Source organism: Dendrobates tinctorius, unplaced genomic scaffold (assembly GCF_039654945.1).
Source record: "Dendrobates tinctorius isolate UK_male_01 unplaced genomic scaffold, ASM3965494v1 ptg000084l, whole genome shotgun sequence".
Lineage (NCBI taxonomy): Eukaryota > Metazoa > Chordata > Amphibia > Anura > Dendrobatidae > Dendrobates > Dendrobates tinctorius.
In genome coordinates, this window is record NW_027361752.1 from 47074206 (window position 1) to 47187933 (window position 113728).

The 113728-nt window shown below is 44.4% G+C and overlaps 1 protein-coding gene across 5 annotated transcripts; it reads left to right on the plus strand.

The window, feature by feature from the left end:
• Positions 1 to 10720: 10720 nt before the first annotated feature.
• Positions 10721 to 111395, plus strand: LOC141097458 (uncharacterized). 5 transcript variants are annotated; one of them, XM_073584650.1, is made up of 6 exons: positions 10721 to 10981; positions 79846 to 79867; positions 79967 to 80106; positions 82201 to 82678; positions 91076 to 91299; positions 108821 to 111395. In XM_073584650.1, coding segments are annotated over exons 3-6 (792 nt in total). In that variant the 5' UTR covers positions 10721 to 10981; positions 79846 to 79867; positions 79967 to 80017; the 3' UTR covers positions 108822 to 111395. The 5 variants fall into 5 exon arrangements, with proteins under 5 accessions (XP_073440751.1, XP_073440750.1, XP_073440748.1 ...); XM_073584649.1 differs by lacking the exon at positions 10721 to 10981 and adding an exon at positions 43223 to 43319; XM_073584647.1 differs by lacking the exon at positions 10721 to 10981 and adding an exon at positions 45744 to 45991.
• The last annotated feature ends 2333 nt before the right edge of the window (positions 111396 to 113728 follow it).

The following is a 113728-nucleotide window of genomic DNA, read 5'->3' on the forward strand; positions in this document are numbered from 1 at the left end:
TAAGGGTGAAGAGGATGGTCTAATATGACCCTTCTCCAACGACTCCTTAATATAAGATCGCATAGCCTCGTGCTCGGGTACAGATAAATTGAAAAGCCGACCCTTGGGAAATTTACACCCCGGGTTCAGCTCAATTGCACAGTCATAACTCCTATGAGGAGGGAAAGACGCAGACTCATTCTCACTAAATACATCATAAAAGTCAGCCAAATAGTCAGGAACATCATGCAATTGGGGAGAGGTGGAGAAAACAGGAGCATCACTAAGGGCACCAGGACAACCCCAACTCACCACAGACACAGATTTCCAATCCAAAACTGGATTATGGATTTGCAACCAGGGAAACCCCAGAACAATGGTATCATGCAAATTATGCAACACCAAAAATCTGCAATTTTCTTGATGGTCTGGGGCGACCCGCATTACCACCTGGGTCCAAAACTGAGGTTTATTTTTCGCCAAAGGAGTCGCATCAATATCCCTCAAAGGGATAGGCATCCGCAAAGGTGTCATAGGAAATCCACAACGTTTAGCAAAATCCAAGTCCATCAGGTTCAGAGCTGCTCCCGAATCCACAAAAGCCTTGGCGGAAAATGTGGACAGGGAGCAGATCAGAGTAATTGCCAGAAGAAACTTAGGTTGAACACCACCCACAGAAAACGTGTGAGCACAACGTTTCTCTCGTTTAGGGCAGACAGAAATAATACGCGAGGCATCTCCGCAAAAAAAACACAGCTTATTATGCCTTCTGAACTCCTGAATTTACGCCCTGGACAAAACTCTATCACATTGCATAGGTTCAGACACTTGTTCAACAGGTGGCAACACCTCTCGTGCGGTCCAGCGTTCACGCAAACGCCGATCAACCTGAATGGCTAATGACATAGTATCGTCAAGACCAGAGGGAACAGGAAATCCCACCATAGTATCTTTTATGGTTTCTGACAAACCTTTCTGAAAGAGAGCTGCCAAGGCATCATCATTCCAGGTAGTAAGGACCGCCCACTTTTGGAATTTTTGACAGTACAACTCTGCAGAATCCCGACCTTGGCTCAATGCCAACAGGGCCTTTTCAGCCTGATCAATAGCATTAGGTTCTTCATACAACAACCCCAAAGGCTTGAAAAAATGCGTTCACATTATTTAGAATAGGATCATCAGGTTTCAAAGAAACGCCCAATCCTGGGGATTGCCGTGCAGCAAAGAGATGACAATTTTAACCCACTGCGCGGAGCTCCCCGATGAGTTAGGCTTCAAGGCAAAAAAATAATTTACAATTATTCTTGAAATTCAAAAATTTAGACCGATCCCCAAAAAACACATCAGGAGTAGGGATCTTTGGTTCAGCAGCATGTGAATGAGTAAGATAGGCGGAAATTCCCTGCACTTCCGCAGCGAGCTGCTCCACACGATCAGACAATTGCTTCATCTCCATTGAGAGAAAAAATTCCCCCTACGGTCTCAGAGATATAAAGGAAAAAATATACACAAAGAGACACTTTTTTTTTTTTTTACAATTCTTTCCTGCTAGTGAGTACCCTAGGATCTGCGGTATAGCTGGTGATTCTGTTATGAATGAGTCACCGAAGGAGGAAAAAACAAAAATAATAGCTAAGTTCAGAAAACCAGAGAAGTTGGCAGCTATCGGATTGCAGACCCCTGAACCTATCCACAACAACTAGCAGTAGCCGTGGGGGATTCCTACGGTGCCCTAGACCCCTCGATCACAGCCGGAGAAATAAATTAGCCTAAAGACAGAAAGGGGAAATCTAACCTGCCCCAGAGCAGACCCCAAAGCAATAGGCAGCCCCCAACATATAATGACTGTGAAGCAAGATGAAAAACACTAACACAGATAGAAAGATAGGTTGAGCAAATGATGGGGCCCAAGCTAACTAAATAGGACAGGATAGAAAAGCTGCTGTCTGCAATCCGCAAAAACCCTATCCAAAAATGTACCAACAGACTGATAGGAAAAACAGGCCCTGAAGTCGCTAGGCTTCAAAAAGACTACATCAGCACTCAGGTATATTCTGAAGACAGAGCCAGAGATCAACTGATCAGAGACAAAAATGGAATTCAGCTCACCCCCGGCCGGAGATGGCTGAACTCCAAAAAACAAGGCAAACAAAACCAAAACTAAAGTGTACAAAAAGCAGAGAAAAACTTAGCTTTGAGAAGCAGAAATCAGACTGGTCTCCAAGAATCCAGCAGGAAAATCACCAGCAAGGCAGCAGGGCGTCGGCTGCCTTATATCCAGTCATCAGTTCCTGTGACCCAGTCATCATCTACCTGCCCAGCTGTTTGGTAATCAGCCTCACTACCTTCCTTCGCCAGAAGAGGGAGTTCATCAGACCTCACTGCTGAAGGGAAAAATGAACTCACAACAGACTGTGATTAGTGAATGTGATAGGCCACTCTGAACAAATGTGTTTTGAGGGCGCGCCTAAAACTATACAAATTGTGGATAGTCCTAATTTCTTGGGGTAGAGCATTCCAGAGGATTGGTGCAGCGCGGAGAAGTCTTGGAGTCGGGAGTGGGAGGTACGGATTAGTGCAGAGATAAGTCAAAAGTCGGTTAGGCCAATAGACAGAAATGAGGGAGGAGATGTAGGGGGGTGCTGCACTGTGGAGAGCTTTGTGGGTGAGAACAAGTACTTTGAATTGGATCCTGTGATAGTCTCAGGGTTCTATTTGAAGCACAGAGAGCATCATGAAGACCAAGGAACACAATAGGCAGGTCCGTGATACTGTTGTGGAGAAGTTTAAAGCTGGATTTGGATACAAAATGATTTCCAAAACCTTAAACATCCCAAGGAGCACTGTGCAAGCGATCATATTGAAATGGAAGGAGTATCATACCACTGCAAATCTACCAAGACCTAGCTATCCCTCTAAACTTTCATCTCAAACAAGGAGAAGACTGATCAGAGATGCAGCCAAGAGGCCCATGATCTCTCTGGATGAACTGTAGAGGTCTACAGCTGAGGTGGGACAGTCTGTTCATAGGACAATGATCAGTCGTACACTGCACAAATCTGGCCTTTATAGAAGAGTGGCAAGAAGAAAGCCATTTCTCAAAGATATCCATAAAAAGTGTTGTTTAAAGTTTGCAACAAGCCACCTGTGAGACACACCAAACATGTGGAAGAAGGTGCTCTGGTCAGATTAAACCAAAATCGAAATTTTTGGCAACAATGCCAAACGATATGTTTGGCATAAAGGTAACACAGCTCATCACCATGAACACACCATCCCCACTGTCAAACATGGTGGTGGCAGCATCAAGGTTTGGTGCTGCTTTTCTTCAGCAGGGACAGCGAAGATGGTTGAAATTTATTGGAAGATGGATGGAGCCAAATACAGGACCGTTCTTGAAGAAAACCTGTTGGGAGTCTGCAAAAGACCTGAGATTGGGACGGAGATTTGTCTTTCAACAAGACAATGATCTCAAACTTAAAGCAAAATCTACAATGGAATGGTTCACAAATAAACGTATCCAGGTGTTAGAATGGCCAAGTCAAAGTCCAGACCTGAATCCAATCGAGAATCTGTGGAAAGAGCTGAAAACTGCTGTTCACAAACGATCTCCATCCAACCTCACTGAGCTCGAGCTGTTTGCTGAGGAAGAACGGGCACGAATTTCAGTCTCTCGATGTACAAAACTGATAGAGACATACCCCAAGCGACTTGCAGCTGTAATCACAGCAAAAGGTGGCGCAACAAAGTATTAAGTTAAACGGGCCGAATAATATTATACGCCCCACTTTTCAGTTTTTGAATTTCCACAAAAATTTAAAATAACCAGTAAATTTCGTTCAACTTCACAATTGTGTCCCACTTGTTGTTGATTCTTCACCAAAAATTTACATTTGGTATCTTTATGTTTGAAGCATGATATGTGGGAAAAGGTTGAAAAGATCCAGGGGGCCGAAAACTTTCGCAAGGCACTGTATGTCTAATCAATAACATATCTATACAAACTCCATAATTTTCCATCAGAGACACCAAGTGTGTGTGGTAGAGATGGGCGAACCCGAACAGTAAAGTTCGGCGTCCGTACCGAACATTTACTGTTCGGGCACAGACATCGAACTCTGACTTCAACAGGAAATCCGTGTTACTGTTCGGGTTCGGCTACCCGAACACAGGGTGTTTGTCTCGCTGTCATGTGAATGACAGCACGGCAAACCCCGCTTCTGATGGGTGGAGAAATCATCCCCGCTGATCAAAGAGCCGCGGTTCCCACGCTGTGAAGACAGCGTGAGCGCTCAGCTGTGATCGGAGGTATAAAGTTCACCTCTGGTCACTGGTGTCAGTGGATGGGACTACAGCTCCCATCATCCGACACTTGCTGCTGCTAATAACAGCGAGAGCAGGAGCGTCTGATGGGTGTACTCATTAGCCTGCTCCTGCGCTGTAAATAAATTTTATTAAGGCACTCTTTGGGGTGGGTGGCACCACAGTCCTTCAGGTTATCCCTCAGGCTTACATGTACTCTATGGTCTTTGCACTGCACTCTTTTCCTCATTGTGGCTGTTAGCCTCCATGGATTCTTCATGTGCCTTCAGTGTACCTTTAATTTTGGATATACTCTATATATTACCTACATTGCACAATACACATGCACTTTTGAGCAGATCTATATGTTTACAATTGTTTACTTTGACTCTGGTTCTGTTTGCCTGATTCACTACCGTGGTTCCATCATTTTTTTTTTTGGCTTACCATTGTCATCTCCCTGTCATTTTTTCAATGTTTTCATACTATGTGTTTTATTGTTACCTCAATAATGTTTTTTACTTTTATTATCTTGGTTCCTGTTAGTGCTTCTTTTCTGGTATGATATTCATTATTCTTGCACTGAACCTTTCCTACACATCCTTGCACCCCCATATGCTGATCTTTTGATTAGTAGCACAATTTGTGGATGTTGGCTTGGTATATACGGTAGGTTTTTATGTACAGACATCAGATGTTATATGCAGGTAATATGTGATAACTAAGTATATTATACTATGTACAGACATCAGATGTCATAAACATGTATTATGTGATATATATTATGCTGTATACAGACATCAGACGTTATATACAGGTAATATGCTTCTGGCAAAACAGTAAAACAAAAGATAAAGTATAGCAAAGTTCTTGTGTTGGCAGCATTCGCCTGCAGAGGGCGCCACCTGGAGCCACCGTCTATAGACCTTCCTCTCCAAACATACAACACAGAGAAAAGAAAAACAGTGGCTGAACATTTAACTCCCCAGCCACACCCTTGAGGTGGAGATATGGTGAATAGGCATCCCGCCCATCTCTCACCTATTCACCAAAATACAAATTCCCTTATAATGGCTGGTTAACCCCTTCACCACATATCATGCTGGAGATAAACCTATGGGTTTCAGATCACGGAAGAAAGCAATCTTCGTGACACATATCTCCGCTCACATACAGTGCCAGTGACCCTGTCACATATTTCCTCCTCTGCCCAAAGCCGGGGGTATTGTCAAGTTCAGAAACCAAACAGCGAGTTCAGGAGACAGCATCCGTGTTACCATGTAACTTGCCTGGTCTATGATCTACGTGGAACCTGAAATCCTGGTGGGCTAAGAACCCACAAGTCATCCAGGCATTCTTACCCTTCTTTTGCCTAAACCATCTCAGAGTAGCATGGTTTGACACTAGCTTAAACCTACGGCCTAGTTGGTAATACTTCAGTGTATCCACAGCCTATATTAAGGCTAAGAACTCTTCTCAACATTGGCATAGTTTCTCTCGCAGGAAGGGAGTTTCCAGCTAAGATACAGGATCGGATGCGCTTCCCCATTTATTTCCTGAAACCGCACGCCTCCCAAGCCGACTTCTGAAGCATCTGTCTGGACCACAAATTCTTTGGTAAAGTCCGGTGCAACCAGAACCAGATGTTTACACAGTGCCTGTTTCAGCTATTGAAATGCCATTTCTGTGTCAGCAGTCTATTTTACCATCGTTGACTTAGTGCCCTTAAGGAGATCCATTACTGGCATGGCAATTATGGCGAAACTTGAGACAAACCATTGGTAATATCCCACAATTCCAAGAAATGCCCTTACTTGCTTTTTGTAAAGCGAATGCGGCCACTTTTGAATCGCCTCGATCTTATTTAACTGTGGCTTGATTTTGCATCTCCCCACAACGTAGCCTAAGTACTTGACCTCTTCCTTCCCTATGGTACACTCTTTCGGATTTATGGTGAACCCAGCTTTTATCAATGCATCCAGGATCACCTGTACCTTTGATAGATGACTACTTCAGTCAGAGCTGACGACCACAATGTCATCAAGGTAGGCTGCGGCATACTTCTTATGTGGAGCCAAAATCTAATCCATAGCCCTCTGGAAAGTAGCTGGGGCCCCCTGCAGTCCAAAGTGCATTCTCGTGTCACCCATCAGGCATCGAGAAGGCCGTCTTCTCCTTGGCACCCTGGAAAATGGGAGTCTGCCAGTAGCCCTTTGTCAGGTCGAGGGTTGTAATGTACCTCACGGGTCCAACTCTCTCAATGAGTTCGTCCACATGGTGCATCGGATATGCATCAAAACTGGACACCTGATTCAGCCTGCGGTAGTCATTACAAAACCGCCACTCACCGTCGGGCTTCAGAACGAGAATGATGGGACTCGACCACCCACTTTTTGGCTCCTCTATCACACCGAGGTCTAGCATTCTCTTAACCTCCTTTGATATTATTGTGGCGCCCCTGAGGCTCGGTCACCACAGAGGTACTGCACCTTCTCCTAAGGTGTAGTGCCCCACCATCCAGGTAAGGTGGGAACTCCTTTCCACACTCCAACACTCGCACCCCACACAACAGGGTTGTTCTGCAAAACCACATTGTGGCTCAGTGCTTAGAGAGTAGCAGAGCACCTCTGGTGGTTCCCTGCTTGGAACACTGGATGTGCTGGGAGGTGTGTGGAGTTGAGATACATAAAAGAGTGGGAAAGTGTAGGATTACAGGTTCAGTCTGGCAGAAGGTCAGGCGGGTAAGAAGTCACTCAGGAGTGAGGATCCCTGGAAGAAGGGATGGAGGAAGGAGTGCTGCAGCTGCCTCAGTGATCTGAGCCAGCTGGCACGGGAAAGGGAAAGAAGGAGAAAGACGTAGAACTGCAACCTAAGCTTCCATAAGAGAGAAGGATCAGTACGGAATGAAGGAGTAAGGAGAACAGAGAGGACGTGGGTTGGAAGAGGAACCCTGCCTATAGGTTCTCAATGCAAGGTCGGGGCCCGGTCCCCGAGGTTGTATGGACACTTATGGTTCTGCAGCAGACACCGGTGGAGTAGTTGGCTGTAAATGCACTACCATCTAAGACTTGGGGCACAACAGCAACACGGAAAGAGAGCCGGGACTTAGGAGTAGAGAGTCCCCGAAGCAGGCTACAACTGTCTGCCATACGAGTAGAGTTCTTGGGAACATCTGACAAGAGGAACTCCAGAGTACCACGGTACTGGAGCTCTTCACACTTCAAGGCGCTATAGAGTTGTCGTTCAGGAAAGGTACATGTTGGCGGAGTGTTGGAGAGGAGCTTTCCATCTGGCCTGGAGGTTGGCTGAGTCTCTGACCCGGAGGACACGGCCCGGAGGCAGGCACCCTTGTGTACCGCAGACTGTGAGTAAAGCTTTGGAACTGCAAGCCTCGGTGTCCTCCATTCATTCTTGTGCCAACCTGCTCAGCACCGCTACATCTGGGTACCATCCTTTACACTGCCTGCGCCTTTCCACAACCATTACAACTACACTGCCCTGGGACATCAGCCCTGCCTGTGGAGGGCTATACCATCACTGCTGCACCATACCATCTGTCCCAGAGGATCTGTCTGCAGCGTCGGCTTAACACCTCCCTTGCCGAGCACCACAGGTGGCGTCACGAACTATTTCACTTAAACTACATTACATTTCCCCATTACTTGGGCGCCCAGGGCCACGGACCGGGTCACCGCTGCTGTGACACATCCCCCTGACACCGGCCCGGTACCGAGTACCGCACAGCCCTGGGAGGGGACCCATTATCTCCCGGAGTGCTTCGGGAATTCTATAGGGCTTGAGGTTCACCCTCAAATGCAGCTCTGTTAACGCGTCATGCTCCACCACCTGTGTATGCCCTGGCAACTCCGAGAATAGGTCACAGTTCCACTGCAGCAGATCCCGACAGTGTTGCTTCTGGGCCGGCGTTAGAGTCTCTGCAATTGTGAACTCCTCCACTTTGGCTTCGGGACGAGCTCCCAGGCAAGGAGCTTTCAGCGATTCCTGATCTTGCTATGGCTTGAGCAAGTTCACATGATATACTTGGTGTGGCTTCCTTCAACCTGGCTAGTGTACCTTGTGATTCACCTCACCCAGTTTTTACACCACCTCGCATGAGCCTTGCTACTTGGCTAGGAACTTGCTCTCCACGATAGGGAGTTTTCTCATATCAAAACATTTCTCACTCTATATAAAAGCCATTTCCTAGTTACTAATACTCTCATAAGATACATCATTATCAAAAATACTTTGCATTAAAACTTTAAAACTAGCATGCGGTCCTAGGGCTGGCACTGCCTCAGCCTTGGTGATCAGTTATATGCCCTTGCCTGTACCTTCTGTGCCTGGAGAAGATGCTCCTTCACGATAGGCATTACTTTTGCCATCCTCTCCTGCAACTGGACGACATGCTCTATGACTCTCTGGTGTGCCGTGACCTCGGCTTCCCAGGTTTGTTTGATGATGTTCAGGAGCCCTCATAGATGTGAACCGTACAGGAACTTGAAAGGCAAGAAGCCAGTGGAGGCTTGAGGAACTTCTCTGATGAAGAAGAGCAGAAACGGAAGCAGATAGTCTCAGTCTCGACCATCCTTCTCAATTACCATCTTGAGCATGGCCTTTAAGGTCTTATTGTAGCGCTCTACCAGGCTACAGGTCTGCCTATGGTAAACTGAGGTTTGCAGTTGGGCAATCTGTAAGATGCTACACAGCTCCCTTATCACTTTGCTCATGAATGGGATTCCCTGGTTTATCGAAATCTCCATTGGTAGGCCTCCCTGGGGATACCCTAGGTCGAAGAGTTCCTTACTGACACCACTTCAGGTACCAGGTCGCGTAGTCCATGACCACTAGGATGCATTGATGCCCCCGTGCAGACTTAACTAGGGGATCTATTTGGTCCATGTCAATCCTCTCAATTAGGACCTCTATCACAAGTAATGGGACAAAAGGACTTCGAAAGTAAGAAGACGGAGCTGTTATCTGGCAGGTGGGGCAGGACCTAAAATAATTTAGGCTCTCCTGGTAACATCCTGGCCAATAGAACTTCTGCATTACTCGCTCCTTAGTTTCCTCTACCTCCAGCTGTTCCCCCAAAACATACGAATGGGCCATGTCTAAAACCCTCCACTGGTAGGGTACTGGAACCAACAGCTGCTCTACTATCTCACCTCCCCTCAATTTGGTCACCCAATAAAATAAATCGCCATTGGCTACAAAGTGTGGGAACCTGGTGTCAGCCCCGGCTTTCGAGCAACCCCTTTACATATGATAACATTATCAAATGCCCCCTTTAAGGTAAGGTCCCTAACTTGAGCAGTCCCAAAGTTCTCTTCGGGCACTTCTAACTCAGGGAAGTTGGGCTCCTCTGTCACCGTCTCATTTGCCTTTCCAGTGATGACACATGGGGATAACTCCTCGATCTTTGATTTGATTAAGTCTCTTCCCGAGGGATATGGCTTCTGTCCGAGACACTCTGTAGAGCCCCTTTTTGCCACAAGATCCCAAATAATGAAACATCCCACCCCAATATGACAGGATGTATTAAGTCTTTTACCACCCCTTACTCATGGGACTTAGCACCACAGTCTGTTCCCATGGTTACTTTGTCCACATGTTAGTCCTTGGCGGCTCCGTGTATGCAGTGGATGCCCACAAACTTATCAGGGATCAGCTAATGTGGCAATGTAGCACTGATTAGGGTCACTAGACTTCTAGAGTCCGAAAGTTTAAGAACCAGTACCTCATTGATGGACACGGTACATGCCTATGGCCCCTCACGAGGTTAACAGTCCAAACTGCAAGCCAGATAGGCGTAATAAGAGCAATGACTGTCTAGGCTGGAGTCCATTGGGGACATATGACACCGGGCGTACGTGTCCAGTACTGTGACATCGCCAACAGACCACATCCTGAATAACAGCCTTAAGGGACCCTTGAGTGGTATTGGGACCCACTTGTGAGTCTAGACACCCTCCGTGCTGAACTCATCCCCCTTTGGGTACTCCAGTACGGGGAAGTGGCGATGTCTGGTTTCCCAAGCGAATTCTCAACAACCTGATATCTCTCCACTAGGCTAACCAGTTCGTCCGCATTCGATGATCGTCCAGGGCAACCCAGGTCTGTATTGGCCTCGGAAGGGAATGAATTAATCTGTCCATCAACACTTGCTCGACCATCTTGGCAGGAGTGGAAGTCTCTGGTTGCAAATACTTTTGGACTAGATGCAACAAGTAAAACATCTGCGAGTGAGGGGGTTTGTCACCAGCAAACGCCTAGCGGTGGACTCACTGAGCTCTAACCAACATAGTTACTCCCAGGCATGCCAAAAATTTTGATTTTAATTTGCCGTATTCTTTGGCATTTTGGAGTGCTAAGTCATAATACAGCTTTTGGTGCCAGCACCTCCGCCCACTGCTCTGGCGGAAGCTTCTCCCGTTCAGCCACCCTCTCGAAAACAGTCAGAAATGCTTCCACATCAACCCCCAGGGTCATCTTTTGCATATATAGAGAAAACAAAAACTGAACCAGCTCACCGGTGTGCCTGGGGTGCACGGAACTCCGCCAGATCAAGTGTGTGCAACATAGAAGAAAAAGAAGATAGCGTTTCAGTTCCCATAAAATCTTCAATTTTATTTTTTCATTAAAAGCATCAAGTAAATCGGCATGCTCACTGGATCAGCTCAAGGTCAAGCGTCGATTGGTAAGATCTTTTTCACAGCTGTTTCTCACATCACACTTGCAAGCGTGACCCCGGCCTACCTGTGTGAATCTGTTCCTGTCTATACCACTCCTACCTGTGGCTCTGAATGTGTATTGTGCCTGCGGCTCTGCATCTGTTCCGCACCTGCGGCTCTGTATCGTGCTGCACCTGCGGCTCCCTGTCTGTTCAGTCTGTACTGGGTCCAACCCGGCCCTGTATTCCAGTCGTACCTTCATGTATCCAAGTCCTTCCCGAAACTGTTCTTCTCTGTCCAGTCTGAACTGGGTACTACCAGTCTCTATATTACACTCATAACTGCTTGTGTCCCAGTCCTTCCCAAAACTGTTCCTGTCCCTCCAGTTTGAACTGTGTCAGCCATGCATACCGGCCTGCCAGAGTGTCAGCCATGCCCACCCGCCAGAGTGTCAACTGTGCCTGCCTGTACATCACCCGTGCCCGCCAGTACTTGCCTGTCTATGAATCAGCTGAGCCAGTATACCTACAGTACATGCCTGCAACTGTCGTTACAGTGTAAAGTTCTGATCCTTTGGTTCTGTAAACCGCATCTTGTGTTACGACGGCGGAACACGCTTAAAAAAATATAAATAAACGTGTTCGCCGCCCGGGGTCCACCATGCGGCAGGTGAAATAACCGCTGCTAAAATGGCAGAACACAGGGACGATAATGTGCACAAGGTTTAACTGCACCTGGTGCACAAAAGTAGCTCTGTTGAGGTCACAGAGCTGCACATGAAAAGTAATGCAGAAAGCAGGCTGTTTCACAGACAGAGCTGCAAGCAAAACAAAAATACAAAGAATGCTGAGTCTGTATCAGCTTCAAAGACCATCAGCGGCACACGTGCGGTAGCCAGGGATCGGAGTAGTTCAAGACAACACTACAACCGGATAGACTTACTGTGGCAGACCGTGTGCACGACGTCGCAACTGCGGACGCCAAAAACGACTGCAAGCGCGAATTTAGCAGGCGCAATGCAGAACGCTGGCTGCTGTAACGAATGATGCTTAAGCACGCTGGCGCTAGCGCAATACTGGCTGTCCCAATCACTCACACAAACGTAATATCCGAGGGAAGGGGTTTTATAATAAGTCATCCACCAGACCAAGCATCCATCACCAAGCACACAGCAGCAAGTATAGAAAATACTAGCGCATGGCATAGCGGCCATGCGCTCTTTTTATAGCGTACGGGACCTGCCGGAAATCTCCAGAGCCCCGAGCATAACCAATCAAATCAGGAGCAGGACCTGAGCACCTGACTCCTGAACTCCAGTGAGTGCTCGTCCCGTGATCATGCTCAGTAGCAGGGAAAAAGGACTCAGCCTCTGGAGACATAAGCATAGACTGACCCAGATTCCTAACATCTTGAAGCCATATGCTACCTGTAATGGGCGTCCAATCAGCTTGTAAAAGAGCAAACGATTGGTGGTGGCAGCTAACAATCTTTCTTGGGTTATTGCAGAGCTGGCAGTGACCTTACCAGAATATATATATATATATATATATATATATACACACACTACCATTCCAAATTTTGGGGACACCAAGACAGTTTTGTGTTTTCGATGAAAAGTCATACTTTTATTAATCAAATGAGTTGCCAAATGAATTTAAAATCTAGTCCTGAACTTGACAAGGTTCGAAAAAAAGATTTTTATTTGAAATAATTTTCTCCTTCAAACTTTGTTTTTGTCAAAGAATGCTCCATTTGCAGCAATTACAGCATTGCAGACCTTTGGAATTTTAGTAGTTAATTTGCTGAGGTATTCTGGAGAAATTTCACCCCATGCTTCCAGAAGCCCCTCCCACAAGTTGGTTTGGCTTGATGGGCTCTTTTTGCGTGCCATACGGTCAAGCTGATCCCACAACAGCTCAATGGGGTTGAGATCTGGTGACTGGGCTGGCCACTCTATTACAGAAAGAACACCAGCTGCCTGCTTCTTCCCCAAATAGTTCTTGCATAATTTGGAGGTGTGCTTTGGGTCATTGTCCTGTTGTAGGATGAAATTGGCTCCAATCAAGCGCTGTCCACAGGGTATGGCATGACGTTGCAAAATGGAGTGATAGCCTTCCTTATTCAAAATCCCTTTTACCATGTACAAATCTCCCACTTTACCAGCACCAAAGCAACCCCAGACCATCACATTACCTCCACCATGCTTGAAAGATGGCGTCAGGCTCTCTTCCAGCATCTTTTCAGTTGTTCTGTGTCTCACAAATGTTCTTCTATGTGATCCAAACACCTCAAACTTGGATTCGTCTGTCCATAACACTTTTTTCCATTCTTCCTCTGTCCAATGTCTGTTCTTTTGCCCATATTAATCTTTTCCTTTTATTAGCCAGTCTCAGATATGGCTTTTTCTTTGCCACTCTGCCCTGAAGGCCAGCATCCCAGAGTCGTCTCTTCACTGTAGACTGTTGTGAGCTCATCTGTACATTCACCTTTTGTGTCCGAGGATCTCCCTCTTCTGGTGAAGGAAGGTAGTGAGGCTGATTTGGATGAAAGAAATCAAACACCTGATCAGGTGGATTGTGACTGGGTAACAGGAACTTCAGATTGGATATAAGGCAGCCGACGCCCTTCTGAGTGGCTGGTGATTTCTCTGCTGGATTCTTGGAGACCAGTCTGATTCCTGCTTCCCAAAGATAAGTTTTTGCTCTGCTATTGAACTTATTAGTTTTGGTTTTGTTTACCTTGTTTTTTGAGTTCAGCCATCCCCGGCCGGGGATGTGCTGGATTCTTATTCCTTGATCAGTGTTCTCTTTTGCTCTGCTTTCAGAATATTCTGAGTGCTGATATAGGGTTTGAAGTCTAGTGACTTCAGGGTCCTTTTTGCTTATCAGTTGTGTTGGTAATATTTTTAGCAGGGTTTTCTCGGATTGCAGACAGCAGCTTTTCTGTCCTGTCCTTTTTAGTTAGCTTGGGCCCCATCGTTTGCTCAACCTATCTTTCTATCTGTGTTAGTGTTTTCATCTCGTTTCACCGTCATTATATGTTGGGGGCTGCCTATTGCTTTGGGGTCTGCTTTGGGGCAGTCAGTTTTTCCCTTTTCTCTCTTTAGGCTTATTTAGATCTCCGTCTGTGACGAGATGTCTAGGATCACCGTAGGAACACTCCACGGCTACTACTAGTTGTGTGATAGGATTAGGGGTCTGCAATCCACTAGTTTCCAACCTCTCTGATTTTCTGGGCTGAGCTTGTGTTTTGTTTTTTCCTCCTCGGTGACTCAATCATAACAGTAGACATTGACACTAGCGTTTTGCGTGTACTATTTATTGAAGCTGCCAGTTGAGGACCTGTGAGGCGTCGATTTCTCAAACTACAGACTCTAATGTACTTGTCTTGTTGCTCAGTTGTGCAGCAGGGCCTCCCACTTCTCTTTCTACTCTGGTTGGAGCCTGTTTGTGCTCTCCTCTGAAGGGAGTAGTACACATCGTTGTAGGAAATCTTCAGTTTCTTGGCAATTTCTCGCATGGAATAGCCTTCATTTCTAAGAACAAGAATAGACTGCCGAGTTTCACATGAAAGTTCTTTGTTTCTTGCCATTTTGAGAGTTTAATGGAACCAACAAATATAATGCTCCAGATTCACAACTAGCTCAAAGGAAGGTCCAGTTTATAGCTTCTCTAATCAGCCAAACTGTTTTCAGCTGTGTTAACATAATGTCATGGTCACGTGTGTCTGGACACAGATGATACCACAAGGCGGACCCATAACACACGTGACCCTGGATACAGCGCCTCCAGTGGGGCGAATTTAAATAATAAAACGTGCAGATGGATACACCGCCTCCACCTGGCGAATTTAGGAATACACGTTATACATACATTCTGGAAACCTCGCCTCCAGTAAGGCAAATTAAATAATAAGGGGGACCTGGGAAACATTAACAATGGTGGGCCCTGCGATAGGGAAAAGGGAAGTGGAGACCTCCTGAGCTCCCCTGAGCCAGTGTCCCTGCACTCCTAACGTTCCCTATGCCGGTTCCGCACCGGGCGCCGCACGCGTACCTCAAAGCCCTTGCTCGCCCTGACCCTAAACCCTGCAGCCTTGGAGCAGAGTCCACCACCAGTTGCTGCTGCTTAGTAACAGAGTCCCAAGGATGAGTTCAGCTTCTGCCACGAAGTCAAGCATGCTTGAGTCCAGCTCAGCAGCCAAGTCCCACATGGTGAGTGCCACTCTCCATAGTCGCCACTCCACCAGTCCATGCAGACACTTCCCGCCGACACCATCACTGCGACCCCACCACGCCATGCCAGCCCTTCGTCCAGACACCATAGCTGACACACGTCCCCCCTGGCTAAGCTGCGCAGGACTCCTCCTCAGCTCCATCCTTCCACCAGGCTCTCACCAACTCAGAATCAATGAATGAATGAATATCACCAGCAGTGATTGCACACCCTGAGACTCATTTATAGAGTCCCACACCTGAATCATAATTACAGAGAACTTTAAACTGAAAACCTAAGGTGCGATACCACTAACCACCACCGGGGACAGTCAAGTCACCTTGGCAACTTGCCAAAAGGAAAAAAAGTTCACTCTGTGCTTTTAAAACTGTCAGATCACTTCAGATCATGACACATACTTGCACAAAGGTTTTCAAGGGTATTCTAACCATCCATTAGCCTTCTTAGACAGTTAGCAAACACAAAGTACCATAAGAAAACTGAAGTGATGGTTGTTGGAAATGGGCCTCTATGAAGATATTGCATTGCAAACCAGACGTTTGGTGCTAGAATATTCATTTACCACTTTAACAAAGTATAGAGTGTATTTCTGAATTATTTAATGTTAGCTTCATTGGAAAAAACTTTGCTTTTCTTTTAAAAATAAGGAAATTTCTAAGTGACCCTAAACCTTTACACGATAAGTGTGTACTGTATGTATTATATATAGAATGCTGGAATCGAGGGTGTATATACAATACGCTCACTCTGAGTTCTATAATAACCGGCCTAGTAGTGGAAGAAGCCACAGTCTTCTATCACTCGTCAGACAAAAGCGTAATTGTACCGACGATTGAAGGCGTCCCCTGACAAAGAAATAATAGTAGGTGGATATTAGCCCCTAATATATAGTATGTCCCCCTTATACACAGAGGTCACCACATCTCTCCTACACATTAAACACCCCCATAGCTCTCTATGCATAGTATAATGCCTCCTATATGGAGTATGACCCCATAGCCCCCAAAACACAGTATTATGTCACCATAGTCCCTTTAAACATAGAATGTTTCCATAGCTCCCCGTACATAGTATAAATCTCCCTATACACAGTGTGATGGCAACACAACCCCCAAACCCTCCCTGAATCTCAGGATGTATAATGAAAAACAAAAAAATCTTCTACTCGCCCAATCCTGGTCCCCTTCCACTTCAGCCTCCGTCTTCTCTTGCACCTTGTATCGCAATGGGCGCGATGCATTGATGCCTACCGTCCCCTACATGATGACGGCCTGCAGCAGGCTGGAAGTAGTCCTGCTGGTGAAAAATGTCACCTCATGGTCCTCTCATCTCAGAAGCGGCATTGGTTTCATTACAAACATTTTATTTCTGGCATAGAATACTTTGGGTCAGAAAACAGTCACAAAACCTTAAATAAATATAGGACAATGTATTTTCAGAAAAAAATCCGGCAATCTGTATCGTACTGTATAAGTAACGTGTGCGAGTCAGAAAGGAGATACTATAGTGTGAAGAACACGCCACCCTGTGTATGATGATGGTATAACAGTTGTCCTGCACTCATAGCACTGTTAGTGCTGTCTGAGCCTCCCTGGTTCCGTTAGTGTTATTTGAGACTCCCTCGTCCTAGTTCTGTTAGTGCTGTCTGACCCTCTCTGGTTCGATTAGTGCTATTTGAGCCTCACCGGTTCTGTTATTGCTGTCTGAGCCTCTTTTTTCTTTTTAGAAGTGTCTAACCCGTCCTGGTTCTAGTCCTATTAGTGCTGTCTAAGCCTCCCTGGTTCTGGTTTTTCTAGTGTCGTCTGAGCCTCCCTGGTTCCATTAGTGCTGTCTGAGGTTCCTTGGTTCTGGTCCTAGCAGTGCTGTCTGGACTTCCATTATTCTGGCTTTTCTAGTTTGGTCTGAGCCTCAAATCCAGAATTTCAATATTTTTCACTATTTTCAGTTTCGTTTCTGCGGTGTGACAAGTCTTGGTGACTCCCTGAGGTGTGTTTGGCTTCTGGCACTGTTTGGTTTCGACTTTATTTGTTCCTCATGTATTTTGGTTCAGGTCCGGTCATTATATTAGGCTCCAACAGACAGAAATAAAAAACCTGTGATAGAGTAGACATTCCTCTGCGAGAAGCCGGAGGCTGATGTTGGTGCAGTAGATGCCCCTGGCGTCCTTCTCGGGGTCCTGTCCATCAGGACTATACACGGTTTACTGATTGAGGGAAGTAGAGATAATTGACGACTGTTGGATAAGATCAGGACAAGGGACTCTGCATTATCCCTTCACTGCGCTACATTGTACAATCAGAAAATGGCCGATTGCTTAGAGCAGTGGTCCCCAACCTTTTTTGCACCAGGGACCGGCTTCAAGCAAGATCATTCTTCCATGGCCCGGCAGGGCGGGGATGGAGGTGTGACAGGGGCGGGGCTTTGGTCATAAGGGGGCTATTGACGTGGTTGTAGTTTAGCAGTGCATACTTATCATTTAATTATAACATTTATAATGTGACTCCACTCACCATAGGGTTTGAATGAGTGGGAGCACCTGGCTTGTTTCTCTGTTTCAGTGGGAGCACTGGGCTACTTCTACTGATGACCGTCACTGCTAATGATGATTGGAACCTACAAGGAAATGGAGCATTGAGCACTTAAGAAAAATTGTACTGGAGTACTGTACATGCTGATTATTTTCTAAACATCAGAAAATGTATGTGTGGTTCCCCCGTCCTGTCCAGCTCTGTGTGGCTCCCCCTGTTGTATGCATGGCTCCCCTGTCCCATCCTGTATACATGGCTCCCCTGTCCCATCCTGTATACATGGCTCCGCTCCCACCCTGACCTCCTGTATACATGGCTCCGCTCCCACTCTCCCATCCTGTATACATGGCTCTGATCCCACTCTCCCATCCTGTATACATGGCTCTGATCCCACTCTCCCATCCTGTATGCATGGCTCTGCTCCCTGTTGTGAGTTCATTCTCCCCTCCATCACTGAGACCTGGTGAACTCCCTATTCTAGTGAAGGAAGGTAGTGAGCCTGATTATCAGGCACCAGGGACTAATGAAGACGATTGGCTGAGTGGAGTCACTGACTGGATTTAAGGCAGCCTACGCCCTTTCTGCCCTGCGGGTGATTTCTCTGTGGACTCTTGGACACCAGTCTGATTCCTGCTCTCCTAAAGCTAAGTTTTCTGTTTTGCCTTTTTGCATTTAAGATTTGTTTTTTGTTTTTCTTGCTCTTTGGATTCTGCCACTCCCTGCTGGAGTGTGCAGTGTTCCGTTAGCTCTGTCTTCTGAAAGTACCTGAGTGCTGATTTAGTTTTTGAAGCTTAGTTGCTTCAGGGCCATTTTTATATCAGCTTGTTGGCTTTTGTCTCTGATAGGGTTTTGGCAGATTGCAGACAGCAGCCTTCCTATCCGTTCCTATCTAGGTAGTTTTTGGCCCCTTCTTCGCTCAGCCTGTCTTTCTGTCTGTGTAAGTGTTTTCATCTTGCTTCACCGTCATTATATGTGGGGGCTGCCTATTGCTTTGGGGTCTGCTCTGGGGCAGTTAGATTTCCCCTTTCCTTCTTTAGGCCTATGTATCTCTCCGGCTGTGATCGAGGGGTCTAGGTCATCGTAGGAACCCCCCACGGCTACTGCTAGTTGTGTTGATAGGTTCAGGGGTCTGCAATCTGATAGTTGCCAACTTCTCTGGTTTTCTGGACTTAGCTAGCATTTCAGTTTTTGCCTCCTACGGTGACTCAATCATAACAGCTCCCACTCTCCCATCCTGTATGCATGGCTCTGCTCCCACTCTCCCATCCTGTATATATGGCTCTGCTCCCACTCTCCCATCCTGTATGTATGGCTCTGCTCCCACTCTCCCATCCTGTATACATGGCTCTGCTCCCACTCTCCCATCCTGTATATATGGCTCTGCTCCCACTCTCCCATCCTGTATGCATGGCTCCGCTCCCACTCTCCCATCCTGTATACATGGCTCTGCTCCCACTCTCCCATCCTGTATACATGGCTCTGCTCCCACTCTCCCATCCTGTATACATGGCTCTGCTCCCACTCTCCCATCCTGTATACATGACTCTGCTCCCACTCTCCCATCCTGTATACATGGCTCTGCTCCCACTCTCCCATCCTGTATATATGGCTCTGCTCCCACTCTCCCATCCTGTATACATGGCTCTGCTCCCACTCTCCCATCCTGTATACATGGCTCCGCTCCCACTCTCCCATCCTGTATACATGGCTCCGCTCCCACTCTCCCATCCTGTATACATGGCTCCCCTATCCCATCCGGTATACATGGCTCTGCTCCCATCCTCCCATCCTGTATACATGGCTCTGCTTCCACCCTCCCATCCTGTATACATGTCTCTGCTCCCACCCTCCCATCCTGTATACATGGCTCCGCTCCCACCCTCCCATCCTGTATGCATGGCTCCGCTCCCACTCTCCCATCCTGTATACATGGCTCCCCTATCCCATCCGGTATACATGGCTCTGCTCCCATCTTTGTATACATGGCTCTGCTTCCACCCTCCCATCCTGTATACATGTCTCTGCTCCCACCCTCCCATCCTGTATACATGGCTCCGCTCCCACCCTCCCATCCTGTATACATGCCTCCGCTCCCACCCTCCCATCCTGTATGCATGGCTCCCCTGTCCCATCCTGTATGCATGGCTCCGCTCACACCCTCCCTCCCTTGTATATATGGCTCTGCTCCCACTCTCCCATCCTGTATACATGGCTCTGCTCCCACTCTCCCATCCTGTATATATGGCTCTGCTCCTACTCTCCCATCCTGTATACATGGCTCCGCTCCCACTCTCCCATCCTGTATACATGGTTCCCCTGTCCCATACTGAATGCATGGCTCCGCTCCCACCCTCCCTCCCTTGTATATATGGCTCTGCTTCCACTCTCCCTCCCTTGTATATATGGCTCCGCTCCCACTCTCCCTCCCTTGTATATGGCTCCGCTCCCACCCTCCCATCCTGTATGCATGGCTCCGCTCCCACTCTCCCCTTGTATATATGGCTGCGCTCCCACTCTCCCTCCCTTGTATATATGGCTCCGCTCCCACTCTCCCTCCCTTGTATATATGGCTCCGCTCCCACCCTCCCATCCTGTATGCATGGCTCCGCTCCCACTCTCCCTCCCTTGTATATATGGCTCCGCTCCCACTCTCCCTCCCTTGTATATATGGCTCCGCTCCCACTCTCCCTCCCTTGTATATATGGCTCCGCTCCCACTCTGCCTCCCTTGCATATATGGCTCCGCTCCCACTATCCCTCCCTTGTATATATGGCTCCGCTCCCACTTTCCCTCCCTTGTATATATGGCTCCGCTCCTATCCTCCCATCCTGTATGCATGGCTCCGCTCCCACTCTCCCTCCCTTGTATATATGGCTCCGCTCCCACCCTCCCATCCTGTATGCATGGCTCCGCTCCCACTCTCCCTCCCTTGTATATATTGCTCCGCTCCCACTCTCCCTCCCTTGTATATATTGCTTCGCTTCCACTCTCCCTCCCTTGTATATATGGCTCCGCTCCCACTCTCCCTCCCTTGCATATATGGCTCTGCTCCCACTCTCCCTCCCTTGTATATATGGCTCCGCTCTCCACTATCCCTCCCTTGTATATATGGCTCCGCTCCCACTCTCCCTCCCTTGTATATATGGCTCCGCTCGGCTCCCCCATCCTCCCCCATCATACTTACCCTCACGTCACTGAACTTCCCTCACGTCGCTGAACTTCCCTCCCTGCATCTTGCGGCGCTTCAGCTTCTTCCTGTGCGGAGCGGTCACATGCTACTGCTCATTAAGGTCCATGAATATGGACGCCACACCTATGGGAGAGGAGTGGCATCCATATTCATGACCTTAAATGAACGGTACACTTGACTGCTCAGTGCTGGATGAAGTCGCCGCGCCGACAGGGACCGCTATGCAGGGTGAGTATCAGCTGCTACACAGCCGCCGGCTCCCCTTGTGTCCGTGGACCGGCAAGGGCACTGCAACAGCCCGGTGCTGGGCCGCGGACCGGTGGTTGGGGACCCCTGGCTTAGAGGACCTGTCACCTTATTCCCATTTTGCTTTTATTTTATTCCCACTGCTCCCCTGAGTTTTCTGTTTGTTTGTTTTTTCACATCCACCACACGGTTCCAGAGATATTGATCTTTTTCTTTTGAAAATAACAAAAAGAACGAAAAAAAAACAATTCTCAGGTCCTCTTTATAGGCTGCTATATTATGTATGTTTTTAAACATTTTTCAATAATCCTTTTTTGCAATGTTTACCTTATTGCTATATTATATTTAAAAAATTGGAAATGTAAATTTTCACATTGGCCACTGGACCTTATACTAGACAACTAGACTCAAACTCCTTATTCGCTACAGGAGTCTTTTCAGCAGTTTCACTATCATTACAGATGAGAGTAGAATGACAATTACCACCTCCTATATACAGTACATAACAAAGGATCCACAATTCAGAACAGGTCATTGCAGCTCACCTCCTCCCCCTCCTGTACAATGACTGATAACATCTTTATATAGAGTAGATAATACAGGATCCACCATTCACAATAGGTGACATCACAGCTCACCTCCCCCTCCTGTACCATGACTCATAACACCTCTATATACAGTAGAGAACACTGAATCCACCATTCACAATAGGCGATATCACTGCTCACCTCCTCCTGATGGTGAAAAGAGAAATAAATAATGTTAAAAAATATGTATAATGAACACTACAAAGTGATCTAACTTGTGTTTCAAAACATCTAACTTTATAATACATAATTTACTGCTTCACGTGAATGTGTCTACTAAAACTGACGTATTCTGTCAATCAATTTTTTTTAAGTTAAGTTCCAAATGGAACCAAACACAATTGCACGTTGTTGAATGAAACAAACTTTTTTTTTTTTTTTTTTTGAAACACAAAGTCCAAGCATTTGTGATTGTTAATTACAGCTATTGTAGGGAAAGTATCGTGTCAGTACAAACTGACATCCAGTGTCACATGTGAATACTTCGCATCTACAGAAGTCTATCGTGCGCTAAGATTGAAGTACAACGCAAAGATTTTTCCAACTCACAGGCGGAGCTGGCAAAGTCTTCCTTGGCTGTTTAACTCCTCAAATGCCACCGTCAATAGCGACATCTGAATACTTGAGAGATGACTCCCTCATTATCAGCATTGGGACACCGCGATTATGATCATATTGTTTAGATAGCAGCTATAATACCACACACACAGGGGACACATACCACCACCACATAGTGACCGAACAGTACCATACTGTATACAAGGGACAAACTACCACACCATGTCCAAACCACATATTACCACCATAGGCGAATTATAATGAGGGCAATCTGTGTTACTGTCAAGGGCCTGAGGCTCTGAGTGCCCCATGGCTAAATTGCCTTTATTATAATGTTTTGTGCACTGCCATTGGTGGCACATATTCTGGCAAAGAGATTTCATGCCGCTCCGCTGCCAAAGATACTGAATGGCAGTGCAGCTCCAGGGGAGCTCCTGTCACCTCTGCTGTGATGCACCAGTGTGATGACATCATCAGCTGGCGTCAGCGTGATGATGACATTGTGCCAGCATCTACATGCTGGCAACAAGTAGAAGTCGAGCCTCGGGGACTGGAGCAGAACACTGTGGGAATGGGACTGAGATGAGCACGTGTTTTTTTTTTTCATTTGTGTATGGGACGTGTGCCTATATATAGGGGCTATGTTAGGGCTCTTACTGTGTATAGGGAGCTATGTGGGGTCTCATCTTACATATAGGGAGTTATATACAGTAGCTCATACTGTATATACGAGGGGCGATCCAAAAGTAATGATAATCAATAATAAACACAATGAATATAGTCAAAAAAATTTTTTATTTTTCTACATAGTCTCCTAACAAGTCTATACATTTAGTTCATCTCTTTTCTAAACTTAGAATTCCCTTCGAAAAAAATTCTTGATCTTGACCCTCAAAAAACTCCCCAACAGCGGTTATCACGTCGCTATTGTCGTCAAATTTCTTGCCCCGGAGGTGTTCCTTGAGCCGAGGAAAGAGAAAGAAGTCACTGGGGGCTAGATCTGGCGAATAGGGGGGGTGTTCCATCAGCTCAAAGCCCGCTTCTTGAATGGTAGCCATGGCAACTGCAGCTTTGTGAACCGGTGCGTTATCTTGGTGAAACAGCACTCCAGCCCGCAGTTTGCCGCGCCTTTTCTCTTTGATAGCCTCCCGCAATCTTCTTATTTGTTCTGCGTAGTAGGAGCCCGTAATAGTGGCTCCCTTCTCCAAATAGTCCACCATAATAATTCCTTCAGCGTCCCAAAAAACGGACACCATAACCTTCCCTGCTGAGCTTGACACTTTGAATTTCTTCGGCGTCGGTTTGTCGGCTCGTTTCCATGTCATCGATTGTTGTTTAGTTTCGGGATCAAAGTGGTGGATCCAGGTCTCATCCATGGTCAAAAAACGTGATAAAAAATTCTCCTTTTCTGCTTGGAACTTTTCGAGATTTGCTATTGAAATATCAACTCGTTTCTTCTTTTGCTCGTCGGTTAACATTTTTGGCACCCAACGCGCGGAGACCTTTCTCATATGCAATTCTTTTGCAAGGATTCTTTGAAAACTGCCATATGAGATCCCTGTGACCTCAGCTACATGCCTGGTAGTCACTCTTCGATCTGCCAACACAACTTCTTCAACTTTTTTCACGTTTTCTTCATTGAGGGACGTGGATGGGCATCCTTCGCGATGTTCATCTTCCGTCGATGTTCTTCCCAGCTTAAATTCCTTGGCCCAGCGTGCAACTGTGGAATATGGAGGAGAAGAGTTCCCCAATGTTTCCACCAAGTCGCTGTGTATGTCTTTGGTAGACATTTTTTTCAAGCAGAGGTATTTGATGACAGCTCTGAGCCCGTTTTTTTCCATTTTGATGTTCACTCCTTGGCAGTTCATATTCAAATGAATGTAGCTCCCGGGAATCGTGGCCTAAAGAAGTGATTTTTTTTTCCTAGACTAGTGGGTACCTAAGAGAGAAGAAAACATTTTAGTTTAATTTCTGTGTGCAATAGAAATAACCGATTATCATTACTTTTGGATCGCCCCTCGTAGAGTTAGGTCGGGGTCATCCGTGTGTAATGGGTTTGCAATTCGATGATGCGATTTTCTCGCCCTTATGTATCAGTATGACATGCGTATGGCTTTACATTTCTCACTGATTTCCCCATTGAATTTAATGGCTCAATGGGCTGAAATGAAGAAATTGTGTACGTATTTGTAGCAACCTACACTGATGGTCCATGTGGTGTCAGATTTTTTCTTGCACCCATAGACTTGCATTGGCGAGACTCGGCCGATATACGCGTACAATCACAGCATGCTGTGATGTCACTCGCACGCTGAATATGCCCAAGAAAAAAAAACAGGGGAAGGCACTGCGCCGAAACGTGCGTTGGGGTGGGCGGAGCCACAGTCCTCTCAGGCATACATATATTACCTCTCATTGTTGTTCTGCATGGCTACGCTTGTTTTTTTTGTGGCGGTTTAACCCCTGAGGGACTCTTTTTTGCACTCCCAGTGTTGATTTACATGGACATCATTGTTTCCTTATTAACACTATCTACGTAGTTTTACTTGCCAGCACAATGCACTTTTCCAAGCAGACTCCTGTTACAATTGTATATTTGTCCTGATTGCCTATTTTTAGCCGTGGCTCCATCTAGTCGGCTTACCACTGTCATCCTTGTCTTTTTACATTTTTGCATATTGTGTCTTGTTATTTCATATCAATAAAGCAATAGGTGAAAATAAAACAAAACCTTTAATCCGTTAATTAAAAGACTACTAACATGTCACCCAAATGTGAATAAGACGCATAAAAAATGCCAATCTGATGGGTGGGCCCTAAAAAAAGGGAACCACCTAGATGCATTAAGGATATACAGTTGTGGCCAAAAGTATTGACACCCCTGCAATTTTCTCAGATAATACTCAGTTTCTTCATGAAAATGATTGCAAACACAAATTCTTTGGTATTGTTAGCTTCATTTAATTTGTCTTAAATGAAAAAACACAAAAGAGAATGAAGCAAAACATTGATCATTTCACACAAAACTCCAAAAATGGTCCAGACAAAAGTATTGGCACCCTCAGCCTAATACTTGGTTGAACAACCTTTAGCCAAAATAACTGCGACCAACCGCTTCCGATAACCATCAATGAGTTTCTTACAATGCTCTGCTGGAATTTTAGACCATTCTTCTTTGGCAAACTGCTCCAGGTCCCTGATATTTGAAGGGTGCCTTCTCCAAACTGCCATTTTTAGATCTCTCCTCAGGTGTTCTATTGGATTCAGGTCTGGACTCATTGCTTGCCACCTTAGAAGTCTCCAGTGCTTTCTCTCAAACCATTTTCTAGTGCTTTGTGAAGTGTGTTTTGGGTCATTGTCCTGCTGGAAGACCCATGACCTCTGAGGGAGACCCAGCTTTCTCACACTGGGCCCTACATTATGCTGCAAAATTTGTTGGTAGTCTTCAGACTTCATAATGCCATGCACATGGTCAAGCAGTCCAGTGCCAGAGGCAGCAAAGCAACCCCAAAACATCAGGGAACCTCCGACATGTTTGACTGTAGGGACCGTGTTCTTTTCTTTGAATGCCTCTTTTTTTCTCCTGTAAACTCTATGTTGATGCCTTTGCCCAAAAAGCTCTACTTTTGTCTCATCTAACCAGAGAACATTCTTCCAAAATGTTTTAGGCTTTTTCAGGTAAATTTTGGCAAACTCCAGCCTGGCTTTTTTATGTCTCGGAGTAAGAAGTGGGGTCTTCCTGGGTCTCCTACCATACAGTCCCTTTTCATTCAGATGCCGATGGATAGTACGGGTTGACACTGTTGTACCCTCGGACTGCAGGGCAGCTTGAACTTGTTTGGATGTTAGTCGAAGTTCTTTATCCAACACCCGCACAATCTTGCGTTGAAATCTCTTGTCAATTTTTCTTTTCCGTCCATATCTAGGGATGTTAGCCACAGTGCCATGGGCTTTAAACTTCTTGATGACACTGCACACGGTAGACACAGGAACATTCAGGTCTTTGGAGATGGACTTGTAGCCTTGAGATTGCTCATGCTTCCTCACAATTTGGTTTCTCAAGTCCTCAGACAGTTCTTTGGTCTTCTTTCATCTCTCCATGCTCAATGTGGTACACACAAGCACACAGGACAGAGGTTGAGTCAACTATAATCCATGTCAACTGGCTGCAAGTGTGATTTAGTTATTGCCAACACCTGTTAGGTGCCACAGGTAAGTTACAGGTGCTGTTAATTACACAAATTAGAGAAGCATCACATGATTTTTCGAACAGTGCCAATACTTTTGTCCACCCTCTTTTTTATGTTTGGTGTGGAATTATATCCAATTTGGCTTTAGGACAATTCTTTTTGTGTTTTTTCATTTAAGACAAATTAAATGAAGATAATAATACCAAAGAATTTGTGTTCGCAATCAGCAATCATTTTCAGGAAGAAACTGAGTATTATCTGACAGAATTGCAGGGGTGTCAATACTTTTGGCCACAACTGTAGATTGTCACCTGATAATCTGTTGCATAGGTGAACAAAATATCTAGAATCTGGAATCTATTTGGATCGGATTTTATCTCCGTTTGTTTCTTCTCTTCAATCTTTTGTTCAAGATACACCTGATCTCCTTCGTCGATTAGAAGGACTTACCATTGATCCTCAGTCATATTTGGCAAGTATAGATGTTGAGACACTGTATTCGTCTATACCTCATGTACATGGTCTGGAAGCTGTCAAATATTTTTTGAACATGAGAGGGTGTCAGTACCGAGAACATAACCATTTCATATTAAAGCTCCTTCGATTTTGTCTAACACGCAATTTTTTCACATTTAACCATAAGATTTACCACCAGCTGAGGGGGACCGCCATGGGGAGCCCCTGTGCGCCGGCTGATGCGAATCTCCTCCTTGGCTGGTGGGAGGAGACGGAAGTGTTCAGGAATGACCATTTGGATGGTTCATCTATGTGATGTCCCTGATTTATGGACACGGTACATAGATGATATTTTCATCGTATGGAAAAGCTCAGTTGAGGAGTTTGGTGAATTTGTGGCTAAACTCAATTGCAACGATATAGGATTATTTTTTACATCAGTAATTGAGACTTCGAGACTGCCCTTTCTTGATATTCTCATTGAGAAAAACGAAAAAGGAGACTTGGTGGCCTCCACATATAGGAAGCCAACGTCCACTAACTCCTTATTGCATTGGGGCAGCCATCACCAGCAACATTTTAAGAGAGCCATCCCTAAGGGACAGTATCTTAGGGTTCAAAGAAACTGTTCCGATATCTTGACTTTTGAAACTCAGGCTAGAGATTTGAGGGATAGATTCCTAGATAGGGGTTATCCCCGGAATGTACTAAAAGAGGCTTACCAAAGAGCCAAGGGCTGTGAGCGGGTTGAATTATTGAACTCCAACAACAACAAAAAAACTTTGGAGAATGACACTCTAAGGTTCATCACAACATATGACAATGGGGCGATTCCAGTGAGGAACATCATTAAAAAACACTGGTCTATCCTACAGATGGAAAATGATATTTCTCCTCATTTAAGTAACCATCTTCAAATCACCTACAAGAAAGCTAGGTCACTCAATGATAGACTCGTGCATAGTCATTTTTCCACCCCAACTATTAAAACATGGCTCGATAGTGACGTCGTGGGTTGCCACAAATGTGGCTATTGTGTTGCTTGTCAACACATTGATGTTGGTAAGAGCTTTGTAAGTAACGTAACGGGGAAAAGTTATTCCATTAAACACTTTGTGAATTGTAGTACCAAAGGCGTTATCTATAAAGCGACTTGCACTTGCGGACTAGAATATGTGGTTAAAACCATTCGTGAATTTAGGAGGAGGATTGGTGAGCATGTGGGTGATGTGTTACACAAGAGGGACACCCCAATTTCTAGACACATCCATAGTGTACATGATGGACAAATTGGATTCCTCAAATTTACCGCCATTGACAAGGTTTTTAAACCGCAGAGGGGGGCAACTAGGACCAGTTGCTTCTACAACGAGAGGCTAAGTGGATTTTTTATTTGGGCACAGTTATACCCAAAGGCCTCAATGATCAGATTAATTTCGGATATTTTATTTGAATTCTTCCTTGGTCTCTTGCTTTTCACCTACAGTATCTAAGCATCATACATTATGCTATAATCTCTCTTTTGTCACCTTATATCAGGATTTGCATATATATATTTTTTTTGGAATACATTTCTTGTCGTCCCTCTTGTTTTTTTGCCCCCCAATATATGTCTTAATAAATGAGCACTTTTTTCAGAAGTGGTATGCAACAGTAATTAGTATCCCGACAATTGATTTTACATATCATGTGGAAAGGATTATGTTCTATGATCCGGTCTTCAGTCAGCGGCACCTAATTAGTGACGCTATTGTGATGCGCTGTATAGGGCGGACCATTGTTTGCCGCCCGGTGTTTCAGTCGGGGTCAGTGCTCCTATTGTTGCTGCACTCTATGTGCTGGGCTGATTCTTCCGTGGATCGGATGCGGGTTGCATTTGACTGGTGCACTCATTGGGCTGATGTCACTGGAAGTGAGGCTAATACGTATCGTGCTGCCTCTGTGTGTTCTCCCGCGGACCGGAAGTAGGTCATGTCTGCATGTGTGCGCATTGTATTTGGCGCCGCTGGAGGGGGAGCTGGACCCTCCAGCCAGGGAGGCAGGCGTGTGTTGTGCCGCCCCTGGGCATTCCCTGCGGACCGGAAGTCGGTAGTTTTTCCCGGGTGCACATTGTGCATTGGCGTCGCTGGAGGTGGAGTTGCGCCCCCAGTGGGTGTTCTGGGTTTTTTTTTTTTTGCCGTGCGTTCCACGGCCCGGAAGTGGCGTGGTTTTTAATGGCGTTTGCCCGGGATGCCGGTAACAAGTGGCTCGTTTAGGGGGGAACACATATGCGGCATATGAGGTAATTAATTATGGCGACAGGTGTTAACAACTATGTGTGATCTCACATGAAGTGACGTTATCTATAAATATGCCCCTTTTTCCTCCACTTCCTGCAGACAGCATTGAGAGTGGAAGGATTTGTCTCCTCTTAGTAATAGCACTATGGCACTTTACAAGTTAAGTCCCCTGAAGATTGTACTTGGATGAAACGCGTTGGGACACCCCCTTAGGGAAAGTGTAGGGCATGTGCAATTTAGGGTGAGCTGTGGACTGCCCTTGTTAGGGCGGGAGTTTGGGGATTAGGTGACTGCTAGCCCTTTAGGGATTTGACAGGGTATTGTCTTCCCTTATCTGCACTCCATTCGGACCGAACAGAGGATCCTTGGAGACTCCCGACCCATCATCTTATTCGGTGAGATTGTTCCTTTTATATTACTATCTCACCTGATTGTCTATTTATGTGGTCCTGAGAGACCCTTTTGGCACTTTGCATTGTATATATATATATATGTGCAATTAGGTTATGGCATTCATGCGTGGAATTGTTTTTTATTGCTGTACCTTCTAGATATTTTGTTCACCTATGCAACAGATTATCAGTGGTTCCCTTTTTTTAGGGCCCACCCATCAGATTAGCATTTTTTATGCGTCTTATTCACATTTGGGTGACATATGTTAGTAGTCTTTTAATTAGCGGATTAAGGCTAAGTGCACACGTAGCAGAAAATTTCTGCTGGAAAACCTGACTCCCTTCCCAGAAACCGTGCGTCTTTTCTGCGCGTTTTCACCGCGATTTTTGCGCGTTTTTATGCGTTTTTTCCTGCGCGTTTTCTAAACGCATGGAAATAATCAGAAACGCGGAAAAATCCGCGAAATTAATGAGCATGCTGAGTTTTTTTTTACCGCAATGCGGTTTTTTCACGGTAAAAAACACATCAATGTGCACAAAAAGTGGAAAATGTATAGAAATGAATGGGAAGCTTATTTTTCGCATTTTTCCCGCGGATTTTTTGGCAAATCCGTGGAAAAAAACGCTGTGTGTGAACACAGCCTTAAGGTTATGTTTTATTTTCACCTATTGCTTTATTCATATCTATTTGTTTTGGGTGAGATCCTATTTATGTCAATTTTTGACAGAAATTGCGTTATGCTTTATTGATTGTTATTTCAATAAAGATTCATGCTTTTATTTAGTTGGTTCATGAGTTGTGCTTTTTCTCCATTTCAATTTCTTTATGATTGCACGTTAGCTCTCTTTTATATCTGTGCACCCTTGCATGCTACCAGTTTCACTATTTGTGGGTGCTGGTCTGGTATATTGTTTTTGCAGGTCTTAATTATGTAGCAGAGGTTGGGGTAGCCCCCTCATAGAATATAATGCAGCACCCCACAAAATATGCAACCCCCTCATTAGGTATAATGTAGTCCCCACCATAGAATATAATGCAGCCCACTCATATAGTATAATGCAGCCCCACCACAGAATATAATGCAGTCCCATCATAGAGTATACTGTAGCCCCTCATCATAGGGCATAATTTTGCCCCCTCATATAGTGTAATGTATAATGATTTGACCTGTCTCTTTAAGAAAGGAAATCTTGTGACTGGAAGGTTATAGACAGGAAGTGGGTTGGGAGAGTTGCAGTTTCAGTTTAGCCAGAGGAGAGAAATGTTATGCTGTGTGCTGGAGGAAGAAGGAGAAGAATAAAATACAGTTAAAGCGTTCTCTCTTGAATTCCTTATACCTTGTGGACATTACATATAGTATGATGTAGCACCCCAGAATATAATGTAGTCCCCTGAGAGAATAATGCAGCCCCCCATAGAGTATACTGTAGCCCCCAGAATATAATGTAGTCACCTGAGAGAAAAATGCAGTCGCCCCACAGAATATAATGTAGCCCCCTCATAAAGTATAATGCAGCCCCTCTCCACCTCCATCATTGTTCTCCCCCTCCACCCCATCATTGTCCTCATCACCACCTCCATCATTGCCTTCTCCCCCACCACCCCTATCATTCTCCCCCACCAAACCCATCATTGCCCATTCCACCACCTCAAACATTGCCTCCTCCCCCACCATCATTGTCCTTTACACCACAACCATCATTGCTTTCTCCCTCACCACCCGTTCATTACCAATTTCAACACCTCCATCATTGCCTCCCCTCACCCCCATCATTGCCCATTTCATCACCTCCATCATTGCCTCCCCCCACCCCCATCATTGCCCATTTCATCGTCTCCATCATTGCCTCCCCCACCACCATCATTTCCCATTTCATCACCTCCATCATTGCCTCCCCCCACCCCCATCATTGTCCATTTTATCACCTCCATCATTGCTTTCTCCCCCACCACCCCATCATTGTCTATTTCATCACCTCCATCATTGCCTCCCCCACCACCATCATTGCCCATTTCATCACCTCCATTATAGCCTCCCCCCACCACCATCACTGTCCTTCCACACCACCCCATCATTGCCAACACACACAGCACTGCACCTCCTTCGGATCTCCGGTGGACCAGTCCAACCCTGGCTACAGCCAGCGTACATTGCGAATTCTTTGCAAGCTTTTCTCTCGATCCCAGCTATGATCTCTCTGTAATGTGTTGCTTCTAGCGCCGTAACGGGGTGACTCAAGGACATGCAGTCCCCGGTCTCCGGATTCTGCTCCCAGGATCAGAAATCGCTGGTTGCCCAGGAGTCCGGTCTCCTGTTTTCTTTTGTAAATTCTAGGGTGAGCTTCTCATAGCTCCAACTCCGGGACCCTCCATGCTTCTTTTGTTCTTTTCCCTTCCTCCACACTGCCCTCTACTACTTCCTTACTCCTGCTCCTAGCCAGAATAGGCAGTCACCCTATATACTAGGGGCTTGTGCTCGCCCTTCTGGTCAGGGATGAGCTTGTGTGTGGATGCATGGTTTACTTAATGTAGGGAGATCCAGCTACTTCCAGACATGACACCACCACCGGTTTAGGGATGCGATACTATTGTGGCAGCCAGACCGCAGGGGCGCCACACCTGCACCTCACCAAACCCTATACACAGAAGCGCCCATGCAAGTCAATATGCAGGCAAGTCATCATGTTGCGGTCAGCCACACAGTCCCAGCTCCATGTGTGGCAGAAACTGTGCACATTATACAAGTCACTGGACTGAATACCTATGCTGCACCATACTTTCCTGTGTTCCTGGGTCAAAAAGCCGTAGACAATCTGAATAAAACTACACAGCAAGCAAGCCTTTCCAAAATCAGAGAAAATCGACATCTGACTTTGTAAGGTACATGGTTTGCCACAAACTTAATAAAATCGGTCTCACAAGGTTTGATGATCAACCTGAAAACTATAGAGGTTGGAATTGTGCCTTCAGGAGGGTGTGGCCTAAGGCTACTTTCACACTAGCGTTTTTTTTGCGCTGCGTTTGGAGCGCACATGAAACGCATGTCAAAAGCGCATGCAAACGCTTGTAAACGCTGCGTTATTTTGTATCATTATTGTGCGCATTACAACAAAAAATCGCACCGTTTTTATGCGTTTGTAAGCGTTTTACATGCGTTTGCATTTTTTATGCGCAATAAACAGGAGAAAAAATCCTTGAAAAATTCTTGCAACACACTCCACCAATGGTACACCAGTGGGCGTGTCTATGGAAATTCTTTATATAGACCCTGTTTACACCTGAATTCTTCACATTTGCTTGCACTTGACTTGAGAAACATGGATCTGCGCTGGAAGAGCTTTTACTTTGACTTGGATCTGGATATGAGGACGGCTCAGGCTTATGCCGTTGCTTGCCATGAACAGAGGGAGAGAGAGAGGCAGCGAAGACGGCAGCAGCGGCGTATGTGGATACATCCGATTATGGAACTCTGGGAGAGCCGTGGAGCGTACCACACCCTCTACAGCGAGCTCCAGGCAAACCCGGAGAAATTTACGGATTATACCCGGATGACCCAAGAAACATTTAACTATTTACGGGTCAAAGAAGTCATCCGGAGACAAGACACGCAGCTCCGGCGTGCGATTACTCCTGAGGAACGGCTCCTGGTCACATTAAGGTACGTAGTTTTGCTAAACCAATGTCTGCTGAATTTTCTTGCTTGTGACATATACTCTTCCAAATCTGGCATAATTACAGTTCAGCCATGTCGTTAACTACAGGCTGCGTTAATTTTTGGATGGCATGTATTGAACCAAAGGCTGCAGAATTTTTTTTAATTTAACGTGTTAAAAAAATTATGTATACACAAATATTAATTATTGTTTTCTTTGTGTCACAGATTCCTGGCTACTGGAGAGACCCTCTCGTGACTGCGCTTCCAGTACCGAATTGGAATCTCCACGTTGTCTGGAATTGTAGCGGACACCTGCCGAGCTCTCTGGAACGTTCTTTGTCCCAAATTCATGCCCATGCCAACCGCAGAAGAGTGGTTGGAAATCGCCGAAAGATTCTGGACTGTCTGCAATTTCCCTGTTTGGGAGCAGTGGATGGGAAACACATCCGGATTATCAAGCCCAAAAGAACAGGCTCTGAGTTCTATAACTACAAAAAGTACTTTTCTACTGTACTCATGGCCATTGCAGATGCAGACTGTATGTTTATTGCAGTGAACGTTCCGAGCTCTCTGGAACGTTCTTTGTCCCGAATTCATGCCCATGCCAACCGCAGAAGAGTGGTTGGAAATCGCCAAAAGATTCTGGACTGTCTGCAATTTCCCTGTTTGGGAGCGGTGGATGGGAAACACATCCGGATTATCAAGCCCAAAAGAACAGGCTCTGAGTTCTATAACTACAAAAAGTACTTTTCTACTGTACTCATGGCCATTGCAGATGCAGACTGTATGTTTATTGCAGTGGACATTGGGGCATTTGGCCGTGGGAATGACACCCAGGCTTTTAAGACCTCGGACATGGGCAGGAGGTTGTATGGCAACAACTTCAATTTCCCCATGCCACGGCCTCTTCCCAACACCGAAGGTCCGCCACAGTCATTTGTAATGGTTGGTGATGAAGCATTCCAGATGTGCCAACACCTCCTCAAACCCTACTCCAGCCGGGACTTGGACCACAACAAAAGAATTTTCAATTACAGGCTGACCAGGGCCAGGAGAACAGTAGAGTGTGCCTTCGGTATCCTTGTATCTAGATGGCGCATTCTTGGCACAGCTATTAATCTGAAACTGGAAACCGTGGATGAGGTGGTCAAGGCCTGTGTTGTTCTACATAACTTTGTACTTTCTCGAGAGCACCTGAACTTTGATCTTGATGATGTTGATCCTAATCCATTGCCTGAATTTACACAGCACCCTCTCAGGTCATGCGTTGAAGTTGGCCAAATGAGGGACCAATTTGCGGCATACTTCAACTCAGATGTAGGACGGGTGGAATGGCAAGAGCAAATGGTTTAAAAAAATTATATTGCATGTTCTTTGTATGTTAATAAAAAAACTGTTTTGATACCTGTACTGAGTGCATTCTCTGCGTTTACACTCCCAATACCATTAGCAAGTAGCCCGGTGTATCAGTGAATTTATGATGCTGTGTTTTGTGCATCATGAATTCACTAATACTCCAGAGTAGGTGACTATGTAGATTATGTGGCTATTTACAAGGTATATCTATAGTTCCTTGCCTTTTTGTCTAATAGTTAAATGAGAACAATAGATATGCCTTGCACTCAACACCATCCTCTATAGCCATGGTTTTCAAAATGTAGTTCTAAATGTCAACCAACATATCATGTTTACTTTTTTTTAAAAAAATTTTTTAACTCAAATTTAATTACTTAAAACATGCTATGTTGGTTTGCTTTAAATACTGTAGTTGGGAAACCCTGCTCAATTCAGTGTGTGCAATACACCAGATATCTCAATTACTGACGTTTCTTGTGTCAGTCTTGGAGATATGTTTTGTCAACGAAACCAATCTACATGACTTGTCTTTTTCACAGCAGTGTCGACATTCTAGTAATATTGCACAGACAGACTGGATCCAGCAGGGTTCCCCAACTCCACTCCACAAGGTCCACCACCAGATCATGTTGTAATGAAATCCATAGCTCCGTTGATAACTGTTTCACAAGAGCCCCAAAAAAAGAGGATTCCATACAACATGATCTTTTGGTGGACCTTGAGGACTGGAGTTGGGGAACCCTGCTGGATCGAGTATGTGCAATATTACTAGAATGTAGAGACTGTTGTTGAAAAGGCAAGTCATGTAGATTTGGTTTGTTGACATCACACATATCTCCAAGACTGACACTAGAAACATGTCTCACACAAGAAACAGTAATGGAGATATATGTTGTTGCAAAAATGCTAAGTGTACGGCGCAGTGTGTGTACGGCGCAGTGTGTGTACGGCGCGATAGACACAGTAACCAATCCAAATTTTTTGAAAGCACAAGTGCACATTTATTTTGTAACAAAAAAGAACCCCAAAATTTTTTTATTAGGAATGACGTTTGGGGGAAGATTGGGAGACTTTGGGTGTGTGGAGAGACGAGGAACGACTGGAGGTAGAGGAAGGGGTTCTAGGAGAAGGGGCGACAAAAGTACTGGGGGAAGGGAGCTCTGGAATGGACATTGAGCCAGCTTGAGACACATTAGGAGGAGATGGTGGATGGACAAAGTTTTTTTTTCTTCTTCTTTGGCGCAGGAATATCCTGCCCGGACCGACTTGCAGCCTGTGACCGCCTTACTTTTGTTGACCGCCTGGTGACGATGGACTGTGGCGTTGCCCTGTAAAATAGGGAATGCGGATCACCCCTTTGCTGCTCTGTGGTGGCGGTGCTGCTAGAAGTGGCGGTGCTCCTAGGAGAGAAATTTGGGTCGGTGCTCTGAGCAGGAGGCTGCCTGTCTGGGATCTCATCCAAAGTTCTTGGGGGACTCAGAGGAGGAGAATTGGTGGCGGTTATGTTGACATGAGGAGTGGTGGTGGTGCTCTGTTGCTGAGGAGTGCTGGCGGTGCTCCTTTGCTGAGGAGTGCTGGCGGTGCTCTGTTGCTGCGGAGTGCTGGCGTTGCTCCTTTGATGAGGAGTGCTGGTGGTGCTCTGTTGCTGCGGAGTGCTGGCGGTGCTCTGTTGCTGCGGAGTGCTGGCGGTGCACCTTTGGTGTTGACTGGTGGTGTCGGTGGCCCAAGCAGGTTCTGTGGTGGTTTGGCTCCAAGCTGGTGGTGCTGTGGCGGTGGTGGTGCTCCATACAGGAGCAGCTCTTGCCATAGTGGTGGTGGCGGAGGAGTGTCCAGCAGCACTCAGACTTGAGGTGGTGTAGTGATGTCCGGCTTCGCTGGGAATGCAAGTGGCCGTGCAGTGGTATGCAGCAGAAGTCAGTAGTGTGGTAAAGCGAGTCAGCGGTGGAACTGTTGGAAATGACACCACTGACTGCTGAACATACCGATTCTGCTGCATAGCCTGCAAGTAAGCAGTGTTGCAGGCCTTTAACACACTCAGCTGTTGCTCAGGACTAAGGTGTTCCGCCATGCCCTGTTCAATTTTACTGTAAAAATGGTGCGCTGGTCTGCTGAGGTCGGCCTCCAGACGGTCAAGGAGCTGGTCAACAGAGTGGAAGTGGTGTTCCATGTGGTTAAAACCACGTTCCATGTGGTTAAAACCACGTTCCATCAGGGAAAAACCGCTTTCCGTTCTGGCGGCCAGCGCCTTGAGGCTGGCCTTAAAGGCCTTGCTCAAGTGCATGAACTCGGGCATGACATTCCTGTCCAAGGCCCTCTGCCGCTGGCGGGTAGTGCCCGCATAACCAGTGGCAGAGACCTGAGACAGGGGAACACCTGATGGACCAGCTTCCTGGTCACCAGCTGTCTGTGTTGCTGACCTGCAAGATGCTTCCTGGCTGTCGGATGGCTGGGACGGGTCCGAGGTCGATCGATGAAGAACCGCTCCCGGGACAGGTTGCAGGGTGCTGCTCCAAGTGCTGTGGATAGAAAGGGAAAACATGAGTATCATGCATTTACAAGAAGCATAACCTGTGGAATAGAAAAGCACATAGTAATAACAAACCAAAAAAAAAAAACACTTACGCTCTGCTGGCAAGGACCGGTCTCAGGAAAGCCAACTCGCGATGATAGCGGTACTTTCTTCTGCGCCTTGCCGCAGAACCACTCCGAACCTGTCCCTCAGCACGAACATCAGTGTTGAAGCGGTCCTTCATCGGGCACCAACGTGTGCGGATTTTGTTCACGGTTGGCAAAAAAAGAAAAAAAAAATTAGAAAATGCACTTAAGGCAACTTAAAGGGAATCTGTCACCCTTTTTAGCCTCTATTGGCTGCCGGCATAGACATCGGGGGCTTATCTACAGCATTCTGTAATGCTGTAAATAAGCCCCCGATATAACCTGAAAGAAAAGAAAAACACGTTATATTATACCCACCGAGGTGGGCGGTCCGGTCCGATGGGTGTCGCCGTCCTGTCCGGCGCCTCCCTTCTTCATGCGATGGCTTCCTCTTCTCCCGTCCTGTAATGGCTCCGGCGCATTGCTCTGCAATGTTGAGGGCAGAATTCTGCAGTGCGCAGGCGCCAGACCTCTCCCGACGCCTGCGCACTGCAGGACTCTGCTCTGCCCTCAACAGGGCAGAGCAGTGCGCCTGCGCCGGAGCCATTACAGGACGGGAGAAGAGGACGCCATCGCATGAAGAAGGGAGGCGCCGGACGGGATGGCGACACCCATCGGACCGGACCACCCACCTCGGTGAGTATAATATAACGTGTTTTTCTTTTCTTTCAGGTTATATCGGGGGCTTATCTACAGCATTACAGAATGCTGTAGATAAGCCCCCGATGTCTATGCCGGCAGCTAATAGGGGCTAAAAAGGGTGACAGATTCCCTTTAATTATCAGCACACACACCGGATAGAACTTTGAAAACAGTCACTGCTGCAGCACAAATAAAATTCTAGACACAATGCAGTCACTGTTGATACTGAGGACACTGTTATGTTTCCTGCTAGAATATATGTATCAGCGAAAACAACAGTATCATCAGGAGCAAGAGTGAAAACAGGATCAAGACAACAGTTGAAAAAGCAATCACAGTTTTCCACAAGGCATTGGTGTTTTAAATGCAAGAATATATCTTGCCAAAAAAACACCAGCACCATCAGGACCATAAATCAATGCAGCAGTTAAAGACACAAATCAATCACAGTTTGCCACAAGGCATTGGTGCTTTTCATGCAAGAATATATCTTGCCAAAAAAAACACCAGCACCATCAGGACCATAAATCAATGCAGCAGTTGAAGACCAAAATCAATCACAGTTTTCCACAAGGCATTGGTGCTTTTCATGCAAGAATATATCTTGCCAAAAAAAACACCAGCACCATCAGGACCATAAATCAATGCAGTATCACAGAGCATCTTTATACTTACTGAACGCCCTTTTGGAGGCTGCAGAGGCGCTGTCCCAGCCATCCATCATCGCTGCGGCCACCTCATTCCAGAGCTGCCGGGTCACCACTGTGTCTTTGTACTGCTGGTCACGGCTGTCCCACAATGGGATACGCTCCTCAACAAGGCGGATAAGGTGCTCGTTGTTGATGTAGACTTCATCATCCCATTGTGGAACCTAGAAAAAAAAAAAATAGAATGTTTAGAATTTTGGAAAAGATACAAAAAGAAACAGAAAAGAAGCAAGATAAATAAAGACAGAAAAAAAAATATATATATACACTCACATTGCGTCTCCTTGCCACGACTTGACTACGCTGCTCCCGCTCAGACGGCTCCCGCTTAGACTGCTCCCGCTCAGACCGCTCCCGCTCTTCTTCTTCAGTGCCCGTGTGCGATGTCTGTAAAGAAAGAAAAAATTAAAACACATTTCTAGAAGCAGCTATACTTACCCAAAGGCAGCAAGATTCTCACCTCACGATCAACTTGGGCCAGTTCTTGCCGTGTTGGCGAATACATTGAGCCAGAAGAAGACATGCTGAAAAGAAAAAAAAAATACATTAGTACATTATAAAATTGTACAGGACACACAGATATTATGTTGAAGAATACTCACAATTTGGCTCCTGGAGCTTGAATCCACACTTGTAGGCTCTTGTCTGCTCTCTGCAAGGCTATCTGTAGAGTAATTGTCTGACCCTGAAGACACCTTCTTTTATTTACACTCCTCCAAAACAATGTTGCTTTTTTAGGGGGAGTTCTAGACAAGTGTCTAGACATTGTTTACTCATTATCGCGTGCGCGCACAAGGCGCTGACGTGCGCGGTGCCAAGCGCTCGTCAGCGACCACATAGACTGTAATGCTATTTTTGTGCGCACATCGAGAGCACACGTGAGCGAGCAATTTTTTTAACGATGTCGATGGAAAAAAAAATGCAACATGTAGCGTGCGGCGTGTCTGGGCGCACACCTGTAAAATGCGCAGCGCACGCTAAACGCTGAAGAGCGCGTACATTGCGCGTGCGCCCAATAGCGCACGATGCGCTGCGCGATCGAACGCTAGTGTGAAACCAGCCTAAGGCTCAGGTGATGTGAGTCGCAGGTAGGGAGAGCTCCTGAGGTAAATCCTCAAAAATCTATATACATCGCAACAAATAAGAATAATTTTTGATTATTTTATCCTGGATCTACTAATAAAGGTACAGGGCACATTTTAAGACCAAATTCATAAAAATCGATCATCCCTGTAAGAAGATGTTTATCCTGTGAGTCGACGGTTAAACAAAGCCGTGCTTTATACGATCTCAGACTAATAGTCGCTTATATCGGTGACAGTCTTTCTTTTGGACTACCGTAACCTCATATAAAGTCATCAAGTACAAGTACCCGATATATTGAGGCACATCACTCTGTAATATCCAAAGCCTCAAAGTAAGGCAAAGAAATATAACAGCGACAGCGCTCCTGAGGTAAGCTGCCGTATGCCGTCAGACTCTACACCCCCTTCTCCATGCGAGTGGCGGTGGTGTATCGTCCTCCCGGCCCCTCCCATCAGTTCCTGGATCATTTTGCCACTTGGCTTCCACATTTTCTCTCCTGTGACATCCCTACCCTCATCATGGGAGATTTCAACATCCCCATTGCTCTTCCCCTCTCACCATCTGCTACTCACCTTTTATCTCTAACCTCCTCATTTGGCCTTTCGCAGCTTACTAATTCTCCAACGCATGAAGACGGAAACTCCCTCGACTTGGTCTTCTCTCGGCTTTGTGCAGTGGATGATTTTGCAAACTCCCCTCTCCCGCTCTCTGACCACAATCTTCTTTCATTCTCTATAAAGAACTGCCAGGCTGCTCAGGTCACCCCCACTGTCCAGACTTATAGAAACATACAGGCCATTAACACCCAGAAACTTATGAAGAACTTGCAGTCTTCATTGGCCCCTATCTCCTCCCTCTCATGTCCTGATTCTGCATTGAAGCATTACAATGAAACACTTCAAACTGCCCTGGATGAATTTGCACCCCCTATAAATAGAACACCACAACGCAGACGGCGACAACCCTGGCACACGGTGCAAACAAAAAAATCCAATCTACCCGAAGATTTCATCCATTTTAAGTTTATGCTTAGAACATACAACAGTGCCCTTCACCTCTCCAAACAAACCTATTTCAACACCCTCATCACCTCACTGTCCAATAACCCGAAACGTCTCTTTGACACTTTTCATTCTCTACTCAATCCAAGAGTACAGGCCCCAACCACGGAGCTCCGAGCTGACTATCTGGCCAATTACTTCAAAGAAAAAATTGACCAGATCCGACAGGAAATTATCTCCCAATCACCTCATACCATGTACTGTCCTCCCTCCCCACTGCATCTAGCTCACTCTCTGATTTTGAACCAGCCACAGAAGAAGTAAGCAGGCTCCTTGCATCTTCTCGCCCAACTACTTGCACCAGTGACCCATTTCCGTCACATCTCCTCCAGTCCCTTTTCCCTGCTGTCACCCCTCACCTAACTAAAATATTTAACCTCTCTCTCTCTTCTGGTATTTTTCCCTCCTCATTTAAGCATGCCATCATACATCCACTACTTAAAAAACCATCCCTCGACCAAAACTGTGCTGCTAACTATAGACCTGTCTCTAATCTTCTATTCATCTCTAAACTCCTGGAACGCCTGGTCCACTCCCGTCTTATCCACTATCTCTCAGAAAACTCTCTTCTCGACCCTCTCCAATCCGGTTTCCGCTCTTTACACTCCACTGAAACTGCCCTCACTAAAGTCTCTAATTATCTGCTAACAGCTAAATCAAATGGTCACTACTCCATGCTAATTCTCTTGGATCTCTCTGCAGCATTCGACACTGTGGATCATCAGCTCCTCCTCACTATGCTCCGTTCCATTGGCCTCAAGGATACCGTTCTCTCCTGGTTCTCCTCCTATCTCTCCGACCGCTCCTTCACTGTATCTTTTGCCAGTTCCTCCTCCTCTCATCTTCCCCTTACTGTTGGGGTCCCCCAAGGATCGGTTCTAGGCCCCCTCCTCTTCTCCTTGTACACTGCCCCTATTGGTCAAACAATCAGTAGATTTGGTTTCCAGTACCATCTCTATGCTGATGACACCCAATTATACGCTTCTTCTCCTGACATCACGCCAGCCTTTCTAGAAAACACCGGCGATTGTCTAAACGCTGTGTCTAATATCATGTCCTCACTATATCTGAAACTGAACCTGTCAAAGACTGAACTCCTGGTGTTTCCTCCCTCTACTAATGTACCTATACCCGACATTGCCATTTCTGTGTGTGGTTCCACTATTACTCCCCAGCAACAGGCCCGCTGTCTTGGGGTCATACTTGATTCCGAGCTTTCCTTTGCCCCCCACATTCGATCACTGGCTCGCTCTTGTCATCTGCACCTCAAAAACATTTCTAGAATTCGACCTTTTCTTACCTTTGACTCTGCAAAAACTCTTACTGTTTCTCTTATTCATTCTCGTCTCGACTATTGTAACTCTCTTCTAATCGGTCTCCCTCTTACCAAACTCTCCCCTCTCCAATCTGTCTTGAATGCTGCAGCCAGGATCATATTCCTCACCAATCGTTACACCGATGCCTCTACCTTGTGCCAGTCATTACACTGGCTACCCATCCACTCCAGAATTCAGTATAAACTTATTACCCTCACTCACAAAGCCCTCCATGGCTCAGCACCACCCTACATCTCCTCCCTTGTTTCAGTATACCACCCTACCCGCGCCCTCCGTTCTGCTGATGACCTGAGGTTAGCATCCTCAATAGTCAGAACCTCCCACTCCCGTCTCCAAGACTTTACACGTGCCGCGCCAATTCTTTGGAATGCACTTCCCAGGTCAATACGATTAGTCCCCAATCCCCACAATTTTAAGCGTGTCCTGAAAATGCATTTATTCAGACTGGCCTACCGCCTCAACACATTAACCTAATCTATCCCTGTGTGGCAGAGCCAAAAGTTTTACCATAACCAGGTTCCCAGCATCATGTTCCCACATGCTTTATGCATCCATTAGTCCTCTGTGTCTGTACTGTTACACACTTAACATTATGGCTGGTCCATACAATCAGGGCAACTGTTACCACCCACCTTTCGTGTCTACCTCTTTCCTCATAGACTATGTTTGCGAGCAAGGCCCTCATTCCTCTTGGTATTTGTTATAATCTATGTGATTACTGTTATGCTGTAATGTCTATTGTCTGTACAAATCCCCTCTGAAATGTAAAGTGCTGTGGAATATGTCGGCGCTATAAAAATAAAATTTATTATTATTATTATCCATGGAAACTGAATGCCGCGCAACCAGGGGCGGGACTACCGCGGTCGCAATGGTCGCAGCTGCGATGGGGCCCGAAGTACTAAGGGGCCCGAAGTCCTCAGAGGCCCGATCGCGGAGCTGCGGCAGCTCATTGGCAGTGCAGCTCCGTTCTTTGATTGGCTGCAACTGGCTGCTCTGTGCGCACAGGACCTGTGATGAGGTCACAGGAGGGGAGAAGTCAGGGGTCACATGATCAGGGGCCTCTGTTCGAGGCTCCTGATCGTGTGACCCCCTGACTCCTCCCCTCCTATGACCTCATCACAGGTCCTGTGCACACAGCCTTCAGTGTATATGGAGGACTCTGCCGTGCTGGTTGTCATGGTGCACTGCTGGATGAGGGTAAGTTTGTGTGGGGTGAGGGGTTTACAGGGTGGATCTAGCAGAGCCGTGTGTGTATGAGGTGTGGGGAGCTGTATGTGTACGATGTGTATGGAGAGGAGCCGTGTGTATGAAGTGTATGGAGCGCAGCTGTCTGTGTACGAGGTGTGCGGAGCGGAGCCGTGTGTGTACGAGGTGTACGGAGCGGAGCCGTGTGTGTACGAGGTGTACGGAGCGGAGCCGTGTGTGTACGAGGTGTATGAAGCAGAGATGTGCGTGTATTTTGGCATTGGGGGAGGGGGCTCATTTGAAAGTTTGCATCGGGCCCCATAACTTTGTAGTTACGCCACTGCGCGCAACAGCTAATGCCAGCAAGCGGCACCTACAATAACTTACCCTAGCCCTGTAAACGGAGACCTCTGGACTACAATCTCTATAATAAAATGTGATACAATAATAAATTATAGTGAAATTACCGCATTACCTGTGTCACGTCGCTGTCAGACACGGACTGCTGTTCCTGCCTCGGCCACTAGGAGGCGCCGGACTGTCACGTCGCCGTCAGACTCGGGGACGGCTGTTCCTGCCTCGACCACTAGGAGGCGCCGTGGTTCAGCCGTGGGTGGTGGTGACAGAGAAGGGGCTCCTGCGCAGGCATCTGGTGGGCACAGGCTCCGCTCCTCTGTCAGTCATGAGGGGTTGGTGCATCACCATCTGGCCTGGTCCTGGGGGCGGTCCAAATGATGTCATCAGACTGTGAGCCTGTGAGGGATACCCTGATCCTTCAAATACCTTGGGGCCGGTCTTGCAGGCCTCCAGATATAGTCTTGGTTTCCCCAGTGTACTAGTGTGGTATTTGCTATTGCTGACTCTGACCTTGGCCTGGATTTTGACTCTGATACTGCCTGCTGATTTTGTGCCTCTGCCGCCCGCCTTGTTTAGACCTGGACTCCTGACTACTCCTTCGGTTCCATTAATTTATCCCTTTCTGGCGACCGTCCTGCTCTGGTCCGCTGCTCTTATACAGACAGCTACCTCCTGGGCTCTGCTGTAAATCCAGATCCCTGTATAGGGGTAAAGGGTCTCGGGGTTGCTCGAGGTGCTGTCTCAATTGCAGTCCAGACTCGCACCAGGCGGTTGTCACATTCTGGAGGTCAACAATAAACACTGTCGAAATAGAAAGCTGCACTGGCTGATACCAGACAACAGCCTTTACAGTAGCTCTCCTTCAAAGCTATCTCCTGCGGCTCCTAGACCGCAATATTATAAAAGCTACAATGTTCCTTGTGCAGTAATAGTGACGTCTGCTGGAGCATAATAGCAAGCGGCGGCTGACAAAAGAGAGAGGTACCGGACAATAGCGTTTATACACTTGCCCGCCAGCAGTTCTGAGACTCAGGACCCTGTCATTTGCAATACTACAGAGGCCGCCGTGATACTCAGAGGATTACTACAATCACCGACACAACAGTGTCCCTCATACAATAACAGCGGCTCCCGCTAGATCTTAATAACAAATGGCGGCTGAAAACAGAGAGCGACCAGGATAATAGCGTTGTGCTTGTCTGTCAGCAGAGGTTCATGACACCCATAGTACGAAAGAAGCAACCCCGATACCTTGAAGGCTGCTTTAATACCGATGAAGCTGAATATTGAGCAGCGGCTGACATCAGAGAACGACAATTGCAATAGCTTTTCTTCAGAAGCAGCTGTCCGCGGTCCTAAATCATTAATATTGCAGACGCTGCAACATTCCATGAATGATAGCAGCCTCGACTGCTGGAGCTAAATAGCAGGCGGTGGCTGATATAAGAGAGCGGCTAAGACAAGAGCTTTTCTTCAGCCTTTCTCTGAAACTACTGCTTGGGATCCAAACTGTTGATCTAAACTCTTGTGACGAAGAGTTACTGTGACTCCCCCAGAAGATAGTAGCAGACACCGCTGGAGCTATATATCACGCAGTGGCTGACAACAGAGAGAGGGCTGGACAATCGCTACTAGCTGCCCTGTAGAATTAATTCAACTATTACCTTGCGGAGAGAACAATTGGAGCCCCGGGAGAGGAGCTATAAGAATCGTAAGACACCGACAGGATCCACAGCAGCTGCTCCCGTTCAGTGACATAATCATACAGCTTCGCTACCTTCCAGTGTAATAATAATAGTAATAATCTTTATTTATATAGCGCCCACATATTCCGCAGCGCTTTACAGTTTAACAGTTTCAAAACACAAGTCATAAGTAACAACATTAGCAATACAATAATTAAAGCAGAATAAGACGCCCCTGCTCGTGGGAGCTTACAATCTACAATGAGGTGAGGGAGATACAGAGTACAGGTGTGTATTTACAATGGTGTATTTATAATGATGGTCCAGCCGTCTTGAGGGAGTAAAGGATCGATGGAGTGTAATAACAAGGCGGGGCATTGGATGAGAAGGAAGTCTCAACACCCAGAATCAACAGGTTACAGGATCCCCTGCGGAGGCTGGACGTCCCAGAACCCCAACATCTTACACCCTGCAGAGACATATCTTCAGGGATCAAGTGGTGGGACAACATCTCCACAGAAGCCAGTAGGAGTTGGCGACTGGAGGCAGCAAGCAAGGTGATAGACACGGTGCTTAAGAGACAGCAGAGCTTCCTGGAGGGGTCAGGCTCTCCTCTATCATCTTGCGTCTCGAGATTCTCAGGTAAGACAACGGTCGGGTCCCTCCAGCCCACATAACCAGCCGCAATCAAAGACAAGCTGATACAAGACAAAAAGACAAAAACTTCTTGCTCACACAAACCTTCATTTACAAGCTAAAATACCCAGAACTCTATAAAGATATCATAATATAGCATTCTATATACTTTTTCTTAAAGGGATTGTTTAGCTAATCATTTTAAAGCATTGAATGTTTGTAAATATAAAGACCAACAATAAGCTTACAGTGTATAACTGATGTTGTGAGTTTTTTGGTGATTTAAGGGCCTGTCACACTAAGCGATATCACAATGTCTGATACTTACCTACGACCCGCTCCCCCGCTGGTTATCGCTGATCGTGTGAGAACGTCCTGGACTGTTTCTCGTCGTCAGCTTCCTGCGGCGCTTCCTGTGGAGAGACGAGCGACGAGCGTGGAGCCGGGCGGGAGGACGCAGGATCGCCTGGTGTGACAGGTAAGTAGCGACCCCCGACCCCTGCGATGTCGCTGGTGAGATCTGCCTGTGTGGCAGCTCACTAGCGACCACTTAGCGATGTACCAGCGATCCTGACCGCGTCATATCGCTGGTACATCGCTAAGTGTGACAGTACCTTAACAGCTTATAGTGATACCACCAACAAGCTTACATTACTGATACTTATGTTCTGTTTTGTTCTGAATTTGTAGAGATTTCAGCAATATCTACCTATCAAACTAGCCAACATAAAGCAAGATCTGAAAGTCTTAAGGCCCTGTCACACTTAGCGATGTACCAGCGATCCCGACCAGGGATATGACGCAGTCAGGATCGCTGGTACATCACTAAGTGGTCGCTAGTGAGCTGCCAAACAAGCAGATCTCACCAGTGACATCGCTGGGGACGGGGGTCAATACTTACCTGTCACACTAGGCGATCCTGCGTCCTCCCGCCCGCGTCCACGTGTCGCTCGTCGTCACAGCAGGAAGCTGACGACGAGAAACGGTCCAGGACGTTCTCGCGCGATCAGCGATAACCAGCGGGGGAGCGGTCGGAGGTAAGTATCAGACATAGCGATATCGCTTAGTGTGACAGTACCTTTACAAAATTCTTTGATTAAGAAGGAGATAAGCTCTTTGTCTTTCTCCCACCTCCCCCGGGATTGGGAATTCACTTAATTCTCAACTTATTTATTTACTTCTGGGCATCATTGACTCAGTGACTGAACTAAAATTCCTAAAGCTAGAATATATACTAAAACCATATCTCCAATCCGTTTTCAATCACAAATGGAATCAGGCAAGGTTGCCTCCTATCTCCCCTCCTATTCATACTGGCCACCAGGGGCGGGCTGGGCCGGGTGGCAGGGAGGCAAATGCCCCCTGGGGCCGCTTCCCCAGCAGCTGTGCCGGCCGCCTGCTGGTCCTGCACAGTGAGCTGCGTGCGGCCGTGTCTGCTGTGCTGTCATGCGGCCGGCAGGAGACACGGCCGCACAGGTGCGCACATCACACAGTCTGTCTCAGACACTGTCTGCGGCTTATGAGACAGACAGACTGTGTTGTGCACGCAGGCGGAGCAATGTTATTGTCTTGCGCCGCTCTACGGGCCTGAAGAGAAGACGGAGGCCGTGGTGCCGAGAATCAGGATGAGGTGAGTATAAACTTTATTATTTTTTATATGAACGGGGCTGTGGGGCCATCATACCGTATATATGGGGTTGGGGCCATCAGACTGTATATATGGGGGCAAGGGCCATACTATATATAAATATATATGTATATATATATATATATATGGGGGACACTGCAGCCACCATACTATAACTATGGGGGAAAACTGCGGCCATCCTACTGTATATATGGGGGGGTGAAGCTGTGCCCATCATACTGTATATATGGGGGGGGTGAAGCTGTGGCCATCCTACTGAAAATATGGGGGGTGAAGCTGTGCCCATCATACTGTATATATGGGGGGGGTGAAGCTGCGGCCATCATACTGAATATATGAACAGGCTCTGGGGCCATCATACTGTATATATGGGCGGGAACTGCGGCCATCCTACTGTATACATGAATGAGCTGTGAGGCCATCCTACTGTATATATGGGGGAAAACTGCGGCCATCATTACTGTATATATGGGGGCTGGGGCCATCCTACTATGTATATGCGGTGGAACTGGGACCATCATACTGTATATATGGGGGCTGGGGCCATCATACTATATATATGAGGGAACTGAGGTCATCATACTATATATATGGGGCTGTGGGACCATCATACTTCATATATGGGGGAACTGGGGCTATCTTCCTTTATATATAAGGAAACTGGGGTCATCCTACTAAATATATGAGGAAAATGGGGCCATCCCATATATACGGGGGAGCTGGGGTCATCCTTTTATATATATATATATATATATATATATATATGGGGTAACTGGGGCCATTCTACTCTATATATGGGGGAACTGGGGCCATCCTACTATATACAGGGGGGAAAATGGGTCCATCTTACTATATATATGGGAGAACTGGGGCCACCTTACTATATTCATGGGGGAACTGGAGCCATTCTACTATATACTGTATATATGAGTGAACTGGGGTCATCATATATATATGGGGTGAGCTGGGGATATCTTACTATATATATGGGGCTGTGGGACCATCATACTTTATATATGGGGGAACTGGGACCATTCTACTATATACATGGGGGCAACTGGGGCCACCAAACTACTTATTTGGTGCAGTGGGGACCTTTATACTATATATACAGGGCAGTGGGGCCATCATACTATACAGTTGAAACCAGAAGTTTCCATACATTATATAAAAAGACACATATGACCTAAAACGGGAAAGGTTTATTCTGATTTCATGTCAGATATTGAGAAAAACATGCAGATTTGTATTTTTATATAGTATATGGTGGATGTAAACTTCTGGTTTCAACTGTATATATATATAGGGGGCAGTGGGGACCTTCATACTATATATAGGGGGCAGGGGGACCTTCATGCTGTATATAGGGGCAGTGGGGACCATCATACTATGTATAGGGGCAATGAGGACATCTTATATTATATAGGGGCTATGTAGCCATTTTACTATATATAGGGAGTTCTGGAGTCCACAATGTATAATAAAGGGCTTTGGGGACCATCGCATTGTGTTTTGTGGTATGTAGGACCATCATTCTGTATATTCAGAGCTTTGTGGGCACTCAGAGGACATTATTTGTTATAAATGGGGAGATTGTTAGTTTTGATAGGGGCACTCACATTCCATTATTTTTTTCTTAGGGCTCTGTTCTGCTCCCATATCTCTGTAGTAAGCTTGGTTCTCCTCCCTTATCTCTGTAGTAAGCTTGGTTCTCCTCCCATATGTCTGTAGTAAGCTCTGTTCTGCTCCCTTATCTCTATAGTAAGCTCAATTCTGCTCCCATATAGCTGTAGTAAGCTTCGTTCTGCTCCTATACGTCTGTAGTAAGCTCAGTTCTGCTCCTATATCTTTTTAGTAAGCTCCGTTCTGCTCCCATATCTCTATAGTAAGCTCTCTTCTGCTGCCATATCTCTATAGTAAGCTCTCTTCTGCTCCCTTATCTCTATAGTAAGCTCAGTTCTGCTACCATATCTCTGTAGTAAGCTCCGTTCTGCTGCCATATCTCTATAGTAAGCTCCATTCTCCTCCCTTATCTCTGTAGTAAGGTTGGTTCTGCTCCTATATCTCTGTAATAAGCTCCGTTCTGCTCCTGTAGCTCTGTAATAAGCTCCGTTCTGCTGCCATATCTCTGTAGTAAGCTCCGTTCAGCTCCCTTATCTCTGTAGTAAGGTTGGTTCTGCTCCCATATCTCTGTAGTAAGCTCCGATTTGCTCCTATATTTCTGTAGTAAGCTCCGTTCTGCTCCCATATCTCTGGAGGAAGCTCTGTTCTGCTCCCTTATCTCTATAGTAAGCTCAGTTCTGCTCCCTTATCTCTATAGTAAGCTCAGTTCTGCTCCTATATCTCTATAGTAAGCTCAGTTCTGGTCCCATATCTCTATAGTAAGCTCAGTTCTGCTGCCATATCTCTGTAGTAAGCTCCGTTCTGCTCCCTTATCTCTGTAGTGAGGTTGGTTCTGCTCCTATATCTCTGTAATAAGCTCCGTTCTGCTGCCATATCTCTGTAGTAAGCTCAGTTCTGCTGTCATATCTCTATTGTAAGCTCAGTTCTGCTGCCATATCTCTATAGTAAGCTCAGTTCTGCTGCCATATCTCTGGAGTAAGCTCAGTTCTGCTCCCATATCTCTATAGTAAGCTCAGTTCTGCTCCCATATCTCTATAGTAAGCTCAGTTCTGCTCCCATATCTCTATAGTAAGCTCAGTTCTGCTCCCATATCTCTATAGTAAGCTCAGTTCTGCTCCCATATCTCTATAGTAAGCTGAGTTCTGCTCCCATATCTCTATAGAAAGCTCAGTTCTGCTCCCATATCTCTGTAGTAAGCTCAGTTCTGCTCCCATATCTCTATAGTAAGCTCAGTTCTGCTCCCATATCTCTATAGTAAGCTCAGTTCTGCTCCCATATCTCTGTAGTAAGCTCAGTTCTGCTCCCATATCTCTATAGTAAGCTCAGTTCTGCTCCCATATCTCTGTAGTAAGCTCAGTTCTGCTCCCATATCTCTATAGTAAGCTCAGTTCTGCTCCCATATCTCTATAGTAAGCTCAGTTCTGCTCCCATATCTCTATAGTAAGCTCAGTTCTGCTCCCATATCTCTATAGTAAGCTCAGTTCTGCTCCCATATCTCTATAGTAAGCTCAGTTCTGCTCCCATATCTCTATAGTAAGCTCAGTTCTGCTCCCATATCTCTATAGTAAGCTCAGTTCTGCTCCCATATCTCTATAGTAAGCTCAGTTCTGCTCCCATATCTCTATAGTAAGCTCTGTTCTGCTCCCATATCTTTGGAGTAAGCTCCGTTCTGCTCCCATATCTCTGGAGGAAGCTCGGTTCTGCTCCTATATCTCTATAGTAAGCTCAGTTCTGCTCCCATATCTCTATAGTAAGCTCAGTTCTGCTCCCTTATCTCTGTAGTGAGGTTGGTTCTGCTCCTATATCTCTGTAATAAGCTCCGTTCTGCTGCCATATGTCTAGTAAGCTCAGTTCTGCTGCCATATCTCTGTAGTAAGCTCAGTTCTGCTCCCATATCTCTATAGTAAGCTCAGTTCTGCTCCCATATCTCTATAGAAAGCTCAGTTCTGCTCCCATATCTCTGTAGTAAGCTCCGTTCTGCTCCCTTATCTCTGTAGTGAGGTTGGTTCTGCTCCTATATCTCTGTAATAAGCTCCGTTCTGCTCCCTTATCTCTGTAGTGAGGTTGGTTCTGCTGCCATATCTCTGTAGTAAGCTCCGTTCTGCTCCCATATCTCTGTAGTAAGCTCTGTTCTGCTCCCATATCTCTGTAGTAAGCTCCGTTCTGCTCACATAACTCTGTAGTAAGATCAGTTCTGCTCCCATATCTTTGTAGTAAGCTCTGTTCTGCACCTATATCTCTGCAGTAAGCTGTGTTCTGCTCCCATATCTCTGCAGTAAGCTGTATTCTGCTCCCATATCTCTGCAGTAAGCTTGGTTCTGCTCCCATATCTCTGTAGTAAGCTGTGTTCTGCTCCCATATCTCTGCAGTAATCTCCGTTCTGTTCCCATATTTTTGTAGTAGGCTCAGTTTTGCTCCCATATCTCTGCAGTAAGCTCCGTTCTGTTCCCATATTTTTGTAGTAGGCTCAGTTTTGCTCCCATATCTCTGTAGTAAGCTCTGTTCTGGTCCCATATCTCTGTAGTAAGCTCTGTTCTGCTCCCATATCTCTGGAGTAAGCTCTGTTCTGCTACCACATCTCTATAGTAAGCTCAGTTCTGCTCCCATATCTCTGGAGTAAGCTCTGTTCTGCTCCCATATCTCTGTAATAAGCTTGGTTCTGCTCCTATATCTCTGTAGTAAGCTTGGTTCTGCTCCTATATCTCTGTAGTAAGCTCGGTTCTGCTCCCATATCTCTGGAGTAAGCTCTGTTCTGCTCCCACATCTCTATAGTAAGCTCGGTTCTGCTCCCATATCTCTGTAGTAAGCTCAGTTCTGCTCCCATATCTCTGTAGTAAGCTCTGTTCTGCTCCCATATCTCTATAGTAAGCTCTGTTCTGCTCCCATATCTCTGCAGTAAGCTCTGTTCTGCTCCCACATCTCTATAGTAAGCTCAGTTCTGCGCCCATATCTCTGGAGTAAGCTCTGTTCTGCTCCCACATCTCTATAGTAAGCTTGGTTCTGCTCCCATATCTCTGTAGTAAGCTCAGTTCTGCTCCTATATCTCTGTAGTAAGCTTGGTTCGGCTCCAATATCTCTGTAGTAAGCTCCAGTTAGTTTCCTTATCTACGTAGCAATCTTGGTTCCAGTCTCGTGTCTATGTAGTCAGCTTGCTTCTGTTACATTATCTAGGTAGGTAGTAAGCTTGGTTCTGCTTCCATATATATGCAGCTAGCTCCGTTCTGTTCCCATATCTATGTACCACCCTGTTTTTAAAGCCTGTTATCTCTGCTTCTTTAATGCAGCGGCCAGAGATAAGCAGGGCAAAAGCACCGCAACTGGAGGGCCACTGCCTTGTGATTGCCCCCCCCTGGCTGAAAAGTGCCAGCCAGCCCCTGCTGGCCATGGAACCCCTTGCCCAATCAATAAGACAAAATCACATTATACGAGGGGTCGAAACTCCTTCCCAACAACTCAAAATTAGTTTATATGCGGATGACCTGATTCTGACCCTGAGCTTCAATAAAAGAATTACAAAAAATCCTCAAATATTTTTCTGAATTTTCCTACTTTAAAATCAATGAAGAAAAATCAGAAATTCTCCACTTTTACCTAAGTGATACCCACATTAGAGATAGCAAAAGAATATTGTCACTAAATTGGGCAAATAAAGAGATTACATACCTTGGCGTCTCCATTACTAAAAATATTGATTCGTTAGTCCCATCAAACCTGAGATCCCTATCCAACACTACCACAAAAGATTTTTCCTTCTTTGGAAATAAGGATCTATCCTGGTGGGGTAGGATACTACAGTAATACTCAAAACTTTTATCCTCCCTAAAATCCTATTTGTTTTCAGATCCCTTCTCCTTACAATCTCAGCCTCCTTTCTAAGCATCCAAACATTAATTCCTTCATTTGGAACAACAAAAGAGCCAGGACCCCTACCAATATGCTTTTCAAAAATAAAAATTTTGGTGGTCTAGTCCTCCCAAATATAGCTGCATATTATTTTGCAAACCTCATTAAACAAAGTATTTTCTGGCTGTCAAATGAAGATTCCCCAACTTGGTTAAATCTGGGACATACGTTAAATAATAGCCACAGAAAACAACAAATAATTTCAGGGGATTTTTCCTACTTGGCAATTAAAATTTATTTTATTGTTTCATCTTTAAAATAATCCATTTGGCAGAAATCCTTGGTATACACAGGGGGATCAAAAAAAAGGGGCATACTGCTGCTTTATGCGTGCAGACGGCGCGTTTCGACGCGTTTCAACCTAGAAGAAGACCTGAGAAGGTCGAAACACATTGTCTGCATGCATAAAGCAGCAGTATGCCCCTTTTTTGATCCCCTTGTGTATACCAAGGAGTTCTACCAAATGGATTATTTTAAAGATGAAACAATAAAATGGATTTTAATTGCCAAGTAGGAAAAATCCCCTGGAATTATTTGTTGTTTTCTGTGGCTATTGCATCATGGATGTGCCTCTCCCATTTCAACTCCGTGTGGCTTCCTGGCAGTGAGCGAAACTATTGATGGCAGGAAGTCATTTAAAGAAACCACCACCTTCCTCAGAGACAAAGGAATTCCATACAGATGGGGTTTTCCTTTGAAACTCCTCATTTTATTAAAGGTAAGACCATCCCCCTTTTTACCCCAGAGGAAGGCCTTGACTTCATTTCGTCCTTCAGAGACACCCCATACCCCAAAACCAACCCACCCTCCCAGGTCAACCGTTGACATAGGTACACTACTCTGACGTTTAAAGGTTTTTGTACTTTTTACACCTAGTCCTAGGATACTATTATCACCCATAACTGTGTTGTTATATCTTGCTATGTACCACTACTGTTTCTCTTACGAGAGGTTATTGCTTTGTGTTCTCCCAATTGACGAACTTTTCCCCAAAGAAAAGGAAAAGAAACTCACTAACGAGTACTTCCTTATTTGGTAGTACTTCGTAGTACTCTGTTCTTTTTTGACATTGTTGTTAAGTACTGTTAATTTCTAGTTTATTACAGGTTCTTTTGTGTTTCAATGTACCAACTCCTACGCTGTGAGCACTGCTGAGTACACTCTCGATTTCCTCTTACTCCACAATATCTTATTGTGAGTGTTAAATTGTTGACTTAAGGTCCCGTTACATTTAGCGATGCACCAGCGATTCTGACCACGATACGACCCGGTCAGGATCGCTGGTGCATCGCTAAATGGTCGCTAGTGAGCTGCCACACAGGCAAATCTCGACAGCGACATAGCAGCGGTCGGCGGTCGTTACTTAACTGTCAGACGCGGCGATGAAGACATCCTCCCGCCCGCGTCCACGCGTCGCTCGTCGGCAGGGAGCCCAGCAGGTAGTGGCCGACGAGAAACGGTCCACGGCGTTCTCGCGCGATCAGTGATAACCAGCGGGGGAGCCAGTTGGAGGTAAGTATCACACATACCGATATCTGTTATGAGCTCATTTTCTGCTCCACCAGTTGAGAGTTCTCCTTCCGTTCTCCCTCTGGTGGTGACAGGAGGTAGTGAGGTTGGTTTAAGTGGTAGTGACCTGCCACCTGATAAGAAGGATAATGATTGGATCTCTAGAGTATCAGACTGAATATAAGACAGCCGACGCCCTATCCTGGCGCTGGTGATTCAGTCTGCTTCTCAGGTCTTGGACTTCAGCTCTCTTCCAGTCTTCTTAAGTTAAGTTTGTTTTTTGCTAATGTTCACACTTGCGCTTGTTGGTCAATTCAGTTTCTTGTGTGGTCAGCTTGCCCCTGCTGGGGCCATGCTGAACTTCCACTACTATTTATCTGTATTTGCCAATTTGCCTTTTTGTCCCATATTAGATTGGCCTCTTTTTGCTCTGTCTCAGAATATTTCAGAGTGCTGATATAGTGGGAGAAGTCTAGTGACGTCAGGGTTAATTTTGTTATCAGAAGTGTTGGACATTATTTTTGTAGGGTTTTTGGCAGATTGCAGACAGTGTCTTTCCTTTCCTATCCTTTATAGTTAGTTTGGGCCCCATCGTTTGCTTAGCCTATTTTCCTGCCTGTGTTTGTGTTTTCATCTTGCTTCACCGTCACTACATGTGTGGGGGCTATCTTTTCCTTTGGGGTCTGCTCTGGGGCAGTTAGTTTTCCCTTTTCTTGCTTTAGGTTTATGTAGTCCTCCGGCGGTGACGAGGTGTCTAGGAACATCGTAGGAACGCTCCACTGCTACTGTTAGTTGTGTGGTTAAGACCAGGGATCTGCAATCTGCATAGTGACCAACCTCTCTGGTTTTCTGGGACTTAGCTTTTTGTTGTTCCTCCTCGGTGACTCATTCATAACAGATATCGCTAGCAATATCGCTGCTGCGTCCAAAATCGGTGACGCTTTAGCGATATCGCTATCGATCTCGCTGTGTGTAACAGGGGCTTTACACGGTTAGAGGTCTGAATAGCCCAAAAAAAAAATGGTTCACGCTTTGGAAAGAAATCATCCAATCCTGCGCCAACGTAATATGCATTCAGGAAAGACAACCGGACAAAATTCTCCCACATAAATTTCCCTTTGAGTCTGAAAACACAAAAAAAAGCTGGAGTTATTACATCATAAAAAAAAAACAGTATATCCTTTGAATTTATTGAGGAACATAAGGACTCACGGGGAAGATTCCATATTTTAATCTGCTATATAAATAGTCAAATGTGCACGATAATTAATACATACACTCCAAACAAAGGCCATTATAAGAGGGGTCGAAACTCCTTCCCGACAATTCAAAATTAGTTTATACGCGGATGACCTGATTCTGACTCTTAGCTTCAATTAAAGAATTACAAAAAATCCTCAAATATTTTTCTGAATTTTTCTACTTTAAAATCAATGAAGAAAAATCAGAAATTTTCCACTTTTACCTAAGTGATACCCACATTAGAGATAGCAAAAGAATATTGTCACTAAATTGGGCAAATAAAGAGATTACATACCTTGGCGTCTCCATTACTAAAAATTAGAGTTGAGCGAAACGGGTCGAAAAAATTCAAAAGTCGCCGACTTTTGGCAAAGTCGGGTTTCATGAAACGAAACCCGACCCTAGGATGAGGTCGGCCACGAGGTTGGCGACTTACGCGCCGAAGTCGCATTTCAAAAGTTTGTTTTGCGATCTTTTTCAGCCAATCAGGATCCACGGACACAGTGGGCAACGTGATGACATAGGCACGGGTCACCACCATCTTTCAGAAGGGCATGCAAGTGATTGGCTTGCTTTGGTGGGCGTCACAGGGGGTATAAAAGGGCGTGCACGCCGACCGCCATCTTCTGCCGATCTTAGCATAGGGAGAGGTTGCTGCTGATTCTGTAGGGAGAGCGTTAGGCAGGGAAGAAGACAAAAAAACTGCTTCTGCTGCTAGCGATTTGGCCTGCACAACACACCAGTCACTGTGTGTGCAGTGCAAGGGGAGGCTATATAGTGGTGTATCAGTGGTGTTGGTTGTTGGGCTGCCTTCTAAGGCTTCCTGACAGGCTGGCATTGCTGTTTACCCACTGCTCCGCAAACTGCTTTTTTAAAAGCAATCCAATCTCCCTTATCCTCTAGTCACTTTGGTCACAGCTGCGCCATCGAGCCTGTCACATAGCGCTCAGATATTCATTGGGCCTCAAACTGCTTTTTTAAAAGCAATCCCAATTTTTTTTTTTTGTCCTGCTGAGAAGAAAAAAAACTGCTTCTGCTGCTGATAGCAATTTGGCCTGCACAACACACCAGTCACTGTGTGTGCAGTGCAAGGGGAGGCTATATTGTGGTGTATCAGTAGTGTTGGTTGTTGGGCTGCCTTTTAAGGCTTCCTGACAGGCTGGCATTGCTGTTTACCCACTGCTCCGCAAACTGCTTTTTTAAAAGCAATCCAATCTCCCTTATCCTCTAGTCACTTTGGTCACAGCTGTGCCATCGAGCCTGTCACATAGCGCTCAGATATTCATTGGGCCTCACACAATCCAAAAGTGTCCAGTGTCCAAAAGTGTGTGCAGAGATTCAAAATCTCCCTTATCCTCTAGTCACTTAGGTCACAGCTGTGCCATCGAGCCTGTCACATAGCGCTCAGATATTCATTGGGCCTCACACAATCCAAAAGTGTCCAGTGTCCAAAAGTGTGTGCAGAGATTCAAAATCTCACTTATCCTCTAGTCACTTAGGTCACAGCTGTGCCATCGAGCCTGTCTCATAGTGCTCATATATTCATTGGGCCTCACACAATCCAAGTGTCCAGTGTCCAAAAGTGTGTGCAGAGATTCAAAATCTCCCTTATCCTCTAGTCACTTGGGTCACAGCTGTGCCATCGAGCCTGTCACATAGTGCTCAGATATTCATTGGGCCTCACACAATCCAAAAGTGTCCAGTGTCCAAAAGTGTGTGCAGAGATTCAAAATCTCACTTATCCTCTAGTCACTTAGGTCACAGCTGTGCCATCGAGCCTGTCACATAGCGCTCAGATATCAGTGGGCCTCACACAATCCAAAAGTGTCCAGTGTCCAAAAGTGTGTGCAGAGATTCAAAATCTCCCTTATCCTCTAGTCACTTAGGTCACAGCTGTGCCATCGAGCCTGTCACATAGCGCTCAGATATTCATTGGGCCTCACACAATCCAAAAGTGTCCAGTGTCCAAAAGTGTGTGCAGAGATTCAAAATCTCCCTTATCCTCTAGTCACTTAGGTCACAGCTGTGCCATCGAGCCTGTCACATAGCGCTCAGATATTCATTGGGCCTCACACAATCCAAAAGTGTCCAGTGTCCAAAAGTGTGTGCAGAGATTCAAAATCTCACTTATCCTCTAGTCACTTAGGTCACAGCTGTGCCATCGAGCCTGTCTCATAGTGCTCAGATATTCATTGGGCCTCACACAATCCAAAAGTGTCCAGTGTCCAAAAGTGTGTGCAGAGATTCAAAATCTCCCTTATCCTCTAGTCACTTAGGTCACAGCTGTGCCATCGAACCTGTCACATAGCGCTCAGATATTCATTGGGCCTCACACAATCCAAAAGTGTCCAGTGTCCAAAAGTGTGTGCAGAGATTCAAAATCTCCCTTATCCTCTAGTCACTTAGGTCACAGCTGTGCCATCGAGCCTGTCACATAGCGCTCAGATATTCATTGGGCCTCACACAATCCAAAAGTGTCCAGTGTCCAAAAGTGTGTGCAGAGATTCAAAATCTCACTTATCCTCTAGTCACTTAGGTCACAGCTGTGCCATCGAGCCTGTCACATAGCGCTCAGATATCAGTGGGCCTCACACAATCCAAAAGTGTCCAGTGTCCAAAAGTGTGTGCAGAGATTCAAAATCTCACTTATCCTCTAGTCACTTAGGTCACAGCTGTGCCATCGAGCCTGTCACATAGCGCTCAGATATCAGTGGGCCTCACACAATCCAAAAGTGTCCAGTGTCCAAAAGTGTGTGCAGAGATTCAAAATCTCACTTATCCTCTAGTCACTTAGGTCACAGCTGTGCCATCGAGCCTGTCACATAGCGCTCAGATATCAGTGGGCCTCACACAATCCAAAAGTGTCCAGTGTCCAAAAGTGTGTGCAGAGATTCAAAATCTCCCTTATCCTCTAGTCACTTAGGTCACAGCTGTGCCATCGAGCCTGTCACATAGCGCTCAGATATCAGTGGGCCTCACACAATCCAAAAGTGTCCAGTGTCCAAAAGTGTGTGCAGAAATTCAAAATCTCCCCTGTCCTATAGACACCTTGTACCTTGTTTTACATTACTATATAGTTTGTTGGATTTTGTCTACATTTCTACCAAAAATGAGGAAGGCTGGTGGAAGAGGCCGTGGAATTGGGCGGGGGGTTGGCAGCTGGTAATGATGGTGTTGGTGGTGGATCTGATGGTAGTGGCAAGAGCAAAATAGGACCGAATGCAGGAGGTGTTGAGCCTGCGTCATCGTCTGGCTACATAAGGCCTCGAACGCTTAGTTTTCTAGGAGTTGGCAAACCGCTTTTAAAGCCAGAGCATCAGGAAAAAGTTTTGTCTTACATTGCTGACTCAGCCTCCAGTTCTATCGCCTCCTCTTCTTCAGTTGTAAAAAGTAAAAGCACTGAGTCATCATTGGAGGCTCATGTTCATGAACCACACCTTTCCTTGTGTCCTTCACCCCAACCAAGATTGAAGGATGACGCAGGCCATACTACTGATTACTCCATGGAGCTGTTTTCACATACCATGCCTGGATTATCAAGTGAAATGGTGAATTACCCAGGCCAAGATGAATCTGACATGGAGTGCACTGATGCACAGCCGCTGATGAATGATTCTGCTGGTACATTCACTCAGAGCACTACATTGTCCTCGCAGTGTAGAATCATAGAATCGTAGAGTTGGAAAGGACCTCCTGGGCCATCTGGTCCAACCCCCTGCTCAAAGCAGGATTCGCTAAATCATCCCAGTCAGATGTCTGTCCAGCCTCAGTTTGGATCATCTTGGATGATTCTGCTGGTACATTCACTCAGAGCACTACATTGTCCTCGCAGTGTACAGAGCCAGATTCTGACCCTGATGAGACTCAGGTGCCCCTTCCCGCACACTATACCACCATACACGGTGACACAGAGGAAGGTGCACATGACATAGAAGAGGAGGTGATGGATGACCCAGTTGTTGACCCAGATTGGCATCCATTGGGGAAGAGGGTGCTGCTTCCAATAGCTCAGATGAGGAGCATCCACAGCAGACATCGACATCGCAACAGCTGTTATCTGGCAGGCCCGGAGCACTCCAAAGACAGGTTCCAAACATCAAAAGAGTTGCTGGACAGCTTGTCCAGAGGGTCAAAAGATCACAGCGTGCTAGGCCGCAAAATGTCTGCCAAAGTAGGAAGAGTGCAGTGTGGCACTTTTTTGAACAAAATCCTCATGATCAGGCCAAGGTTATCTGTAAGAAGTGCGCAAAGACCTTTAGCCGAGGGAAAAATCTGAAAAATTTGAATACCAGTTGCATGCTTAGACATTTAACCAGCATGCACTTGCAAGCGTGGACACAACACCAAACCTCAAGTGCCACATGTGCAACTGATCACAACGAAGGTAGTCAGCAACGCTACATTGTTTCCCCCGCTGTAAGCCCACCGGTTAGCACAGCAGCAAATGTTGAGGTGTCGTTGCAAGGCCACAGCAGTCAGGGAATCCCACTGTTATATCAACGAAAGACTGATTCTAGGCCATCAGAAAGAACACCAACTCCATCACCATCATCAACCCTCTCTCAGTCCGCCCTGTCCACCGCTACTTCCACCATATGCAGCTCTCAAGTCCAGCTCACCCTCCCAGACACTATGAGTAGGTCAAGAAAGTACTCAGTCTCTCATCTGCGTACACTGGGTTTGAACGCCCACATTGCCAAACTAATCTCGTTTGAGATGATGCCCTTTCGGTTGGTGGAAAGCACAGCTTTCCGCGAACTCATGGCCTATGCAGTACCACGCTATGACCTACCCAGTCGCCACTTCTTCTCTCGCAAAGCCATCCCAGCCCTCCACCATCATGTGAAAGACCGCATTGTCCATGCACTCAAGCAGTCAGTGAGCGGAAAGGTGCACCTCACTACTGATGCATGGTCCAGTCGGCATGGCCAGGGCCGTTACGTGTCCATCACTGCGCACTGGGTTAATGTGGTGGATGCAGGGTCCACAGGGGACAGCGGTGGTGGGACAGTGCTGCCTAGCCCACGGTATAGGAAACAGTTGGCTGTAGGCGTTCCACCCTCCTCCTCCTCCTCCAGAAGCGAAAGCTCGTCCACAGAGCGCAGTCGTACGAGCACTCCATCTGCAGCTGCCACTGTTGCACACGATGTGTCCCCCTATCGAGCAGCTAGTGGAAAGCGTCAGCAGGCTGTGTTGCAGATGATGTGTTTGGGCAACAGACACACCGCCGAGGTGCTGGCCGAGTACTTGAAGCGACAAACTGAGTCATGGCTGGGCAGTGTACATCTTGAGGCAGGCAAGGTAGTTAGTGATAACGGCCGTAATTTTGTGGCAGCCATAGCCCTTTCAAAACTCAGCCACATACCTTGCTTGGCTCACACCTTGAACCTGGTGGTGCAGTGCTTCCTCAAAAATTATCCGGAGTTAACAGCCCTGCTCCAGAAGGTGCGAAGACTGTGCGCGCACATCCGCCGGTCGCCTGTACACTCCGTTCGAATGCAGAAGCTGCAGCGATTGCTCCACCTTCCCAACCACCGCCTCATTATCGACATTGCAACAAGGTGGAACTCCACCCTGCACATGGTGGAGCGGCTGTGTGAGCAGAGGCAGGCCATAATGCATTTGTGGGAGGATACACGGCCAGGCACTTTGAGAGCAGACATGGAGTTGACAGGTGTGCAGTGGTCGAAGCTGAAAGACCTCTGTAAAGTCCTTCAGTGTTTTGAGGAATGCACACGGCTGGTAAGCGCAGACGACGCCATCCTAAGCATGAGCATACCACTTATGCGTCTGCTCATGCAAACTTTGACGCACCTTAAGGAGCAGGCGTCTGCAGCCAATGTTGATGAGGAGGAAGAGGAGGAGGGAATCCTTGATGACATTCAGCCATTGTCTGCTCAGGGACCTCTCCTGGACGAGGTGGAGGAAGAAGAGGAGGAGGAGGAGGATGATGATGGGGATGATTACTTAGGGGAGGAGGATGCATCTCGTGGGGCAAGTGAAAATGTTGGCGTGGCAAGGTCTGGTACAGGGTTTGTGCGTGACTGGAGGGATGTGGATTTGCCAGAAAGTGCTCCTCCAACCAGCACTCGCAGTGCATCATTGACACCGGGAACATTGGCCCACATGTCAGATTATGCCTTGCGGATCCTAAAAAGGGACCCCCGCATTGCCAAAATGATGAACGATGACGACTACTGGTTGGCCAGCATCCTGGATCCACGCTATAAAGGCAAATTACAAAACATCATGCCACAGGAGAACTTTGACCTAATATTGGCTAATAAACAAGCAACTCTGGTAAATCGGTTGCTTGAGGCATTCCCAGCACACAGCAGCGGTGATGGTTCTCACACGAGCCGTACGGGCCGGGGGCAGCTTGGCAGAGGTGTTCGTGGTGCACACAGCAGAAGTGGCGTTGGAGACAGGGGTTTCATGACAATGTTGTGGACTGATTTTTCAAATACCGCTCACACAACTGGTAATACTGCATCGATGGAAAGTGACAGGAGACAGCAGTTGTCAACCATGGTTACAAACTACTTTTCCTCCCATATCGATGTTCTCCCACACAGGTCATTCCCCTTTGACTATTGGGCCGCTAAACTGGACACCTGGCCTGAATTGGCCCAATATGCCTTACAGGAGCTCGCTTGCCCAGCTGCAAGTGTGCTATCGGAAAGAGTCTTCAGTGCAGCTGGATCAATCCTGACAGAAAAAAGGACCCGTCTGTCAACCCAAAATGTGGATGATCTAACCTTCATTAAAATGAACCATGCATGGGTTTCCAAGGATTTTGTCCCACCTTCCCCTGATGACACATAGGGTGACAGAAAAATGGCTTGCTTTGGTCCACCTCTTCCTGGGACTTCACCTATTTCGCCTTTTGCATCAGCTGAATGTCCAACATCAACATATGCCACTTTCTAAAACTCCCTAACTGTGCTGCCTCCCCCCCATGGCCGGGGTCACCACCTAGCGCACGACACCGTGCGAGTGCCGTTGCCCTGGACAGGTGGGTAGGCCGACTCTTGGGCGCGGGCACTGGCACAGGGTCCCTCATAGTGCAATCAAGTGTCTCTGACGGTGGTGGTGCACACCCGCCGTCAGACACACCGCTGTACTATGAGGGGCCCAGTGCCAGTACCGACGCCCACGAGTGGGCCCCCCTTGCTTGGGCAGGGCCCCAGCATTTGCAATCTTTACCTCTCCCTGCTCCTCCGCTGTGTAATCTGGGCCGTCAAATCCATACTGTGCCTGACACCATCTGAGCCTGCCTCCTGAGACATATATTTTGAATGTGTACGCTATCCATACATGTTATCCGGGGATACGGTACCCTTTCTAACCTTTGTGCAATCACGTGCAATCCATACTGGGCCTAACACCGTCTGAGCCTGCCTCCTGAGACATATATTTTGAATGTGTACGCTATCCATACATGTTATCCGGGCATACGGTACCCTTTCTAACCTTTGTGCAATCACGTGCAATCCATACTGTGCCTAACACCGTCTGAGCCTGCCTCCTGAGACATATATTTTGAATGTGTACGCTATCCATACATGTTATCCGGGGATACGGTACCCTTTCTAACCTTTGTGCAATCACGTGCAATCCATACTGTGCCTAACACCGTCTGAGCCTGCCTCCTGAGACATATATTTTGAATGTGTACGCTATCCATACATGTTATCCGGGGATACGGTACCCTTTCTAACCTTTGTGCAATCACGTGCAATCCATACTGTGCCTAAGACCGTCTGAGCCTGCCTCCTGAGACATAGATTTTGAATGTGTACGCTATCCATACATGTTATCCGGGGATACGGTACCCTTTCTAACCTTTGTGCAATCACGTGCAATCCATACTGTGCCTAACACCGTCTGAGCCTGCCTCCTGAGACATATATTTTGAATGTGTACGCTATCCATACATGTTATCTGGGGATACGGTACCCTTTCTAACCTTTGTGCAATCACGTGTAATCCATACTGGGCGTGAGAACGGCTGGCGAGCTGTTAAGCAAGCTACAGCACCTGTGGTTTGCACACGTAAGTTTTTCATTTTTTCAGGAATGACGGTTAGGCCTAATTCCGGAACTGCAGTTGACCTGCACTTACTGGGAAATTATTGTTCGCGGGTAATAATTGTAATCAGTGATCCCCATCACTAACGTTGTTCAGCGGGTTATCTGCACCTGTAAGCGACAAACGCTGGCCTTTTCAGTGTAGCGCACATGCAGCCACGGACATGTAAGGGTATGACACACCAGTTATTGGCCAATCTCATGTTCCAGAGCCTCACGTGTCCCTCTAGTAAGCCGGACTCGGACCGCGGGGCATGACGGAGTCTCGTTCGTTAACGGAATTAAGCTTGCAATGTGTGCATCTGTTCTGTAGCTGGCATGGTTGAGGTTTCCCAGGTGGAGTCGAATTTAACCTTAGGCTCCACTCCTGGTGGTGCCCTTCTGGACATTCCTTTAAGGTTCAGCTTTGCAACCATACTGCCCACGTAAAACAAACAATTTGCCTTCATGAACGCTGTTTGGAGGGTCATGACTCGTGGGAATAACGCCGCCCAATCAGTTAACCTGCTAGAGAGATCCTTCGTTGCTCCCAAGCATGACATCACACTCCCTAGGAGGAAGGTAATGCCACTGTGGCGACCGTACTCCTGGGGGCGACACAAGTGCACTGATGCCCAGCCACTGCTCAATAAATCTGCTGGTACATTGACCCAGACCACTACATTCCCCTCGCACGCTACACGGCCTGAATCTGACCCTGATGAAACTCAGGTTACCCTTCCCATATACAGTTCCATCTTACACGGTGACAAAGAGGAAGCTGCAGATGAAAGTGCAGGTTCGGCCCACCCGCCATCAGACACACCACCGTACTATCAGGGGCCCTGTGCCAGTGCCGTCGCCAACGAGTGGGCCCCCCCTGCTTGCTCAGGATCACAGCACTTGCAAGGTTGAAATACTGTGCAGTGAGATGGAAGATGGGGACGACGAGGAGTCCAGACTAGTACAGGGATTCCCTAGCGAGGAGACTTATTTGATTGTTTTCAATGTTGGGACAGCAATTTTTGGGGAGCACGTTACTCTGGAGAATGATAGATGGGGCCCACCATACACTGGAACATTCCAAAGGTGGACATCAGACACTGGAGCAGCATTTACAGGGCCCATTATACACTAGAGCATTAGAAATGGGGCCCATTATGTTTGGAGCATTATTTGGGCCCATAAGACAGTGGAGCTTCATCCATGGGGACCAACATATACTGTAGCATTATGTGGAGCTCATCATATACTGTTTCAAACATTATATGGGACCAATGATTCTGTATGGAGAAATAGATGGGCCTCGTCATGAGATGTAAAAAGTGAAGTATTTTTCATTGTACTATACCGCTATTTCTCTGCCGTATCGGAGCATGATGAGTTGTGGTATTATGTGTTAAAGGGGCGCTCTTTCGCCCAGGGCACATGAAAACCTGGAGCCAGCCCCCCCCCCACAACTTTAGCCAAATAACCCCCATTTTTCAGTGCGTAACTTGTATTATGAAGTTAATTAAGGTTGACAAGCTTAAGTAAGAAGAATTGATGCTTTTGGCATTCAAATGGGCACTGTAGGTGTGTTTCCTGTCCTCCTCTCACTGCCGACTTTTATTCCCCATTTACTTACATTGGGTTTCGTGTTTCGGGACGACCCCGACTTTTCCCTATAATCGGACGATCTTGCTCGACCCGACTTTTGGAAAAGTCGGGTTTCCCGAAACGAAACGCGACCCTAAAAAACCAAACGTCGCTCAACTCTACTAAAAATATTGATTCATTAATCCCATCAAACCTGAAATCCCTATCCAACACCACCACAAAAGATTTTTCCTTCTTTGGAAATAGGGATCTATCCTGGTGGGGTAGGATACTAATACTCAAATCTTTTATCCTCCCTAAAATCCTATTTGTTTTCACATCCCTTCTCCTTACAATCTCAACCTCCTTTCTAACAAGCATCCAAACATTAATTAATTCCTTCATTTGGAATAACAAAAGAGCCAGGACCCCTACCAATATGCTTTTCAAAAATAAAAATTTTGGTGGTCTAGTCCTCCCAAATATATCTGCATATTATTTTGCAAACCTCATAAACAAAGTATTTTCTGGCTCTCAAATGAAGATTCCCCAACTTGGTTAGATCTGGGACATACGTTAAAAAATAACCACAGAAAACAACAAATAATTCCAGCGGATTTTTCCTACTTGGCAATTAACATTCATTTTATTATTTCATCTTTAAAATAATCCATTTGGCAGAAATCCTTGGTATACACAGGGGGATCAAAAAAACGGCACACTGCTGCTTTATGCGTGCAGACCACACGTTTCGACGCGTTTCAACCTAGAAGAAGACCTAGGAAGGTCGAAACACTTTGTCTGCACGCATAAAGCAGCAGTGTGCCCTTTTCTTGATCCCTTTCTGTATACCAAGGATTTCTGCCAAATGGATTATTTTAACCCCTTTCTGACTTGTGATGTACTATCCCGTCCACGGTACCTGGGCCCGTATGACCGAGGACGGGATAGTACGTCACCGCCATCAGCGCCGCTGATTGCGGCCGGGTGTCAGCTGATTATCACGGGTATCAGCTGATGATCGCGCTGTTCCAAGGGCCTCCTCCCTGCAGGCCCTCAGATCCAAGATGGCCGCGGGGGCCTTCGGTGTCCTGCAGGGAGGCGGCTTTCTCAGTGCCTGCTGAGAGCAGGCGCTGAGAAAGCCTGCAGCAGTGCCTGTCAGATCGCTAATCTGACACAGCACTGCAAAGTGTCAGATCAGCGATCTGACACTTTATTATATTGTCCCACACTGGGACAATATAATAAAGTAAAAAAAAGAACAAAAAAAAGTGTACAAATAATTATTAAAAAATTCCCAAATAAATAAATTAAAATATTCCCTAATAAATTATTTTTTTTTGTAAATAGAAAAAAAACAATAAAAGTACACGTTTAGTATCACTGCGTCCGTAACATAGAATCCTAGAATCATAGAATCATAGAATCGTAGAGTTGGAAGGGACCTCCTGGGCCATCTGGTCCAACCCCCTGCTCAAAGCAGGATTCGCTAAATCATCCCAGTCAGATGTCTGTCCAGCCTCTGTTTGAAGACTTCCATTGAAGGAGAACTCACCACTTCTCGTGGCAGCCTGTTCCACTCATTGATCACTCTAACTGTCAAAAAGTTTTTTCTAATATCTAATCTGTGTCTCCTCCCATTCAGTTTCATCCCATTGCTTCTAGTCTTTCCTTGTGCAAATGAGAATAAAGTTGATCCTTCTACAATGTGACAGCCCTTTAGATATTTGTAGACAGCAATTAAGTCTCCTCTCAGTCTTCTCTTTTGCAAACTAAACATTCCCAAATCCTGCAACCTTTCCTCATAAGACAGGGTTTGCAGACCGGTCACCATTCTGGTCGCTCTTTTCTGAACTTGCTCCAGTTTGTTGATGTCTTTTTTAAAATGTGGTGCCCAAAACTGGACACAATATTCCAGATGAGGTCTGACCAAAGAGGAGTAGAGGGAAATAATGACTTCACGTGATCTAGACTGTATGCTTCTGTTAATACATCCTAGAACTGCATTTGCCTTTTTTGCTGCTGCATGACACTGTTGACTCATATTCAGTCTGTGATCTATTAGTATACCCAAGTCTTTTTCACATGTGCTGTCACTTAGCCCTATTCCTCCCATTCTATATATGCTTTTTTCATTTTTATTGCCCAGATGTAGTACTTTGCATTTCTCCCTGTTAAAAACCATTCTGTTAGTTACTGCCCACTTCTCCAGTTTATTTAAATCTTTTTGAATCCTCTCTCTCTCTTCTCTAGTATTAGCTATCCCTCCTAGCTTTGTGTCATCAGCAAATTTAATCAGTTTACCCTCAATTCCTTCATCTAAATCGTTGATAAAGATGTTGAACAATACAGGGCCCAGGACAGAGCCCTGTGGTACCCCACCTGAGACATTCTTCCAACTGGATGTGCAGCCATTTACGACCACTCTTTGGGTCCGATCACTAAGCCAGCTATGAATCCACCTAACAGTTGCCTTGTCCATTCCATACTTAGTCATTTTTTCAATAAGGATTGTATGAGAGACTTTGTCAAATGCTTTGCTGAAGTCAAGATATACTATATCTACAGCATTTCCTTGATCCACCCAATCAGTGATACCGTCATAGAAGGAAATTAAGTTAGTCTGACATGACTTATTAGTTACAAACCCATGCTGACTCTGTTTGATCACTTCATTCTTATCCAGGTAACGACCCACCCTATAAAACTGTCCCACTAGTTAACCCCGTTAGTGAGCCCCTTAAAAAAAATAAAAACACAAAGCAAAAAACAATGCTTTATCATCATACTGCCGAACAAAAAGTTCAATAACGCACGATCAAAAAGACATATATAAATAATGATGGTACCGCTGAAAACGTCATTGTCACGGGGCAGTTGCGAGGAAACAGGAGGCGTGAAACCAGGGCCCCTGAACTGCCCCTCAGGCTAAAGGGGGTGCCCTGACTCTCCTTAACTTGGGGGTACACTTGATGGTAGTGAGGCCCAAGTCTCCGACCTGTCCCTATCTCCTGTTTAGCCCTGAGCTAAACCCCCAACCCCCTTTCCAGGAGGTGAGCCAGGGAATAAAGTGAACTGCACCAATAACACGAAAGGAAAGATAAAACAGACACCACAGAATTAAAGCAACTAAAAACCAAAATTTAGCTTTATCTGCTGCCAATGCTCCCAGCAGCAGAGTAAGGCACCCGATCAGCATCCAGCAGCATCACCACTGCTCCAGATAAGCTGAACCCCCTCTGCACCAGGTAGGTCCAGTCTTCACCAAGGTTGGTTAGCAAATGACCAGTATTACCAACAGTGATCTGCATCACCAGGTGGCCTTATAAAGGCAAGTGGTAGTAGTCACCACCTGCTGACTAAACATGTAGTAACACCATCGGCCACCAGGGGGGGACCCAGAAGCAGACTAACTAAACTTGTAGTAGCACCAGCGGCCACCGGAGGGAAAAACTAATATTAACCCCCGATGGCCTGAAAGGAAAAATGTGTATATTAGAGAATCCAGACTCTGACATAGATCCAAAAATGGATCGTGACAGTCATCTTATCCTGCCATACAGCATCATCAGCGAAAAAATAAAAAAGTTATAGCTCGCAGAATAAAGCGATGCAAAAATAATTATTTTTTTTATATAAAACAGCTTGATCAATTTTACCACACGCCCCCCCCCCAAAGAAATTCATGAAATGCTGGTTTTTGTTCATTCTGCGTCCCAAAAATCAGGAATAAAAAGTGATCAAAAAAGTCACGTGCCCAAAAATAGTACCAATGAAAACGTCAACTCGTCCTGCAAAAAATAAGACCTCACATGACTCGGTGGGTCAAAATATGGAAAAATTATAGGTCTCAAAATGTGGTGATGCAAAAATTTTTACAGCAACAAGCGTCTTTAAGCATGTGACAGCAGCCAAACATAAAAACCCGCCATAAATAGTAAATCAAACCCCCCTTAACACCCCCTTAGTTAGGAAAAAATAATAAAATTAAAAAAATGTATTTATTTCCATTTTCCCGTTAGGGCTAGGGCTTGGGTTAACGCTAGGGTTAGGGCTGAGATTAGGGTTAGGGGTGTGTTGGGGTTAGGGTTGGAGTTAGAATTGGGAGTTTCCACTGTTTAAGCACATCAGGGGCTCTTCAAATGCAACATGGCATCTGATCTCAATTCCAGCCAATTCTGTGTTGAAAAAGTCAAACAGTGCTCCTTCCCTTCCAAGCTCTGCTATTTGCCCAAATAGTGGTTTACCCCCACATATGAGGTATCAGCCTACTCAGGACAAATTGCACAACAACATTTGGGGTCCAATTTCTCTTGTTACCCTTGGGAAAATAAAAATTGGGGGCAAAAATATCATTTTTGTGGAAAAAATATGATTTTTTTTATTTTCATGGCTCTACGTTATAAACTTCTGCGAAGCACTTGGGGGTTCAAAGTGCTCACCACACATCTAGATAAGTTCCTTAGGGGGTCTAGTTTCCAAAATGGGGGTCACTTGTTGGGGGTTTCCACAGTTTAGGCACATCAGGGACTCTCCAAACGTGACATGACACCCGCAAACCATTCCATCAAAGTCTGCATTCCAAAACGTCACTACTTCCCTTCCAAGCCCCGACGTGTGTCCATACAGTAGTTTTCTCCCACATAAGGGATATCAGCGTACTCAGGACAAATTGGACAACAACTTTTGGGGTCCGATTTCGCCTGTTACCCTTGGGAAAATAAAAAAATTGGGGACTAAAAGATCATGTTTCTGGAAAAAATAAGATTTTTTTTATTTTCACGCCATATTTTCATAGAATCATAGAGTTGGAAGGGACCTCCTGGGCCTTCTGGTCCAACCCCCTGCTCAAAAGCAGGATTCGCTAAATCATCCCAGACAGATGTCTGTCCAGCCTCTGTTTGAAGACTTCCATTGAAGGAGAACTCACCACTTCTCGTGGCAGCATGTTCCACTCATTGATCACTCTAACTGTCAAAAAGTTTTTCTAATATCTAATCTGTGTCTCCTCCCATTCAGTTTCATCCCATTGCTTCTAGTCTTTCCTTGTGCAAATGAGAATAAAGATGATCCTTCTACAATGTGACAGCCCTTGAGATATTTGTAGACAGCTATTAAGTCTCCTCTCAGTCTTCTTTTCTGCAAGCTAAACATTCCCAAATCCTGTAACCTTTCCTCATAAGACAGGGTTTGCTGACCGGTCACCATTCTGGTCGCTCTTTTCTGAACTTGCTCCAGTTTGTTAATGTCTTTTTTAAAATGTGGTGCCCGGGCTGTTATAAACTTCTGTGAAGCATTTGGGGGTTCAAAGTTCTCACCACATATCTAGATAAGTTCATTGGGGGGGTCTAGTTTCCAAAATGGGGTCACTTTTGGGGGGTTTCCACTGTTAGGCACATCAAGGGCTCTCCAAACGTGACATAGTGACCGATCTCAATTCCAGCCAATTTTGCGTCAAAAGGCGCTCCTTCCCTTCTGAGCTCTGCCATGCACCCAGTGTTTTACCCCCACATATGGGGTATCAGCGTACTCAGGACAAATTGCACATTAACTCTTGGAGTCCTGTTTCCCTTGGGAAAATAAAAATTGGGGGTGAAAAGATCATTTTGTGGAAAAAATATGATTTTTTAATTGTACGACTGTACGTTATAAACTTCTGTGAAGCCCTTGGGGGTTCAAAGTTCTCACCACATATCTAGCTAAGTTCCTTGGGGGGTCTACTTTCCAAATTGGGGTCACTTGTGGGGGGGTTTCCACTGTTTAGGCACATCAGGGGCTCTCCAAACATGACATGGCGTCCAATCTCAATTCCAGCCAATTTTGCGCTCCTTCCCTTCTGAGCTCTGCCATGCGCCGAAACAGGGGTTCCCCCAACATATCAGGTATCAGCGTACTCAGGACTAATTGCACAATAACTTTTATGGTCCAATTTCTCCTGTTACCCTTGGTAAAATAAAAAAAAATTGGACCTGAAGTAATTTTTTTTGTGAAAAAAAAGTTAAATGTTCATTTTTTTTTAAACATTCAAAAAAATTCAGTGAAGCACCTGAAGGATTAATAAACTTATTGAATGTGGTTTTGAGTACCGTCAGGGGTGCAGTTTTTAGAATGGTGTCACTTTTGGGTATTTTCTATAATATAGACCCCTCAGAGTGACTTCAAATATGATGTGGTCCCTAAAAAAAATGGTGCTGTAAACATGAGAAATCGCTGGTCAACTTTTAAACAAAAAATAATTTTTGGTTCCAAAATTGTGCTGATGTAAAGTAAACGTGGGAAATGTTACTTATTAAGTTTTTGGTGTGCCGTATCTCTGTGATTTAAGGGCATAAAAATTCAAAGTTGGAAAATTGCGAAATTTTCGCCAAATTTCCGCTTTTTTCACAAATAAACACAGGTTATATGAATGAAAGTTTACCACTAACATGAAGTACAATATGTCACGAGAAAACATTGTCAGAATCACCGGGATCTATGAAAGCGTTTCAGAGTTATAACCTCATAAAGGGACAGTGGTCAGAAATGTAAAAATTGACCCGGTCATTAATAATAATAATTTTATTTTTATTATTATTTATATAGCGCCATTAATTCCATGGTGCTGTACATGAGAAGGGGTTACATACAAAGTTATATAGATATCGTTAACAGTAAACAAATTTACAATGACAGACTGGTACAGAGGGGAGAGGACCCTGTCCTTGCGGACTTACATTCTACGGGATAGTGGGAAAGAGACAGAAGGTCAGGGGTGCAGCAGCTCTGGTGGTGATGAGACGGCAGCTCAGGCGGTGGTGAGGCGGCAGAATGGTTATTGCAGGCTGTAAGCTTTCCTGAAAAGATGGGTTTTCAGGTTCCGCTTGAAAGATCCGAGGGTGGTGGATAATCGGACATGTTGAGGCATGGCTTTCCAGGGGATAGGGGATATTCGGGAGAAATCTTGGAGGCGGTTGTGTGAGGAACAAAAAAGTGTGGCGGAGAGTAGGAGGTCTTGGGAGGATCGAAGATTACGTGAGGGAAGATATTGGGAGATTAGTTCAGAGATATAGGGAGGGGAAAGGTTGTGGATGGCTTTGTAGGTCAGTGTTAGTAGCTTGAACTGGATTCGTTGGGGAATTAGGAGCCAATGGAGGGATTTGCAGCGGGCAGAGACAGGGGAGTAGTGAGGAGAGAGGTGGATTAGTCGGGCAGCAGAATTGAGGACAGACTGGAGTGGTGCAAGAGAGTTAGCAGGGAGGCCACAGAGGAGAGTGTTGCAGTAGTCAAGGCGGGAGATGATGAGGGCATGTACAAGAGTTTTAGTAGATTGAGGACTGAGGAAGGGACGGATTATGGAAATAACATCATTAACGTGCAAACCACCCTTGGGGGTAAAGGGGTTAAAGATGAAACAATAAAATGGATTTTAATTGCCAAGTAGGAAAAATCCCCTGGAATTTTTTGTTGTTTCCTGTGGCTATTGCATCATGGGTGTGCCTCTCCCATTTCAACTCTGTGTAGCTTCCTGGCAGTGAGCGGATCTTCTAAAGACGACAGACTGGGTGAGCTGGCTATATCTTTAATTGTTTGGTTAAATAATAATAATCCTTGCTTAAGAGACAGCAGAGCTTCCTGAAGGGGTCAGACGCCGCAGACTCCTCTATCATCTTGCGTCTCGCATTATCAGATTCTCAGGTAAGACAACGGTCGGGTCCCTCCAGCCCACATAACCAGCCGCAATCAAAGACAAGCTGATACTTACAAGACAAAAACTTCTTGCTCACACAAACCTTCATTTACAAGCTAAAATACCCAGAACTCTACAAAGATATAATATAGCATTCTATATACTTTTTCTTAAAGGGATTGTTTAGCTAATCATTTTAAAGCATTGAATGTTTGTAAATATAAAGACCACCAATAAGCTTACAGTGTATAACTGATGTTGTGAGTTTTTTGGTGATTAACAGCTTACATTACTGATACTTATGTTCTGTTTTTTTCTGAATTTGTAGAGATTTCAGCAATATCTACCTATCAAATTAGCCAACATAAAGCAAGATCTGAAAGTCGCTGGTACATCGCTAAGTGTGACAGTACCTTTACAAAATTCTTTGATTAAGAAGGAGATAAGCTCTTTGTCTTTCTCCCACCTCCCCCAGGATTGGGAATTCACTTAATTCTCAACTTGTTTATTTACTTTTGGGCATCATTGACTCAGTGACTGTACTAACATTCTAATTGTATCGTTCAACATATCTAATTCGTCTATTACTCTATCTAATATCTCTGACTAATTCATTTTTCAAAATGAACAACAGTGGAGCAATACCAAAAGCTACCACCTCACTAATGATCAAACCACCTAAATCTCAAAAAGGAGGCAAAACCCACTCACAATGTAATTCCTCAGAGGATTGGACCAATACCATCAGCCCTTTAAAATCTAGATCCCCTTTAAAAATGGATGATAGACCCGAGTACACTTTTAAACCTCATAAAGAGGACATCCCTTTAAAGGTATCACAAGTTAAAATCCAGGAAAAGATTCAACCAAAACACCACAACCTAAATTCTCCCTTGATATAACTCAAACGGAGGAAATGGACCTCTCCTTTTCTTCCAAAAGGAAAGAACCAGGGGACTGGGGGATTAATTATTCCTCCTTTCAGGGAAATTCTAAAGAGCATGATGAAAACGATTCCTCCCAAACATCAGTCCAGACAAAAATCGTTTTAAGAAGGACAATGACTCACTTACTCCAGGAGACAATTACACCTCCTCAGACAGTTTTGGAGATATTTCAAGACCTGGGAGTACAAATGTTGAAACGTATATGATGGATCTTGCCAACAAGATCAACGAGAATATGAAATTAAATCTTGAAAACCAGGCCAAACTATTGCAATCTACCTTTGACCTGTTTAATAAAAAAAAAAATACCATGAAAACAGAATGGAAGTTGTTGAAAAAAAACAGACAAAACTTCTAAAACAATCCAGGAAATGAATGCAGAAATACATAAACTCAAAGCAAAACTCGCAGATTTGGAAGATCGAAATCGTAGAAACAACATTAAAATCAGAGGCATCCCAGAAAATATCACTCCAAACAAATTGTCTGACTACATTAAATCAGTCTTTAAAAAGGCAATCCCGACTCTCTCTAACACAGAATGTATAGACTACCCCGCCCCGCAAACGTCCCCTGTAGATGTTCCGAGAGACACAATTTTCCGCATTCACTACTTTAACACAAAAGAAAAAATCCAGCAATTTATCAAAGAAGAAAAACTATTCCCAGAACCATTTAATCATCTAAATGTGTTCATGGACCTATCTAAGGAAACTATTGAGGTAAGGAAGTCATTTAAAGAAACCACCACCTTCCTCAGAGACAAAGGAATTCCATACAGATGGGGTTTTCCGTTGAAACTCCTCATTTTATTTAAAGGTAAAACCATCCCCCTTTTTACCCCAGAGGAAGGTCTTGACCATTTCGTCCTTAAGAGAAACCCCATACCCCAAAACCAACCAGTTTAGTTAAGAACTGTTAATTTCTAGTTTATTACAGGTTCTTTTGTGTTTCAATGTACCAACGCCTACGCTGTGAGCACTGCTTCTTTGGAAATAAGGATCTATCCTGGTGGGGTAGGATACTACAGTAATACTCAAAACTTTTATCCTCCCTAAAATCCTATTTGTTTTCACATCCCTTCTCCTTACAATCTCAGCCTCCTTTCTAAGCATCAAAACATTAATTAATTCCTTCATTTGGAATAACAAAAGAGCCAGGACCCCTACCAATATGCTTTTTAAAAATAAAAATTTTGGTGGTCTAGTCCTCCCAAATATATCTGCATATTATTTTGCAAACCTCATTAAACAAAGTATTTTCTGGCTGTCAAATGAAGATTCCCCAACTTGGTTAAATCTGGGACATACGTTAAATAATAGCCACAGAAAACAACAAATAATTCCAGGGGATTTTTCCTACTTGGCAATTAAAATTTATTTTATTGTTTCATCTTTAAAATAATCCATATGGCAGACATCCTTGGTATACACAGGGGGATCAAAAAAAGGGGCATACTGCTGCTTTATGCGTGCAGACGACGCGTTTCGACCTAGAAGAAGACCTGAGAAGGTCGAAACACATTGTCTGCATGCATAAAGCAGCAGTATGCCCCTTTTTTTTGATCTCCTTGTGTATACCAAGGATTTCTACCAAATGGATTATTTTAAAGATGAAACAATAAAATGGATTTTAATTGCCAAGTAGGAAAAATCCCCTGGAATTATTTGTTGTTTTCTGTGGCTATTGCATCATGGGTGTGCCTCTCCCATTTCAACTCCGTGTGGCTTCCTGGCAGTGAGCAAAACTATTGATGGCAGGAAGTCATTTAAAGAAACCACCACCTTCCTCAGAGACAAAGGAATTCCATACAGATGGGGTTTTCCGTTGAAACTCCTCATTTTATTAAAGGTAAAACCATCCCCCTTTTTACCCCAGAGGAAGGCCTTGACTTCATTTCGTCCTTAAGAGACACCCCATACCCCAAAACCAACCCACCCTCCCAGGTCAACCGTTGACATAGGTACACTACTCTGACGTTTAAAGGTTTTTGTACTTTTTACACCTAGTCCTAGGATACTATTATCACCCATAACTGTGTTGTTATATCTTGCTATGTACCACTACTGTTTCTCTTACCAGAGGTTATTGCTTTGTGTTCTCCCAATTGACGAACTTTTCCCCAAAGAAAATGAAAAGAAACTCACTAACGAGTACTTCCTTATTTGGTAGTACTTCGTAGTACTCTGTTCTTTTTTGACATTGTTGTTAAGTACTGTTAATTGCTAATTTTATTACAGGTTCTTTTGTGTTTCAATGTACCAACTCCTACGCTGTGAGCACTGCTGAGTACATTCTCGATTTCCTCTTACTCCACAATATCTTATCATGAGCAATAAATTGTTGACTTACAATGTTAGAGGTCTGAATAGCCCCAAAAAAAGGTTCACGCTTTGGAAAGAAATCATCCAATCCTGCGCCAACGTAATATGCATTCAGGAATCCAAATTCAAGAAAGACAACCGGACAAAATTCTCCCATAAAAATTTCCCTTATATCTTTTAATCTGAAAACACAAAAAAAGCTGGAGTTATTACATCATAAAAAAACAGTATATCTTTCAAATTTATTGAGGAACATAAGGACTCACGTGGAAGATTCCATGTTTTAATCTGCTATATAAATAGTCAAATGTGCACGATAATTAATACATACACTCCAAACAAAGGCCACTTAGGATTCATGGATAAACTCTTAAAGAAAATTACTTCAGTCAGGAAAGGTGACCTAATTTGGCTGGGTGACTGTAATATTGTCCCAGATGGCTATTTAGACTCTTCCTCATCAAAAAGATCCCAGTCACCCACCCTCAACAACTGGCTGTTCCACAACAAGCGTTTGACATCTTTAGGTGTATTAACACCACGTCCAGAGAGTACATACATTTCTCGGATGTCCACCAATCTGCCTCTCGAATTGACCTGTTAATTACAGACTTTTTCACATTACCCAAATTCCAAAAGGTCACAATCGAAAAAAAAGTAATTCTCGGATCACTCTCCAGTTACTAGTGAGCTCCTTCTAGGACCCTCTTTAAAGAAGAATTTCCTATGGGAAAAAAAAACATTGAATCTTCATTGAATCATTATTTAAAACATAATGGTTTCGAAACTATAGATCCATTTGCTAGATGGTGCGCCCAAAAAGTAGTCATAAGAGGAATTATTATGCAGATCTCTTCTAGAGAGAAAAAAATAAACAGAGCCAAAATCATTGATCTCCAATCTAAAATCAAAAATAAAGAAAACTCGCAACTCAATCTTTCCCGACCATCAGAGATAATACAAAAAGAAATACTAAACTAAAGACAAGAATTTGAGTCTTTAATATTTTCATCTTATGACGCAGTTATAAAAAAAACTCTAAATTTAAACAATGTTCGTCCCTAAATAAGCCAACTAGATAAAATAAGACAAAACAATAGGATAAATAAAATTCTGTCCCCTAATGGCACCTTGCTTTCTCACCCTCAAGACATTGCAGATGCATTGGCTGAATATTATCACCTTACAACTTAAATCTCCAATCTACTTCCCTGCAACCAAACAAAGCCTCCATGGAAACCTTTTTATCATCCATAGACGTGCCCAGTCTGTCTCCTGAAAATCTGGAATCGCTAACGTCCCCCTTTACACCTGAAGAAGTTGAGGAAACTTTCCAACATTTTAAATTATTTAAATCTCCTGGCCGTGACCGTTATTGTAATGAATATTATAAAACATACAGTAAAATTCTCTCTCCCCACTTATCCCAAATCTTCAACAAGGCCTCCTCCACAGGATCATTTCCATCGGAGATGCTGGAGGCTACAATCATTTTGATCCCTAAACCTAAAGGTGATTTAGATAAGATTACTAACTATAGACCAATCACCCTAATAAACTCCGATTTAAAGATTTACTCAATCAACTTAATCAATAAAGACCAAATAGGCTTTGTTAATGGGCGCCAAGCTATGGATGGGACGAGAAGGATTATTAACACTATCAAATTTGTTCACTCCTCCAGACCTCCTACGGTTATAATCTCCCTTGATGCTGAAAAAGCCATCTGCGGTCACCACGCTGCTTCTTCCTGCCTGTTGGGGTGATATGCCTCCCTCCCCCTGTGGGCTGCTGTTCTCGCTCTGCATGTCCTCCTACCAGGTTGGGTCACTTACTATATCATCCACCACCTCGTCTTCCACATCCTGGTCCTCCTCCTGCCTTTCTGGCAATTGTGTTTGATCATCGTCCACCTCTTGTGACATGTTCCCACCATTGCATCTGTTATCATCTCCCATCGTTGTCCATATCATCCCAATAAATAATAGACTTATGCATCCATACAGTCTTGTTTCTGGGAGTGGATGAAAGGTTAAGCCGTATGCTGGAATCCACACAGCGTCATACGTGGAAGAAGGCAGAACAGAGGTATTACTGAAGCCAAACAGTAGCCGCAGTTCTTCCCAATGAAATTCCCCTGTGGCTAATGATTTGTTGGAGGAGTGACACATGGTGCCCGCGGTTCTACACCATGCTGGACATCCCCTTCAACCCCTTTGCAAACACATAATGTACAGTAAATATATTTTATATGTGCTCAAGAAGTGTATGGAAATGGCTAAGGCTATGTGCCCACTATCCGCATTCAATACATTTTTATTAATTTCTGTTGAGGAAACTAACGTTTCTGCAAGAGAGATTGACATGCTGCGGTCCTGAAAGACGCGCCACATGTCAGTGTCCGTGGGTGATCCGCAGACGCATACTTAGTGGACTTGGGATTTCTAGAAATCCCATCCACTATGCTGTAACATCTGGCCGCTACGGGTCTGATGCTGCATAAATACGCAGCGTCAAACCCACAGCAATTCCGTACCCATCACATCTGAGTGAAGAAAATAAGATGGGAAAAGATGAGGAAATTCCAAGCATGCAAACCAAGCAAGAGTCACACAATAAACTCCTCCAACTCTCCAAACATCAGCTTCTCCCACTCCAGATCTATGTAGCAAGTGCTAACTCAGACAAGGACCTGGCCAGCAGGCCTAGCTTATATGTGGAAGAGGAGTGGCTAACCGAGCACAGTTGAATACAGGAATTTCCCACATGGCCGATTAACCCCTGTCCTGCTGAAAGAAACAAACATGTTCAATACACCGGAGAAGTGCTTCTTCTCAGCGGCGAAGCAGGAGCCACCAGACGCTGCAGTCATCTGGCTCTGCTCTGTTGCAGTAACCCCATGACATTGAGGAATGGAATAAAACAGGGTTAAATGAATATAATTGTTACTAAATATTAATCAAAACAGACATCAGAAGATTGAAAATAGAAAAATGGCAAACAGCACTTACAGGATCAAGGGGACGCACGCTGAAAGTCCAATGACCCAGTCGGACAGCAGGAATCCCAATAAGAAGAAGAAGAGCAGCATCCAATCCAGGTGAGAATAGTGTAAATTTATTCAGCCATGAAGAAATGCAACGTTTCAACCACCAAGTGGTCTTTCTCAAGCATGCTTGAGAAAGACCACTTGGTGGTTGAAACGTTGCATTTCTTCATGGCTGAATAAATTTACACTATTCTCACCTGGATTGGATGCTGCTCCTCTTCTTATTGGGATCAGAAGATTGAAAGTCGTTTTCAAAGAAATGTTATACATTTTTTTAATTGTCATTTCTTTGCATTTTGCAGGAAACGTGCGCAGCCAAAACAGGTATTTATCCTGTTTTTTATGTTTTACAATCTAAAATAAAAATGCAAATTGGAAATATCAATATGAAATACACTATTAATACATTTTGTTTTGTCTCAGAAAAAAGCCCACAGATCAGCCTAATACTGCATTTGAAAAAAAGCGCTAAACATGGATCAGACCCCATCAGCATCCTCCCCAGATCCTCAATCTTTGGAGGCAGCTGAAACCTCTGCACAGCCAAGCACCTTCCCTGACTGGTAAGTGGACCGCACCACGGCAACAATGGCTGCCAAGCAGTGCTGTAGCTAAAGAAGTGGTTTTAATGCAAAGCTTGTCAGTCCTTTCACTAGGACCTCTCCAGCCAGAACATGTCATAACCAAAACTTATAAAGCTTATAAAGAACATTTTTCCTGCATAAAATAATTTACTCACTGGTTTCCTTCCAGTTCTCTATATCATTGCCCAGGTTCTCCATTGAGGTTGTTCTGCCCATTCAGTGCAGCTAGATATTTTTAAGTGCTGTTCCAGCTATCGCCAGTAGGTGTCATAAGTTGCCCTTCTCCTTTTATTCATCTGTTTGGAATTTTCTGTTCCCCGAATGGTTAATTGTTCTGAACCGCACCTTCTTCTAGCCTCGGTCAACAACATGTAACCATTCTCCAGCCATCTCCTGTGAAGCCCACATGTGTTTAGCCCAGCTCTTTGCAAAACCATTGCTATAACAAGCGGACTACGTTTTTACCTGAATCATCCACATTTTGTACAACAATATGCTGAATCATCCACACTTTGTACAACAACTCCTGATCTCATCTACTACTGTGTTCTACTATACCATCTGTTATCATCTCCCATCGTTGCCCATATCATCCCAATAAATAATAGACTTATGCATCCATACAGTCTTGTTTCTGGGAGTGGATGAAAGGTTAAGCCGTATGCTGGAATCCACACAGCGTCATACGTGGAAGAAGGCAGAACAGAGGTATTACTGAAGCCAAACAGTAGCCGCAGTTCTTCCCAATGAAATTGCCCTGTGGCTAATGATTTGTTGGAGGAGTGACACATGGTGCCCGCGGTTCTACACCATGCTGGACATCCCCTTCAACCCCTTTGCAAACACATAATGTACAGTAAATATATTTTATATGAGCTCAAGAAGTGTATGGAAATGGCTAAGGCTATGTGCCCACTATCCGCATTCAATACATTTTTATTAATTTCTGTTGAGGAAACTAACGTTTCTGCGAGAGAGATTGACATGCTGCAGTCCTGAAAGACGCGCCACATGTCAGTGTCCGTGGGTGATCCGCAGACGCATACTTAGTGGACTTGGGATTTCTAGAAATCCCATCCACTATGCTGTAACATCTGGCCGCTACGGGTCTGATGCTGCATAAATACGCAGCGTCAAACCCACAGCAATTCCGTTCCCTTAGGAGTTGGGCTGGCTCCATACAGGTCAGTTACATTATCTTCTTTTTTGCATTCTGATTAGCTCCTGCAATCCGATGTTCGAGAAATATCATCAAGTCTAACTGAATTGTAACCTGTTTGGATTGTTTAAAAATAAACAGAACATCTATAATTTGCGATTATAAAAAAAAGAGTCCTGAGATCTTTTTACCGTAGTATGAAGGACAGGATCCTACTGGATCATCTTGTGTTGGGACTGGAGGGTTGTGTTCTCTTTTCTGCATGCCTGACATGACCATTTTGGTGTCCATCACCCACGACCAAGGGCTGTATTAAGATTCGCTATATATTGCCCTCATTGAACTTAATAATTTATACGGCGCGCCCCCTTATGTTGCCTCCAGTCAGAAAGAACTATTGTTGTAGCGGTTTGCTTTCTGACCCAAAGTCAGGCATGTCAGATCACCAGTGAGGCCACATTAGGAGGTTATTGACAAGTGCTTGGAAAAAAAGGAAACTGCACACAGGTTGGGAGCAAATCACTTTATCTGATATAATGAAACACGAGGCAGTTTGTTTTATACCATTTACAACTAATGTAACTCAATGTAATTGATGTAGCCCCCTCCTGTTACCCAGGGTCACATTTTATTTAACATGTACCCAGAACATGTTGTTGCTGACTATTGAAAACATGTAAGAAGTGTGGTCTCCTTGAATAGGAGACTACCAGACTGCTTGCATGACTAAACACATTCTAGCAATTAAAGGCAATTAAAGGCAAAACATTAACCCTTCTATATCACTATGTAATGTACCAAACATTTGTCTTTTTTCCCTTTGGGACTTTTTTTTTTATGTACATTTAACCTTTTTTTATTTGCATTTATTTTCACATTTTTTTCTGAACCTGAATACGTTATTTTATCTTTAGCCCGAGACGCCTCAGTTCACAAGAACCTTCTAAAATTACTGCAAAAAGTCCGCAGGTGACTTTAACGGAGACCCTAGATCTTCCAGACGGAGGTGATGGTGATAAGCAAGAGAAAGTGGATGATTGTCTAATGAAGGATATCAGAACGCACAAACTGAAGAGTGAAAAAACAAAACCTGAAAACGATGTAGGGGTCGGTCCTGACCCCATGGAAAGTTTAGATGCTGAACCTTCAGGCACGCTGAATATGGCTACAACCACCACTCAGATGAAAAGGCCAAAAATAGCTGGAAATATGGAAAAATGTGATGTAAACTTCCAAGAGTACCAGGAGAGGTCAGGAGATCAGGCTAACCAATGCACCATTGGCGAAGAATTGAGCATTAACCCCTCCTCTGACGTACTATTAGCAGATCTATTCGGGGATGAGTGCTGCGATGGATACTCGATATCAGTGCATGACCAGGAAGTCTCGGAGGTCAGTGTGCAGAAATTGCAGCGCTGACAGCTTCTATAGCATGCAGATACTGCTTCATCTGCATGCTATAGAAGTGATCAGGCTGTACAAAATGAGTGTCCCAAAGTGGGACAAAGTGTAAAACTTAGAATGAAATAAAAAAAAAAATTTTAATAATTGTAAAAAATATTTAAAAAAATAAAAATAAAAAAAATCAATATTTATTCTATCACTAAATAAATATTTGACTGATAAAAAAATCTAAAAAATAAAAATACACATATTTGGTATAGCCGCATCCGTAACAACTCGACCTATAAAACTGTCCCACCTGCTAACCCTTTAGTGAACACCATAAAAAAAACCAAGGCAAAAAACAATGCTTTATCATCATACTGCCAACTAAAAAGTGGAATAATGCGCGATCAAAAAGACGGATATAAATTAACCCCTTAGCGACAGAGCCAGTTTGCAGCTTAATGACCAGGCCAATTTTTACAATTCTGATCACTGTCCCTTTATGAGGTTATAACTCTGGAACGCTTCCATGGATCCCGCTGATTCTGAGATTGTTTTATTCGTGACATATTGTACTTCATGTTAGTGATAAAACTTCTTCGATAAGTCTTGTGTTTATTTATGAAAAAAACGGAAATATTGCTAAAATTTTGAAAATTTAGCAATTTTAAAATTTTAAATTTTTATGCCCTTAAATCAGAGAGATGTGTCACACAAATTTCTTAGTAAATAACATTTCCCACATGTCTACTTTACATCAGCACAATTTTGGAAGCAAATTTTTTTTTTTGTTAGGAAGTTATAAGGGTTAAAACTTGACCAGCGATTTCTCATTTTTACAACAAAATTTACAAAACAATTTTTTTTAGGGACCACATCATATTTAAAGTTATTTTGAGGGGTGTACATGACAAAAAATACCCAAAAGTGGCACCATTCTAAAAACTAGACCCCTCAAGGTGCTCAAAACCACATTCCAGAAGTTTATTAACCCTTTAAGTGCTTCACAGGAACTAAAGCAATGTGGAAGGAAAAAATTAACATTTAACTTTTTTTTGCAAAAAATTTACTTCAGAACCAATTTTTTTTATTTTTACAAGTGTTAAAAGAGAAAATCAACCACAAAATTTGTTGTACAATTTCTCCTGAATACGCCGATACCCCACATGTGGGGGTAAACCACTTTTTCAGCACACGGCAGAACTCGCAAGGGATGGAGTGCTGTTTGACTTTTTCAACGCAGAATTGGCTGGAATTGAGATCGAATGCCATGTTGCGTTCGGAGAGCCCTTAATGTGCCTAAACAGTGGAAAACTCCAACAAGTGACCCCATTTTGGAAACTAGACCCATTAAGGAACTTATCTAGATGTGTGGTGAGCACTTTGAACCTTCAAGTGCTTCACAGAAGTTTATAACGTAGAGCCGTGAAAATAAGAAATCCATTTTTTTTCCCGCAAAAATGATCTTTTGCCCCCAAATTTTTATTTTTACAAGGGTAACAGGATAAATCATACCCCCACAGTTATTGTGTGATTTGTCCTGAGTACACTGATACCCCATATGTGGGGGGGAACCACTGTTTGGGCGCATGGGAGAGCTTGGAAGGGAAGGAGTGCCATTTTCGAATGCAGACTTTGATGGAATGGTCTGCGGGCATCATGTTGCGTTTGCAGAGCCCCTGATGGGCCTAAACAGTGGAAACCCCCACAAGTGACCCCATTTTGGAAATTAGACCCCCTAAGGAACTTATCTAGATGTGTGGTGAGCACTTTGAACCCCCAAGCGCTTCACAGAAGTTTATAAACGCAGAGCCGTGAAAATAAAAAGTCTTTTTTATTTCCACAAAAGTGATTTTTTTAGACCCCAATTTTTAGACCCCCAAAGTTGCTAAATAGTGGAAACCCCTCAATTCTTGCTCCAACCCTAACCCCAACACACCCCTAACCCTAATCCCAACCCTAACCCTAATCCCAACCCTAACCCTAATCCCAACCCTAATTCCTAATTCTAACCCTAATCCTAGTTCGCCCTAACCCTAATTCTAACCCTAGCCCTAACCGTAACCCTAGCCCTAACCCTAGCCCAACCCTAACCCTAGCCCAACCCTAGCCCTAGCCCAACTCTAACCCTAGCCCAACCCTAACCCTAGCCCTAGCCCTAATGGAAAACTGAAAAAAAATATATATTTTCTTTATTTCATTACATTTGCTTATATAAGGGGGTGATAAACGGGGGGGTTATGTACTATTTTTTTTATTTTGATCACTATGATCGTTTATCATAGTGATCAAAATAATGAATGGAATCTGCCAGCCAGAGCCGGCAGATTCCCGGCGGGCGCACTGCGCATGCGCCCGCCATTTTCAAGATGGCGGCGCCCATCGGAGGACGCCTTCGGGACGCGGGACCACCAGGAGGGAAGTCAGGACCACGGAGAGGTACCGGGGGGGATCGGAGACCCTATTTCTCTCTCCTCTGATGTGCGATCACATGAGAGGAAAGAGAAATTTAATGCATAATCGCGGCCTTTTTTTGTTTTTTGCGGTCGCCGTTATAGGGTTAATAACGGCGATCGCAAAAGCGGGGTCGGTAAATACCGACTGATTCATGTTCTCTGGGGTCTCGGCTACCCCTGGCAGCCGAGACCCCGGAGAAAATCCGACACTGGGGGGCGCTATGTACTTTCTCCACAGCACCGTGAATTAACGGCGCTGTGGTTTTAGTACCCTTAATTACCGCCGTTAAAAGGCGTATCGGCGATCGTTAAGGGGTTAACATGGTACCGCTGAAAACGTCATCTTGTCCCGCAAAAACGAGCCACCACACAGCGTCATCACCAAAAATTAAAAAAGTTATAGCGGTCAGAATACTGTAGAGTGATGCAAAAACAATTATTTTTTCTAAAAAATAGTTTTTATTATATAAAAGCGCCAAAACATAAAAAAAGACATAAATGAGGTATCCCTGTAATCATACTGACCCAAAGAATAAAACTGCTTTATCAATTTTACCACACGCGAAATGGTGTAAACGCTCCCCCCAAAAGAAATTCATGTAATGCTGCTTTTTGCCCATTCTGTCTCCCCAAAATTGGAATAGAAAGTGATCAAAAAATGTCACGTGCCCAAAAATGGTACCATTAAAAATAAGACCTCACATGACTCCGTGGGCCAAAATATAGAAAAATTATAGCTGTTAAAATGTGGTGACGCAAAAATTATTTTTTGCAATAAAAAGCGTCTTTTAGTGGGTGACAGCTGCCAAACATAAAAATCTGCTATAAATAGTAAATAAAACCGCCCTTTATCACCCCTTTAGTTAGGGAAAAATAATAAAATAAAAAAAATATTTATTTACATTATCCCATTAGGGTTAGGGTTGGGGGTAAAGTTACGGTTAGAGTTTGGATTGCGGTTACGTTTGGGATTAGGGTTAGGGTTGGGATTAGGGTTAGGGGTGTGTTGGGGTTAGGGTTGGAGTTAGTATTGGGGGGTTTCCACTGTTTGGGCACATCAGGTGCTCTCCAAACGCAACATGGCGTCTGATCTCAATTCCAGCTAATTCTGCGTTGAAAAAGTCAAATGGTGCTCCTTCCCTTCCGAGCTCTGCCATGTGCCCAAACAGTGGTTTACTCCCACATATGGGGTATCAGCATACTCAGTACAAATTGCACAACAACTTTTGGGGTCCAAGTTCTCCTGTTGTCCTTGGAAAATAAAAAATTGGGGGGAATATCATTTTTGTGAAAAAAATATAATTTTTTTATTTTTACGGCTTTACGTTTTAAACTTCTGTGAAGCACTTGGGGGTTTAAAGTGCTCACCACACATCTAGATAAGTTCCTCAGGGGGTCTACTTTCCAAAATGGTATCGCTTTTGGAGAGTTTCCACTGTTTAGGCACATCAGGTGCTCTCCAAACGCGACATGGCGTCCAATCTCAATTCCAGCCAATTTTGCATTGAAAAGTCAATCGGCGCTACTTCCCTTCCGAGATCTGCCATGCGCCCAAATAGTGGTTTACCTGCACATATGGGGTATCAGCCTACTCAGGACAAATTGTACAACTTTTGTGGTCCAATTTATCCTGTTACCTTTGGAAAAATAAAACAAACTGGATCTGAAGTAAATTTTTGGTGAAAAAAGTAAAATGTTAATTTTTTTTAAACGTTCCAAAAATTCCTGTGACGCACCTGAAGGATTAATAAACTTCTTGAATGTGGTTTTGAGCATCTTGAGGGGTGCAGTTTTTAGAATAGTATCACTTTTGGGTATTTTCTATCATATAGACCCCTTACAGTGACTTCAAATGTGATGTTGTCCCTAAAAAAAATGGTGTTGTAAAAATGAGAAATCGCTGTTTTTACCCCTTATAACTTCCTAACAAAAAAAAAAATGTTGGGTAGGTGGAGAGTGGCTGTTAATCTAGTATTTTGCACCTAGGTTGTTGTATGGGCTGGCTGTACCCAGCAGTGCATTTGTTCTAAGATCTGGGCAGGTAAGCAGTGCTGCCTTTTTTTCTGCTGTGTAATATTTTTGGTGGCTTTAGTGTTCTTTTGTGACTTTGCTATTAATTTAGTGTAGGGACTCGCAAGTATGGGGATCCTTGACGTGGATTGCGAGCTTGCGTATTTTGGCCAAAATATCAACCAATACCTCATTATTTTTGTGTATTTTGTGCGCTATATTTTTCGGGGTGCAACCAAACCCAAACACGTCTGGTCTTGTATGAGGGGTGTTCACACTGAGATGCATTGAGAGTGTGCTGGCCAGCCCACCTAATCAAATAGTAGGGGGGTGAGTAATAGGATGTGAACCAGACACTATGTAGTACCCTTATGTGAACAGCGCCCTATGCTGGCCTTTTGGGTATGTGCACACGTTGTGGATTTGGCTGCGGATCCGCAGCGGATTTGGCCCAGTGGAACCGCAGCAGTTTTCCATGCGGTGTACAGTACCATGTAAAGCTATGGAAAAATAAAATCCGCTGTGCACATTCTGGGGAAAAAGACGCGCGGAATCGCTGCATTTTTTTTCCGCAACATGTCAATTCTTTTTTGCGGATCTGCAGCGTTTCTGCACCCATTGACATCCATTGATTTTGTCAAATCCGCAGCAAAACCGCAGATGGAAAAAAGATCTGCAGTTTTACTGTGGATTAGGGTGTCAAAAACACTGCAGAGGGAAGTGATGTCAGGCAGGAGGAAGTGTGTGGGCGGATTGTATTGTGGTGAAGAAGGAAGTCACCATCTTGGATTGAGCATGGAGTCCTATCGTCGCATGGGGATGGATGTCGGGCATCTGATTGACATAGTATGTATGTGTGTGTCTGTCTGTCTGTGTGAAGTCTGTCTGTGTGCCTCTGTCTGTGTGCCTCTGTCTGTGTGCATCTGTCTGTCCCCATGTGACGATAGTGTGACATAATTGTACTCAGTCACCGCATGGGACTACAGCTCCCCTCCGGCTATTAGGATGGGAGAGTAGTCCCTGTGTCCGGCGACTGAATACAATTGTGAGTGTTCTGTCCTCACTGAATGAAGCAGACTTATACAGACAGCTAAACCACTATACCGGGGTCCAATAAGGAGACTGTAGGTTGAGTCTGTGCTTTTATTGATCTTGATATATTGGAGCACTGAAACTACAAACAAACATATTATACAAACAATCTGTACAGGGCACAACAGAAATGCATATCATACATAGTACATAAATGAACATTTTCACCAGGCTAATATAGGACAGGAATTAGCTACAGAAAGCTTGAGTACATATCACTGATGCAATCACAAGGGGAGAGGAAAAGATGAGATGCTTCCTGGATGCAGGCAGAAAGAAAATGGAGGGAAGTGGAGGGAAAGCTCCATAATGCCTTGCAAAAGGAGGGAGGAGATTGAGACATGAAAGTGAAAGAAAAACAAGATAAGACTGCAGTTATGACTCTGGTCACTAGAGGGAGCCAAAACACTGCTTACAAGTAAATTACAGCAAATATTAACAAACAGATAATCAGAGATTACGAATTAGATGTTGGAGACAGAACACTCCCCGTCTGGCATTTACGGATGTCACTATCCCTTTTTTGTGAAGACAACAATAAGGCAAGTTCACTTACCGGTCTGAAAAATGTCTTAGGCTCATTTCCTTTGGTCATTCTTAGTTCAACTTTGCGGACGTTACCATCCTTGCTCGGAAATGTTGCAGTAACCAGATCAAGTGGCCACGGGTTCCGGTGGACTTGGCAGTCTTTCACAAGAACGAGGTCACCAATGTCCAGATTAGGCTTAGTAGATTGCCACTTCGTCCGTGGCTGCAGGGTAGACAAATACTGTTTGCGCCACCTGTCCCAGAATGTGTTTGCGAAACTTTGTACCTGTCTCCATTAGTGCTTGTAGAGGTCCTTAGTGTTGAATCCTCCTGGATGGGCACTAGACAGTCCTGTTTTCTGGGTAAGGATTAGAGGGAATTTCTCCTCAAACTCCATTTTAGCTTCTTTGAGTCGGCCTCCTACTCTCAGCAGGCCGTTGTTGTCGATGAATGGGTCGAGTTTTCTCAATACGCTGCTTGCTGGTATTGGAGCTTTGTTAATAAGAAATTGGATTTCCACAAAGTAGGTTTCTCTTTGAACAGTGAAGATGATGTGGTTTCTGGAGAATTCCAAGTCTGAGGTAACATAGGTATTTTTACAAAGATGCCACCCTTTACATTTTTCTATGTCACAAGCTCTGGTGGTCCTGAATGAGCGAGCTATATGAGTCAGGCAGGTAATGGCTCAAATAAGTGACTTCCAACTTGGAAATTTGTCGAATCTATGAGATCCAAGTTGGATGGCAGAGGTCATTGTATGAAGTGTAGACACCTGAGGGTGGATTTCAGCATCTGAGTCCTCTCCTACTAGTTCAAAGGTGTCTGGAAAACGTTCCTCAGTGTACAATAGTTTTGGTCCTGAGAGCCATGTTGCGCTTCCTAGTCGACTTGCATCAACTGGTCTAGTTGCGTGATCTGCAGGATTTTGGTCCATGGGAATGTAATGCCACTGTTTTGGATGAACTGATCTCCTAATTCGTAGCACTCTGTTATTGACATAAACGTAGAATCGCCTAGTTTCATTGTGGATATATCCAAGGACTACTTTGCTGACTGAGTAGAACTTGGTCTGTCAGGTCGATATCCATCTCGGATGCGATGAACTCTGCTAACTCAACGGCTAAGACTGCAGCACAAAGCTCTAACCTGGGTATAGTGTGCTCTGGCTGTGGAGCAAGTTTGGCCTTCCCCATGACGAACCCAATGTGGCTCTGACATTTGAAGTCTACAGTTTTGAGATAGGCAACAGCGGCAATTGCTTTGACAGAAGCATCTGCAAATACGTACAGTCTTTGGCTTTGTATTTCTGTAGTCGGCACAGGGTTGTAAGTTCTTGGCACGTTCAGGTTGGAGAGGGCTGCTAAAGAGTTCTTCCATAATTCCCACTGGGTTATCAGGTGGCAGAGGTGCATCCCAGTCAGATATTTCCTTAATTAAGTCTTAGTAAGGCTTTGCCTTGTATAGTAACAGGAGCTGCGAAAACCAAGGGATCGTACAGACTGTTGATGGTAGACAGGACACCTCTACATGTGAAAGGCTTTTCTTCCTGGCTGACCTGAAATGTGAAAGTGTCTGACTGTAGATTCCAGAGAAGCCCGAGGCTGTGTTGCATTGGTGTGGGGTCTGACCCCAAGTCCAGGTCTCTGAGACCGTTACATAAGTTCTTGGCTGTTTGAGGCTATTTTGTGAAGCCTGAGGTTCGAGCAAGCAAGCATCTCTTGGGCTCTCCTGAGAAGACTTATGGCAGTCTCATTTGAAGGCATGGCTTTCAGACAGTCGTCAACATAAGTTCTTTTTCTCTTTTTCTATGAACTGTCTGACATCTGATCCATATTCTGTTTCTCCTTCTCAAGCCGACCTTTTGAGTCCATAAATGGCGACTGCAGGTGAAGGACTGTTGCCAAAGATGTGCACTCTCATGCGATACTCCGTGACTTCTTTAGTAGGACCATTGTCTCTGTTCCAGAAGAATCTCAGGAAGTTCTGTCTCTCTCTCACAAGGAAACAATGGAACATTTGCTGGATGTCAGCGATGAAGGCAATGGAATCCTTACGGAAGCGCATAAGTACTCCCAGCAGTTTGTTATTGAGGTATGGTCCTGTCAGTAGGACATTATTCAGGGAGATATCATCAAACTTAGCACTGGAGTCAAACACCACTCTAACCTGGCCCGGTTTCTTAGACTGGTATACTCCAAACATGGGTAGGAACCAGCATTCTTCAGAGTCTTCGAGAGTGGGAGCTAGCTCTGCATGACAGTTTTCGAAAATCTTTGACGTGAAGGAGAAAAAGTGATCTTGGTTTCTTTTGCAGATTATGTTTGACAACAAGCCCAACAACGAGCACCTGACTACCAAATCCAGTAGACCAGCCAGCAGTTATTCGCAGCATTCGGAGTCAGGAAGCACACAAAGGCTGGGACCCTCACCGACTGCCACTTTCCCATCGGATCCAGCAACATCCTATGGTTATTACCCAGCAAGGCTGAATTTAGAGTTTATGCTGCTCTTGGTACTTTTGGTGCTGCTCGCCCATTGGTGAGTATGACTAAGACTGGATTTACACTAGCGAGGAATACGGACGAGTGCTATGCGAGAAAAAAAAATCGCATAACACTCGGACCAGTATTAATCTATGGGGCAGCTCACATCATCGTTTTTTTTCTCTGCCGTATTATACGTGCGAGTGATTTCACCTGTATATCGGCCCTGGCCCCTGCTAAAGGGTAAATATCTCCTGTACACCGCACTTCCAGGTCCATATGTGGCCGAGGTGGAAAAATGACAGTGACAAATCACAATACAAAACAGACAGTTTTGTAGTTCTTATCAATCTTGTAAAGGCAGCTGTGACGGACAAAATTTATACACTATTTAATCCTTTATTGTTTTGACTTTTCCTCCCAATTATTATACTTTTCATACTTCCATAATTCCACAAACACACATTAATATATTTATCTATCTATCTATCAACACACACTTGTGAGCAAAGAATAGGGTCCCCGTGGAAGAACAATATATGGGCCCTTTGCAGTCCAACTCATCATAATGCACTATGCCACTTGCTTCAGAGGTAGAAGAGGGTGCCCCTCAGCCAGCAGTTGACAGCCGCCCACTTTCCCTGCACGCTGCAGTCTGCGGACACCTCCAGGCTCCTCAGCCTTGCAGCAGCCGGAAGACTTAGGTGGGTTGGGTGGGTGGGACCCCGGACTATATATATAAAAAAAAAAACCTTGTGCAGGTGCCCCCCCCGCATCCTGCCGCACTAGGCACGTGCCCTCAAGCGCCTAGTGGCAAATATGGCCCTGTTGCCCGGACTACCATTGTTTAAACTAAATTTCTATTTTTTGTGATGATCTTTCAAGTTTGCCACGCCGAGTTGGACGTTGCCAACACAAGGGCTGCTTCAACACCAACAGACCAATCACCTTTTTTGAAGCCAGGCAACATTTTTTGTTATGTTGTCCAAAAATGTACCTATTTGGCCATAAGTTGAGAATATTTTCATATTGAAAAAATAATGACAATGTTTGTCATGATTAGTTTATTGGTTATAAAATAAAGTTATATTTTCAATTTTTTTTATATACATTAGCATAAGGGGGCTAGACAAGGCCTCTATCTCTGACTGTGTCATGGGTATATGAGTGCACTATGGGAGAGAGGATATGTATGATGGGTATATGGGCACTGGACTATAGGATAGAGGATATGTATGAAGGTTATATGGGCACTGGACTATGGGATGGAGGATGTGTGATGGGTATATGGGCACTGGACTATAGGATAGAGGATATGTATGATGGGTATATGGGCACGGGACTATGGGAGAGAGGATATGTATGATGGGTATATGGGCACTGGACTATAGGATAGAGGATATGTATGATGGGTATATGGGCACGGGACTATGGGAGAGAGGATATGTATGATGGGTATATGGGCACTGGACTATAGGATAGAGGATATGTATGAAGGTTATATGGGCACTGGATTATGGGATAGAAGATATGTATGATGGGTATATGGGCACTGGACTATAGGATAGAGGATATGTATGATGGTTATATGGGCACTGGACTATGGGATGGAGGATGTGTGATGGGTATATGGGCACGGGACTATGGGATGGAGGATGTGTGATGGGTATATGGGCACTGGACTATGGGATAGAGAATGTGTGATGGGTATATAGGCACGGGCCTATGGGATGTAGGATATGTGTGATGGGTATATGGGCACTGGACTTTTGGAAGTAGAAGAATGATGATAATTTGTTTGAACAAACCCCACTTAATAAATAGAAAACATAACGCACATGAAATTAACAATCATATTTTTTATTACATAAAAATACAGATTAAACTTTTTTTGAGAAAAACAAACAAACACATTTTGATATTGATCTTGGGTTCTTCTTTTGGGTCGGTCAATCTTCTTCCATTCTTCTCTGCTGTTCAGGCTGCACAACACCAGCCCAGGAGTTTTGCCAGTGCACGGCACCTTCCGGACTCATAAAATAGTCAGTAAAAGTTTCTCTCACATGCACACCAGAGTTGGATGGCCTTCCCAGACCCATGTTGTGCACTGTATTAAATTCTGGCTGCTGGAACATCTACCTCCGAGCTGTACTCATGAGCATGTACACAGCATGCCTTAATCACAGCGTCAATGGTGTTTCTATCCAACTGGATGGCTGTGTGAAAGATCCGCCACTAACTACACATGATCCCGAAACTACATTCCACATATCTGCGTGCACGACTCAGCCGATAATTAAAAATCCTCCGCCGGGCATTCAGTCCCCTTTGTGGATATGGGCGCAGCAGGGTTGTCATTAAGGGAAACATCTCATCCGATACCATCACAAAGGGAACTGGATATGTGGAACCCGGCAAAGGTTGTGAGGCTGGGAGTGTTCCGCCTTCTCTAAGAATTTGCTGACCAATCTGTGATGTTCGCAACACCTGAGAGTCCCCAGTATCACCATAGGCACCAACATCAATGGCAACAAATTTGTAATGTGCATCAGCCACCGCCATCAGGACCACCGAAAAATACTTCTTATAATTAAAGAAGCATGATCCTGATCGTGGTGGCTGCTCAACTCTTACATGTTTACCATCAACTGCACCTATGCAGTTTGTGAAATTGGCCACAGACTGAAAGCCTGCTGCGACCTGCAGCCAAGTCTCCTCGGTTGGGGAAGGCATCACGATGGGCTGCAACTTCTGCCAGATAACATTACATGTGCACCTCACAATTTTAGAGATGGTGGATTTACCAACTCTAAATTGGAGGTGTAGTGATATGTAGCTCTCTCCTGTGCCCAAAAATCTGCAAAGAAAAAGAAAAGATTATTAGAAATGTCACACAAAAATGTAAGGGAACCTGTCAGCAGTTATGGCCGCTATAATATGCGGCCACAACCTTTCAGGTCTTTTCTGAAGCATTCTATAATGCTAATTCACAAATGAAAGAAACAAGTATCCGGCACCGTTGTGTGAAAGAAATTACCCTAAATATCAACGCACATAATTTTGCATCCACAGCAGTTTTAAACACCTTATTCACGTGTAGAATGGGTGCTCAATCCCATAAGGAAAAAACATGAAATGTCATTGTGAAAAAAGAAGGATGGCACTCACCGTTCAAGTGAAGTAATTTACTTTATTTTGTATGTATAAGGCATAGGCTTTGGCACGGGAGCAATGTACAAAAAAGACGGACAACAGCCGTTTCGCGCACAATGTGCTTCAACAGGTCCTATGCTCAGACTGCAGGTAAAATGAATATAAACACATGTGTGGACAAAAAACTCCTCCCCTTCACCTGAGCATGTCTAATGACCTTTCTACCCTTAAAAACATATACAAAAAAAATACACAAAAAAATATATAAAAAGACAGAACAACAACACATAATCATAAAATACATTTTCTTATAGCACTGCAATTGTTAATATATAATCGTAGCTGCTCAGAGAAAAACGGACATGTCTATTTTTTAGTTTAAACCGAGCGGACATGTGGCTTTTGTGCAAAGGATCCATTTAGCTTCTACTTGTAATAGACGCTTGCTGTGATTCCCTCCATGCTGTGGTGCAGAAACTCTTTCAACACCAGTAAATCGCAAAGCCTCTGCGTTTCCCCCATGAAATTTTCTCATATGTTCTATGAGTCTAGGAACTCCCTTTCCCATGTTAATGGAGTTAAAGTGTTCTCTAAACCTTACATAGAGGGGCCGAATTGTTTTACCAATGTAATAAAAACCGCATGGACAAAATAGGGCATAAAACTACAAAAGTAGTTTTGCATGAAATAAATTCTCTAACCTCATGGTATACAGATCCCATCTTGACAGTTTTTCCGCTTAATTTGAAGGGATACCAGGAGCAATTCTTACATTTGTAATTCCCTACTGGGCTACTAGATTCTAACCAATTATTTCGTTTATTCTGATATCTGTTATGAATGGGTCACCGAGGAGGAAAAAACCTAAACATGCTAAGCCCAGAAAAACCAGAGAGGTTGGTACCTATGCAGATTGCAGATCCCTGATCCTACCACACAACTAGCAGCAGCCGTGGAGCATGCCTACGATGAACCTAGACGCCTCGTCACAGTCGGAGGACTAAATAAGCCTAAAGCAAGAAAAGGGAAAACTAACCGCCCCAGAGCAGACCCCAAAGGAATAGACAGCCCCCACACATGTATTGACGGTGAAACAAGATGAAAACACAAACACAGGTAGGAAAATAGGCTGAGCAAACGATGAGGCCCAAACTAACTAGACAGGAGAGGAAAGGAAAGACACTGTCTACAATCTGCCCAAAACCCTACAAAATAATGTCCAACACTTCTGATAGCAAAATTAACCCTGAAGTCACTAGACTTCTCCCACTATATCAGCACTCTGAAATATTCTGAGACAGGGCAAAAAGAGACCAAATTAGTAAGGGACAAAAAGCAAATTGGCAAAATACTGATAAATAAGAGTGGAAATTCAGCAAAGCCCCCAGCCGGGGCTGGCTGAACACACAAAAAACTGAATAGACCAACAAAATCAAGTGTGAACATTAGCAGAAAAACTTAGCTTTAGATGACTGGAACAGAGCTGAAAACCAAGAGCTGACAAGCCAGAAGGAATCACCAGCAACTGAATAGGGCGTCGGCTGTCTTAAATCCAATCTGAGATTCCCGAGGTCCAATCGTCATCCTCATTCTCAGGTGACAGATCTCCACCGATCAAATCAGCCTCACCACTTCCCGTCACCACCAGAGGGAGTCTGGAAGGAGAACTCACAACTGGTGAACCAGAGAATGAACTCACAACAGTACCCCCCCTTGAGGAGGGGTCACCAAACCCTCATCCACGCCACCAGGCCGATCAGGATGGGCCCGGTGAAAAGCACGAACCAATCTATTGGCAAGAATATCGGAGGCAGAGACCCAAGAATTATCCTCCTGACCATAACCCTTTCATTTGACCAAATACTGGAGTCTCCGTCTAACCAAACGAGAATCCAATATTTTCTCTACCTCATATTCCACATTGCCTTCAACCAACATAGAGTCAGGAGGTGCTGCCATAGGAACCACTGGCTCAACAAACCTCTTCAACAGAGATTTGTGAAATAAGTTATGGATCTTGAACGTAACTGTAAGAGCCAATCGAAACGAAACAGCATTAAGAATTTCAAAAATCTTATAAAGGACCAATAAATCTTGGCTTAAATTTAGAAGATGCAACCTTCATAGGAATATTCTTAGACGACAACCAAACCATATCACCCACTTTAAACCGGGGACCAATGGTCCTATGCCGGTTGGAAAATCGCTGGGCCTTTTCCTGAGAGAGTGACAACTTATCCACCACTTGGTCCCATATCTGCTGCATTCTTTTAACCACAGTGTCCACACTTGGGCAGGACGAAGATTCCACTTGCCCTGAAGAGAATCGAGGATGAAACCCAAAATTACAGAAAAAGGGTGACATCAAAGTGGCAGAACTAGCTCTAATGTTCAGTGCGAATTCGGCCAAGGGCAAAAATGAGACCCAATCATCCTGATCAGCAGATATAAAACATCTCAAATAAGACTCCAAGGTCTGGTTTGTTCTCTCAGTCTGTCCATTGGTCTGGGGATGAAACGCGGAGGAAAAGGATAACTGAATTCCCAGATTGGAACAAAAGGCTTTCCAGAATCTGGAAACAAACTGGACTCCTCTGTCGGACACAATGTTCTCAGGAATCTCATGTAACTGAACCACCTGTTGTAAAAACAAGGGCACCAACTCAGCGGAAGATGGCAACTTTGGGAGTGGTACAAGATGGACCATCTTCGAAAATCTATCACAAATCACCCAGATAACAGTCATTCTCTGAGAGACAGGAAGATCAGAAATAAAATCCATTGAGATATGGGTCCATGGCCTCTTGGGCACCGGCAAGGGCATCAGCAACCCACTAGAACGAGAACAGGGTTTAGACCGAGAACAAGTCCCACAGGACTGTACAAAATTCCTGACGTCACGAGATAAGGCAGGCCACCAAAAGGACCGACTCACCAAATCTCTGGTACCAAAAAATACCTGGATGACCAGCCAATGCGGAGCAATGAATTTCAGACATCACTCTCTTTCTCCACTGGTCAGGAACATACAATTTTCCCATAGGGCAACGCTCAGGTTTATCCTCCTGAAATTCCTCCAGGGTGCGTCTCAAATCGGGCGAAATGGCAGAAACAACTACCCCCTCACCTAGGATGGTAGTAGGCTCGGTCACACTAAGAGAATCGGCAAAGTAACTCCTAGAAAGGGCGTCTGCCTTAACATTCTTAGTGCCCGGAAGAAAAGAGACCACAAAATTAAAACGTGTGAAAAACAAGGCCCATCTAGCCTGTCTAGGATTCAAGCATTTGGCCGACTCCAGATAAATCAGATTCTTGTGATCGGTGAGGACCACAAATTGATGTCTAGCTCCCTCTAACCAATGTCTCCACTCCTCAAATGCCCATTTCATGGCCAACAATTCCCGGGTCCATTTCAATAGTCGATGGAGACAAGATAAATCCCAAAAATGAAATCCTCTGTACACCAAAGAGGCACTTTGATCCCTTAACAAACAGGGAATTCTCCCTCAAAATCCTGAACACAGTCCGGACATGTTCCACATGGGAATCCCAATCACTAGAAAAGATCAAAATATCATCCAGATAGATGATCAAAAACTTATCCACAAAGTCTCGGAAAATATCATTCATAAAGGACTGGAAGACAGAAGGGGCATTAGAGAGCCCAAAAGGCATCACCATGTACTCAAAATGTCCCTCCGGAGTATTAAACGCCGTCTTCCATTCATCCCCGTGCTTGATGCGAATAAGATTATACGCCCCCCTGAGGTCAAGCTTAGTAAACCAGCAGGCACTCTTAACTCTGGAGAATAAATCAGACATCAGAGGTAACGGGTACTGATATTTAACCGTCATCTTGTTAAGGGAACGATAATCAATACACGGTCTTAATGAACCATCTTTCTTGGCCACAAAAAAAACCCCAGCACCTAAGGGTATGTGCACACGCTGCGGATTCTGCTGCGGTTTCGCAGCGGTTTTGGCCGCTGCGGACCCGCAGCAGCTTTAGCTGCGGTGTACAGTACCATTCAAATGAATGGTAAAAAAAACCTGTGCTGACGTTGCGGAAAAATCCGCGCGGATTTGCTGCGGTTTTGAAACCGCAGAAAGAATTGACATGTCAATTCTTTCTGCGTAATCCGCAGCGGGTTCCTATCTCCACCATTGTGGAGATGGTGAATCCGTAGGCCCAAACCGCAGGCAAAACCGCAGATAATCCGCAGGTCTTTTGACCTGCGGATTATCTGCGGTGTTTGCAAAATCCGTGCGGATTAATCCGCAGCGGATTCCGCAGCGTCTGCACACACCCTAAAGGTGACGAGGATGGTCTAATATGACCCTTCTCCACCGACTCCTTAATATAGGATCGCATAGCATCATGTTCGGGTACAGATAAGCTGAAAAGCCGACCCATGGGAAATTTACACCCAGGCATCAAGTCAATTGCACAGTCATAACTCCTATGAGGAGGCAAAGATGCAGACTTACTCTTACTAAATACATCAGAGAAATCAGCCAGATAATCAGGAATATCATGAGACTGAGGAGAGGTGGAGAAAACAGGAGCGTCCCTAAGTACACACTGACAACCCCAACTCACCACAGACACAGATTTCCAATCCAAAACTGGGTTATGAGTTTGCAACCAGGGGAAACCCAGAACAATAGTATCGTGCAAATTATGCAGCACTAAAAATTTACAATTTTCTTGGTGGTCTGGGGCAACTCGCATTATCACCTGGGTCCAAAACTGAGGCTTTTTCTCCGCCAAAGGAGTGGCATCAATACCCCTCAAGGGAATAGGCGTCTGCAGAGGCGTCATGGACAAACCACAACGTTTAGCAAAGTCCAAATCCATCAGATTCAGAGCTGCTCCTGAATCCACAAAAGCCTTAGTGGAAAATGTAGACAAGGAGCAGATCAGAGTAATTGCCAAAAGGAACTTAGGTTGCATACTGCCCACAGCAAATGTGTGTGCAAAACGTTTCTCTCGTTTAGGGCAGACAGAAATAGTATGAGAGGCGTCTCCACAGAAAAAACACAGCTTATTACGCCTTCTAAACTCCCGACGTTGTGCCCTAGACAAAACCCCATCACATTGCATACGTTCAGACATTTGTTCAAAAGGTGGCAGCGCCTCCCGTGTAGTTTTACGTTCACTTAAACACCGATCAACTTGAATGGCTAATGACATAGAGCCATCCAGACCAGAAGGAACAGGAAATCCCACCATAACATCTTTTACGGTCTCTGACAAACCTTTCCGAAAGAGAGCTGCCAATGCACTATCATTCCATGTAGTAAGGACCGCCCACTTTCGGAATTTTTGACAGTACAACTCTGCAGGATCCTGACCCTGGTCTAATGCCAACAGGGTTCTCTCAGCTTGATCAACGGCATTAGGTTCATCATACAACAACCCCAAGGCCTGAAAAAATGCATCCACATTAGTCAGAATAGGATTTTCAGGTGTCAGAGAAAAAGCCCAATCCTGGGGATCGCCGCGCAGCAAGGAGATGACAATTTTAACCTGCTGCACAGAGCTCCCCGATGAATTAGGCTTCAAGGCAAGAAATAATTTACAATTATTCAGAAATTTAGACCGATCCCCAGAAAACACATCAGGAGTAGGAATCTTAGGTTCAGCAGCATGTGACTGAATGAGGTAGGTGGAAATTCCTTGCACTTCAGCAGCAAGTTGCTCCACACGATCAGACAATTGCTTAATCTCCATTAGGAAAAAAAAATCCTCCTACGGCCCCAGAAGAAAAAAAAAAAAGAGGAAAAAATATGTAAAAAAAAATAAATTCTGACACTTTTTTTTTTCCTCTTTCTTTTAAACAATTTTTCCCTGCTTTTGAGTACCCTAGAATCTGCGGTATGGCTGGTGATTCTGTTATGAATGGGTCACCGAGGAGGAACAACAAAAAGCTAAGTCCCAGAAAACCAGAGAGGTTGGTAACTATGCAGATTGCAGATCCCTGATCTTAACCACACAACTAACAGTAGCAGTGGAGCGTTCCTACGATGTTCCTAGACTCCTCATCACCGCCGGAGGACTACATAAACCTAGAGCAAGGAAAGGGAAAACTAACTGCCCCAGAGCAGACCCCAAAGGAATAGACAGCCCCCACACATGTATTGACGGTGAAGCAAGATGAAAACACAAACACAGGCAGGAAAATAGGCTGAGCAAACGATGGGGCCCGACTAACTAGAAAGGACAGGAAAGGAAAGCCACTGTCTGCAATCTGCCAAAAAACCCTACCAAAATAATGTCCAACACTTCTGATAGCAAAATTAACCCTGAAGTCACTAGACTTCTCCCACTATATCAGCACTCTGAAATATTCTGAAACAGAGCAAAAAGAGGCCAATCTAATAAGGGACAAAAAGGCAAATTGGCAAATACAGATAAATAGGAGTGGAAGTTCAGCATAGCCCCAGCAGGGGCAAGTTGACCACACAAGAAACTGAATTGACCAACAAGCGCAAGTGTGAACATTAGCAAAAAACAAACTTAACTTGAGAAGACTGGAAGAGAGCTGAAGTCCAAGACCTGAGAAGCAGACTGAATCACCAGCACCAGGATAGGGCGTCGGCTGTCTTATATCAAGTCTGATACTCCAGAGATCCAATCGTTATCCTCCTCATCAGGTGGCAGATCACTACCACTTAAACCAACCTCACTACCTCCTGTCACCACCAGAGGGAGAACGGAAGAACTCTCAACTGGAGGAGAAGAAAATGAGCTCATAACAGGTTAGGGTTAGGGTTGGAAAGAGGGTTAGGGTTGGAAAGAGGGTTAGGGTTGGAATTAGGGTTAGAATTAGGGTTAGGGTTGGAATTAGGGTTAGGCTTGTGGTTAGGGTTAGGGTTGGGATTAGGATTAGGGGTGTGTTGGGGTTAGGGTTGGGATTAGGGTTAGGGATGTGTTGGGGTTAGGGCTGTGGTTAGGGGTGTGTTGGGGTTAGGGTTGAAGTTAGAATTGTGGGGTTTCCACTGTTTAGGCACATCAGGGGGTCTCCAAACGCGACATGGTGCAACCATTGATTCCAGCCAATTTTGCGTTCAAAAAGTCAAACGGTGCTCCCTCCCTTCCAAACCCCGACGTGTGCCCAAACAGTGGTTTACCCCAACATATGTGGTATCAGCGTACTCAGGAAAAATTGCACAACAACTTTTGGGGACTAATTTCTCCTGGTACCCTTGGGGAAAATAAAAAATTGGGGGCTAAAAAAGTATTTTTGTGGAAAAATTTTTATTTTTTTATTTTCACGTCTCTGCGTTATAAACTTCTGTGAAGCACTTGGGGGCTCAAAGTGCTCACCAGGAATCTAGGTAAGTTCCTTGGGAGGTCTAGTTTCCAAAATGGGGTCACTTGTGGGGGGTTTCTATTGTTTAGGCACATCAGGGGCTCTGCAAACGTAACGACGACCGCAGACCATTCCATCAAAGTCTGCATTTCAAAACGTCACTACTTTCCTTCCGAGCCCCGACGTGTGCCCAAACAATGGTTCCCCCCATATATGGGGCACCATCGTACTCAGGACAAACTGTACAACAACTTTTGGGGTCCAATTTATCCTGCTACCCTTGTGAAAATAAAAAATTGCTGGCTGAAAATCATTTTTTTGAGGAAAAAAAAATTATTTTTTATTTTCACGGCTCTGCGTTATAAGCTTCTGTGACGCGCTTGGGGGTTCAAGGTGCTCACCACACATCTAGATAAGTTCTGTGGGGGTCTAGTTTCCACAATGGGGTCACTTGTGGGGGGTTTCACAGTTTAGGTACATCAGGGGCTCTGCAAATGTAACATGATGCCCGCAGACCATTCCATCAAAGTCAGCATCTCAAAATGTCACTACTTCCTTTCCGAGCCCCGACGTGTGACCAAACAGTGGTTCCCCCCCACATATGGGGTACCAGCATACTCAGGACAAACTGGACAACAACTTTTGTGGTCAAGTTTATCCTGGTACCCTTGTGAAAATAAAAAATTGCGCACTAAAAAATAATTTTTTGAGGAAAAAAAATATTTTTTATTTTCACGGCTCTGCGTTATAAACTTTTGTGAAGCACTTGGGGGTTCAAAGTGCTCACTATGCATCTAGATGAGTTCCTTAGGGGGTCTAGTTTCCAAAATGGGGTCATTTGTGGGGGAGCTCCAATGTTTAGGCACACAGGGGCTCTCCAAACACGACATGGTGTCCGCTAACGATTAGAAGTATTTTGCATTTCAAAAAGTGAAATGGCGCTCCTTCCCTTCTGAGCCCTGCCGTGTGCCCAAACAGTGGTTCCCCCCCACATATGGGGTACCAGCGTACTCAGGACAAACTGGACAACAACTTTTGGGGTCCAATTTCTCCTGTTAGCCTTGTGAAAATTAAAAATAGTGTGCTAAAAATCATTTTTGAGGAAAAAAAATATTTTTTATTTTCACTGCTCTTTGTTATAAACTTTTGTGAAGCAGTTGGGGGTTCAAAGTGCTCACTACACATCTAGATAAGTTCCTTAGGGGGTCTAGTTTCCAAAATGGGGTCACTTGTGGGGGAGCTCCAATGTTTAAGCACACAGGGGCTCTCCAAACACGACATGGCAACCGCTAAATATTCCAGCATATTTTCCATTCAAAAAGTCAAATGGCGCTCCTTCCCTTCTGAGCCCTGCCGTGCGCCCAAACAGTGGTTTATGACCACATATGCGGTATCAGTGTACTCAGGAGAAATTGCCCAACAAATTTTAGGATCCATTTTATCCTGTTGCCCATGTGAAAATGAAAAAATTGATGCTAAAAGAAAATTTTTGTTGGAAAAATTAAAATGCCCATTTTTTCTTTCCACGTTGCTTTAGTTCCTGTGAAACACCTGAAGGGTTAATAATCTTCTTGAATGCAGTTTTGAGTAGCTTGAGGGGTGCAGTTTTTAGAATGGTGTCACTTTTGGGTATTTTCTGCCATATAGACCCCTCAAAGTGACTTCAAATGTGAGGTGGTCCCTAAAAAAAATGGTTTTGTAAATTTTATTGTAAAAATGAGAAATCGCTGGTCAACTTTTAACCCTTATAACTTCCTAACAAAAAAATATTTTGTTTCCAAGATTGTGCTGATGTAAAGTAGACATGTGGGAAATGTTATTTAGTAACTATTTTGTGTCACATAAATCTCTGGTTTAACAGAATAAAAATTCAAAATTTGAAAATTGCGAAATTTTCTATATTTTTGCCAAATTTCTGATTTTTTCACAAATAAACGCAAACATTATCGACCTAAATTTACCACTAACATGAAGCCCAATATGTCACAAAAAAACAATCTCAGAATCGCTAGGATCCGTTGAAGCGTTCCTGAGTTATTACCTCATAAAAGGGACACTGGTCAGAATTGCAAAAAATGGCCAGGTCATTAAGGTCAAGATAGGCTTGGTCATGAAGGGGTTAAAAAAGCATACCACCACTCACCTCTCCATTTGTTCCACCCCCAACATCATCGTCGCTGGCAGCTTTCTCTATGACACAGGCACGGCTGAATGCTGACGTCATCCAGCCGCACACCTGTGTCAGACAGAAAGCGCCAGGCAGCAAGCAGAGGACGGATCCCTGTAGCTTCCACTCTCCTGTCATTTTTTCTTGTACGTGGCCGAGCTACAGGGATCGCTCCCTGCTCACCACTGCAGGGAGGACAATCTGGCCATGGCCCCCCTCCGGAGTCTCAGGGCTAGAGAAGCAAGCCAGATTGCCCACATTATTTACCATCCTGCATGGGCCCCCCTCCACTGCTAGGCCTCGATGCGGCTGCACTGGCGGTATGTCCGCCCCTGTGCTGCAGATGAGTTTCCTTAAAATTTTTAAGTCTTTTATACCAACGAAATACACTCCAGACCACGGAATAGTCTCTGGATAAGCAATATAATACCGATAAAATTTTGTCCACATTTTTTGAGGGTTATGTAGCAACGAAATGTATCCAAGAAGATGTAATACCCTATAAGTGAGCAGTTTAATAACTATCCTTTTTTAGCAAGTTTTTTTTGAGGCTTTTATACCAACAAAAAGCACCGAAGAAGATGTAATACCCTATAGGCAAGCAATATAACACCAATAAATTTTTAACACATTTTTTGAGGCTTATGTACCAGCAAAATGTACTCCACACCACAGAATACTCCATAGGTAAGCAATTTAATACTGATAAATTTTTTACCATGTTTTTTGAGGATTTAATACCAATGAAATGTACTCCAGACCATGGAATGAGCATTATAATACTGATTCATTTTTTAAATTTTTTTTGGAGGCTTTTATAGCAATTAGATGTACCCAAGAAGATGTAATACCCTATGTGTGATCAATATAATACTGATACATTTTTACCAAGTTTTTTGAGTATTATATACCAACAAAATGTAATCCAGACCACAGAATAATCTATGGGTGATCAATATAATAACAATAACATTTTTAACAAGTTTTTGGAGGGTTACATACCAACGAAATCTACCCAAGGACATGTAATACTGTATGGCTGAGAAATGTAACCCAGAATTTTTTTTTTACCATTTTTTGAGTCTTATATATCACAAACATTTACCCCAGAACACAGAAAAGTGTATGGGTAAGAAATGTGAAGAAAGAAGCAACATTTTCAAACTTTTTTTCGACTGTTACATACCACAAATATGTGACAGAAAGCACGTAATACTGTATAGATGAGTAATCTAATCCTGAACTATTTTTCTACTCTTTTTGTATGTTTTAAATACTTTTACCACCATAATGCAACAATAACCATGTTAAACTGTATGGATGACTCATTGAATCTGTAACAACATTTTGTATGAAAATATTTTGAAAGTGTACAGTCATGGCCAAAAGTTTAGAGAATGACACAAATATTATATTTTCACATGATCTGCTGCCCTCTGGTTTTTATGTGTGTTTGTCAGATGTTTTTATCGCATACAGAAATATAATTGCAATCATATTATGAGTAACAAAAGGTTATATTGACAGTTAGAATGAGTTAATGCAGCAAGTCAATATTTGCAGTGTTGACCCTTCTTCTTCAGGACCTCAGCAATTCTCCCTGGCATGCTCTCAATCAACTTCTGGATCAAATCCTGACTGATAGCAGTCCATTCTTGCAAAATCAATGCTTTTATTTTGTCTGAATTTGAAGGTTTTTGTTTGTCCACCCGTCTCTTGATGATTGACCACAAGTTCTCAATGGGATTAAGATCTGGGGAGTTTCCAGGCCATGGTCCCAAAATCTCTATGTTTTGTTCCCTGAGCCATTTAGTTATCACCTTTGCTTTATGGCAAGGTGCTCCATCATGTTGAAAAAGGCATTGTTGATTGCCAAACTGCTCTTGGACGGTTGGGAGAAGTTTCTCTTGGAGGACATTCTGGTACCATTCTTTATTCATGGCTGTGTTTTTAGGCAAGACTGAGAGAGAGCCCATTCCCTTGGCTGAGAAGCCACCCCACACATGAATGGTTTCAGGATGCTTGACAGTTAGCATGAGACAAGACTGGTGGTAGCGCTCACCTGGTCTTCTCCGAATAAGCCGTTTTCCAGATGTCCCAAACAATCGAAAAGGGGATTCATCAGAGAAAATGACTTTACCCCAGTCCTCAGCAGTCCACTCCCTGTACCTCTTGCAGAATATCAGTCTGTCTATGATGTTTTTTCTGGAGAGAAGTGGCTTCTTTGCTGCCCTCCTTGAGACCAGGCCTTGCACCAAGAGTCTCCGCTTCACAGTGCGTGAAGATGCACTCACACCTGCCTGCTGCCATTCCTGAGCAAGCTCTGCACTGCTGGTAGCCCGATCCGCAGCTGAAACACTTTTAAGAGACGGTCCTGGCGCTTGCTGGTCTTTCTTGGGCGCCCTGGAGCCTTTTTGGCAACAAGGGAACCTCTCTCCTTGAAGTTCTTGATGATGCGATAGATTGTTGACTGAGGTGCAGTCTTTCTAGCTGCGATACTCTTCCCTGTTAGGCCATTTTTGTGCAGTGCAATGATGACTGCACGTGTTTCTTTAGAGATAACCATGGTTAACAGAAGAGAAACAATGATGCCAAGCACCAGCCTCCTTTTAAAGTGTCCAGTGGTGTCATTCTTACTTAATCATGACAGATTGATCTCCAGCCCTGTCCTCATCAACACCCACACCTGTGTTAATGAAGCAATCACTGAAACGATGTTAGCTGGTCCTTTTAAGGCAGGGCTGCAATGATGTTGAAATGTGTTTTGGGGGATAAAGTTAATTTTCTAGGCAAATATTGACTTTGCAAGTAATTGCTGTTAAGCTGATCACTCTTTATAACATTCTGGAGTATATGCAAATTGCCATTAGAAAAAATGAAGCAGTAGACTTTGTAAAAATTAATATTTGTGTCATTCTCAAAACTTTTGGCCATGACTGTAGATGATGTACTTATATAGTCATAGGCTTTGCAGAAAGTGCAAAGCCAGACAGCTCACCGTGACAATTTTTCACGGTGTGCAAAATTCCCACCTCTGGACCATGGGAAAATGCCAGTGATAAGGTGACCGCAGTTCAAGCTCAGTGTCTTCACAGCAGATCACCGTGACAATTTTTCATTGTGATCTGCTGTGAAGACCCTGAGCGTGAACTGCAGTCACCTTATCACTGGCATTTTCCCACGATCCAGAGGTCACCTCTGTTCAGGCTGTGAGGGAGCGCAGCTTCAGTGATGTCATCGCTAGTCACTGAAGCTGCGCTCGCAGCATCTCATTCACGAGTGGTTTTCAGCCAGGATGGTCACACCTTGGCACCATCCAGGTTGAAAACGGTTTATCCCCCAGATATGGATTACAGCGTGGGACACCACGACAGATAGACAGGTATGGTATATTGTTGGTTTTTTATTTTACTTTTATTACAGGAGATTGAGGGCTTCACAGGAATTAGGAAAGGTCGTAAGTATGGTTTAATTAGGAATAATAAAGGAGTCTGTGTGTTTCTTCTTAAAGGACTTTATTTTGGCTGTGTCTTTTTTTACCATGTAACTATAGGATTAGTAATGCATAGATGTCTTATTGACACCTCTCCATTACTAACCAAGGGGCTTGATGTCACCACACAATACAAAGGTTGACATCAACTCCCCCAACTATTACCCCACTTGCCACCACTACAGGGCAAGTGGAAAGGGCGAGGCTAAATGCCAGAATTGGCGCATCTTAGAAATGCGCCTTCTCTGGAGTGGCTGAGAGCTGATGTTTTTAGCCATGGGGGAGCCAGTATCCATGGCCCCTTCCTAGGCTATTTATATCAGTCCCCAGCTGTCTGCATAGCCTTTGCTGGTTATTAATTATAGGGGGACCCTACATCATTTTTTTGGTGTCTCCCATTTTAATAGCCAGTAAAGGCTAAGTTTACAGTTGTGAGCTGATATTAATAGCCTGGAATGCTTCATGGGTATTACCCGCTTCCCAGGCTGTAAACATCTGCCCCCACTTGCCAGCTTTCCCTCTGCTGGTTTTGAAAATTGCACTGGAGCCCACGCCTTTTTTTTCCTGAAAAATAATCTTTTATTAATTAAATACATGTACAGTAAGCTGCACACACACTGTACTAATTGTATTTGCCACAGACATCTATATAACGACCTATTCTGTATGTATTTACTGTGTGTAATCCATCCCTTCTATCCTGTCGGCTCCTGCTGTGATTTTACAGAACCCGGAAGATGAATTACCAGTTATTCTTCTATCTATCTCTCTATGCAATATAAATACATATATATATGTTTGTGTGACTGACATATATATATACATACATTCTATGTGTATATATCTTATCTATTATATTCTATCCTGTCACTCTGTGATTATACTGTACGCAGCAGATCATTTGCCGGCTTTTAATCTATCTATCTATCTATCTTTTGAAGAATATTTTCTTTGAAAACGATATGTAAATGACTTAGAGAATTTCTCTATGTAAAAGCTCAGGTTCAAAATGCATTGCAATTGGATAGCAATCGCACTGCATTCGGATGTAAATCGGATGCTAGGTGTGAAAAATCGGAAGGTACTCGCATAAAAAACGCATAACACTCACATTACACTCATCCGACTCTCCTGCATCAAAATCGGACTGATTTTAAAATTTTATAATCACTAGTGTGTCTCCAGCCTAATCAGTATAACGGTGCCGACCTGACACTGTCTGTAGGATACTCAGCACAATCCTGCTGACAGGTTCCCTTTAACTCATATGGTAGAAGGTGTGATGCACCAACAGCGAAAATAAATTCCAAAATTGACATTTTTTGGTTGCTGCATCCTTAAAAAAAATGCAATAAAAAGCTATCAAAATGTTGTATGTAGAGTACTAGTCAAAAATTTGGACACCTTTTCATGCAATGGTTTTCCCTGTTCTTCTTTGAATGTGCAGATTGTGGATTCAGACTGAAGGCGGCAAAGAAATGAAAGAACACATATTGAAACAAGGAGTAAAGAAACACGCGCGAAACAAACTGGAATATGTGTTGAACCTTAGTTTCCTTAAATTACCCCCCTTTTACTCTGATGACAGCTCATCTGAATCTACAACTCCCAATGCAAAAAGTTTCAACCCCCCCAATCTACGCTGAGGTTCCATCCTGCTGAGAAGAAAATGTCACTTGATATTGGTTAAAAATGATACAGAGAATTGTAGGCTCATAATAATATTCCGCTTCTATGCCAAAATGGAGCCCTCATCCCAAGCCGGTGGCACCAAGTGCTTATACAGTGAGCAACGCCTCTTTTCCCACTCAACTGGCTGCTTTCCAGTCCTAAGGGCTAGGGCCTCAACTAGTGAAGATAAGAGCACACATAACCTAGCTGTGGCTATAGGGTGTGTAGCTATGTGCCAACCGATGTGTCTCCTTTAAGCCCTGTTTCAATGCTTGATTTTTTTTGTCTAGTGTTTTAGTAGAAATGTTACCAGATCATGGAAGATTAAACTCACTGGGTTAAAGTTAGTCGGTTTATTACATGCAGATGATTTTTGTTCTTGAGCCTTTTTCATTTTTGCATTTCACTTGTGTTCTAACATCTGGGGTCAAAGTAACTGTGAAAATATAGATGAATCCCCTGATCCGATACACAAATGACTGACAAGAAAGTAATGCGCCATACTGCTTCTGACCCTATTAACCACGAGTTTTATCTACTATTGTAAAAGGCAACTTAAGCCTTTCTACATCAACATAAAAATAAGTCTCTTATTTCATCTGGAAATCTGTATTTCCTTTGTGGCCACAAAGTCTACAAGTGGTTGCCTGTTAATATTTTAGGAAATGTGATCCCATCTATACGGGTTAGGCAAAATCTGACTTTCTCGATAAAACCAATAATCTCTTTCCATCATGAGGATTAGAATCCCTTCTAGATTTAGCACTTTTGAAAAGTCACGTACATCGAACCCAAAATATCACGATGATGCCCACTCTACTAGTATAACCTGTTCCCTCGCAGGAACTAAATCATAACTCAATAATGAAGGGTTACCATACCTCCGGGGGTTCCTCCATTATATTTGAAGCCTGAAGGCCAACCCTGACCTCCTTAGCACCAGCTACCATGACTTAATAGAAGAAAACAAAAACCAAAAGAACACCAGTCCACCACCAGAATTAAAAAAATAAAATAAAAAAGTATAAGGGCGGGTGGGAGTTGTTTGGTGGTCCTGGATAAAAAAAGAAATGGAAATGGCAATTATTCTCGACTCGATTTTTCTTCTTAGGGCACTCAAAGTCCCCACCCAATATACACCCAATCAGATACACATACGGTATGACCTATTACTCTGACCCACTCCGCCCTTCCCATCTCTCTGTTAAAGTGACTAACATAATATTAACTACTTATTGGCCTATACCTTTACAAACCCTGTCATGTCCGGGTCTACACATAAGCTACACTCTTTATGGCCCTATCTAGAAGGTAAAAGAGCTCTAAGGTTGTGTTCACATAGCATTCGGGTGCTGCGTTTAATGCATCCGTTACATAGCGGCATTAACACTATGTAACGGATGCGTTAACACACCCATACACTCGTATAGATGAAAGCATCGCTAACGCATGTCATAAGCAGCATGCGTTAGCAGTGTGCCGTCATTCTGTGACGGACCCTTGGACGCGGTCTGCAGCGTCCGAGGGTCCGTCACTGCTAGCGCAGATGGAGCATCTGCGTTGGCGGGATCACATAATGCGATCACGTTATGGGGGTAGCGTTAATGCAGTCAGTCAATGCTATGTGTTCAACGGACTGCCTTAACGCTATGTGAACCTGGTCTAAGGGTGAATATCTAAGATATGTGATGGGGACCTGTTCTCATGGATGTCTTCCATAGAAGTTTGGTTAAACGAGTTATTTGGCTCATTTCTCAACCAATTGTTGCAATTTGTGTTTTTACCTTTATTCTATCATTTGCTTTTCATATCTTCATGTGTATTTACAAGCACTGTACTTCTAGCTTGTAAAAGTATCTAATGTTATTTTGATTGATTTATTTAGGATAAAGCTGATAAAATAATCAATATATTTCTTATAACCTGAATGCTACCAATATGTTCTATTGCTTGTTGTGTATCAGCTTTGCTTTGCTTCTTTTGTCATTTCAGCTGAAGTACGGTAACTAAGGCTATAGCCTACAGACGTCCATCATTGGATTGTTCTGTAAGATTCTTTATTAAGGGTTTTCTGATAAGACAAGATGTTCTGGTAGAAACCAGATCCTAGGGCGATAGACAAAATGCTAATTGCTTATACATTACTTAAATGTGCCAGTCCCTTGGTTTGGTTGTCTGTGGAAGCCTTGTGACCGAGTGCTGGAATTCTGGCTTTTAAACCGGTTTCCTTGAGAAGAGTCAGACTTCTCTCACTGTGAGGTCTCCATGCGCTTGTATCTCTTTCTTTCTTATCTGTCCATTTTTTTAATTGTAACCAATATTCAAAATAAATTTTCTTTTTATTCAAATCACCTTTGAAGACTGGATCTTTGCTAAGAGATCAAAATTTCTATAATGACATAATGGTACCAATAAAGAATGTCAACTTACAGTACAAAAAAACAAAAAGAAATTCCATCACCCCAAAAAAAAAAATAATAAGTTACGGGGATACATAACTACATGAGGCATCTTTTAGACTCTGGTGGACCCATCATCATTTTCTAAAGTGGTTTTGCCATTGTTCTCTTCATCACCTCTGCAATAGTAAAGAAATTCTGAGAACATGATCTGTTGGGGTGCCACGAAGGCTGGAGTTTGGGAAACACTGTTGTATGGTAAAGTGAATAATGTAATTTAAAACCATAATTAATCCTGCAAAAAAATAAGCAATCATATGAATATGTCAATGGAAAAATTTAAAAAAAAATGCATCTCTTGGAAGAAGTGGAGGTAGAAACAAAAGTGCAAAAACAAAAATTTGCCATGACTGGTAAGGGTTACAGGGAACCTGTCAGAAGGGTTTAGGTCCCTAAACCACCAACAACCCTTTACAGGTTCATAATGATGAGTTTTTCTTCTGGCTGAATCTCATAAGGCTCCTTTCTCATTGCTTTCTTGCCCATGTTCGTTGGTCCCTAAGATGATTACGTCCGAACCACCTGCAAAATGGGATTTGAGCGTATATGCCTAGTGGAGGTGGGAACACAGTCTCAGGGTACTACGTCTGAGTGTCTGCCTCCAGTAGGCATATACATCCGGAAATGATGCACAACACAGCACACATTTGCTCTGTTGGTACCATTATAGTCTATGGCCCCATTGGTACATACACCTCAATCCCGTTTGGCTGGATGGTCCACACATAAGCCGACTGGACCAATGAACGTGGGCAAAAACGCTGTGAGAAAGGAGCCTAAGAGAAATAATTTGAAATTAGTAATAAAATGTTTGTTAAAAGTCATGGGGGAGGAGACTCTATACCAAACATAAAATTAGCCTGTCCTTGTCCTGAAAAAGCCATCCCATGCATAGTGAAGGGAGGTGTTCTTGTCTTGGCGTCAACTGGGCACTGCATATGGCGCTGGATGATTCTGAAAGTGGCTTGTGGTGACATATCTGGCCTGAGGGACATCAGTTTAGCGAAGAGAGGGGCTGGCTATCATGACCATACAAAAGATTAGCTTGACCATAACCATGACTTTTTACTGCCCTTTTTTCTGCTCTTCCACTGCATATAATAAAGTTATTCGTAAACGTACTTGGCACAGGTGAGACTCCTAAGACCACCCCGGCAAATATCTGAATTTATCAAAAGAAAAGTGCCCATTTCAATTACAATTGCAGTGTTCAATACAAGGAGCATATTGTAATAAGTGATGCCATTCAAGTGACAGCCTGAGGCATAATGGAGGCTATAGTTTAGCAACAGCAAAACCCAGGTTAAGGTAACTGTGACAACACAGCATTTTATCTTAATTAACGAAAAGTCTATTTTCAGTAAGTCAGGAGGAATAGACTGTTATCTAAATGTTGACTTTTGAATTTGTGTTTCTTTCTTGTTGGTCAAGAAAACACAGACTTTTGTTCGCATAAGCCTGAAATGTTGACTTGTAAGTTGACATTTGATATTACATATTGTGCTGTTATCGTGGATGACTAGTGATATTGAGTCATGGAACAAGCATGTTTGCTGATATGTAGATTACACATTGCTGGCTTGAATGACATTTGTTAACTATAAAAAGGTTAGATACCTCCATAAAGAGAGAATCAGCCAAGACATTCAGACATCCGAACATCAAAATAACCAGAGACTCTTTACAGGACAGCAGCCAAGACGTCCGTGTATATAGCACACAGTGTATCATGTCAATATACACGTAATACAGTGATCACTGGTGACATTATACACAGGAGCTCTGTATATAGTGTCAGTTTACAGGTAATACAGTGATCACCAGTGTCATTATACATAGGAGCTCTGTATAGAGTGTCAGTGTACAGGTAATACAGTAATCACCAGTGACATTATACACAGGAGCTGTGTATATAGTGTCAGTGTACAGGTAATACAGTGATCACCAGTGTCATTATACACAGGAGCTCTGTATAGAGGGTCAGTGTACAGGTAATACAGTAATCACCAGTGACATTATACACAGGAGCTGTGTATATAGTGTCAGTGTACAGGTAATACAGTGGTCACCAGTGTCATTATACACAGGAGCTCTGTATATAGTGTCAGGGTACAGGTAATACAGTAACCACCAGTGTCATTATACACAGGAGCTCTGTATAGAGTGTCAGTGTACAGGTAATACAGTAATCACCAGTGACATTATACACAGAAGCTCTGTATATA

Bases quoted from the DNA above. Each gene is read 5' to 3' on its own strand.
- LOC141097458 (XM_073584650.1), top strand. From the start codon at position 80,018: ATGGATCAGACCCCATCAGCATCCTCCCCAGATCCTCAATCTTTGGAG. The intron at 80,107-82,200 runs GTAAGTGGACCG...TTTTATCTTTAG, and splicing joins CCAAGCACCTTCCCTGACTG to CCCGAGACGCCTCAGTTCAC. The intron at 82,679-91,075 runs GTCAGTGTGCAG...TTTCTTTTGCAG, and splicing joins ATGACCAGGAAGTCTCGGAG to ATTATGTTTGACAACAAGCC.